The following is a 144,179-nucleotide window of genomic DNA, read 5'->3' as shown; positions in this document are numbered from 1 at the left end:
TAACAACCACAGTCTTCTGCCCTGATCAAAGGGTTGGCAACCCATGATTTTAAAAGTTAGGTGTTGACATTGAATGTCCCAGAATGAAAGCAAGTTTCTCCCTTACCTTAAGCCACTATCTTCATGATACTTTGCCACACCAACCTTGGAGGGAAAGTTAAATGACCTTTGGGGAGTGGGACCAGAGATAATTTCTGGGTGTGTTAAGGAACAGGCCTCTCACATTTCTTACTCGTCGGCATCTGCTGGAGCTATTTTCCTTTCTTTGCTTTCCAAGTTCCTTTAATAGCTGTCAGCACAGCATCCTGTCTTTTCAAAGACCTCCTTTCCCAACTAAGGAAGGGAAAGGAAAACAGATTCCACTGTTATTTGAGGAGGAAAAAGGGAACAGGTTGTGCACAATAGTGCCTCTAAGGAATATTTGCCTTCCTCATTGTTACCATATTTTTCGCACTATAAGACGCACTGGACCATAAGACACATATTAGCTTTAGAGGGTGGGGGGGCAAATCTGCCACTGCCTCTCAGCATCCATCCGGTATTCATCTGGCTAGAGTCCTTGTAGCAAACAGCCTGGTCAGCTTCAACATGTTATTGCAGCCCCAGCACATGGCTCATCAGGGCTCCACTGCATTGTACCCACCACTGGTCAACTGAGCTGAGCTGCTGACATCACTGGGAAACTCTGGAGCCTTCACTACTGAGCAGCTGATTGGCAGTTAGATCAGCCTCTTGGAATACCACCGATCAGCTGTGTTGCGTAATTTTAAGGATCAGACTCAATAAATGATTCAAGAATGAAGTATTCAAACATAACACTATTTATTTACAGTAGGCATTCTATATTCTCTGAATGATTGTAGATAGAAGCAAGAAGGAGGTGCATACATCTCCTTTTATATTAACAAGGCGGAGTAAAGGATGGGAGTGGTTACATATGAATATATTAAGGGAGGAAGAATAAATTAACCCCTGATACCCCGTGTATATACAATTCCCCTATTAGAGAATAAGGCATTTACTTGTGACAAATCCCCCTCTAAATGCCGATTCGATATACAGCAATAATTACATTCAGATTCAGAACAATACAAAACTTGTAATTTAGAAGTTAAATATTTGTGTTGTTTAGATGGCAAAGGCTTAGTCAATATGTCAGCTATTTGTTCTGATGTTTCGCAGTGAACTGCTTTAATAAATCCATCTTGAGATAATTGCCTTACGTGTTTGAATTTGATATCTATATGTCTGGATCTTTGACCAATAGCATCAGATCTAGATATCTCAATAGCAGCTTTGTTATCTTCATGTATGATAAATGGTAATGAAGGATTTTTCCAAATATTTGATAATAAATCATTAAACCATACAAGATTGTTGGAGGCTTTAGACAAACAAACATATTCTGCCTCGGTTGTTGATGTAGCTACTAAATCCTGTTTTCCAGTATACCAGTAGACTGGACAATCGTTAAGAAAAAATATATAACCTGATGTGCTTTTTCTACATTTGGTATCACCTGCCCAATCCGCATCAGCGTAACAAGTGAGGATGGGCTCTTTAACATTATTAGGTTCCAGTAGTAAACAGAAGTCTATGCTGTGCTTTAAATACCTTAATATTTGTTTAACGGCTTCCCAATGATACATTAAGGGTTTGCTAACATACCTGGGTAACAGATTGAGGGGCAAAGCAATATCAGGTCTAGTCCAATTAGAAATATACAAAAGGGAACCAATAACTGATCTGTAAAGCGTATTATCCTTAAATTCAGGGGATGATTCATCCATGTTTCTTAAGAAATCTGTCTGCATAGGAGTGTCACAAGTCTTAGCATCATTCAAATTACATTTGTTTAGGAGTTCTTTAATTTTATCTTTCTGAGAAAGTTTAAATCCTTTTTTGGTTTTACTGATTTGAACTCCAAGATATTTATTTACCTTTCCCAATGATTTTAAAGAAAAATGTTCATTTAGTTTTGTTACAAATGTATCTCTTTTCTCTTTATGTTTACCGATATATAAAATATCATCCACATAAATTAACACAAATTCTAGAGAATCACCCTCTTTTTTGACAAAGAAACAGTTGTCTGCAGTGGTGGCATTGAAATTCATGGTTTTGAGTACTTTGACTAAACATTCATACCAACGTTTGCCAGATTGTTTTAATCCATACAAACTTTTATTCAATAACCAAGTTTCATTTTTGTTTGTGTATTGGCTATGAGGTGCTCTTACATATATCTCTTTATCAAGTTTTGCGTGTAGATACGCAGTCTGTATGTCATATTGAAATACATCAAGGTTAAGTGCAGATGCTATAACTAAAGCTGTCTTAACACTCTCAGTCCTTACTGTGGGAGAGTATGTGTCTGTGTAATCCTCAGGATATTTTTGAGCATAACCTTGTGCAACTAATCTAGCTTTATATAATGTGTTGCCTCCTTCCAGATTTTTAATTTTGAATATCCACCTGGTGCCTATAATAGTTTTGTCCTTAGGTGCAGGGGTAGGTGTAAATACACTTAATTCTCGTAAACTGTCCATCTCTTTGGCCATGGCTAGTTCCCATTTTTTTCTTTCTTCAATGGAGAGCTTTAATACTTCCTCGTATGTGTTTGGCGTTGATGCTTCACTATTCATGTACATTATGTAATCCTTGTATTTGCTTGGCACTTGATTTCTATTACATCTGATTGTTTTTTCTGGTTTGCTATCGTTATCGTGTAGGTATCTTGCCTCCTTTTTTGTTAATGAATCTGTTTTTATTCTGTGTTGACTATTTGTCCATGTTTTATTTTTGTTTCTATGTGTGTTGTGGTTGTGTTCTTCTCTATCTATTTTATCTTGATGCTCAGTGTCTAAATTTGTGGTTGGGAATATTTCATTAAGATGTATTTTAGACCAATTGGCCTGTTCATGAAATACAGCTGTTCTAGAAATTATGAATTTGTTGTTATTATCAATAAATCTGTACCCTTTTGTGCCTGTTTCGTATCCCATGAATCTAAGTCTTCTGGATACGTTCTCTCCTTTACGCCTCAATTGTTTTGGTATGTGTACATCCGCTGTGACTCCAAATATGTGCATGTGTGTTATTTTGGGTTTTCTATTGTACATTAATTCGTATGGTGTCTTGTTTATAATGCTGGACCAAGTTCTATTTTGTGTATAATTGGAATATAGTAATGCTTCTGACCAGAATTGTTTTCCTAAGCCAGCATCTTCTAATGTGCACCTAATCATGGTTTGTAGTGTCGAGTTCTTTCTCTCTACCACTCCATTTTGAAATGCAGAGAAAGGGCTAGACGTGAAGTGTAGCATCCCTTTGTTTTTTAGCCATTGGGAGAATTCTTTTGACATGAATTCAGACCCCCTATCTGTCATGATTTGTTTTATTTTAATATTATGTTGTGTTTCTACACGTTTGTAAAACTCTTTAAATTTTTGAAATGTTTCATCTTTGTGTTTCAAAGTGTAGACAAATCCGTAACGACTATAGTCATCTACAATAGTCAGAAAGTATCGTTTTCTATATGTGATTGATGGTGTTAATGGACCAACCAGATCCATATGTACCAGATCAAAAATTTGATTAGTTGATCTTGTTGCCTTTCTTGGCTTGGGATTAATTCTGAGTTTTGTGGACTTACATACTGAGCATTCCAAATAATTTTTACAATTTTTTATTTTAACACCTTCAGCATGTTCAATCATTTTTTGTACTACAGGAAAACTAGCATGTCCCAATTTTCTGTGTAAAATATGTGCACATTCATCGTGGATTGGTTTTCCAATTGTAGGTTTTTTGTTATTGGATGTGTCATTAATAGATGTTTCTTTGTGGTTATGAATTGTTTCATGTTCCTTATCATTATTGCTATTGTCTTCATTTTCTATGTTATTGTCATCTTCCATGTTAGAATCAATATTGTGTAACCTTTTTTCTTTTATAACCAAATATGGTAGACCTCCTTTGATAATCACACTACCCAAGCTTGTTTTGTTTTTCTCTAGTGTTGCTTTTCCTTTTGAGAATACTATATTTATGTCAGAATCTCTACTTAGTTTTATTGCACTAAGTATGTTATGAGGTATTTCTGGTATTAATAATACCCCCTCTATTTTTCCTAGACTGGGTAAGTTTACATTTCCTCTACCAATAACTTGAACTTTTTCTTGATTGGCTACCTTAATTACAAATTTATCTTCTATAAATGAAGATAATATATTTTTGTTATGTGTTGTGTGATTAGTTGCCCCAGAATCAATGAGCCAATCATTGTCCCCTGAATGTTGTATGTTAGTTGTATTATGTTTATTTAATCCATTTAGTGATCCAGACTTTCTATCTCTCGAATTATCCCTGCCCCCTCTATGTTCTCTATAATTAGGTGAGCTTCTATATCTATGTCTATCAATGGATGATTGTCTGTTATGGTATCTACTTCTATAGTCATGTTTTTGCCTTTCTCTAAGAAATTTAGGACAATCTCTTCTACAATGTTCTTTGGATCCACAATTGTGACATTCAATTGATTCTCGATATTTTTCTTGAAATACTACTCTCTTACTTTGTCTATGTTCTATGTGATTATTACAGCGACTCCTTCTTGAATTATCTTCAGCTATTAGCTTATTTGATAAATTCTCTATGGATAAGTATCCTAAATTAATTGTGTCTAAATGTGATAGTTATCCCACGATGGGTCTAATGAATTAATGATAACACTTTTCATTGTTTGATCTGAAATTATCTCTCCCCTTAAATGTAGCTCTGCTCTGATTTTGTTTAGAGATATCAAATGTTCACTTATAGTAACCCCAGGTTTTATCCTAGCTGAGAAGAAATCTTTAGACATTCTTGTAGTTGTTGCTACACTTTCACTATGAAACAATTTAAACATGCATTGAATAATTTCTGAGACAGTCAAGTTATGCTTAATACTATGGTACATAGCAGGAGATATACTAGATATTAATAAGTAGAATGCTCTGTGGTGTAGGCAGTCCAATTTTAGAGTCCAAGGCCTTTTGGGGGGGTTAGTTATAAAAAATAATAAGTTCTCTTTTAGGAAAACAACCTGAAGTTGTTGACACCATTCCTGTAAATTAATACCATCTATTCTCAGTTTTGGGAAATCATTGGGCAAGTTCCCAATATTATTAGTTCCATTACTTACAACTGGAGGTAGTCCGTGATCTTGCAAATGTTGATAGTTGCAGAATGGTGTGGGTATGCTTGCAATGAGTCTGAATGGCTCTCTCTGCTCTTCATGTCCTCCGTAGTTGTCTGCGTGTGTTTGCGCATGCGCGTTGCTCATTTCGCTTCTGAAGCTGTCGGAAGAGGTTCTCGCTGCTGCAGCTCCCTCATAGTGTTCTTCTTCCGATGACTCGGTCTCCGGTTCGATCTTGGGTGTCCAGGTGATGACTGGCGCTTGTTTCTTTTCGCTGAAATAGTTCTTGTTGAGATCTCTGGTTCCTGGAATCGTCTGTGGCATGGGGGAGTATTTGCAGGGTTCTCTGGGTTCAGGCGTCGGTGCTCTCATCGTTTGGATAGAAGCGGGTAGATTCTGAGATGTTTGCTTGCTTGCTTGTCTTTTCTTTATTCCTTGATTGCTAGCTTTTGTTGATTCTTTTGTAATTCTTAATTTTGGACCGAATATTGCAAAAAGAGTTTTCATTGCTGATTCTATTTGCATTTCGATTGAAGTTTCTTTGATGTCTGTGTCAGATTCTTCTGAAGAGTAGATTTTTTCTTTTTTGCTTTTTGCATTATGTAGGGCTTTTCGCGCCAGACATTTTGAATTCTGTTTTCTGATTGGCTCTGCTTCGCTCATCTTAGTGGTCTGTTGAAACCAAGATGGCTGCCATTCAAAATTTTGTGCGGGACCGTTAGTCTTCTTTTTTGTTATATTCTTGTCTACAGGCAATTCGCTCACCATTTTTAGTTCTTTAGATTCATCTGTTACGATGTGTTTTTCTCTCGCTGCTCCGCTGTTTTTTATGATGTCTTGGAGGTTCGCGATGAGATTTTCGTCATCCTTTTGGCTTTTCAAAAGTCTCAGTATCTCTGATCTGAGTTCGTTGTTTTCTATCTCGTTCTCTTCCTGGTCATCAGTTTCATCAATTATCTCCTCGTTGTCTATAGTGTAGTCTTCAGATTCTTTTGTTATTATAGTTGTGGATTCATCGATCATTTCTTGATCCGTTTCCATCTCTTTATTGTGTGCCCTGGTGTTGGGTCTTTCTCTTTTGTTTCTGGAGTTTTCTCTCTTAGGCATATCTGATTTTTATTGAGTCAATTCAACCATCCTCTGCTACCAGATTGTTGCATAATTTTAAGGATCAGACTCAATAAATGATTCAAGAATGAAGTATTCAAACATAACACTATTTATTTACAGTAGGCATTCTATATTCTCTGAATGATTGTAGATAGAAGCAAGGAGGAGGTGCATACATCTCCTTTTATATTAACAAGGCGGAGTAAAGGATGGGAGTGGTTACATATGAATATATTAAGGGAGGAAGAATAAATTAACCCCTGATACCCCGTGTATATACAATTCCCCTATTAGAGAATAAGGCATTTACTTGTGACAAACTGTTCTAGGGATCGCTTATTGCCTGTTCTGACCTAGACTTCCTGAGACAGTAAAAAGCACACGATTAGTCCCAAAAACCCTCTTTATTTCAACAGCTGTGAATTATTGTTCATTCACAGCCCATAATGAGTCACAAAGAGTTGGTAAAGAGTCCAACAGAAGTCTGTCGCAGTCCTTCGGGATAAGGCTGATAAGCACCCACCTTTATCTGCCTTGACATGCTGCCAAAGACCTAATTGGCAATTAGCTTTGCAAGACCACATGGAGCACAGAGTCAAAACGGAGCTTCAGAATTTAAACTGACCAGACGAACAACGTTGCTTCCTGCAAAGGCTCACGTGCCTTTGCTCCTCTTTTATGTCTTATGGGAGGGGCCAATCATCTCCAAGCCCTACTCCCGAGTCATCCCTTTGGTTTTAACTGGTCTTGCCTTCTGGCAGCTCTGTGCATGCGCACACTGGGAACAGGCTCCCCCTGTTCCTCTGCCTCACTGATGTCCGACTCTGGTGGCTCTGGAGGCAGCACATAACTCCAAGATGGTCCTGGACCCCTGTCTGCCTCCGATGCAGAGCCCTTGTCCGAACCTTCCCCAGACTCCAAGACTGGCTCATGTTCCTCCCCAACCTTCTCACTGTCAGACTCTGCTGCCAGCTCCGCAGGCCACTGGTGGATCACAACATTGCCGCCGATTGCCACTGATTGCCACTGCCACCATTCGCCACCGCCGTTCATCACCACCCCAATCACTGCTGCCCGCTGTTTGCTGCCCGCCGTTTGCCACCTGCCGTTCACCACCACCAATCGCCGCCAATTGCCATCGCCTCTCACCACTGCCTCTCACCACTGCCTCACCCCACCACCTCTCACCGCCACCGTCTTGGTGGTGATTGGCAGCAATTGGCGAAGACGGTGATGATCAGCAGCAATCAGTGATGGTGGCAACCCCGCCTCCTAGAACAGCTGATTGGCAGTATTCTGGGAGGCCAATCCAACTGCTGATCATCTGCTCAGCAGTGAAGGCTCCAGCGTTCCCTGGTGGCGGCAGCAGCTCAGCTCAGTTGGCCAGTGGTGAGTGCAACGGAGTGGCGAATGGCGGCAGCAGTGACAGGCGGCAGTGGTGACAGGTGACAGTGGTGGTGACAGGCAGGGGTGGTGGTGACAGGCAGTGACAGTGTCAGGTGGTGGCGGTGACAGGTGGTGGCAGTGACAGGCAGTGGTGGAGAACGCCACCACTGCACTAATCCCCCCCCCTGCAATATTCACTCTATAAGACTCACAAACATTGCCACCCACTTTTGGGGGGGGAATTGCATCTTATATTGTGAAAAATATGGTATATTCTAAAAATAATGTATGACTTTGAAATGGACTTTTCTTATTAAAGGTCCTTGCTTCACCCATTCCCCAGGAGGCCTGGCTGCCTAGCAATTAGTCAGTTGCAGTGTTCCACTTTCATAAAACCTAATGGCAGGGCCCATCTCTTCCACATGGAGTTATTTCCACTCTACTTTTCAATCTGTATGTTTATATTATGTGAATTACAATCTGCTACTATTTGACTAGATTTATATGCTGGCCCAACAGTTGTTCCATCACTTTTTCTAGACACAAACATATGGTTGGGAACGATCTCCTTTAAGTTTCATCATTTCACATTATTTTATATTTGAACGTTAAGTGTGGTGTGGGAGAAGCCTAGGGAAGCCAAAATGGAGTTCCAAAGTTGTCAACTGCACAATAACATCAGCTGCATCATAACATATCAGTCAGTGTTGCAACTGATAGATGCTTTCCTCCAGCTGTAAAAAGCAAATGGGATGATCACAAAGCAGAGGGGGGGAAATGAGTATTTGTTTATAACAGAATTTGCCTGTGAGTTCCAATAGAAGCAGGATACGAACTGGCAGTATAGCAAAGAATTTTATAATGGATTTGTGCCAGTACAAGGATGGATGTATACCACCTGAACTGAATTGTGAGAAAGTGACCAGAAAGTGTGGATACAGGGGCAGAGAATTAGAACAAAATCATGAAGTTCTGAAATGGCAGAATTGGCTGCACTTTTGAAATTCATCTGAGAAGAATCATTTTTAAATGCTACTTATAAAAAAACAATGAAATACATAGCAGAAAATATGCTGGCTTTATACCTGCATGATGCTTTCATAAGGGTGCAAAAATACATTCTCCCTTCCCTTTGTTAGTCTAATGTGGTTCTATCCAGTTACTACTTGTTCCAGACACAATGTTGCAAAAGACCGGTACTGAGAACTATAGCTTTAATAAGTGCAAATGCAAAGCAAGGTCTGAAGCAGGAGAAATGCTTTGCATCAGCCATAGAGCCTTAGCCCCAAGTCCACTTTTCTGCCCAGCAGAGGAGTAGGAAGGCCTTTAAAAACCTAGTTCAGCAAAAAAGGCAGAAAAAAATGTGATGCTTGTGGTAGGAAGGATCTTTATAATGCCAAACACATTTTTGAATACTTCACACATATCATTCCAAATATTCATGAATGAGAGAAATAGAAAAGTCATTTAACAGATCAAGACCAACCTTCTTCTCAGTGCAAGAACTGTTATGAAAGCATTCTAGATGGAGTCCATTACCTCCATCTGAAAGTGTACTACTGCAAACCTGCTTTTACCACCACTTGCAAAACATTCAACCACCACCTGCATTCCTGTAATTTAAATCTATTTCTGGCACTCTTGGATAAGAAAGGAGAAGCCTTCTTTAGGGTAACCAATATTTGAAGAGCAGTGGGGACACAAAGCACATATGACCAGGTGTCAGGCTTAGCAAATGAATGTCTGACTCTTGAAAACTGGTAGCTCAAAAATAGTTCTGATGAACTTGTATGAAAATGTATAGAGAAATAATAAACATGAAACATAACACAACAAACAAGAAATTAATATCCTAGCACAAAGGGTTATTCTGCTGTGAAAATAAAGGAAAAATTATCTTTTGAATGCATAAAAAAGTGTTTGAAAAGAAAAAGAATGGCTCACTTCATGTACAGTATTTTTAAAAAATAAGCATGCGTACACACATTCACACACATACTTTTCAGCCTAGCAGAACACACTTGGCTTTTGTGACCCAAAGGCACGGGTCTTGGAGGAACAGATTTAAAACATGGGTCCATGTTTTGAGTTGAGGGTTTTGAAGGGCAAGAGTGTTGATTTAGCTTTAGTGTACTCATTTTGCTCCTTAAAAACTCCTCAGAATGGGGAAATTTGGCTTACTGGGGGAAGAGGATTTGTAAGAGAAGAAATAGCTGCCGACCTCTGTCCTTAAGAGCCCCAATTGCCCCCAAAAGAAGTAAGTCCCATCCACTACAATGAAAGTAGTTTTGTTTTTTTGGAGACCATCAGACAGGGAAAAAGGGGGAAACCTCCAAAAGTTAAGTTTTATCCATTATTAGTTTTGTTAGTTAATTTGACTTTGAGGCTTCTTTTTGTTCCAGTTCTCTAGGTTAAGTTTTCATGTTCAATCAAGCTATATTTCTGAAGTGAATATGGAACTTGTTCAGTAGCCTATAAAGGAATAGTTCAAAAAGAAAAGGACTGATACACTTCACTTTCTGCTTCAACATCAAAGACTCCTCAGGTGTTCACTTGAAAGTGCAGGCAGTTTCCACTAGGTAGAGAAGGAGATTGCACCCCCAGCCTTTCCCTGCCTCCCTTTGACTCCTTGGCTTTCAAGCAGCTGCAAAGATGCTTCCCTCCAATTCTCTGCTGAATGTCCAGAAGTGGAAATGGGGGTGGGGGAGAGAAGGAGGCAAAAGAACACCCATTCTTTCCCCAGTTTGATGATCGCCATGCCTCCACTGAAATGACAGAGGAGGGCCAGAGCTGCTGGCTCTAGAGCTACTTTCCCCTGGCTGCCCACCCCCCTCAACCCTGCTGAGGCAAAACCTCTCCAATCAGCTCCCACTCAGCATTCTGGCTTAACAAAAAGTGCAGCCAGGCCACAGATCAGAGTCTTTGTGGGTTAAAAAGTAAATTGCAAGGGAAGGGGAAGGTCAGCACTAATGAATCTTTGTCTTCTGGAAAAAAAATATTTCAATTTTTAGTATGATTATTCTATTACAATACACTCATTACATTTAATTCTTATAATGCTGCTGTTTGCCTTGCATCTTGATGAAAGGAGAAAGTGATTTGTCAGATTTTATTTCTTTTACTTACATTGTTTAAACTGATGATCAATCAATAGTTAAAAGCACAATTTAGTTTGTTTTTTTTTTAAATTCTGGCAAGCTTTATGGTTCCACAGGAAATCTGTCATTTGGTGACAGGAGAAGCTGTTGTGACTGAAAAGTGAAATGTATCAGGAGACAATTAAACTATTCTGGGTATGGGGAGGTTTTTGCCCTTTCAAGCAAAGGTGAAGGCAAGGCAGACAAAGCTAAGCCCTACAGAAATTTATTTTTGGTCTTCTCTCTGCAGCCACAGTGGCAAACTCCCTTCTAATGAAATGGCAATTGTTTCCACATCTGTACTGGAATGCAATTGCTGAATATTTTCTGGCATCACTACCTGCTTCCTTAAAAGGCCTGAGAAAACTCAGCTGTAAACCCTGATGAAAGCAGCTTGTTATTGTGTGGGAGGTGTGGCCAGCTCTTAAAACTCTATGCTCGAATTGCATACGGAAAATATAATATTGCCTTAAATGAGAATATACTAAAGAAGAGGAGATAGCTACATAGTGTATGAAATCAACCTTAAGGTGACATTTTTTCATTTGTTCAAGTTCCTTCCTTTTTATATAGAATTCTTTATGGCCAAATGTGATTGGACACACAAGGAATTTGTCTCCAGTGCATACAGTAAGCTCACAGTGTACATATAAACAGCAAGTAATAGGTCATAAGTCATAGTTACAAGTAATCATAATTTACAAACACCAACTGATAAATCATAAGAAACCAATAGGAGAAGAGAGTAGGAAAGTTGAGAAGATAAGAAAAGATGAGAAATGAGACAATACTGTGGGAATTAAGAGTTCAGCAGAGTATATACTTAGGTTTTTTTGGCATGCAATGCTCTATAGCCACATCCTGAGGGGAGGCATTGAAACAGTTTATGTCCAGGACGTGAGGGGTCTGTAGATGTTTTCTCAGCCCTCTTTCTGATCTGTGTAGTATACAGGTCCTCAATAGAAGACAGGCTGGTTGCAATTATTTTTTCTGCAGTCCTATCTGCTGAAGTCTGTACCTGTCTTGTTTGGTTGCTGTACCAAACCAGATTGTTATAGAAGTACAAATGTACAAAAAAGTACAAAATTAAAATAAACAAAAAAATGGCAAGAGAGCACCTGTCTGATCTTGTGAATATAAATCACCAGAACATGATGGATTACATCCCAGAGTTCTGAAGGAGCTGGCAGATTAACAGATTAACAGAGTTGGAAGGGACCTTGTAGGTCATCTAGTCCAACCCCACACCTAAGCAGGAGGCCCTACACCATTTCTGACAGATGGCAGTCCAGTCTCTTCTTGAAAGCGTCTAGTGAGGAAGCTTCCACAACTTCTGAAGAATTAGGGTTAGGATGTTATCTCAGAACCATTGTACCATATCTTTCAAAAATCCTGGAGCACAACTACCTGAGGATTGGAAAAGAGTTGATGCGGTTCCTGTCTTCAAAAAAAGGGGGGGGGAAAACAGACCCAGGAAATTACAGACCAATCAGTCTAACTGTCAAGGTTCACTCACAAGGCGTTTCTTTCTACTTGCAACTTGACAAAGAAGCTAAGGGAGGCAGGATGGGTATGATTGGGATGTGTGGGGAGCTGAGAGAGAGAAAAGGAATTTACATGAGCCATTTGCAGTCTGAGAAAATTTTGCAACCCCACAGTCAGATGCTGCGTTTCATACAGTGGTATGTTGCTCCCAGTTCGCACCGCTTTACAAGAACCGGTAGTAAAAAAATTTAGTAGTTTGGAGAACCGGTAATAACATTGGCTGGCCACACCCCCAAACCAGTCCTGGCCCAGTCACCACTCGCTTACCCTGCCCACCTCATCAGAGGCTTTTTTTTTTTAACTTTTAAAAGCATTTTTTCTACAACCTCTTCAGCCAAAAAAATGCTTTTAAAAGTTTTTTTAAAAAGCCTCTGATGATCGGGTGGCTCAGCTGGGATCATCAGAGGCTTTAAAAAGCATTTTTTCTACAACCTCTTCAGCCGAAGAGGTTGTAGGAAAAAAAATGCCTTTAAAAGCCTCTGGCGATCCCAGCTGACTTGCCTGATCGTCAGAAGCTTCTAAAAGCATTTTTTTCTGCAACCTCTTAAGGTTGTAGAAAAAATGCTTTTAAAAGTTAAAAAAAAAAATTGGCCACGCCCATCCAGTCACATTCCCCCCCACCAAGCCATGCCCACAAGATAAGCCATGCTTAAACAATGGGCCTTATCCAACAACATGAAATTTAATGTGGAGAAAGGCAACATTTTATACTTAGGCAGGAAAAACCAAAGATACAAGTACAAATTAGGTGAAACCTGGCTCAAAAACAGTAACTGTAAGAAGGCTAAACAGATTGAATTGCTTATTGCCTTCTAATTTTTATCACTTTTCAACTTGCCAATGAAAAGGGGGGAGGAGTGGAATGTGTAGGGAGTGTTGCGTAATTTTGAGGATCAGACTCAATAAATGATTCAGGTTCAGAATATTTAAACAAAGCACTATTTATTTACATTAGGCATTCTATATTCTCTGAATGATCGTAGATAGAAGCGAGGAAGGAGGGGCATACATCCCCTTTTATATCAATGAGGCGGAGTAAAGGATGGGAGTGGTTACATATGAATATATTAAGGAAGGAAGAATAAATTAACCCCTGATACCCTGTGTATATACATTTTCCCAAAGGCATTTACTTATGACAAATCCCCCTCTAAATGCCGATTCGATATACAACAATAATTACATTCAGATTCAGTACAGTATAAGACTTGTAGTTTTGAAGTTAAATATTTATGTTGTTTAGATTGCAAAGGCTTAGTCAATATATCAGCTATTTGTTCTGAAGTTTTGCAATGAATGGCTTTAATGAAACCATCTTGAGATAATTGCCTTACATGGTTGAATTTGATATCTATATGTCTGGACCTTTGACCAATGGCATCAGATCTAGATATCTCAATAGCACCTTTGTTATCTTCATGTATGATAAATGGTAATGAAGGATTTTTCCAAACATCTGATAATAAATCATTAAACCATACTAGATTATTGGAGGCTTTAGACAAACAAACATATTCTGCCTCGGTTGTTGATGTGGCTACTAAATTCTGTTTTCCAGTATACCAGTAGACTGGACAATCGTTAAGAAAAAATATATAACCTGATGTGCTTTTTCTACATTTGGTATCACCTGCCCAATCCGCATCAGCGTAACAAGTGAGGATGGGCTCTTTAACATTATTAGGTTCCAGTAGTAAACAGAAGTCTATGCTGTGCTTTAAATACCTTAATATTTGTTTAACGGCTTCCCAATGATACATTAAGGGTTTGCTAACATACCTGGGTAACAGATTGAGGGGCAAAGCAATATCAGGTCTAGTCCAATTAGAAATATACAAAAGGGAACCAATAACTGATCTGTAAAGCGTATTATCCTTAAATTCAGGGGATGATTCATCCATGTTTCTTAAGAAATCTGTCTGCATAGGAGTGTCACAAGTCTTAGCATCATTCAAATTACATTTGTTTAGGAGTTCTTTAATTTTATCTTTCTGAGAAAGTTTAAATCCTTTTTTGGTTTTACTGATTTGAACTCCAAGATATTTATTTACCTTTCCCAATGATTTTAAAGAAAAATGTTCATTTAGTTTAGTTACAAATGTATCTCTTTTCTCTTTATGTTTACCGATATATAAAATGTCATCCACATAGATTAACACAAATTCCAATGAGTCACCTTCCTTTTTAACAAAGAAACAATTGTCAGCAGTTGTGGCATTGAAATTCATAGTTTTGAGTACGTTGACTAAACATTCATACCAATGTTTGCCAGATTGTTTTAGTCCGTACAAACTTTTATTCAATAACCAAGTTTCATTTTTGTTTGTGTATTGGCTATGAGGTGCTCTTACATATATCTCTTTATCAAGTTTTGCGTGTAAATACGCTGTCTGTATGTCATATTGAAAGACATCAAGATTAAGTGCAGATGCTATGACTAAAGCTGTTTTAACACTCTCAGTTCTTACTGTGGGAGAGTATGTGTCTGTGTAATCCTCAGGATATTTTTGAGTATAACCTTGTGCAACTAATCTGGCTTTATATAATGTGTTACCTTCTTCCAGATTTTTAATTTTGAATATCCACCTGGTGCCTATAATGGTTTTATCTTTAGGTGCAGGGGTAGGTGTAAATACACTTAATTCTCGTAAACTGTCCATCTCTTTGGCCATGGCTAGTTCCCATTTTTTTCTTTCTTCAATGGAGAGCTTTAATACTTCCTCGTATGTGTTTGGCGTTGATGCTTCACTATTCATGTACATTATGTAATCCTTGTATTTGCTTGGCACTTGATTTCTGTTGCTTCTGATTGTTTTTTCTGGTTTGCTATCGTTATCGTGTAGATATCTTGCCTCCTTTTTTGTTAATGAATCTGTTTTTATTCTGGGGTGACTATTTGTCCATGTTTTGTTTCTGTTTTCATGTGCATTGTGATTGAGTTCTTCTCTACCTATTTTGTCTTGATGTTCAGTGTCTGCTTTTGTAGTTGGGAATATTTCATTAAGATGTATTTTAGACCAATTGGCCTGTTCATGAAATACAGCTGTTCTAGAAATTATGAATCTGTTGTTATTATCAATAAATCTGTACCCTTTTGTACCTGTTTCGTATCCCATGAATCTAAGTCTTCTGGATACGTTTTCTCCTTTACGCCTCAGTTGTTTTGGTATGTGTACATCCGCTGTGACACCAAAAATGTGCATGTGTGTTATTTTGGGTTTTCTATTATACATTAGTTCATATGGCGTTTTGTTTACGATGCTGGACCAAGTTCTGTTTTCAGTATAATTGGAATATAATAATGCTTCTGACCAGAATTGTTTTCCTAAGCCAGCATCTTCTAATGTACATCTAATCATGGTTTGTAGTGTCGAGTACTTTCTCTACCACTCCATTTTGGAATGCAGAGAAAGGGCTAGATGTGAAGTGTAGCATTCCTTTGTTTTTTAGCCATTGGGAGAATTCTTTTGACATGAATTCAGATCCCCTGTCTGTCATGATTTGTTTTATTTTAATATTATGTTGTGTTTCTACACGTTTGTAAAACTCTTTAAATTTTTGAAATGTTTCATCTTTGTGTTTCAGAGTATAGACAAATCCATAACGACTATAGTCATCTACAATAGTTAGAAAATATCGTTTTCTATATGTGATTGATGGTGTTAATGGACCAACTAGATCCATATGTACCAGATCAAAGATGTGATTAGTTGATCTTGTTGCCTTTTTTGGCTTGGGATTAGTTTTGAGTTTTGAGGACTTACATACTGAGCATTCCAAATAATTTTTACAATTTTTTATTTTAACACCTTCAGCATGTTCAATCATTTTTTGTACTACAGGAAAACTAGCATGTCCCAACTTTCTATGTAATATGTGTGCACATTCATCGTGGATTGGTTTTCCAATCCTAGGTTTTTTGTTATTGAGTGTGTCATTAATAAATGTGTTTTTGTGATTGTGATTTGTTTCATGTTCCTCATTATCACTATTGCTATTGTCTTCATTCTCTATGTTAGTGTCATCTTCCATGTTTGAATTAATATTGTGTAGCCATTTTTCTTCTGTGACTAAATATGGTAGACCTCCTTTGATAACCACACTACCCAAATTTGTTTTGTTTTTCTCTAGTGTTGCTCTTCCTTTTGAGAATACTATATTTATGTCATAATCTCTACTTAGTTTTATTGCACTAAGTATGTTATGAGGTATTTCTGGTATTAATAATACCCCCTCTATTTTCCCTAACCGGGTAAGTTTACATTTCCTCTTCCAATAACTTGAACCTTTTCTTGATTGGCTACCTTAATAACAAATTTATCTTCTATAAATGAAGATAGTATTTTTTTGTCATGTGTTGTGTGATTAGTTGCCCCAGAATCAATGAGCCAATCATTATTCCTTGAATCCTGTGTGTTAGTTATATTATGTTTATCTAGTCCATTTAATGATCCAGACTTTCTATCTCTTGAATTATCTCTGCCCCCTCTATGCTCTCTAAAGCTAGGTGAGTTCCTATATCTATGTCTGTCAATAGACGATTGTCTGTTATGATATCTGCTTCTATATTCATGTTTTTGTCTTCCTCTAAGAAATTTAGGACAATCTCTTCTACAAAGTTCTTTGGATCCACAATTATAACATTCAATTGATTCTCGATATTTTTCTTGAAATACTACTCTCTTACTCTGTCTATGTTCTAAGTGTGCATTACAACGGCTTCTTCTTAAATTATCTTCAGCTATTAGCTTATTCGATAATTTTTCTATGGATAAGTATCCCAAATTAATTGTGTCTAAATGTGATATGTAATTATCCCACGATGGGTCTAATGAATTAATGATGACACTTTTCATTGTTTGATCTGAAATTATCTCTCCCCTTAAATGTAGCTCTGCTCTGATTTTGTTTAGAGATATTAAATGTTCACTTACAGTAACCCCAGGTTTTATCCTAGCTGAGAAGAAATCTTTAGACATTCTTGTAGTTGTTGCTACACTTTCACTATGAAACAATTTAAACATGCAGTGAATAATTTCTGAGACAGTCAAGTTATGCTTAATACTATGATACATAGCAGGAGTTATACTAGATATTAATAAGTAGAATGCTCTGTGGTGCAGACAGCCCAATTTTAGAGTCCAAGGCCTTTTGGGGAGGTTAGTTATAAAAAATAATAAGTTCTCTTTTAGAAAAACAACCTGAAGTTGTTGACACCATTCCTGTAAATTAATACCATCTATTCTCAGTTTTGGGAAATCATTGGGCAAGTTCCCAATATTATTAGTTCCATTACTTACAACTGGAGGTTGTCCATGATCTTGTAAATGTTGATAGTTGCAGAATGGTGTAGGTATGCTTGCAATGAGTCTGAATGGTTCTCTTTGTCCTTCATGTCCTCCGTAGTTGTCTGCGTGTGTTTGCGCATGCGCATTGCTCATTTCGCTTCTGAAGCTGTCGGGAGAGGTTCTCGTTGCTGCAGCTCCCTCGTAGTGTTCTCCCTCCGATGATTCGGTCTCCGGCTCGATCTTGGGTGTCCAGGTGACGACTGGCGCTTGTTTCTTTTCGCTGAAGTTGTTCTTGTTGAGGTCTCTGGCCCCTGGAATCGTCTGCGGCGTGGGGGGAGTATTTGCAGGGTTCTCTGGGTTCAGGCGTAGGTGCTCTCGCCGTTTGGATAGAAGTGGGTAGATTCCAAGATGTTTGCTTGCTTGCTTGCTTTTTCTTTATTCTTTGATCGCCAGCTTTCATTGGTTCTTTTGTGATTTTTAAATTCGGGCCGAATGTTGCAAAGAGAGTTTTCATTGCTGATTCTATCTGTAGTTCGATTGAAGTTTCTTCGATGTCTGTATCAGATTCTTCTGAAGAGTAGATTTTTTCTTTTTTACTTTTTACATTATGTAGGGCTTTTCGCGCCAGACATTTTAAATTCTGTTTTCTGATTGGCTCTGCTTCGCTCATCTTAGTGGTCTGTTGAAACCAAGATGGCTGCCATTCAAAATTTTGTGCGGGACCGTTAGTCTTCCTTTTCATTATATTCATATCTATAGGCAATTCGCTCACCATTTTTAGTTCTTTAGATTCATCTGTTACGATGTGTTTTTCTCTCGCTGCTCCGCTGTTTTTTATGATGTCTTGGAGGTTCGCGATGAGATTTTCATCATCCTTTTGGCTTTTCAATAGTCTCAGTATCTCTGATCTGAGTTCGTTGTTTTCTATCTCGTTTTCTTCTTGGTCATCAGTTTCATCGATTATTTCTTCGTTGTCTGTAGCGCAGTCTTCAGATTCTTTTGTTATTATAGTTGTGGATTCATCGATCATTTCTTGATCCGTTTCCATCTCTTTATTATATGCCCTGGTGTTGGGTCTTTCTCTTTTGTTTCTGGAGTTTTCTCTCTTAGGCATATCTAATTTTTATTGAGTCAGTCCAACCATCCTCTGCTACCAGATTGTTGCGTAATTTTGAGGATCAGACTCAATAAATGATTCAGGTTCAGAATATTTAAACAAAGCACTATTTATTTACATTAGGCATTCTATATTCTCTGAATGATCGTAGATAGAAGCAAGGAAGGAGGGGCATACATCCCCTTTTATATCAATGAGGCGGAGTAAAGGATGGGAGTGGTTACATATGAATATATTAAGGAAGGGAGAATAAATTAACCCCTGATACACTGTGTATATACATTTTCCCATTTGAGAATAAGGCATTTACTTATGACAGGGAGGAAGTGGGATGCTAAGATGTTGTTCATGGACCATGAGAGCCTGCCAAACACCAAGGTCACTACTGCAGTGCTCGATGGAGAAGTGGACTGTTCCCATAACAAAAAGAAGTTCTACTATTTGACAATGTGAACACGCAAGCAGTGGGAGAAAGAGAATCTATTGTTTAATGAAGCAAGCTTTTGTGCGGGAAAAGCAGAGCTGATTTTGCTTCTTCAGTTCCTTTTGCTGGGTTTGCTAATTGGACCATTGACACAGAGGCATAGAATCAAAATAATGTGAAGTATTGGTACCACTTTGTAAAACATTAGTAGGACCACACCTGATCCATTTTTGATCATCACATTAGATAAAAAGATGTTGAGATTTTGGAAAATGTGCAGAGAAGAGCAACTAAGATGATTAAAGTCATGGAGATTAAAACATATGAAGAACAGTTGCAGGAACAGGATATGGATAGTCTAGAGAAAAGAAGGACTAGGTGTGACATGACAGCAGTATTCCACTATTTGAAGGACTGCCACAAAAAAAAGGGGGTCAACTTATTTTCCAAAACACCAGAAGGCAATAGCAATAGCAGTAGCACTTAGACTTATATACCACTTTACAGTGCTTTGCAGCCCTCTCTAAGTGGTTTACAGAGTCAGCATATCACCCCCAACAATTTGGGTCCTCATTTTATCCACCTCGAAAGGATGGAAGGCTGAGTCAACCTTGAGCCTGGTGAGATTTCAAATCAACTGCCAAATTGCAGGCAGCCAGCAGTCAGCAGAAGTAGCTTGCAGTACTGCACTCTAACCACTTGGCAAGACAAGAAATAATGGATGGAAACTAATCAGGAGACAAACAACCTGGAATTAAGAATAAATTTCCTAACAGTGAGAACAATTAACCAGAACAGCTTGTCTTCAGAAGTTGTGGGTGCTTCATCACTGGAGGTTTTTAAGAAGAGACTGGACAACCACTTGTTTCAAATTATATAGGGTTTCCTGCTTGAACAGAAGGTTGGACTAGTAGATTGGAATAGGGCTTTGACCTGCAGCAAGATTGATGGTACACAAACAGCATTCCCAAATTGCCATTTCAGCCCAACTTTATAGGTAGGCATTCAAACCGATCACTTGTAGATTAGGGTTATCTCTAATGATTATCATCATTCTATTCCCTTTCTTGGGATTGCAGCTGTTGAGGAACCCAAAACTCAAGAAGACGTATCTGATTCAAACAACATTCTTACCTTTACTCAATCATATTTCAATAATACATACCAGGTACTGTTATGTAAATAGGTTTGTTTGGCGGGAAGTTCGAAATAACTGACCCTCAGCTGATTGGCTGACCACTACAGCTGTAAGGTATATAAAGGGAGCTGGCTCCCTGGGTTAGTTGCTGGAGTCTCACTATACAATAAAGAGCTGTTGTCACGAACTACTCTGGCTTGCTGCATCCTCATTCACCCAACTTAACATTGGCGACGAGGATGGGATTTTGAGGCCAGAAGCAGAGAAGAGCTGAAGCCACGTTCAGAGAGGGGACCGGAGACCGCAACCGAATCCAGCCAGGCGAGCGAGCGGAGCACAGGAGAATCCCGAAACGATGTCTGCCTACACCCCGCCAGCGCCTTTCGACCCCAAGGAAGAGAAGTGGGGATCCTACATGTCTCGGTTCAAGTGCTTCATGGTGGCAAACGACATGCAAGGGCTACCGGATGTTCAGAAGAAAGCCCTGTTCCTGAGTCACTGCGGGCCAAGGGTCTTCGACACAGCCGAAGCATTGTCGGAGCCGAATTCGGTCCACAACATTTCCTGGTCGACGCTACAGACCCTGCTAAAAGACCACTATGCACCAACGCCATCGAAGTACGTCCAGCACTATGATTTCCGGCAACGCAAACAATTGTCAGCAGTTGTGGCATTGAAATTCATAGTTTTGAGTACGTTGACTAAACATTCATACCAATGTTTGCCAGATTGTTTTAGTCCGTACAAACTTTTATTCAATAACCAAGTTTCATTTTTGTTTGTGTATTGGCTATGAGGTGCTCTTACATATATCTCTTTATCAAGTTTTGCGTGTAAATACGCTGTCTGTATGTCATATTGAAAGACATCAAGATTAAGTGCAGATGCTATGACTAAAGCTGTTTTAACACTCTCAGTTCTTACTGTGGGAGAGTATGTGTCTGTGTAATCCTCAGGATATTTTTGAGTATAACCTTGTGCAACTAATCTGGCTTTATATAATGTGTTACCTTCTTCCAGATTTTTAATTTTGAATATCCACCTGGTGCCTATAATGGTTTTATCTTTAGGTGCAGGGGTAGGTGTAAATACACTTAATTCTCGTAAACTGTCCATCTCTTTGGCCATGGCTAGTTCCCATTTTTTTCTTTCTTCAATGGAGAGCTTTAATACTTCCTCGTATGTGTTTGGCGTTGATGCTTCACTATTCATGTACATTATGTAATCCTTGTATTTGCTTGGCACTTGATTTCTGTTGCTTCTGATTGTTTTTTCTGGTTTGCTATCGTTATCGTGTAGATATCTTGCCTCCTTTTTTGTTAATGAATCTGTTTTTATTCTGGGGTGACTATTTGTCCATGTTTTGTTTCTGTTTTCATGTGCATTGTGATTGAGTTCTTCTCTACCTATTTTGTCTTGATGTTCAGTGTCTGCTTTTGTAGTTGGGAATATTTCATTAAGATGTATTTTAGACCAATTGGCCTGTTCATGAAATACAGCTGTTCTAGAAATTATGAATCTGTTGTTATTATCAATAAATCTGTACCCTTTTGTACCTGTTTCGTATCCCATGAATCTAAGTCTTCTGGATACGTTTTCTCCTTTACGCCTCAGTTGTTTTGGTATGTGTACATCCGCTGTGACACCAAAAATGTGCATGTGTGTTATTTTGGGTTTTCTATTATACATTAGTTCATATGGCGTTTTGTTTACGATGCTGGACCAAGTTCTGTTTTCAGTATAATTGGAATATAATAATGCTTCTGACCAGAATTGTTTTCCTAAGCCAGCATCTTCTAATGTACATCTAATCATGGTTTGTAGTGTCGAGTACTTTCTCTACCACTCCATTTTGGAATGCAGAGAAAGGGCTAGATGTGAAGTGTAGCATTCCTTTGTTTTTTAGCCATTGGGAGAATTCTTTTGACATGAATTCAGATCCCCTGTCTGTCATGATTTGTTTTATTTTAATATTATGTTGTGTTTCTACACGTTTGTAAAACTCTTTAAATTTTTGAAATGTTTCATCTTTGTGTTTCAGAGTATAGACAAATCCATAACGACTATAGTCATCTACAATAGTTAGAAAATATCGTTTTCTATATGTGATTGATGGTGTTAATGGACCAACTAGATCCATATGTACCAGATCAAAGATGTGATTAGTTGATCTTGTTGCCTTTTTTGGCTTGGGATTAGTTTTGAGTTTTGAGGACTTACATACTGAGCATTCCAAATAATTTTTACAATTTTTTATTTTAACACCTTCAGCATGTTCAATCATTTTTTGTACTACAGGAAAACTAGCATGTCCCAACTTTCTATGTAATATGTGTGCACATTCATCGTGGATTGGTTTTCCAATCCTAGGTTTTTTGTTATTGAGTGTGTCATTAATAAATGTGTTTTTGTGATTGTGATTTGTTTCATGTTCCTCATTATCACTATTGCTATTGTCTTCATTCTCTATGTTAGTGTCATCTTCCATGTTTGAATTAATATTGTGTAGCCATTTTTCTTCTGTGACTAAATATGGTAGACCTCCTTTGATAACCACACTACCCAAATTTGTTTTGTTTTTCTCTAGTGTTGCTCTTCCTTTTGAGAATACTATATTTATGTCATAATCTCTACTTAGTTTTATTGCACTAAGTATGTTATGAGGTATTTCTGGTATTAATAATACCCCCTCTATTTTCCCTAACCGGGTAAGTTTACATTTCCTCTTCCAATAACTTGAACCTTTTCTTGATTGGCTACCTTAATAACAAATTTATCTTCTATAAATGAAGATAGTATTTTTTTGTCATGTGTTGTGTGATTAGTTGCCCCAGAATCAATGAGCCAATCATTATTCCTTGAATCCTGTGTGTTAGTTATATTATGTTTATCTAGTCCATTTAATGATCCAGACTTTCTATCTCTTGAATTATCTCTGCCCCCTCTATGCTCTCTAAAGCTAGGTGAGTTCCTATATCTATGTCTGTCAATAGACGATTGTCTGTTATGATATCTGCTTCTATATTCATGTTTTTGTCTTCCTCTAAGAAATTTAGGACAATCTCTTCTACAAAGTTCTTTGGATCCACAATTATAACATTCAATTGATTCTCGATATTTTTCTTGAAATACTACTCTCTTACTCTGTCTATGTTCTAAGTGTGCATTACAACGGCTTCTTCTTAAATTATCTTCAGCTATTAGCTTATTCGATAATTTTTCTATGGATAAGTATCCCAAATTAATTGTGTCTAAATGTGATATGTAATTATCCCACGATGGGTCTAATGAATTAATGATGACACTTTTCATTGTTTGATCTGAAATTATCTCTCCCCTTAAATGTAGCTCTGCTCTGATTTTGTTTAGAGATATTAAATGTTCACTTACAGTAACCCCAGGTTTTATCCTAGCTGAGAAGAAATCTTTAGACATTCTTGTAGTTGTTGCTACACTTTCACTATGAAACAATTTAAACATGCAGTGAATAATTTCTGAGACAGTCAAGTTATGCTTAATACTATGATACATAGCAGGAGTTATACTAGATATTAATAAGTAGAATGCTCTGTGGTGCAGACAGCCCAATTTTAGAGTCCAAGGCCTTTTGGGGAGGTTAGTTATAAAAAATAATAAGTTCTCTTTTAGAAAAACAACCTGAAGTTGTTGACACCATTCCTGTAAATTAATACCATCTATTCTCAGTTTTGGGAAATCATTGGGCAAGTTCCCAATATTATTAGTTCCATTACTTACAACTGGAGGTTGTCCATGATCTTGTAAATGTTGATAGTTGCAGAATGGTGTAGGTATGCTTGCAATGAGTCTGAATGGTTCTCTTTGTCCTTCATGTCCTCCGTAGTTGTCTGCGTGTGTTTGCGCATGCGCGTTGCTCATTTCGCTTCTGAAGCTGTCGGGAGAGGTTCTCGTTGCTGCAGCTCCCTCGTAGTGTTCTCCCTCCGATGATTCGGTCTCCGGCTCGATCTTGGGTGTCCAGGTGACGACTGGCGCTTGTTTCTTTTCGCTGAAGTTGTTCTTGTTGAGGTCTCTGGCCCCTGGAATCGTCTGCGGCGTGGGGGGAGTATTTGCAGGGTTCTCTGGGTTCAGGCGTAGGTGCTCTCGCCGTTTGGATAGAAGTGGGTAGATTCCAAGATGTTATATTCATTATATTCATATCTATAGGCAATTCGCTCACCATTTTTAGTTCTTTAGATTCATCTGTTACGATGTGTTTTTCTCTCGCTGCTCCGCTGTTTTTTATGATGTCTTGGAGGTTCGCGATGAGATTTTCATCATCCTTTTGGCTTTTCAATAGTCTCAGTATCTCTGATCTGAGTTCGTTGTTTTCTATCTCGTTTTCTTCTTGGTCATCAGTTTCATCGATTATTTCTTCGTTGTCTGTAGCGCAGTCTTCAGATTCTTTTGTTATTATAGTTGTGGATTCATCGATCATTTCTTGATCCGTTTCCATCTCTTTATTATATGCCCTGGTGTTGGGTCTTTCTCTTTTGTTTCTGGAGTTTTCTCTCTTAGGCATATCTAATTTTTATTGAGTCAGTCCAACCATCCTCTGCTACCAGATTGTTGCGTAATTTTGAGGATCAGACTCAATAAATGATTCAGGTTCAGAATATTTAAACAAAGCACTATTTATTTACATTAGGCATTCTATATTCTCTGAATGATCGTAGATAGAAGCAAGGAAGGAGGGGCATACATCCCCTTTTATATCAATGAGGCGGAGTAAAGGATGGGAGTGGTTACATATGAATATATTAAGGAAGGGAGAATAAATTAACCCCTGATACACTGTGTATATACATTTTCCCATTTGAGAATAAGGCATTTACTTATGACAGGGAGGAAGTGGGATGCTAAGATGTTGTTCATGGACCATGAGAGCCTGCCAAACACCAAGGTCACTACTGCAGTGCTCGATGGAGAAGTGGACTGTTCCCATAACAAAAAGAAGTTCTACTATTTGACAATGTGAACACGCAAGCAGTGGGAGAAAGAGAATCTATTGTTTAATGAAGCAAGCTTTTGTGCGGGAAAAGCAGAGCTGATTTTGCTTCTTCAGTTCCTTTTGCTGGGTTTGCTAATTGGACCATTGACACAGAGGCATAGAATCAAAATAATGTGAAGTATTGGTACCACTTTGTAAAACATTAGTAGGACCACACCTGATCCATTTTTGATCATCACATTAGATAAAAAGATGTTGAGATTTTGGAAAATGTGCAGAGAAGAGCAACTAAGATGATTAAAGTCATGGAGATTAAAACATATGAAGAACAGTTGCAGGAACAGGATATGGATAGTCTAGAGAAAAGAAGGACTAGGTGTGACATGACAGCAGTATTCCACTATTTGAAGGACTGCCACAAAAAAAAGGGGGTCAACTTATTTTCCAAAACACCAGAAGGCAATAGCAATAGCAGTAGCACTTAGACTTATATACCACTTTACAGTGCTTTGCAGCCCTCTCTAAGTGGTTTACAGAGTCAGCATATCACCCCCAACAATTTGGGTCCTCATTTTATCCACCTCGAAAGGATGGAAGGCTGAGTCAACCTTGAGCCTGGTGAGATTTCAAATCAACTGCCAAATTGCAGGCAGCCAGCAGTCAGCAGAAGTAGCTTGCAGTACTGCACTCTAACCACTTGGCAAGACAAGAAATAATGGATGGAAACTAATCAGGAGACAAACAACCTGGAATTAAGAATAAATTTCCTAACAGTGAGAACAATTAACCAGAACAGCTTGTCTTCAGAAGTTGTGGGTGCTTCATCACTGGAGGTTTTTAAGAAGAGACTGGACAACCACTTGTTTCAAATTATATAGGGTTTCCTGCTTGAACAGAAGGTTGGACTAGTAGATTGGAATAGGGCTTTGACCTGCAGCAAGATTGATGGTACACAAACAGCATTCCCAAATTGCCATTTCAGCCCAACTTTATAGGTAGGCATTCAAACCGATCACTTGTAGATTAGGGTTATCTCTAATGATTATCATCATTCTATTCCCTTTCTTGGGATTGCAGCTGTTGAGGAACCCAAAACTCAAGAAGACGTATCTGATTCAAACAACATTCTTACCTTTACTCAATCATATTTCAATAATACATACCAGGTACTGTTATGTAAATAGGTTTGTTTGGCGGGAAGTTCGAAATAACTGACCCTCAGCTGATTGGCTGACCACTACAGCTGTAAGGTATATAAAGGGAGCTGGCTCCCTGGGTTAATTGCTGGAGTCTCACTATACAATAAAGAGCTGTTGTCACGAACTACTCTGGCTTGCTGCATCCTCATTCACCCAACTTAACATTGGCGACGAGGATGGGATTTTGAGGCCAGAAGCAGAGAAGAGCTGAAGCCACGTTCAGAGAGGGGACCGGAGACCGCAACCGAATCCAGCCAGGCGAGCGAGCGGAGCACAGGAGAATCCCGAAACGATGTCTGCCTACACCCCGCCAGCGCCTTTCGACCCCAAGGAAGAGAAGTGGGGATCCTACATGTCTCGGTTCAAGTGCTTCATGGTGGCAAACGACATGCAAGGGCTACCGGATGTTCAGAAGAAAGCCCTGTTCCTGAGTCACTGCGGGCCAAGGGTCTTCGACACAGCCGAAGCATTGTCGGAGCCGAATTCGGTCCACAACATTTCCTGGTCGACGCTACAGACCCTGCTAAAAGACCACTATGCACCAACGCCATCGAAGTACGTCCAGCACTATGATTTCCGGCAACGGCTCCAGCAGGAGGGCGAATCGATCAGCGAGTACATCGCTGCCCTGCGTAAGGCCGCAACCCAGTGTGAGTACTGAGACCTGGATGAGATGCTCCTAGAGCAACTAATTTGCGGAGTGAGAGATAGCCGGCTCCAGAGAAGACTGCTCGCGAGGTCAAACCTGACCCTACACATCGCCCTGGACGAGGCAAGAGCGCAAGAATCGTCAGTAAAGGCTGCAGAGAAACTAAAGAGCTCCCACCTAACCAGAACAACGCAGAAGACGGCACCAGTGCACCGAGAGGCCGTAAGGACCGCGAGCGAGGGGGAGTCTGAAGAAGAGGTCTACCGCACAGAGCAGTCCCGCACAGCCCGGAGGGAGCCAAGAGACGGATGTGCCAGCTGCGGAGGGTCCCACTCACAACAAAACTGTAAGTTCAGGGACGCCGTTTGCCGTTCTTGTGAGAAAAGGGGCCACATCGCTCGGGTCTGCAGATCCAAGACACACCAGAGCTACAAACCACGTGGCCAAACCTTCCAATCCGAGCCAGCGCCACACCGTAGGCCCAACAAAGATGGCGGCAGCCGGAAGGGCGCGAAATTTGAAGACGCTGGGGCCTACACCATACGCATCGCACAGATGGTACCGCCCCAGGCGCCTGATGGAACCTGATAGGTTCCAGACGGAGCTTGGGCCAATGCCTGAGGTCCTGGCTCTCGCCTCGACTGGAGACTTAGTGGCGGCCTGGGATAGGGCAGCCGCTGGAGCTCTGGATCGAGTCGTGCCTTTGCGGCCTCTGACCCGGCGCCGATCTCACCTGGCTCCTTGGTTTACTGAGGAGCTGAGGGAGATGAAGCGCCGGAAAAGACGCCTAGAGAGTAGTTGGAGGGCCAGTCGCACTGAATCTGACCGGACACTGGTAAGATCTCATATTAAGAATTACCTAGTGGCGATAAAAGCAGCGAAATGTACTCATCTTGCTGCTCTTATTGCATCATCAGATAACCGCCCGGCCGCCCTGTTTAGGGTGACCCGCTCCCTGCTCCACCAGGAAGCGAGGGAGGACCCCTTGGAGGGAAGAGCCGAGGACTTTGTTCAGTATCTGTATGACAAAATCACTCAGATTCGGGAAGATCTGGACTCCGACTGGGTAGATCCAGTGGGGATGACGGAGGCAGGTCCTGAGAATGTTATCTGGGATGAGTTTGACTCTGTGACCCCTGAGGACGTGGACAGGATTCTGGGTAGACTGAATGCGACCACATGTTTGTTGGACCCGTGCCCCTCCTGGTTAGTGCTGGCTTCCCGGGAGGTGACGCGAGGCTGGCTCCAGGGGATTATAAATGCTTCATTGAGTGAGGGTGTCTTTCCCGCCGCCTTGAAAGAGGCGGTGGTGAGACCTCTCCTCAAGAAGCCTTCCCTGGACCCGGCAATATTGGCTAATTATCGTCCAGTCTCCAACCTTCGCTTTGTTGCGAAGGTTGTTGAGAGTGTGGTGGCATGACAGTTTCCCCGGTACCTGGATGAAACGACGTATCTAGATCCGTTCCAGTCGGGCTTCAGGCCTGGGTACAGCACGGAAACGGCATTGGTCGCGTTGGTGGATGATCTCTGGAGGGCTCGGGATAGAGGTTGTTCCTCTATCCTGGTCCTATTAGATCTCTCAGCGGCTTTTGATACCATCGACCATGGTATCATGCTGCACCGGTTGGAGGGGTTGGGGGTGGGAGGCACCGTATTACGGTGGTTCTCCTCCTTTCTCTCCGACCGGTCGCAGTCTGTGTTGACAGGGGGGCAGAGGTCGACCCCGAGGCCCCTTATATGTGGGGTGCCACAAGGATCGGTCCTCTCGCCCCTTTTGTTCAACATTTATGTGAAGCCGTTGGGCGAGATCATCCGTGGTTTCGGGGTGGAGTACCATCAGTACGCTGACGACACCCAGCTGTACATCTCCACCCCAGACCACCCCAACGATGCCCTTGAAGTGATGTCCCGGTGCCTGGAGGCCGTACGGATCTGGATGGGGAGAAACAGGCTCAGACTCAACCCATCCAAGACCGAGTGGCTGTGGTTTCCGACGTCCCGATATAGTCAGCTGGCGCCATCGCTGACTATTGGGGGCGAAGCATTGGCCCCCATGGAGAGGGCTCGCAACTTGGGTGTCCTCCTGGATTCATGGCTGTCTTTAGAAGAGCACTTGACGGCCGTGACCGGGAGGATTTTTCATCAGGTTCGCCTGATCCGCCAGTTGCGTCCCTTTCTGGATCGGGACTTGTTACGCACGGTCACTCATGCCCTCATCACCTCCCGTCTGGACTATTGTAACGCTCTCTACATGGGGCTACCCTTGAGGAGCACTCGGAGGCTCCAACTGGCGCAGAGTGCGGCCGCGCGGGTGGTGATGGAAGCGACGTGGTGCTCCCATGTAACACCTCTCCTGCGCGAGCTGCACTGGCTCCCGGTGATCTTCCGAGTGCGCTTCAAGGTTTTGGTTATCACCTTTAGAGCGCTCCATGGCTTAGGACCTGGTTATCTACGGGACCGCCTGCTACCACCAATAGCCTCCCACCGACCAGTACGCTCCCATAGAGAGGGGCTCCTCCGGGTGCCGTCGGCCAAACAATGTCGACTGGCGGCCCCCAGGGGGAGAGCCTTCTCTGTGGGGGCACCTACTATCTGGAACGAGCTCCCCCCCGAGATACGGAGGATTCCAGATCTGCGTACCTTCCGTCGCACGCTTAAGACGTTCCTATTCCAGCAAGCCGGCCTGACCTAAACTTCTCCTCTTTTAAATGGGAATTTTAAATTTGGTTTAAAATTATTGGGGTTTTAAATATGGTTCAGCCAAATTTACTTAATTTGTTTTATCTCTATTTTAAATTTTGTATTTATATGTTTTATTTTATGGCTGTTCACCGCCCTGAGTCCTTCGGGAGTAGGGCGGTATACAAATTTAATAAAATGAAAATGAAATGAAATGAGACCTGCACCTTGCCCGGAGAAAAGACCTACACCACGGTCGAGATCGAGGGACGGGAGTGCCAGATGGAGATCGACACGGGATCACCGATATCCATCATGTCTTGGGAGAACCTGAAGAAAGTCATCCCCAGCGTACACAAGCGACAGCTCCAGCCACAGCAACGCAGACTGAAGGACTACCAAGGGAACCGCATACCCGTCGAAGGAAGAGGCGAGTTCCAACTACAGTACAGGGAGTTTACCGAGAAACTGCCCCTCACCATCGTCAGCGACAACCTCCCAAGCCTCCTGGGCATGGACTGGTTTAGAGCCCTAGGCATGGGATTCACCGGAGTAAGGAACGTTCGAAGCACCCTGAAAGAGGACCTGATGCAGGAGTTCCAGGACGTGTTCGACGAAAGGCTTGGCAAGTATGTGGGGACCCTGATTTCATTTAACCTCAACCCCAATATTGCACCCATTCGTTTAAAGCCTAGGCGGGTACCGTTCGCCCTGAAGCCCAAAATTGACATTGAACTGGACAAATTGATCAAACAAGGGGTGCTCGTCCCAGTTGACCATGCCAAATGGGAGACCCCAATTGTTACACCAGTAAAGCCGGACGGATCAGTGCGCATATGCGCTGATTATAAATGCACAATTAATAAGGCCCTGCAGCAGAGCGCCTATCCAGTGCCCATCGTTCACCATTTGTTGCATTCCCTGGGCCCCGGCAAGATCTTCGCAAAACTCGATCTTGCGCAGGCGTACCAGCAACTGCCGGTAGATGGCGCTACCGCAGAGGCACAGACCTTTGTAACCCACAGAGGGGCCTTCAAGTGCACCCGTTTGCAATTCGGAGTAAGCGTAGCCCCCGGACTGTTCCAAAGTACCATGGAGCGGCTACTACAAGGAATCCCCGAGGTGGTGCCCTATTTTGATGACGTGCTCATTACCGCCGACAATGAGCAGCAGCTAAGATAAAGGCTGAGGGAGGTCCTACAGAAATTCAGGGACGCAGGACTCAGAGTAAAACGAAACAAATGCATGATCGCAGTCCCCTCAGTCGAATTCCTAGGATACAGGGTAGATGGCACTGGCATACACCCCACAGAGAGCAAGATCAGGGCAATCAAAGAAGCCCCCACCCCCAAAGACAAGGCAGAATTACAGACCTTCCTGGGACTATTAAACTTTTACACCATTTTCCTTAAAGACAAGGCAACAGTGGCAGAATCCCTACATAGACTGTTAACCAAGAAAGCCATTTGGAAATGGGGGAAGGCTGAAGACAGGGCATTCACCGGCATTAAAAAACTGTTATCAGCTGAAAGCTTTCTAATACAGTACAACGCAATGCTTCCCCTTGTTCTAGCATGTGATGCGTCCCCGTTCGGGGTGGGAGCCGTCCTGAGCCATAGACTCCCGAATGGCCTAAAAGCGCCCATCGCATACTACTCCCGAACTCTATCAAGCGCCGAGCGAAATTATAGCCAGCTCGACAAGGAGGCCCTCACCGCCGTTTCGGGAGTAAAGAAATTCCACGAGTACTTGTTCGGGAGAGACTTTGAGCTAATCACCGACCACCGACCGCTCCTGGGTCTCCTCGCGGGAGATCGACCAACACCAGCAGCACTATTGCCCAGGATGACACGCTGGGCCATCTTCCTCGCAGCATACTCCTATTGCCTGGTACATCGACCAGGGGCAGACATGGGCAACGCGGATGCACTCAGCTGATGCCCACTACCCGACAGCCTAGAAGACCCCACACCCGGCATCCCCATCTTGCTGATAGACGTTTTGGACTCCGGGCCCATAACATCAGCCGAGGTTGCGAGAGCCTCAACCAAAGACCACATGATCTGGACAGTCGCAAGTTGGGTCATGAGGGGGTGGCCGGAAAAGATTGGGAGCGGGGAATTTAAACCGTTCGCAGGAAAACGGGACGAATTGACAATGCAAGGGAGTTGTTTGCTATGGGGCGATCGGGTTGTTATTCCTTTGTGTTTACGGGAAAAAGTCTTAACATTGTTGCATGAGTGACACCCTGGGATTGTAAGAATGAAGGGGCTAGCCAGGAGCTATGTCTGGTGGCCCAGCATGGATACAGACATTACCGAGTGGGTGGGGAGATGCCAGCCCTGCCAAGAGTCCAGATCAGATCCACCAACGGTACCCGTGAGGGAGTGGGAAAGACCCCAGGGACCCTGGTCCAGGATACACATTGACTTTGCAGGCCCATTTCACGGACAGACCTTCATGGTCGTCGTAGATGCATTCTCCAAATGGTTGGAGATCAAGCTAATGAAGGCCACTACCACCGACGCAACCATCAGGGAGCTAAGACAGTTATTCGCCACCCATGGGTTACCGGACATCCTAGTGTCAGATAACGGGCCACAATTCACCGCGACACAATTCAAGGGTTACTTAGCGGGACTTGGGATCAGACATGTCCTTTCGGCCCCGTTTCATCCGGCTAGTAACGGACAGGCTGAGAGATTCGTGAGGTCAGCAAAAGAGGCCCTTTCACGCTTAAGCCCCGGAGACTGGCAGGAAAGGATAGACAAGTTTCTAATAGCTCAGCACTCCACACCCTGTACAGCCACAGGCCGAAGTCCGGCAGAACTATTAATGGGGCGGAAACTCCGAGGAATACTAGATAGGCTCAACCCCAATTACTCCCCAGAGGCTTTCAAGGGGGGGGAGAGGAAGCTTAGAGAGTTCACCATAGGAACACTGGTACACGCTAGAAATTATGGACAGGGCCCACTCTGGGAGGCCGGGACAATCACAGAAATCACGGGGCCCAAATCATACAGGGTAGACATGGGGGACGGGAGAGTTTGGCGCAGACATATTGACCAACTAAGAAAACGAGTAACCGCAGACACCGACGACAAATTAGACGACCCCATCTCTGACCATGACTACCAACCAGAGACACAAACTACAAGCCCGAGTAGAGCGGAGGACTTAGCTGAGGATTCTGGTATCCAGCACCGCCCCATCGAGGTAGTCCAAACAGCCGGAGAAGTCGCCGCCCACGAGGAAGTCCCGGAGGCCTCATTTGCGGAGCAGGGAGAAACAGAAAGTCCCTCCGACCTGCTCGACGCCGCCCCTCCGACTGAACTGCGCAGGTCAACTAGGACTCGCACATGCCCTAGTCACCTGAGAGACTTTGTATGTAAATAACACCCCAAGTGACTTCTGGGAGGGGAGGAGTGTTATGTAAATAGGTTTGTTTGGCGGGAAGTTCGAAATAACTGACCCTCAGCTGATTGGCTGACCACTACAGCTGTAAGGTATATAAAGGGAGATGGCTCCCTGGGTTAGTTGCTGGAGTCTCACTATACAATAAAGAGCTGTTGTCACGAACTACTCTGGCTTGCTGCCTCCTCATTCACCCAACTTAACAGGTACACTCACAGATTCATGTCGAAATCAAGAACAAGCAAACAAGTTTGTCTTACTATGAATAGACCTGTTCATAGCCAAGTAGCCCACCCAAAGAGACAGATGCTGGGTAAAAAAACACTGCTATGCTTTCAGCTGGATCTCAGCTAGTAAGCAGTGATGATCCTGCCTTAATGCCAAACAAGCTGCAGACCAAATGGTAGGGGTGGCAGTTCTACAAAAACATCTTCCTGCTGCAGCTTCTGCCTTATTTTGTGTTTGCTGCCAACATGTGTCTTGAAATATGGGGTATTTGGGTGAATGAAAAAAACAATTCTCACAGGGGTAAGAAACCACTGTAATTTGCTTCAATAAGGTTCACAGGTGCTGCTTCCCAACCTTGACCCTTTCCCACACAAAGCTGGAAAGACACCACAGCAGAGAAATTGTCCAATGGTAAGAGATGGTGATCTGCATTTGGACTGAATACTTTTCAAGCTGTTGCCGAAGTGTCTGAGGTTTTTCTTAAGCTGGAAGGAACATAGGGCAGGAACAGCTTAAATGGCAAGTGTAGAATTGCCCTCTGTGTGATTTGCACCTGGGAAAAGGTTCATTTTGGCTCAAGGCAATTCCCCAAGGGCTTATCTACATTGTCTGTTTGCCCTGTTTCCAGAACAAGCAAGGTTTCTGAGAGCATAAATGGATAATGTTTTTCTCTATTACCTCCCTCCTTGGCAAAGCAACCACAGGATGTAGTTTCTAACCAATGTGCACATTTATGACCAAATGTCCTGTGCCTGCCAACAAAAGCCTTCAGTGTGAAACTGATTAAAATCTGGTCAGTTTCAAGTAGCAAGCTGTGAATAAAAGCAGTTTAGGAAAGGAAAGCTTGTTGAAGCAATCTCTTTGCTTTGCAAGGGGGCAAAAAAAGAGAGAAGTTGCTTTTTGTGAAATGGTCAGCTATACAAATTTGATTAATAAATAAAATTTTTAAAATGGATCGGAACCAGGGGTGAAATTCAGCAGGTTCTGACAGGTTCTGGAGAACCAGTAGTGGAAATTTTGAGTAGTTTGGAGAACCAGAAAATACCACCTCTGGCTGGCCCCAGAGTAGGGTGGGAATGGAGATTTTGCAATATCCTTCCCCCAGGAGTGAGGAGGGAATGGGGATTTTGCAGTATCCTTCCCTTGGAGCAGGGTGGGAATGGAGATTTTGCAGTAGCCTTCCCCTGCCACACCCACCAAGCCAGACCATGCCCACCAAGCCATGCCCACAGAACTGGTAGTAAAAAAATTTGAATTCCACCACTGATTCAGAACACAGAATTTATCTGAATGAGAAGACAGCAACCAGTGATCTTCACATCTTTCCTTCCCTCCCCCTCTTTCTCTCTCTATCATGTTTTTTTCATTTATCAATCATTCTGCATAATAGCCAAGTTGTCTTTTAAGGCCTAGTGGTGCACAGTCTTATAATTTTGATAGGGGTTTGCTCTCCAAGCTTGTTTCAGTTTAGTTTCTGAACGTTTTGTTACCAGACTAAATAACATCATCAGTAGGATTTTCTTGTCCTATTCTTCTTTAGTTTATATATGTCTTGTGTCTTATACTTTTTCCAATTGCTTTTCACCCTTAGCTCCCAGATTGTCTAAATGAATATTCTCTAGCTGTTCAAGGCAGGAAAAAAAAACAGGAAGCTGTTTTAAGCTTTCAAAGCTCTGGCTACTGCCTTAAGTTCCATTTCATATGTAATAAACAAGACCAGGTGGCAAAGTCCATTTTTATAGAATCATTTTTTATTGTAAAAAGCACCACCACATACACAATGAAATGCGAAGACTTCCAAAATCTCACTTAAACTTTATTTAAAAGTTCTTTTGTAAAGATTTCCTAGAAACAAAATAATAAAGAATTCCCACCCCAGCAAAAAATATTAAAAATGACAAAACACACTACATTAGAAGATTGCTAGAAACTTCTACACCATATTTTAAAAACTTTTGAACTTTGTTGTTATCCCAGCAGTGTACTAGTACCAGCAAAAGCTGCATTTGTTACTAGTGTGATTGATCACACATACATAAAGGAAAATTGTTATAAAGTGTAATCCAGCAAGAGTAAAAGTAGAATGAAAAGATGACTCATTTTTTTTCAGAACAGACATAACGCTTTCCATCTAAAGTTATGTTCAGTTATGGCAATGATAAAAGCAAGTATATAACAATGGCAGTGTTTTTTTCCACATTCTTTTAAAATTCTTACAATAGCCAAAATAGGTATGCTGGTAGAATCCAAAGTAAACTCGTAATTTGTTGAAACAAATAAAATTGGTAGTGGGTAAAATAGTACATACTGTTGAAATTATAGAGTATATCCCAGACACAATGAGCATTCAATCCACAAACACTTTAGCACCATATTGATAAAATCGTGCAGCAAACACTTTCTTCAAGGTTTGTGCAGAAAGTAAAGCAGAAATAGCACAGTGCAAGGGAGCCTTATACCCTTAGCTTCTACATGGGGTATGTTGGCAATGGCTGACTCCTGGTTTTCTTAGAGGTATCTGTTGATATTTTGCTGTAATTAAGTTCCAATCATTGTCACAACATCAGTCTTGATGTAAGCTAGAAAATAAACAATGTTTTGTTAAAATTTCACTTCTGAAACATTTTCATGAAAATATTGTCTGATGAATTTAACAGAATACATAAAAGTAGGCAAGAATTTTGAAATTGGCAGCAATTGCTGTTTTCTAAACCAGTTCCAGGACTGACTGCATAGAGTAAGCTGTGGGGTGCCATCTCACCCTCAATCTTGAAGAGTCTATACAGTCTACATGACTTCTATACATGCAACCCTGGGCAGGCTTTCCTTTCTCGTTTATCTAAATCTACATAATCAGAAAGACCTCAGAAACTATATTAAAATACACTATGGCAAGCTGAGCAACTTTATGTCACCAAACATGCTTACAGGAGTACTATTTTTAAAAAAATATTTTCTTGTCTATGATTCAAATCTTTTTTTTTTTTTTAATTTATTTTTATATGCCGCCCTTCTCCGGAGACTCAGGGCGGCTTACAATGCGTTCTTGGTTTAATACAGCAAACAACTAGAAACATTTTGGCACTACATTTTAGGACTTGGCAATACAATGTCTATGACTTCTGTCTGCATATAATGCTGCATATAATGGCATTATAAATAATGACATGTAACAGTGAAACGTACTATAATTGTTTTACAGACCTATTAATCACTTGCTCTTAGAAATAAAAGCATGCAGTTAAACAATTATCTATTTGTTACCTGAAACACAGACTTTTTCACAGTCTTTTTGTGTGTCAAATCTATTTTCATTTCCACCACAGCCACCATACCAGAATCTACCACAACGTGCGGTCTTTGGATCAAAATGCCATTTTAGAACAAATTTCCTGCAAGTACCATCATCTTTCTCCAACTGACAGATATCTTTGACTGCAAACCAAGAGACAAAGAATCAGTACATCACTTTGTGTAAAAAAAAAAATGAATACTTTATGTGAATGTTCTTCACCATAAAGTTCACACACATTCACCTGAACATGACGATAAAGCATTTCCAGTGATAATGAGCATGCTTCCTTCAGGAACAATAATACACACATATAAAGTAGTATTCAGTTTTATTATATACAGCAGCATGCAAAATTAAAAAAAATAAAATAAAGGATGATCTGTTGTAAAGGAGAGAAATCACCTCAAATGAGGAAGTAATACAAGTTAAGGGCAATGGAATTCCTGGAAGGTATCTTAAAAAGAGGAGAACTTTAGGTTTGCTTTATCATACCTTTAAACATTGATAGAGTTACAAGGAGTTATGGAATTAAACTATATAGAAATTTCAAGACATAGAACAGTTCAATTTAAAAAGCCAAACTTCAGAAATATAGAATGAGCTCCTGATAACGATGATTTTGCAAGTATCCATTCTACATGGGACTGCCCTTGAAGAATATCTGGAAGCTACAACTGCATGGGCCCCTAGAGTGTGGGAATGACTGAGAATTGCTGGGTTAAGGTTCCCATTATCCCAACAAAGGGTGAGGCAAGAGAAATGTTATTAGTTCTGATATTGCTTCATTAATTTCTAAAGTCAGCTAGATTCTACAGTCTGCTTAAGCAATATCAGATCTACCAACACTTTGTTTGTATGTTAAGCACAACAGATTTAGTGTATTGTTTTATAAATATCACCCATAAATATGTGATACATGTTTATGAGTGATATTTGGTGATAAACATGTGATACATGATATAGGTGATACATGTTTATGCAGCTGGGTTAATGGGTAATAGCCACCAGGATCTTGGGGCTAATCTGGGAAAAAATCCAAGAGAGTCTTATTTGCTTAGTCTTTAGTTGAGAGATGATCAGAAAACCCCAGAGAGACTGGGAAGTCAAAGAAATGTCTTAGAAGAAGGCAATGGCATACGGCAAAGCATTTTTACATAGCTGCCAAGAAAACTACATGGACATGCTTCTATAGCTACCAGAAATTGTGCTCAAATCCAGGAAGGCTCTGTGTGTGCATATGCGCACGTGTGTTCAGTATAATGGTATCCAGTTCAAATATAATTAATCAGACAAGTTACACAAATTGCCTTCCTATTCTGTGCTTGTTTTAAATACTTTTTTAGTTTTTAATAACATCAAGATAAATTATGTAAGCCTGTGTTTTCTTAAGTCTACGAATTACTTAATGATCTCTGAAAGGTAGGTTAAACAACTATTTCATTAAATAATTATTTGCATCTAATTTTCACCTGTCTTGGTTAAATTTCCAAGTGATGGGAAAAAAGGAGGCCATTCGAAGTATTTGTTCCAATTGCTTATGATGCCATGATAATATTTCTAGAAATAATGTCATGGTAGAAAATTGTGCTGACACTTTGATAATATTGTCATCATTATAAACTGCTGGTCTTTTTAATGGTTTGCCCACTGATGCTGTCCAATTTGGTGTTCCTTTGAGCCTAATTAACACATACATTTCAAAAATGGCCCAGTTTCTTCATACAAACAGTATTACCTCCAAGTCTCACATGGGATGGTTTTAAAGTACCTAAATAGATTCAGTGCCATGTTTTTATTCGTTATACTGAGCCATGGTGGCAGAATGCAGTATTGCAGGTTGCTTCTGCTGACCACCAGCTGCCAGCAGTTTGGCAATTCGGGTCTCACCGGCTCAAGGTTGACTCAGCCTTCCATCCTTCCAAGGTCGGTAAAATGAGGAGCCAGATTGTTGGGGGCAATATGCTGATTCTGTAAACCGCTTAGAGAGGGCTGTAAAGCACTGTGAAGCGGTATATAAGTCTAAATGCTATTGTTATACTCATATATCATTGAAATCTAAAATGAATTGTTTATTTTTCATATAAAGAGAAACTTAAATTTGTCATGTATTTTTAACCTGAAGGGGGGTAACTTTGAAGATCTTTCAAATAAATTTTGAACAAATACATCCAAATCAGATAAATCAAATCTGAAATGATCCAAAGCCTGATATTTTTTAAAAAAGAACATATAGGTGTATCATTCAAACTAGAATGACTTCCTTGGAGATGCATGATGTACCAACAGCATTCTAAATTCCATTAGTTTGCTAACATTGCATGAATCAGGACATAAATTTCTTAAATTAAAAGAAATCCCTGGTAAGATATATTCTATTCAACAAAGCGAAGAGTCTAACTCATAGACATAATCCTAGTCTATGATGGGACATTGTTCTTGAGTCAGAAGACATCCATGAAACCAGGAATACTTTACACTTGTTATTTATTCCCTTAAAAAATTAATCAAAATACTACAGCTGTGCAGTGCTCCCAGTTTGAAGGCAAAAAGATGCTAATGTTAGAGCTCTCAATAACTTCATAACCAAAAACAGTTTTCCCAGCATAGCCTGGCAGTTACAGTGGACAGACATGTAATGCTAGAAAAAGGCCTGACTGCTAATAGGTGCTGTCTTCACATCCCATGTACTTTACAGCACCTTTTGGCTCCTGAATTTGTAGTGGGACAGAGTCTACAAAATATATGACACAAGCAGGCCTTGGATAAGTTGCAGGTATATTATCTAATGAAAGAATACTTTCCATTGAAGTATGACAGTATTCTATTAAAGCATTAAAGTATTCTATCCAAAGAAGAACAGACTCTTCTGTTTATTTAAAGCAGTTATATATTTGATGTGAATAAAGACATTTCAAAATTTGAAGTGATTTGCAGAGAGCAGGCTGATGGTATAAAAATAAGCAAAATGGGCTTTTAATTCATTTTTTTAAAAAAATAAATGTGTGTGTGCAATTTTGGGAGAAAATATAATTATGTTACTTGGGTGGAGTACAGATATCCCTTGGTTAATGACAGTGATTGCAACTGGGAATTATGTTGTTACGTGACACAATTGTAAAGTGTAACACATGACCATGCCAATTTACAACAGCAGTTGTAGCAGTCCCAGTTGTGGTCACCAGATGCACCATTTAGTCACTATTTGAGACCTTCTCCTGCCTTCCTGACATTGCTTGTGAGAAGCTGACATTGAAGATCATAAATAGCAATCACATGGCCCCAGGATGCTGCAACATTGTTAATTGCAAGCTGGTTGTCATATGAGCTGCAATAGATGCAACTTCAAGGATTGCCTGCAAGACACCTTATTCAGCACCATCATAACTTTGAACGATCACTAAACAAATGGTTGTTAACCGAGGACTACCTGCAATTTTCCAAGTAGAATGTGTATCTGTGAACTTCCTTTTGAGTATGAAGAGCCTTTAGAAATCATTTTCTTTCTATTTTCTGTTAATTTTTTTTCTTTCTTGCAGTTTTAAAGTTGATTTTTCTTTTTAGTTTGTTATTGTAGTTAAAATTTTAATAAAAATATTATTTTAAAAAAATCTTTAAATAACAGTTGGTAAAAAGGTATCTTTTTCTCGCATGTGTATTTGTGCCTTACAGCCTTCTGCTGAATCATCTGAAATATTCTACATCCTGCTAAATAAATTAGAGAAGAGAAATATTTGTGTTTCTACTTCTTGCACCAGCAAATGCTTCTTCCTTTTTTACATGGAATGTGGGGAAAAGAAACAATCTTACATTTTCAAGAAAATTAAAGCTATAAGAAATCACATGGATCTTAGAATTCCAGGAAAAGATTTTAACAATTAGATTAATGCTAAGTAGGCTTCCTCAAAAGGAGAAGCTAATGGAAAGAAGAGCCCATGGAGGATGCCAGTTTAAAAAAGAAACCAAATGCAAAATTGCAAACAACTTGGGGTGGGAGATGTGTCAGAATGGAGACACGACAACACAAGCAGCCAATATAGCTGCACAAAGACTTTACTGAATTCTGAAAACAAAAAGAGGACCCAAATATGTGGTTGAAAGGAAATGGTACCTAAAAGTAACACTATTATTGGTCAAATCCCTGAAGCCAAGAAGGATAAAAAGGAGTTCTTCCAATTTGTGCAAATAAAAGAACAAGAAACTGTATACTAACTACTCCAAAAGTGCTATTGCTTAAGAAAGACAGCTGTATTGTCAGATAACAGGAAAATTTCTCCACTCAACTTCGATTTTGGCTCATGAGGTCTTCTCAGAAAGTATTCCACCAGAAAGAGGTGAAGGGCAGCATGAAGGAACAGGATTTAAACTTAAAACTGATAGAAGCCGACTTAAGATGTCATCTGTTTTTATAACTACAAGCCAGTATTCAACATTTCATATTTAAACCTTGGCTAATAAGGCAGCTTTTGTCACTCCAGGAATTTTTTAGAATGTAGAGATGGCCTTAATCTCAACTGGGAGAGAAATGTGTGACCCTGTTGAGCTTTGGATCTTTTAGCTGCTTTTGATCCCTGTGGCCATAGTATTTTTAAAAGAGGTAACCTACTGTCCTGTGATGACATGGCTCATACGTTTTTTGGAAATTATCAGAGGTTACCTTTGGAAGAAATTTGCTTGATCTCTTGGGCATTGTCCTGGGGGATCCCATAAGGTTCCAATTTGTCTTGCCTGCTATCTAAAATCATTATGAAGCCACTTGGAGCAATTTCAAGCAGTTTATTTTATTTTTATTTTATTTTTGAATTTGTATACCGCCCTTCTCCCTGAGGACTCAGGGCGGTGAACAGCCAAATAAAAACATCAAACATTAATTAAAACGATAAACAAAACAAAACAATTAAAAACCCTTAAAAAGAAATTAAGCCAGCCCGGCTTGTTGAAAAAAGAAAGTTTTAAGGGCACGGCGGAAGGCACTGAGGTCATGGATTCTCCTTATCTCAGGGGGCAACTGATTCCAGAGGGTGGGTGCCCCCACAGAGAAGGCCCTCCCCCTGGGGGTCACCAGCCTGCATTGTTTGGCTGATGGCACCCCGAGGAGGCCCTCTCTGTGGGAGCGCATGGGTCGGTGGGAGGTCGTCAGTGGCAGTAGGCGGTCTCGAAGATAGCTAGGCCCTATGCCATGGAGCGCTTTAAAGGTGATAACCAACACCTTGAAGCGCACCCAGAAGACCACCAGGAGCCAGTGCAGTTCACGCAGGAGCGGTGTTACACGGGAGCGCCACGCTGCTCCCGTCACTACCCGCGCTGCTGCGTTCTGGACCAGTTGGAGCCTCCGGGTGCTCTTCAAGGGGAGCCCCATGTAGAGAGCATTGCAGTAATCAAGGCGAGAGGTTACGAGGGCATGAGTGACTGTGCACAAGGAATCCCGATCAAGAAAGGGCCGCAACTGGCGGATCAGGCGAACCTGATAAAAGGTCCCCCTGGTTACAGCCGTCAGATGTTCCTCCAAGGACAGCTGCGTATCCAGGAGGACTCCCAGATTGCGAGCCATCTCTGTGGGGGCCAAAGACTCGCCCCCAATAGTCAGTGATGGAGTCAACTGACCATATCGGGATGCCGGGAACCACAGCCACTCAGTCTTGGAAGGGTTGAGCTTGAGCCTGTTCCTCCCCATCCAGATCCGTACAGCCTCCAGGCACTGGGACATCACTTCAAGGGCATCGTTGGGGTGGCCTGGGGTGGAGATGTACAGCTGAGTATCATCAGCGTACTGATGGTATCTCACCCCAAAGCCACGGATGATCTCACCCAGCGGCTTCACATAAATGTTGAACAGGAGGGGCGAGAGGACCGACCCCTGAGGCACTCCACATATAAGAGGCCTCGAGGTCGACCTCTGCCCCCCTGCCAACACGAACTGCGACCGGTAGAGAGAAAGGAGGAGAACCACCGTAACACAGTGCCCCCCATTCCCAACTCTTCCAACCGGTGCAGCATGATACCATGGTCGATGGTATCAAAAGCCGCTGAGAGGTCTAACAGGACCAGAACAGAGGAGCAACCCCTGTCCCGAGCCCTCCAGAGATCATCAACCAACTAGTTACTACTAGTATTCCAATTACTACCATATATAGACTATTTCTCCTTTCCTTCCCATATTTCCAAGATATAGGAGACCAGAAAGACCATCTGGAGCAGAATTCAGACAAGATTAAATTACTGTTGATTCTGTGGGCCTACTTCAGGATTTTGGTGTTATTCGGGATGAGGTTACATTTCAATTTATCTATATATTTATTGATTTAATTTATATGCTGCCTGTCTCATTGTTGAAGTGACTTAGCTACTGTTGAAGTAAGAGTTCAGGTTCATACCTGAGAGTCCTCCTGAATCTAGTATTGACACAGAATAAATAGTGTAAAATTAGATTACTGCAGTATATTTGTTATGGAACAGCCTTATAAGATGCTTTAGAAGTTGCAACTGGCCCAGAATCAGCACATTAGCACATCTTTTCCGTGGCTTAGGCCTGAGCCTAAGGTCATCCAGTCCCATATAATGAGCAACACACTTTTCCAACTTTTGCAAATTCCATCTTGAACATATGTAACATGGAGAGTAGTCTATCCCCCATCCCCATGGAGGGTCTTGTGAAATAAATTGCCACTGGCAGCAAGGCAATTACTTTAAGAAGAAATTGAAAGCCTTTGCTTAAAAGCCTTAAATGACATTTAGTTTTAGGGATTTATGCTGATGTTGTTAAATTATTTACATTATGGCTTTTAACACTTATATAGTTATATTATAAACTGGCCAAAGCTATTTGAGAAAAGACATCATATAGATATGTAAAATAAATAAATGAAACATAATAAGGGAAATACCTATTTACCCTGAATAAATTCAAGTAATCAAATGAGCTACATTCTAGGACAGTGGTCACCAACTGGTGGTCCACGGACCACTGGTGGTCCCCGAGAAAATTTTGGTGGTCCGTGGAGGAATTTTCGTAATTCTGCATTTTTTATATTGCACTCATCCTCAAGCTATGGCCCCTGGGCCAGATATGGCCCCAAGAGCAATTAATCCGGCCCGCGCATGGGAACACACAGATGCACCACTCACATCACCCCACCCACATGCCAGCCCCCACTCTTAAGGCTGAGCTCAAACCTCACCTTGAGTAGAGCGGTGCGAGCCACACAAACTGGAACTGGAAGGTAAGACCAAGAGCTTGCCACACTCAGCCAAACGGCTGCCTTGGGGGGGGGAGGTTCAGATGCCTTTCGGGCCTACATCTCTCCTTCTGCAAGGCCTCAGGATGGGACTGTAGTAGTCACAGGACTGGCCGGTTGGTCATCCCGAAACAGCTCCTCCACCCGGGTACACCGGCCTGCTGGGAAGCTGCCTGCTCCTTGGCTTGCCAAGGAGCAGGGTGGAGGAGCTTCTCCGGGATGACTAACAGGCCAGTCCTGTGAGTGAGACTACTACAGCTCTGGAATATGGAACCGACCGTGGTGGGGCTGGAAATCTCTGCCCTGGGGTGGCATGTGCAATGCACAAAAAGAAGCGCAGCCCTCGCTGTCCAGAATGAAATAATGGTGCTGTTGCAGTGGTGGGGCTGGGGGCAGCACAAGCTGCCGAAGCAACGGTTGCGATGGCTGGAAGCTGTGGGAGCAAAGCACTACTTTCATTTGCATGGCAACAGCATTCCACCTGGCTATATTTGCACCAGCCAGTGGTGCAAGGCAGACTTCATCTCCTGCCGCTTGGGGCTTGGAGCGGTAAACAGCGTCTGGTCTGGGGAGCAGCTGGATTTTGCTCTCCATTGCAGATACCAGATCGGCCCCCTGCAAGCTCTCATCTCTCGAGGAGCGCTCCCTGAAGTGGCGCAGGAAAATTTGGTTGGGCTCCTTGATAGATGAGAGCTTGCAGGGGGCTGATCTGGTATCCGCAATAGAGAGCAAAATTTGGCTTCTTCTCTCTGCTGTAGTGCGGCATCAGGATTCTGCCTTGGTATATTTGCGGTGCAAGGCAGCCCTTGTTTCCTGCTGCTTGGGACTCTGAGCGGTAAACAGCATCTGGCCCTGGGAGCAGCCGGATTTTGCTCTCCATTGCAGACACCAGATCAGCCCCCTCCAAGTCCCAAGCGGCAGGAGATGAGGACTGCTTTGCACCGTTGGCTGGTGCAAATATACCGAGGCATGCTGATGCCGTGCAAATTCAAGTAGTGCTTTGCTCCCACACTTCTTCCGGCCCTTGTTGGTGCCTCCACGCACCTCGGTCTCTCAGGGAGATGCCTGACTTCCTCTCAGCCCCAAAATACTGGCTGGCCCATGAGAGAGAGAGAGAGAATCAGAATGAGACAGAGAGAGAAAGAGACAGAGAATGAAAGAGAGAGAATGAGAGGGAGAATGAGAGAGAGAAAGAGAGAATGAGAGAATGAGAGGGAGAATGAGAGAGAGAGAGAGAAAGAGACAGAGAGAGAATCAGAGAGAGTGAGAGAGAGAGCGAATGAGAGAGAATGAGAAACAGAGAAAGAGACAGAGAATGAAAGAGAGAGAATCAGATAGAATCAGAGAGAGAATGAGAGAGAGACAGAATGAATCAGAGAGAGAGAGAGAATCAGAATGAGAGAGAGAGAGTGGGGGGGAAAGAGAGAGATGAGAGAGAGAGAATGAGAAAGAATGAGTGGGAGAGAGAGAGAGAAAGAGAGGGGGAGAGAGAAAGAGAGAATGAGAGAAAGAGTGGAAGAGAGAGGGGAGAGAGTGCCTGAAGGACCCCATCCCGTCACTGGGAGTCCAAGTGCTTCAGCGAGCAGCATGCTGGATTCGTATTAGTGGACTGCAGGATTTAAAATTATGAACTTGGTGTTCCCTGAGGTCCAAAAGGTTGGGGAACCCTGTTCTAAAGAAATTTGCTAATGGTCTGGCTTAACCTTCAACTATCTTCGAGAAATCTTGACAAATGGGAGATGTGATAGAAACTCAAGAAGGGCAGATATTTATTACTATTCCTCAGTAGTTAATAGCATTTACAATTATATTTTTGTGATATTTTGTTATTTTAATCTCTTTAGGATCAGGGAGAGCTTGACATGGAATTTTGTTATTCTGCATGAATTAATATTGTGAACTCTTTACTCCATTACTTTTTAATTATATTTAATATTTTATTATATTACAAAATAGTTCACTTAAAAATGTTTGACAAGATTATGAAGCTGGATCATAGTGAGCTCAACCGTTCACATATCTAGGGAAGAATCTTTTACTCTGATTAGAATGGCACTCAGGACTTTATTATTAACCTAATTTTATTCAGTTATCTCTGCCTGTTTTTATTTTAGGGATGCTTACTAGTTATCACTTTTCAATACACATATTTCCCTTGATCCAATTAATTTCAGATTTCTTTTCTTTTACTCATACCTTCTCTTGCTACCTTTTTTGCTCTGCTTCTTAATTTCCTTCTTGGAAATTTCCTCCTGGATAAATTCTTCATGTGCACTTTCTGTCCTGTAAATGTTGAGACCAGTTATGTTACTATGGCTGTGATGCCTATAATGAGCATGCACAACCTAGAGCATCGATGGAAATAAACGTTAACTAAATTTAATTTTGCATGTTATTATTGTATAGTGTCTTCTTAAAAAGAAGATGCAACAGTTCTTCAGTGCTTCATTTTCTCCTCACAACAGTTTATCCTACACAAATAAAAAATCTATGAACAATCAAGTATCTGCACAGTTTGTGGAGCAAATTATTGTTTGTCATACAGCCAAAGGGTATTTGTTCAGTTCATTGTGATTTCTTGTGGGTTTGTTATTAACAAAATTTTGGATCCTATTGTTATTTCCTTCTAATATTATGGAGAAGAGACAAGGACCATGGAACACCTATTATTTTACCAATTTTAACTGAACAGCTAAAGAATCCCACCATTCAACAGGGTGGTATTATAATAAGAATAAAGTTTGTGATTAGTTCTTACTGGAAATGATCTTGTATAAAAAATTGGATTTCAGTGAAATAGATGAGATTATTCACTATATACTCTTAATTATAAATGCTATTGAATATATTTCTGAAACCAATGGCAAGCAGTCCAAAAGAATATTTACCAAGAATAAGTTTCATAAATTTACAATGAAAATTTGTATCGATATATTTGCAGAAAAAATGGACAATGATTCAATAAGGTTCATTTGCAGGTTCCTTTCCATCTGTTTCATGGAAGAAGCATGGATTTTTTAATAACCTTCTCTTGTTGCTGTACTAGTGAGTGTGGCTCAATAATTAACTAGTTTATATTTTCACCTTGCTTGAAAAATATTTGAGGCAAAATTAAGGTCAGAAAAACACAATTAGGATAGTGCAAAATAGAAATATGTCTCCCTATTGAAACCTAATTAGTTAATTAGAGTTCCAGATCCTGGGAACTCTATGGACAAATCATGTTTTGCATTTAGAATAATGTACTTAGAATAACAGATTTGGAAGGGACCTTGTAGGTCATCTAGTCCAACCCCTGCTCAAGCAGGAAAAAAAAATATTTTATTTCATTTTTTGTCATGCCCACTTCAGTAATTTATATTACTACTAAAAAAGGGGTTGCTTTAACTATTCTGATCCTTGGGATAACTGAAATGTTATTATTTTTCATGAATTTCTCAAAGTTTCCATTCACCTTAAGTTCTCTTGTTCTCCAATTCACTTTTCAGCTTCTTATTTTACTTTTTTTTACTATAGAAAACAAAAGTAAATCTATCCATTTCCTTCACTTTTTTGTTGTAAACAATGAATTACCTAAGTATACTTTTATCTTCTTAATATTTAGCATTTAAACATTTCCATGTTCATCTTATCTTTCTAATGGTCTCTTCTAAATCTTGGTTACATTGATAATCTGTGCTAGCTCAGTAGTATTGACCCTGATATGTAAGAGTTCCAGGATTTCAAGATGAAATTTTTCCTAGCCCCATTTGCTGATGATGACAATTGAACTTGCAGTGGCCTTCCACCTATAGGACATGTGCTCAGAAAAAAATGCAGAGATATTATTCAGGTTTTACATCAGAGATGGCAATGATGCTAGATACTCTGATTTGAAGTTGTTAGTACAGAATACCAAGATTAGATTTTGCTACCTAGCTATTATGCTATTTCATCCTTTGACTAGCATTATGCCATGGCAGGAAGATCTACAGGATCAGACAGGTAAGTATGGATGAGTGGAAAGATGGGGAGATTGGTATTCCTAGAGCCACTATTTAGGAATAAAAAATGATGGAGAATTAAATGAAGTCTGTGGAATTCTGAATCACATCCCATTCCTAGATAATTCCTGTCCTAAAGAGCATTAACCTAATGTCACAGTAAACATTGGCAATTTTCAGATGCTTAGAAGAAAGCATAAGCAAAAGAGAATAACATTACTATATCACCATACCTATTGATAACAATCCAAGAAGCAATGGATAACCAAGAGAAGAAAGCAGCTGTTGTATATTTTATATTTAGTAGATAACTAAGAAGGGTTATAAAGCAATACATGTGTATCTTGGCATTAGTTTCTCCAAATTCTGATTGCTTGCTTATTGTGAGTGGTTTAATATTTGTGAAGTCCTATCCCTGCACCTCCCACCTCCACCCTCAGTCCTTAGATATTTTCAAGAAAACATAAATAGGCTTCTCTTATTGGTTAGGCATATAGAACTTCAGCACCAGCCACCAGAGATTATGTAACTTTGGGAATGGCCTGCATTTTTGGATATTCCTAAAAAAATTCATCTGAAGCCTAATCCATTCACACAAAACTTCTTGAACATTTGACTTATTTTATGTCATTTGCTTCAATTTATGTCATTGTGTCAATTTACAACAATTGTGAATGATTTAAGTATGGAAATGCTATAGATGTGAATGAATTAAGTATAGAAATGCTATAGATTATAACAATAATGTACATTCATATTTGATGTACATTCAGATATTGTAGATATTCCTCTTGTCCATTAAATCAAGGTTTTAACTTAATACTATACAATAAATAAAACCTTTTCTGCCATCTTAATTGTTAATAGTGTTAATAGTGGTGTTATGATGGTATTAATGTTATTAATGCCATTAATGTAATAATGGTATTAATGTTAATAGTGGTTTCCCCAAGGCAGTGTTTTAGGTCCAACACTCTTCATACTTTACATAAATGACCTTTGCGATCATATTAAAAGCAATTCTGTTCTCTTCGCTGATGATGTTGAACTATTCAACCACTGACAATGCAACTACCCTTCAAAAAGACCTTGACTATGTGTCAGATTGGTCTAACATGGCAACTTCAAATCTCAACCAACAAATATTCTGTCCTGCACATTGGCAAAAAAAAAAAAAAAAAAAATCAAAACATAAAATACAAATTAGATGCACATGACCTTATAGATGATCCTCACTCGGTCAAGGACCTTGGAGTACTCATTTCTAAAGATCTAAGTGCCTGAGCCCACTGTAACAACATTGCCAAAAAGGCATTAAGAGTTGTTAACTTAATCTTGCATAGCTTCTTCTCTGGTAATGTTGTACTACTAACTAGAGCATACGAAACATTTGCTAGACCAATTCTCGAATACAGCTCATCTGTCTGGAACCCACACTGCATATCAGACATAAATAAAATCGAGAGAGTCCAGAGATATTTTACGAGAAGAGTCCTCCATTCCTCTACCCGCAATAAAATACCTTATGCCACCAGACTCCAAATTTTGGGCTTAGACAACTTAGAACTACACCGACTTCAGTCTGACCTAAGCATAGTACATAAAATTATCTGCCACAATGTCCTACCTGTCAATGATGACTTCAGCTTCAACCAGAACAAATAATAGATACAAACTCAAGGTAAACCACTCCAAACTCGATTGCAGAAAATATGACTTCAGTAACAGAATGGTCAATGCCTGGAATGCACTACCTGACTCTGTAGCTTCTTCCCCAAATCCCCAAAACTTTAACCTTAAACTGTCTATTGTTGACCTCATCCCATTCCTAAGAGGTCTGTAAGGGGCATGCATAAGTGCACCAGTGTGTCTACCATCCCTGTCCTAATATTCCTTTTTACTTACTCTTTTCATGTATTCAAATTATGTTTATACGTTTACCTGTTATTTTATATATGCTTGACAAAATAAATAAAAATAAATAAATAAATAAATCTAATCAATTGCATCTACCTATCGGTTCTATCTACCATCTTCACATGATCTTATAGCAAAATGCTCCTAATGGGGAGATGGAAGCTATTTTTCTGGAAACATGAAAAATGAAATAATCTTCATATTACGACCATTTTATTTCTTCTTTGTCAATATCCAAAAGGCAGTGCTTGGAAATTTCCCAGGTTTGCTTTGAAGATTAGCATAAAGAGAGCACTGACCAGCAGTAGAAGAATATAGCAATAGCACTTAGACTTATATACCGCTTTACAGTGCTTTACAGCCCTCTCTAAGCAGTTTATAGAGTCAGCATATTGCCCCCAACAATTTGGGTCCTCATTTTACCCACCTTGGAAGGATGGAAGGCTGAGTCAACCTTGAGCCTGGTGAGATTTGAACTGTCAAATTGCAGGTAGCGGCAGGCAGCAGAAGTAACTGCAGTACTGCACTCTATCGACTGTGCCACCGTGGCTCATGCAGGTACAGTGACTTGGACATTCTCCACAAGTTCTAGAAACCCATCTAAATATGCAGCTTGGATGTAAAATCCAAAGATATGTTGTCTTCTAGTCCCCTATGCCATAGATTTCTAAAATTGTTTATTTATGAGAATTTCTAAATAGAGGGCTTCAAAGAACTTGTAACTGAAGGTTTTGATAACCAGCTGACTGATAATGCAGGCTCACAAACCAGCAGTGAAGTCAAATGTTCTGATGTATAAAGTTTGGTCTTAGGATACAATGTGGGAAGTTGCCTTACATTTAACCAGATCATTAACCGGTCCAGGTCCGTATTCTCTAAACTGGCTGTCCAAGTTTTTTTTAAATTTCAGTTCCAGAATCATTTCATTCTATTCTTAGCTGCTTTTATTTTTTTTAGAGTCAAAGATTATTAGTTCTCCCATTCAGATTTTCCTACTAAAACCAACTAGAATGTGAGGATGGCCAAAAAAAAAAAAAACCCTTTACAGGATCTGCTTCCTAAATTTCTTTAAAGAGCTTTCCCTTTGACCCAAATCCTGACTTCTTTAGAGAAGTCTAAAGTTACTCTTTAAAGTTCCTAGAGTTACTCTAGGAAGAAAGTATTTGGGTTTGTAAAACTGCTAGCATCAGGTTCTCAATGTAGGACAGGATGGAGAAAATTTCCATGGCATCATTTTAAGTGAGTGTTTTGATTGAATTGTAAGGAATGGCTACACTATCTATGAAAAAAGGGAATATCTCTTCTAAGTCCATAAGTAGACAATAAAAAGAACTGAAAGAAGTTTCAATCAAAAAACAAAACAAAAAGGGAGTTCAACAAGCTCCTATTAACTAGGGTAACTGTATTTGGTCTGCAAAAAAAAAAATCCCTGTCTCCTTGCTACAACCTTGTGGTCATCTGGATTTTTGTACCCCAGATGCAGGCACTATTTCCTGCCACAAAGATAAAGCTACATTATGAAGTTCTTCCACAATGGAATCTGAAACTTGTCTACCATTCTTGAGGAAGTACTTTTTGTACTGAGACTGCCCTCTCCATGTGGGAAATAAATAAATTGTAGCTCCATTCTATAATATTTTTACACCGACACTGGCATTTCTTTTTAGATATTAAGGTTGCATGCAAACAGAGACAGAAAATATGGGGTGATTATTGTGGAAAAGCAACATGAAGGCACACTGTATGGTTATCTTTGACCAACAGCCATGACAAGCATCCAAGACACAGTTTTAGGACAAATGGTCAGAAGTACAATCCTCTTCATTTCTGTCTTTACCTGACAAATGACTTTTCTCAAGGACAGGAAGCTGCATGTCTTTCTCATCTGCTGTAGAGAAAAAGTGTGTGGAATTTGTGTTTAAACTATTTTTCCCCTCTGCTTGGAAATTTTGTTTGACAATATTGAAAGTACAAAATGGGTTAATCCTATTTGGGTACTTACATGGCTTCAAACATCTGCTAATGCAGTCAGCTTCTGTCTCAAATCTATTGGCATTACCGCTACACCCACCATACCAAATCTGGGTGCAGATCTTGTTTTTGTAGTCAAAGAACCACTTAACCTGATACTCCTTGCACTGCGTGCCCATGTCAAGGTCCAGTAAGCAAGGATCTGTTAAATTTGAATTTCAACATGTGCAAAGGTTAAATGATCCTGAAAATATTAAAAGCTTCGAAAAAGGCACAAGATGCCAACCAAAAAACCCAAACATTTTCAACAAACGAAAAGGAAGTAGAATACAAACGTTCACTAATGATTTTTACAGAAACTATATGGAAAATAATAACCTTGCACTGCTAATAAAATCACAGATATGCCAGGCAGCCAGTGCATGAGTGTAAATATTATATTGGCTCATGTCTTACACAGATGGGCTGTAAAAGTGCTACATTTCTGCATGCCTCTGTTAAGTCATTAGCCAAATCAAGTGCACAGTAGCAGTCAGAAATATAAAAAGCAGAGTGGGGAAAATGCAAAAAGGATATAGTCGCAAATCTCACAATCCACTGGAACTGGTTTCCTGAAATTACACTGTTCTTATTTTATCACCAATGGGCCAATCCTCCCCTCAGTACAATCCTCCCCTTCTTACAAGACCTGTACTTTCTTAGATATAGAAGGTGAATTTCAGCACATCTTTTCCTGTGGAGCCTTTATTCTACTTCCTGTCCACTTATTTGGATTTGTTGGCCTTTAACAGTACTGTGGGCCAGTACTGTACTGACGTCAGCATTCGCTATACTGCTCAACTGAGGGTGAAATGGCCACCTAGAGGGGGCATGTCCGTGAACTCAGAATTTGCGAGGAAGTTGACTATTAAGCTATACTGTTAAATTGTCCACTGTTGCCTGGTTCTGGAAGTGCTTTCTGTGGCACTATCACATTTTTAAAGTACTTGTCAGAAGAAGGAAATTGAATTTACAATCCTAGAGTCTTATGAGTTGGCAAGAGCTGAGACTCCCAGGCTCTTCTCAATACAAAAAGCAGAGTAGCCGTTGTTTGGAGGATTTAGATTGGATAGGATTATTTGAATAAGACCTTAATTGTATTAGAATTTAACAATGGTGTGACCTAAATCTAAGCTCAGAGGAAAAAAGAGATTTAAAAATAATAATAATAACATAGAATAATTAATTAAGGTTTAATATACTGTATACAAAACAGCTCTTTCAATGAAGTTGGTCATAGGATTTTTAAAATCATTTTATTCACCTTACAGATAGTCCTTGACTTATAATCACAATTGAGCCCAAAATCTCTGTAGCTAAGTAAGTGAATTTTAAATAAATTTTGGCCAATTTTACCTCCCTTTTGCTGCAGTTTTAAGCACATCACTGCAGTTGTTAAATGGACCATGCAGTCATTAAGTGAATCTGGCTTCCACCCGTTAACTTTGCTTATTGGAAGCTGGCTGGGAAGGTTACAAATGGTGATCTCATGATCCTGGGACAGTGCAACTGCCATAAATACATGCCAGTTGCCAAGTGCCTGAATTTTGATCATATGGCTATGGGGATGCTACAACAGTCGTAAGTGTGAAAAAGGTCATGTCACTTTTTTCAGGGCCATCGTAACTTCAAACAGTCACTAAACAAATGGTTGTAAATCAAGGACTACCTGTACTTGAAACGTTTGAATCCTTTACTTTATATTTTGCTTTCTACATCTACACTGAAGTTTATTCCTTCCTCTTGGCTGCATAATAAAACATTATCATGTCTCAAAAACAAAGGCTATTCAGTGAAGCAGTCCCCATAGCCACTTGGAAGAGTACACATGAGCACACAGACACACACACAAGCATACAGTTTCCTATTGTCTCCACCCAAAATCATGTCATGGCATCTTCAGAAACAATATGACTACAGGGGATTTTCTCACACTAGGAATGTTTATAGGTGAATACAAGTCTGAAAGAAAAGGGTTATCATTATTACATGAAATTTACGTGGCTCACTTGCAAAAGAATAGTTGAAAAGAAGTTAAACTAGACGAGGACAAGAGACTTTGAAGAACCAGTTCAGTGCTGCAACAACTGTGTCATAAAGGCTGAAAATTGGTAACAGAAAAATAAGTGCAATTATACACATTAAAAAGACAAGAATAATGGAATTAGACAAACAAAGATGAAAATGATTAAAGAAATTAATCTGTAATGCAAATATGCAAAATCTGCCATGTCTGGGGAAAAGATATCTCCACCAATTTCCAACTAAAGCTGTGCAAAGCTCAACGTTTTCAAAATTGTCTTTCAGAATTTATCTCTTATAAGAATTTAGTTTTCTACATTTTTCTATGATTAACTTCATAAAAGGGAATAGCATATTCAAAACAGCATTGCTGGGTAGCCTGAATGAAGATATATATCTAGTACCTTTCATCAAACTTTCAGTAATCAATTTTAATGAAAGGAAATCCTAGTATTTTTTTTTTTATATGGTCTTACAGAAGTTTGCAGACTTCAAAAATGTGAGTTCTACCACGATCATGAACATTATTAGAAATGTCTGGCATGGCAGTTCAGGCCAGAATTCATAATATGCAACAGAAAAAAACCAGTAGATTGTGGGAAGCTAAAACAAAGCAAAATAAAATACTTGTCTGAATTTGAAATTTGAAAGAATTATGTGGCTCATAACTTTCCTATTAATGGACAATGCACAAGGAAGTTCAAATACTGTTAGCATTAAAGATAACATCAGATTTTGAAAAATAACAAATCCAATATCAATTCAATCCATTTTAGTTTTGTAAAATTATATAATCTACCATAGTTTTTAAAAATCTTATGAGCAGGCCAATCAGAGTGGCAGCAAAATAAAAACTGATTTTAACAGAGGTTTCATTAAAATTATGACAATTTCATACACTTGTCATATTAACATAAAATTATTATAACAAAAAAATTAACACAATAATATATTCAGAACAAATGTGAATTATCTACATATTGTTAATAACTGAGTTTAGCACAATGATTTGTTAATGGTTTGTTACAAAAATAAACAATTACTTGAGCTAAGACAAATGGCAAAGAAATGAGCACAGGATTTTATAGTGACACAACTCAGACTTTTCCAATGAGCCATAATAAAATATATTTTCCATTACCCCCAGAAACATTTTATGCTAGGATGACTGGTGGTCTATTAGGGCTGGCAGGGCTTTGAAAATAATTCAAAAATGAACCTTTGATACATGAACACAGCACCTGACTGCAACTCTTTAAAACAGATGTCTGTCACACTGCTGTCCTATGCAACTACCAATTGACATACAGTAGCATAAGGTAAGACATGGCTACTTTGAAAGAACTGCAGATACGGGTACATTCATACCAATATGCATTTTGAAGCATTCTGAAGCATTTTTTTGGAATGAAACCAAAGTGCTATGCAGTTGCAGGATATGAGGCTAAGTCATTGTCTGCTGAAGGAGTGAATGAGCCAACATTTGCCCTCCAGAATGCAAATGGATAGTACTACTAGAACAGTAGTGATAGGCCTTCTTTTGGGAAGAAGATCATTAAGACAGTAGAGCAAGTCTCCCTAACTGTAATCACTGAAGAAATGCAATCCATTCCTAGGATTTTTTTATTTACAAGTTTCCTAAAGCTTTAAACCTTGCAATGCTGAAGAATGTCTTACCATTACTAATGTCAAAGGATCTGTGAACAGTGAAATTGTGGGCATTTTTCCCAAAAGACTATGGTAGGGTTGTGCAAAACCAGGTATTCTTCCTTTTCACACATCTTCATACAATGTGAAAAGCTTACATACAAACATACATACATACATACATACATACATACATACATACATACATACTAGGAACCAATGCATCTCACTACAGAAGAGATGCACAATATGGTACATTTCATTTGAGCATCCTCTTAGCTCTTTTGGAATTTTCAAAATCACCCTGTATTAGAATCCAGCTTTAATTTCTACAATCCTGTCATGCTTTACTGAGAATCAACAATAATAGTACTACTTGCTGGCTCTAGCTAATGGAAACTCTGGTATAAAGCATGGGGTAACTGGGGTTCATGGTCATGAATCTACTTGCCACTTACTTTGGGATAAAAAGCTCCCTGGCACCTTATGTTTACCCTTTAGTTTACATATTTTATGAAAATCAACCAGTATCCTTTGTTTCGGGTAGCATATCATGTTGGTGCCACTTTAGATGTTTTGTCTAGAACATAGTTTAATCCAGGAATTCCCAACCCATTGGCACAGGTCCGCAGCATGCCAGAAACCTGTCTACGCAAACAGCCCCATCTGCGGGATGCAGGCAGCATGCGAAACCACGCCCCTCCGGTCTGCAGAAAAACCTCTCTCCGAAGAACTGGTCCCTGGTGCCCAAACGTTTGGGGACTTCTGGTTTAATCCATCCAAACTTTCATTTCCCACACCTCTGACATCTTTAATAGCTTGGACTCACCTTTTTCAGGGACTTCCAAAGGTTCAGTGTTCACCATTACATTGGTTGCTGCTGCTGCTGCTGCTGTTCCTGCTGAAGGGATCTTGGCTGCTGGCATGCTCTCTGTAGAAAGCAAGCCAAGCAATTGTGAGGGTGGGCTCAGGAGGACTCAAATTACAGCAATAAACTTTTTTACAGACTGATTGAGACATTTCACACAACACTTCTTCAGCTTTGTATGTAATGATACATAAAGAACAAGAAAGCTATCATATGTTTTAATATTACAATTTTAGCAAGCACAGTGCCTAGGAATGAATTAAAATCATGGAAATATTATAATAATATAGAGATATATATTTTGAATATTATATAACACCTGACTATATCCAGTAATCCAGTTATGATTACTTATTACGAGCTCCCTTTTTAAGAGACATTTTGAGCAAACTTGCCTGAAGTATAAAATGGTTCTTAACAAAGGTGGTACTCAAATCAGGCACTTCATTTAGAAATACGTTTCTCACTAGAAATTATGCTTCAGCAGTGTAAAAATGCAGGAAAAGGGCATTATTCCTTCTGAGTAGACACTTGAAAGTCGCAGATCAATATTAATCAAATTGTTACAATATTATATTTTTCTCCTACTGTAAAAAATCTGCATCAAATGAATACCTCACTATAGCATATAGTGCTGCTTAAAAATGTGACCCAAATACATAGTATTAATTAGGCTATGTGTTGTTACTATTAGGACAATGTACTGGATTGCTTCTTCATATGTCCAAAAACCAAATAGATAGAAAAAACAATGCACTTAATTCAAATACCCAAGATAACTTACTTGTATTAAATGTTCCCCTATAAGTAGCTTTGGCTTGGGCATTATGGTAACCTGTGATAGCAACATTATACTTTTGTCCACTCTGAAGACCTCCAATGACTCTTTCATTGCTAGTTAAATTAAGCTTCACAATTAAGGAGTGGTCATGTGCTGAGGTGACTGTAATGTGATAGACATAGACTTTCTGAGGCTCAGGAATCGTCCAATGCAGTTTAGCACTATTTTCAGTGATATCAGTTATCTGGACTTCTCCATTATGTTTAATCACTGTTGAAGAAAAGAAAAAACTAATAAAAGAACAAAATTAATAGATGCAGGATTTTAAGGATGTTCTGGATAAGACTTATATAAAAAAAGATAACATTCATAAAAACGTAGCTGCTCCTAGAGTAAGTAACATAAAAATCCCTCAACAGGGAAGGTGGAAAAAATCTCTATAATAAGCTAAAAATATTCCAAAGTGCTGGAACCAGAGGTGGGTTTCAGCATGTTCTGACCAGTTCTGGAGAACCAGTAGCAGAAATTTTGAATAGTTCGGAGAACCGGTAGTAAAAATTCTGACTGACCCCGCCCCCATCAATTCTCTGCCTCCCAAGTCCCAGCTGATCGGGAAGAAATAGGGATTTTGCAGTAACCTTCCCCTGGATAGGGGAGGAAATGGAGATTTTACAGCATCCTTCACCTGCCACACCCATTAAGCCATGCCTATCAAGCCATGCTATACCCACCAAGCCACGCCCAAAGAACCAGTAGTAAAAAAAATTGAAACCCACCACTGGCTAGAACTTTTAACTGTATGTGGAACTGTGTACTATTTGCAATCTAAAAAAGACTGCAAACATGTTTTGTATATAGGTTTTGGTGGGAAGTTTGAATTAACTAGCCATCACCTGATTGGCTGACCACCACAGCTGCAAGGTATATAAGGAGAGCTGTTTCCCCAGGTCAGTCACTGGGTTCTCACCCTACAATAAAGAGCTGTTGTCACTCACTGCCTGGCTTGCTGTGTCCTCATTCACCCAACTTAACATTGGCGACGAAGGTGGGATTTTGAGGCCAGAAGCCACGGATAGAGCTTAAGCCACGAGCCGACAAGAGAGCTGCAAACCCGAATCCTGCCAGGCGAACAAGTGGAGTACCTGGAGAATCTACCAACGATGTCTGCCTACGTACCGCCACTGCCTTTCAACCCAACAGAAGAGAAGTGGGGATCCTACATGTCCCATTTCAAATGCTTCCTGGTGGCCAGCGATCTACAGGGGCTGCCCGACGTGTGGAAGAAAGCCCTGTTCCTGAGCCATTGTGGCCCCAAGGTGTTCAACATGGCCGAAGCCCTGTCGGAACTGAACTCGGTCCACATCATCTCGTGGCAAACGCTCCAGATGCTGCTGAAGGACCACGACGCCCCGACGCCATAGAAATACGTCCAGCGGTACGAGTTCTGGCAACACATTCAGAAGGAGGGGGAATCGATCAGCGAGTACATCGCTGCCCTGCGCAAGGCCGCAAACCAGTGTGAGTACCGAGACTTAGATGAGATGCTCCTAGAGCAACTAATCTGCGGAGTGAGAGATATTCGCTTGCAGAGGAGGTTGCTCGCAAAGATGAATCTAACGTTACATATCACACTAGATGAGGCAAGGGCTCAAGAATCCTCTACCAAAGCAGCCGAGAGACTACAGGCGACGACACAGGTCAGAACTGCACAGAGGTCAGCACCGGTTCATCAAGAGACCGTAGGCACTGAGAGCGAGGAGGAGTCAGATAAAGAGGTCTGCAGAACAGAACAGGACCGGCAGGACTGGCGAGGTCACCGAGACGCCTGTGCCAGCTGTGGGGGACCCCATCCGCACCAGACCTGCAAGTTCCGAGACACCATTTGCCGAAAATGCGATCGGAAGGGTCACATTGCTAGAGTCTGTAGATCCAAGCAGACTCCCAATTACAAGCCGCGGAGCAGCGCTAGCCAATCAGAGACGGCGCAGCAGAAGAAGACCAATCAGAAGAGTGGCCACAGGAATGGTGCGAAATCTAAGGACCTCGAAGCCTGTACCATTCGAATCGGCCAGACCTGCACATCCCCCGGGGAGAAGATCTACACGATGATCGAAATCGAGGGGCAAGAGTGCATAATGGAGATCGACACCAGATCCCCAATAACCATCATGTCCTGGGACAAGCTACAGAAGGCCGTCCCCAGCATCCAGAAATGGCACCTACGGCACCAGCGGCTTGGACTGCGCGATTACCAGGGGAACCGCATCCCCGTGGAAGGAATCGGCGAGTTCCAGGTGGAGTACGGGGAATTCCGGGAGAAGTTTCCCCTCACCGTGGTCAGCGGAAAGCTCCCAAGCCTCCTGGGCATGGACTGGTTCAGGGCCCTGGGAATGGGATTCACCGGAGTCCGCAACATGCGAGGCACCCTGAGGGACGACCTGATACAGGAGTTCCAGGACGTGTTCGACGAGCAACTTGGCAAGTATGTGGGGACCCCTATTTCGTTCAACCTTGACCCCAATATTTCCCCCACCCGGTTGAAGCCCAGGAGGGTACCATTTGCCCTAAAGCCAAAGATCGATGTGGAACTGGACAAATTGATTAAGCAAGGGTTGCTAGTGCCAGTCGATCATGCCCGGTGGGAGAGCCCAATAGTGACCCGCGTTAAGCCTGACGGGTCAGTGCGCATCTGCGCAGATTATAAGTGTACGATCAATAAGGCTCTCCAGCAGAGCACTTACCCGGTTCCGATCGTACACCATCTGCTGCATTCCCTAGGCCCTGGCAATATCTTTGCAAAACTCGATCTTGCGCAGGCGTACCAGCAGTTGCCTGTAGATGGCGCAACTGCAGAGGCACAGACTATAGTTACGCACAGAGGTGCCTTCAAGTGTACCAGACTCCAATTCGGAGTCGGCATAGCTCCCGGACTGTTTCAGAGCACCATGGAGCGGCTGTTACAGGGGATCCCCGGGGTGGTCCCGTATTTTGACGATGTGCTCGTCACCGCAGAAGACGAACAACAGCTAGGGGAGAGACTTAGACAAGTTCTAGGGAAGTTCAGAAGTGCCGGACTCAGGGTCAAACGCAACAAGTACATGATTGCAGTCCCTTCTGTGGAATTCTTGGGGTATCGGGTAGACGGAACCGGCATACACCCCACTGAGAGCAAGATTAGGGCGATCCAAGAGGCCCCCACCCCCAAAGACAAGGCAGAACTACAAGCGTTCCTGGGACTGTTGAACTTCTACGCCATTTTTCTAAAGGACAAGGCAACAGTAGCGGAGCCCCTGCACAGACTGTTGGCCAAGAAGTCCACATGGGTTTGGGGGAAAACTGAGGCTATCGCATTTGCAGCCGTAAAGAAACTCCTGTCGGCCAAGAGTTTTCTAGTCCAGTACAACTCTACGCTTCCCCTTGTTCTAGTCTGTGATGTGTCCCCATTCGGCATGGGGGCCGTCCTGAGCCATAGACTACCGAACGGTCTAGAGGCACCTATCGCCTACTACTCTCAGACTCTGTCAAGCGCCGAAAGGAACTACAGTCAACTTGACAAGGAGGCCCTGGCAGCCCTCTCAGGAGTCAAGAAGTTCCACAAATACTTGTTCGGCAGAAACTTCGACCTCATCACAGACCATCGCCCCCTTCTGGGTCTCATAGCAGGGACCAACCCACCCCAGCAGCCCTGTCTCCCAGGATGACATGCTGGGCCATCTTCCTGGCAGCATACTCCTATCGCCTGGTGCATCGGCCAGGGGTGAGTATGGGCAATGCCGACGCCCTCAGCCGTTGCCCATTACTGGACAGGATAGAAGACCCCACACCCAGAATCCCAGTCCTGCTGATTGACGTCTTGGACTCGGGACTCATCACTTCTGCAAAGGTGGCGAGGGCTTCAACCAAAGACCACGTGATTAGGAAAGTCACGAATTGGGTCATGAGGGTGTGGCCGGAAAAAACTGAGGGCAGGGAATTCAAACACTTCACTAACAAAAGAAGCGAGCTGGCAATGCAAGGGGGTTGTCTTTTGTGGGGTGATCGGGTCATTATTCCCTTGTGCCTAAGGGAAAAAGTCTTAAATCTGTTACATGAGGGGTATCCCGGGATCATGAAGATGCAGGGGTTGGCTAGGAGTTACGTCTGGTGGCCTCTAATGGACAAAGACATCACTGAGTGGGTAGGGAAGTGTCAGCCCTGCCAAGAGTCTAGGTCAGACCCCCCCACAGCACCGGTAAGGGAACGGGAATGGCCTCAGGGTCCCTGGTCTAGGATCCATATAGATTTTGCTGGCCCATTCCATGGGCAGGTATTCATGGTCGTCGTAGACGCCTTCTCAAAGTGGCTGGAAATTAGACTTATGAAAGCCACTACCACTAACGCAGTAATTAGGGAGCTAAGGCAGTTGTTCGCCACCCATGGCCTACCGGACACCTTAGTTTCAGACAATGGGCCCCAGTTCACGGCCATGCAGTTTGAGGGGTACTTAACGGAGTTGGGGATCAGGCACATACTCTCCGCTCCATTTCATCTGACTAGCAATGGTTTGCCTGAGAGATTTGTGAGAACGGTGAAGGAAACCATCTCACGCTTAGGCCCCGGGGACTGGCAGGAAAGAATAGACAAATTCTTAATGGCCCAACACACCACACCATGCACCGCCACAGGCTGAAGCCCGGCGGAACTGCTAATGGGGAGGAAGCTCCAAGGAGTCCTGGACAGGCTACACCCCAGCTATTCCCCTGACAACTTCAGAGGGACAGATAGGAAGCTTAGAGAGTTCACAATAGGGACACCGGTATTCGCAAGAAATTATGGGAACGGGCCCCTCTGGGAAACTGGGACAATTACGGAGGTAACCGGGCCCAAGTCTTATAGGGTAGACATGGGAGATGGGAGGATTTGGCGCCGGCACATCGACCAGTTACGGAAGCGTTTAACTGCCGACACAGACGACACCTTTGACGAACCGCTCCCTAACTACTAGCAGAACTCCAGAGCTAACTCAAGCCCAAGTCAAACAGAGGACTTAGCTGTCGGCACCAAGATCCAGCGCCGCCCCATCGCGGAAGATTGACCAGCCAAAGAAGTCGCCACCCACAATGAATTCTCGGAGGTTCCACTGGCAGAGCAGGGAAAAACAGGGAGTTCCTCCGACCCGCTCGACGCACACCTCCAACTGAACTGCGCAGGTCAACTAGGGTGCGGACGTGGCCTGGTCACCTGAGGGACTATGTATGCTAATGTCCACCCCAAGTGACTTCTGGGAGGGGAGGAGTGTTATGTATATAGGTTTTGGCGGGAAGTTTGAATTAACGAGCCATCACCTGATTGGCTGACCACCACAGCTGCAAGGTATATAAGGGGAGCTGTTTCCCCAGGTCAGTTGCTGGGTTCTCACCCTACAATAAAGAGCTGTTGTCACTCACTGCCTGGCTTGCTGTATCCTCATTCACCCAACTTAACAAAACATTTCCAGGGCCCAGTTGATAGGCAGTCTAACATACACTTATTTTGTAAATCTTTTACTTAATATCTGCCTGCTAATAAGCATAGAAAATGAACAGATCACATTTTGTGTTCGAAAACACAAAAAGAGTCTGTAATTAAATGCATTAAATACAAACTACATTTAAAATCATGCACGAACAAGCCCACAATATCTTTTTATGTTGTTTTAATGGGAAAAAGGCCTCCAGAAACTGCAACCACTGAAAAGAGTTTCTGAGGAAACCTCAACTTTTTCCACTTCCAGCTGTTTTCCTTTGTAAAAAATATTGTCCATTCCTGCTTCTTGCGGCTTTTCCAATTATTATTTTTAAATATAATCTGTAGGATTTATTTTCATACATACGTCTTTTACTGAAGCAAAGATATAATATTTGAAGTTAAACATACTAATCTTTTATAAACAAAACAGCAAATAGCAAATTATTGTAAAATAAAATATTTAAATTTGTTTTGCAATGGCAAGAAGATGTACGTACCTTCCGATTTTTCTGTTACAGCAGGTGTGACAGTAACATTATTTGGAATAGTTCTGTTTGAAGAAACAGAAATAGTTATAGGTATGCATACTGTAAATAATCAAGACACATTTAAGTCTTTGTTTCAAAATCTGCATCTGCACTCCTTTGCACTAATTTGATAGAGTTATTTAGGACAGCAGCTTTTTTAAAATTTAATGTTCCTTTCCAAACAAAAGCATTTTACAGTTTTTAGCAAATTTATTGCACCGCTTTATCGAAGGATAGTAATTTTATTAGGATGCCCCTAGTATTAATATCCATTCTTGAAAAATAAATTTGGTCAGAAAAGTATATGGGATTTTCTAGACTGGGGCATTTCCTAATATAGGTGTGTATGAATATTTTCTAGTATATTTTCCAATATATGAATACATATTAAAGTCAGAAAGAACAAGTGATCATCTTAAAGATATTGTACTTCCAACAGTTAGTGAAGTGATTATTCTGATTAAAAGCTATCTGTGATAGCTTCCCAAACAGACATGTAAGAAGGGTCTTCTGTTGATCCAGTTGACCACCAGAGGAAAAATTCTAAAGCTAAAGTAATCAGGATTGGAAAAGAAGCTTTTTCTTGTTGAGTTAAAGAGCTCTCCATTCATCCTGCAAACTATACTGCTGCTGCATCTCATGTCCCTTTAGTCTATTCTGACCCAATACTAAATGGGATTGTTCTCATCATGCCTGTGCAGCAGGGGTGGGTTCTACTTACCTTTACTACTGGTTCACAACAGTTCGTTTCTGCGCAACAGCATGTGCAGAAGCGTTTTGATGACATCAGGGTCGGTGGGCAGAGCCTCCCACCGGTTTTACTACCAGTTCTATAGAACCGGTATGAACTGGGGGCAACCCACCTATGATCCTATGATCCATTCTGCCTTATCCAAGATGAATAATTTTTGGGGGGAGGGGGTGTTAGGGGAAAAAAATCAGCATCACAAAGGTTGCCAAATTCACAAGCATTGGTTATGTTTAGGAATTTACCATCCTTCTTTTTTCTTCCTTTACATAGACAAGAGATGGGGAGAGAGGCAAGCCTACATCAGCTTATAAGGAAGAATAAGAACTCTCATGTACTATTAGTCACCAAACTTAATCTTTGAAAGAATGCTCACAGAACATAATAGTTTTTATACAACTTGCAGCCATCACTGAATACTATTGGCCTGAAAGGAAAAACAATGCTTTAAATCCAGGACAACTAAATATAATTAAAGACAATTTAAGAGTTAGAGACGAGACAAGGACAGGGTCAAGTGAGGATACTGCTTTCTACCCATACTCTTCTGTCTATATAACAATGACTGCATCTCAAACAACACATCTGTTAAACTACTGAAGTTTGCAGATGACACAACAGTGTGTTGTGGCCCCGCCCTCTGAGCCTGTCCCATCGGAGGAAGAAAGCTCCGAGCATGAGGAAGAGGAGTCAGCCAGGCCTCCCTCTCCAGGCCCCTCCCCTCTGGCACTGTCTCAGGTGCCGGCCGAGGGAGAGGAGATTAGCAGGGAGACAGGTGGCTCGGATGAGAGCAAGGGAGAGACATCATTCCTGGACGCACGCCTCCGAAGGCGTGATAAACGATTGCAGCAGCTCAGGAGGCATGCTAGGGATTAGAACTGAGTCACTGGACCACACCCCAGAGACTATATAATAGAGGGTGGTGGCCAGTGATCCTTGTGACGAACAAAAGTAAACCTTGGATAGTCACTAAAGCCTCGTCCGGAACTGCTGAGAGAAATATTATTCTGATTGGACTTTTTGTATGCTAAGTATCTTATCTTTCTGTTTTGTGAAAATAAACGCACTTGGCAGACAGTGTGTAAATCGCTGCCAAGTTGGAGATAAAGACCTGGGTGTGTGCCAAAGTGTTTCCTTAACCCTCGGCTGGCTGTGTTTGTGTGTGTGTGTGTGGACGGGGACAGATCACAGTGATCAGTCTCATTTGAGACAATGATGAATCCACATACAGATGGGAGGTTGAACAACTAGCTTCGTGGTGCGACCAGAACAATCTGGAACTGAACACACTCAAAACCGTAGAAATGGTGGTAAACTTTAGGAGAAACCCTCCCATACTACCACCTCTTACAATACTAGACAACACAGTATCAACAGTAGAGACCTTCACATTTCTAGGTTCTACCATATCGCAAGAACCTAAAATGGACACCTAACATCAAAAATGTCATCCAAAAAGCACAACAAAGAATGTTCTTTTTGTGTCAACTCAGAAAGCTCAAACTGCCCAAGGAGCTGCCGATCCAGTTCTACAGAGGAATTATTGAGTCTGTCATCTGCACTTTTATAACTGTCTGGTTTGGTTCTGCAACCCAACAAGACAGACACAGACTTCAGAGGATAATTAGAACTGCAGAAAAAACAATTACTACCAACTTGCCTTCCATTGAGGGAGGTGATGGGGGGGGTCGAGCTTGTCCAGATTGTGTTTCTATCATCGGTACTGTGAGTGGGAGGGGTAGATATGGCGGGAGCAGGGGGCCAAATCACGTTAAGGGAGCGCGCACCCGCTGTCTCCGAGCGGTAGCGTGCTCTGGCCCCCAAGGCTCCACTCGTTCTCCAGGTTGTACAGACCCTCAGGGCCCGGGCCTTCGACTGATGTTGTGCAACGCCAGGTCCGTAATACATAAAGCCCCCCTCATTTGTGATCTGGTTCAGGAGGGGGGAGCGGACCTGGCGGGTATTACGGAGACCTGGTTGGGCCCGGAGGGAGGGGTCCCTCTGGTAGAAATGTGCCCACCAGGCTTCCTGGCATTCCATCAGCCGAGGTCACAGGGGAGGGGCGGGGGAGTAGCGGTTATTATTAGAGAAGGCCTTAGGCCGAGGGAGGCCACTGTTCCTCAGACGGCCGGTTGTGAGACCCTCCTTGTGAAGTGGGGTCATGGGGTTCAGAGGGGTTTGCTGATCACGTACCTGGCTCCCTGCCACGTGGCAGCAGCCCTGCCCGAGCTACTCAACGTTATCGCCGCGGTGGCGGTTGATACCCCCAGACTAATGGTCATGGGGGATTTCAACCTGCCGTCCGTGGGTGAGATGTCTGAGGTGGCTCGGGAGTTCATGGCTTCCATGACGGCTATGGATCTGACCCAACTAATTCATGGCCCTACGCACATGGGGGGAAACACACTGGACCTTATTTTTGTCTCTGGACAGTGGTTGAGTGATCTCGAGATAGGGGACATAGTCATCGAGCCCTTGTCATGGTCAGATCACTCTCTCCTTCGCCTTGACCTTCGAACCGCTGCACCCCGCCGCAGGGAGGCGGAACCGATGAGATGGTACCGCCCCAGGCGCCTGATGGAACCTGATAGGTTCCAGATGGAGCTTGGGCCAATTCCTGAGGTTCTGGCTCACGCCTCGACTGGAGACCTAGTGGCCGCCTGGGATAGGGCGGCCGCTGGAGCTCTGGATCGAGTCGTGCCTTTGCGGCCTCTGACCCGGCGTCGATCTCACCTGGCTCCTTGGTTTACTGAGGAGCTGAGGGAGATGAAGCGCCGGAAAAGACGCCTAGAGAGTAGTTGGAGGGCCAGTCGTACTGAATCTGACCGGACACTGGTAAGATCTCATATTAAGAATTACCTAGTGGCAATAAAAGCAGCAAAATGCACTTATCTTGCTGCTCTTATTGCGTCATCAGATAACCGCCCGGCCGCCCTGTTTAGGGTGACCCGCTCCCTGCTCCACCAGGAAGCGAGGGAGGACCCCTTGGAGGGAAGAGCCGAGGATTTTGTTCAGTTTCTGTATGACAAAATCACTCAGATTCGGGAAGATCTGGACTCCGACTGGGTAGATCCAGCGGGGATGACGGGGGCAGGTCCTGAGAATGTTATCTGGGATGAGTTTGATTCTGTGACCCCTGAGGACGTGGACAGGATTCTGGGTAGACTGAATGCGACCACATGTTTGTTGGACCCGTGCCCCTCCTGGTTAGTGCTGGCTTCCCAGGAGGTGACGCGAGGCTGGCTCCAGGGGATTATAAATGCTTCATTGGGCGAGGGTGTCTTTCCCGCCGCCTTGAAAGAGGCAGTGGTGAGACCTCTCCTCAAGAAGCCTTCCCTGGACCCGGCAACATTGGCTAACTATCGTCCAGTCTCCAACCTTCGCTTTGTGGCGAAGGTTGTTGAGAGTGTGGTTGCACGACAGCTTCCCCAGTACCTGGATGAAACGACGTATCTAGATCCGTTCCAGTCGGGTTTCAGGCCTGGGTACAGCACGGAAACGGCATTGGTCGCGTTGATGGATGATCTCTGGAGGGCTCGGGACAGAGGTTGTTCCTCTGTCCTGGTCCTATTAGATCTCTCAGCGGCTTTTGATACCATCGACCATGGTATCATGCTGCACCGGTTGGAAGAGTTGGGGGTGGGAGGCACCGTATTACGGTGGTTCTCCTCCTTTCTCTCCGACCGGTCGCAGTTTGTGTTGACAGGGGGGCAGAGGTCGACCCCGAGGCCCCTTATATGTGGGGTGCCACAAGGATCGGTCCTCTCGCCCCTTCTGTTCAACATTTATGTGAAACCGCTGGGCGAGATCATCCGTGGTTTCGGGGTGGAGTACCATCAGTACGCTGATGACACCCAGCTGTACATCTCCACCCCAGACCACCCCAACGATGCCCTTGAAGTGATGTCCCGGTGCCTGGAGGCCGTACGGATCTGGATGGGGAGAAACAGGCTCAGGCTCAACCCATCCAAGACCGAGTGGCTGTGGTTTCCGTCGTCCCGATATAGTCAGCTGGTGCCATCGCTGACTATTGGGGGCGAAGCATTGGCCCCCACGGAGAGGGTTCGCAACTTGGGTGTCCTCCTGGATTCACGGCTGTCTTTAGAAGAGCACTTGACGGCCGTGACCGGGAGGATTTTTCATCAGGTCCGCCTGATTCGCCAGTTGCATCCCTTTCTGGATCGGGACTCGTTACGCACGGTCACTCATGCCCTCGTCACCTCCCGTCTGGACTATTGTAACGCTCTCTACATGGGGCTCCCCTTGAGGAGCACTCGGAGGCTCCAACTGGCGCAGAGTGCGGCCGCGCGGGTGGTGATGGGAGCAACGTGGCACTCCCATGTAACGCCTCTCCTGCGCGAGCTGCACTGGCTCCCGGTGGTCTTCCGAGTGCGCTTCAAGGTCTTGGTTATCACCTTCAGAGCGCTCCATGGCTTAGGACCTGGCTATTTACGGGACCGCCTGCTGCCACCAATAGCCTCCCACCGACCAGTACGCTCCCATAGAGAGGCGCTCCTCTGGGTGCCGTCGGCCAAACAATGTCGACTGGCGGCCCCCAGGGGGAGAGCCTTCTCTGTGGAGGCACCTACGATCTGGAACGAGCTCCCCCCGGAGATACGGAGGATTCCGGATCTGCGTACCTTCCGTCGCGCGCTTAAGACGTTTTTATTCCATCAAGCTGGCCTGACCTAAACTTTTCCTCTTTTTAAATGGAATTTTAAATTTGGTTTTAATTTATTGGGGTTTTAAAATGTCTCAGCCAAATTTATTTAATTAGCTTTATCTCTATTTTAAATTTTGTATCTACATGTTTTATTTTATGGCTGTTCACCGCCCTGAGTCCTTCGGGAGTAGGGCGGTATACAAATTTAATAAAATGAAATGAAATGAATGAAATGTATACTGCACGAGTCAAAAAGGGCTGTGAAAATATTTACAGACGCCTTGCATCCTGGACATAAACTGTTTCAACTACTATCCTCAAAACGACGCTATAGAGCACTGCATACAGAACAACTAGACACAAGAACACTTTTTTCCTGAACACCATCACTCTGCTAAACAATTCCCTCAACACTGTCAAACTATTTACTAAGTCTGTACTACTATTAATCTTGTCATTGTTCCTATCACCCATCTCCTCCCACTATGACTGTATGACTGTAACCTTGTTGCTGGTATCCTTACAATTTATATTGACTGTTTCCTAATATGATTTGATTGCTTATTTATATCCTATGACTATCATTAAGTGTTGTACCTTACGATTCTTGACAAATGTATTTTCTTTTCTTTTATGTACACTGAGAGCATATGCACCAAGACAAATTCCTTGTGTGTCCAATCACATTTGGCCAATAAAGAATTCTATTCTGTTCTGTTCTGTTCTGTTCTGTTCTGTTCTGTTCTATTCTATTCTATTCTATTCTATTCTATTCTAAGAAACAGGTTTATATTGCTCTAAACCCATATTTATTGCCCCTTCAATCCCCAGGCATAATAATAATAATTTAATACTTTATAAAATTTGTATGCCACTCAATTAACAATGATTGGGTGGCTGACAAGAATCAAGAAAAGAAATTACAATACAATCAATAAAATAGAAAAAATAGAGATAACATGACAAGCATAATGAATGAGGGGACTCATTCTCCCATACATAATTTGGAATCTGGAGGAAAATTTACTTTCTGACAATGAAACTGAACTGTAAAGACTTACAGTTGTTTTTGGCCAAATTTTTTGATTGACTGGTCACCCTGGAACAAATCACATTTTTTCCTGATATCTGGAGATAAGTAAAAGGTATTTTCACCTAAAACATAAGGAAGAATTTTTGCATAAATATTTTCTCATTTTCCAAACATATTATAGGAATTTAAAACATGTCTTTATTTAAATTTTCTAACACAGGGGTGTCAAACTCGCAGCATCACATTTTTGTCATGTGACATATCACAACTTTTTTCCCCTTCACTAAAATGGGGGTGGGAGGGGCCAGCGGGTGACGCATCCAGCCCGTGAGCTACAAGTTTCATACCTCTGTTCTAATATTTATTTAGATTTAGTAATATTCTGTCAGCACAGGCAATCAGGCCTACATCTGTAGAGTTCAAGTTTGCTGCTTTACTATATTCTGCCTATTATACAGGAATTTCCCATCCTCAGTCTGGGAACAAATAGATACAGTTCTGTGGAGCTTAAGGGCTGGGGTGGGGGTGGAGTAGTTCTGGATCTGTTGCAGCCACATAAGAACTTGAGGTTAATTCAGCACTTGAGGCTTCCCCCCACCCCCATCCCTGCTTCTTGGCTGGGTGTTTCCCAATGTCTTCTCTATTATTACTATAGAGATATACAGTAATAGATCACATGAACTCTCTTTTAGCATCAATCTAGCAAATAAAGTGCTGTTTTTTGTTCTGATGTTTCAAATTATAGCTGTTATATGTCTGGATAGACAGCTGCATTTTTCTTACTATTTTTAAATGTAGCTTGTTAATAATTTTTAAAGCAAAAAAAGAAAAGAGAGAGAGAGATTGAGCAAGCATGGGCCTTTTCTTTAGGTAGAATTAAAGGGTTTGCTATTTGTTTAAATAGGAAACAGGACACTTTATACAAAAACACTGATACTTTTCTTTCAAGTTTAATATCTATAACAGAGGAACTAGAAATTAAGAGGCATCTAAGATGCATTTACTCAGAAGGATTAATGATTCCAAGTTTAACAGTAATTATTTTAATCAAAACAAAATTCAAGAATCCTTTCAGAGAAATCCATCTGATCCTGCAATTCTAGGATCAAAGCATCCAATTTGGCTGGCAAACTTTTTATTTAAATATGACTAATTAGATCTATGTAATCCTTTTAATTCAATCCAAACCTGCCATGTTCAGGCTCTGCTGTTTTGCTTGGGGCTCACAGCTATGGGGCTGCTTATTGCCCTGAAGCCCCGCCCCCATCTTTTAATTCATTTTAAACATTGAATGTTAACTATCTTTGCCTCTTTTTAAACTTTAAATATAGTTTTTATGGTTTAATATTTTGTATTCCACTCAGACTCCCTCTGTGAGGGAACTGAATAGTTTCTAAGTTGGTTGGTTGGTTGGTTGGTTGGATGGATGGATGGATGGATGGATGGATGGATGGATGGATGGATGGGCAGGCAGCAGGCAGGCAGGCAGGCAGACACTGACTGAGGTACTCAGTCAAATATATGGTTTTAGGTTTATTTTGCAACATTATTCTTTGACTGTACACTCTTGCATCCTAAACTATAAAAGGAAGTTTCCCCTCCCAGGTTCAGGTTCTCTTCGGTCTAACCCTTCTAACTCCCTACTTTTACTGACATATTAAGCATCTACTTACTGTTGATGAAGGATGGCAAGAGGCTTCCAAAACGTAGCAATGGTTCTTCATGAAGTTCTGATGCCTTATCAGCATATTTGAAGAAGACATCATTAGGCTCACTTGCCAAGCTGTAGATACTTGGAATATTAATATTCCTACCAATGCCAATAATGACCAAAAAATATCCCTTACATTTAGCTTCTACAATAACTTTCTGAAGGTGTTCAAGTTCTTCCTTTTCAATGCTTCCTGTCATAATCAAAACAATGACTTTATGATCTCTGGGATTTGGTGCACTCTCAAAAATATGCCTCATTGTATAGTCTACTGCAGTTGCCACAGCCCGTGTTCCATATAGTTGTGACATTTGGTTCTGAATGAAATCTGTTAATTTGTCCCTTGGGCCATAATCTGTGAGTGACAATTCAACTTTGACAGGAGATATGCTTGAGTTTGATTGAAACTCAAAGGGAGCATGTTGGACAATGGCAACCCTGGCATGATGTTGAGATACCTTGGGATCAAAACTAGTTTCCAGTTGGTTTACAATATATGAAATGTAGCTCTTAATTTCTTTGAACTGCATTTGAGTGGTACTCTCAGAGCTATCCAGGATGAATGCTATATCAATGTCAACATCTGTAGGAGCTGCCCGTCTGTCTCTGCCAAAGCTATCCCTCTGGATACCACAGCTGGGATCAGGATCACATACATCTAGACAAATAAATATATGATTGTTACATAATTAATATTTGCAGTGCCCTTTTTTGTCCTTCAGTTGGACAAAAACAGCAAGATATACAAATCTTCAATTGTGCCAAAAAACCAAAGCATCTACCAAAAACCAAAGCATCAAGCTTCCAATTATGCATTTAAAAATGCTTTATTTAGGGATTTGTTTAGAATGATTCTAAAAATCCTTGACTGGCCCATAAAATTTTCCACTGCAAAATTTTCCACTACAATGGGAAACATTGCACGTGGCAACTGAATGACTGCATTATGAGCAGATTGTAGTATTGCTTTAATAAGACTAATTATAGATTTAAATTTCATCTGGGTTTCATCACTACCAAAGCAACACCAGTAGTGAATGATCATGAGAACAGAAATGTAAAAACAAAATGCCCCTTGAACAGCACTATTAGTAACAAAAGAAGCATTAGTCAAAAAACAAATACAATTGTTCATAAGATGCTTGAAGCCTGCTCAGACTGAACTGCTGGTTCCAGAATGGTTTCTAACCATGATCTCATAAAGCATTCTGATCTAGTCCAAAGTTGAAAAGAAGGCAGGTCCATCCATGGTTCTGCAACACGGCCCTTACATGACAGAGCTTACAACAAACAAAAAAACCCTCTCAAATTTCCTTGGTTCCCTCTAATTTGTCAAAAATCTTCAAGCAGACTGGTTACAAATTGATTTTTGTCATAGTACACAAATATCTCAAGTAAAAAAAATGTCATATATTTTACCTAGACAAATATGGCATGTGAACACTTTCCTAATAGTTGCAGCCAGTTGACCAGTGCCACCAGTAAATGCTAAAGCCTGTCCACCAGTGTTGTTTATCTAAAAACAAGAAGAGAAACATGCAGTCAATGGAATTCTGGGAACAGTTTGTTAAATTGTCCAGGGTCTAAAATATATCAAGAAAGGGGTTAGCTTTTCTTAATTCCACTTGAACATAGATACAGATCTCAGTACATTTCTGTAAATTGTTCTGTATATTTATCTTTTAGATTATGCATCATTAAGAGAATTCAACATGAAAGTGCAGTTAGCCATAAGGTCCAATTCAGACTTTATGCAACGAACAGTTTGTCCGTTCATTATCTCCTACTTTACCTCCAGAACATCTGGGGGTAGGACTCACAACATGTGGGCCTAAACTTGAAAATGAAATCTCAACTGCAGCTTCTTGGCTTATCCACCACCCATATTAACTTATTTACAGAAATGTGATGTGAAAGACTGATATACTTAGCCACAAAACTCATGAAGTGGCTTTGAATTAAGTATAAACCAGTGGTGAAATCTGAACCAGTTTGCCACCGGTTCGCTGGCTGCGCATGTGCAGTGCACGCCAAGTGTGGGCTGTGTATGCATGCACAGTGCACAGCAAACACACGCTGCGAGTGCGCATGCACAATATGCGCCAAAAGGAGGCTTGGGAATGTAAGTAGAACAGCGAGGGGGGATCAACTGTGCCGCGCAATTTAGATTCCCTAGAAAGTAGGATTTCCTGCTTTCTAGCGATTTTAAATTGCGCAGCACAGCCGGTCATCAGAAATACCGGTCCGGAGGAAACAGTAGCTTTTTTTAATTACCAGTTCGCCCGAACTGGTAGTTTTTATCACTACTGGTTCGCCCGAACTAGTGCTAACCGGTAGCATTTCACCACTGGTACAAACCCAACTAGTTTCTAAATCTATTGTGAACATAAAATGGAGAAGGAATTATTATATTGTTATCTTGAGCTCTAGTAGAAGAGGTAGGAGAAAATGTGAGAGGGAGGGAGGGAGGGATGTCAACAATGACATCTTAAAATGAATGCACGAATTCTCAAATCCAATTAATGTGACTGCACTATGAAATGAACAAACTGCGTAGGACAATTTTAACTGGGATACCATCCATCTCTGTGAAAGAGTGCTTATCTTGATGCTATTCAAATTAGGAAGCTATTTCAGCAAATTACTGTTCTATGCAGATTTCCCGCCATTGTCTGAGAAATTTCCTTTTAATCCTTTTAAGGATACTTTCAAAAATAAAAGTATTCTAACAACGAAGTTTTTGTATGTTTTAATTAATCTGAGTGTAAGGCCATCTTTTTCAAAACAATGACATAATAATTGCCATCTCCTTGGTCTCTTCTTTCATTCACAGTATATACTGATTTGACAGCTTCAGCTGGTAAAGAAGCAGCCATACACTATTAATGGACTTTATGGTTTATATCCAAAGAACTGTTTAAATGATCAGAAGCCAGATGCTCCTGCTTGGATAGACAGTCATTTCTGTCAACTTCCCCATCCTCAGGGTAATGCCCACAACCACATAATATGCTTTTTCTTAATCTTTAGGACTGTTTTTTTAATATTACAAATAGATATAGGAGGAAGAAGTAAGTTCCACTGAATACATAGAATATCAAGTATACAGTAGATCTCTGGAGTCAAATTATTATTTTGAATTTAAGAAACTAACTAACAAAAAACAGAAAGTTTCCACAGTAATTGGCAGCCCTCCCACTCCTTTCTAAAGACGGACAATTTCCTGTTGTGGATGGTCTTAAGGGATGGTATGGATGTCCACAGCATATGATTTTAAAAAAAATTCAAAATGATGGTCACAGTGTAGAGCTTCAATTGTACAACTATGGCTGCCATCTTGATTTTTTTTATTTTACCGTGCTCGGAGAACACCTGTGAGGGAAGTTTTGTAGGCATTTCTTGGGCAAAAAGAACTATATGCAAAAGCATCCACATTGTCTGCTGCTTTTAAGACTTTGCCTAGCTACTGTTGATAAACCACAAAACTTTCAGGCTGACAGATGTAAGTTTGATTCATTCATATAAGAACTCCCTATTCAGCAGCATCTTTTCCCAGATTTAAATGGTTGTTGCTCACAGCTATAGCATAATCTGGGGAAAAGATGCATTTGGTTTAAGGAGTGGCCACAAGTGCTCTGCACATGGCCACAAATACTCTGAAGCAACCTTTTTCTTTTCAAATCCAAAATATTGTATGCTCAGTGATCCAGGGACAGTAATCAATATAAAAAAATAACAAAATTAAGCCATTTTGTTGAGTGCTTCTGAAAGACAGAAGTGATTGACTGAATCCTATAATAATGATTAATTGATTGATTGATTGATTGATTGATTGATTGATTCCTGGAAAGACTGTGCAAGGGGAAGAAAAACAAAAGGAAGCAGACCTGTAATGCATCGGTAAGGACCCTGTCCTCTCTGTTTGTAAGGAATACAGGTACAACTCCAGCAGTGTAGAGTCTTAGTACTGCTTCATTCAACCGTGGAGATGCTATTGTTGGCCCATTGGTGAAGAATACAGCCACTTTCCTCATAAGGAAGCCGGTACGTGCACGCTTGAAAGTATTCCTGGCTACAAATCCCATGGCTGTTTCTAAGCTACGTTGTTTGGATGTCTGGACAAATTGGAGGTCCTTGATTTGTTTTACCAACTCCTTCTTTTTTCTGGAATCAGCAAAACGTATCTCAGTGGTAACTTCACTGTTGTATGTAACCAGTGCTACTCGGGCACCTCTGGGGCAGTTGCTTTCTGCAATTGTGATATTGTTAACGATCGACACTACTGTGTCCTTCATTCTATTGAAAGTGTCTGCATTTCCACCAGCAGCAGTATCAAGAGCAAAGGCCAATTCAGTTGGATAAACAGGACATTCTTTTGGACCTGCAGAAACCGGGGACATTAAGAAACAAGTATTATGAGAAAAAAGGTATTAGCTCTACAGCCACCCCCCACCCAAAAAGGAAGGGACAGAGTTTACCAGCAAATACTTCAATGCTTGTCTTTCAAAGAAGTTGTGTATGTCAGTTTTTCATCTGACTGCAGATACTGAGTAATTTAAAATGAACTTACCATAACAGCAAGCTGCGAATAATAATAACAGAGAAAGAAGGAAAAGAAAGAAATTACTTTATATTCTATACCAAAAAGCCAACTACATCACGACCAGGGGCAAAAGAAATAGACTTACGGCATTTATCTTTGATGTTGCGTATAAGCGTGCAGTGCTTTAAAGTAAAGAGAGAGAGAGAGAGAGTGAAAAGAGGTTTCCAGCATGAAAAAATACAAAATATGTGGTACCATAAATTAATGGTTGACTTACATCTCTAGACTCTCCTTTGCTACCAATAAATCCCTGAAAGAAAAGATTTTTTTAAAATGTAGATATAATTTACTGTGAATAAATTTAACTGTGCTTGTTTAAAATTGACTTGACAAGTTCAGACACTTAATTAATCATATGGGAAAACAAAGTCCAGAGATTGGGGGAGAAAGTCTTGTCTGTGAGTTGCCAAGAGCACAAAAAGCCAATCTTAAAGGCTGATTCTATGCAGGCTGTTCCAGAAGGAAGCCACTCATGGAACAAATAGAGCTTTCTCACATCTCCTTAATGGAAATTAAGCACTACAAATTTAAGGGCTCTCCTGCATATTTTTTTTAAAGGATGCCTCGTCTTTCATTTTACAAATTGGGATATCTTGCCATGTCTAGTGGATATATGGAATTCAGATAGAAACTCAGAAACATGGAGAACTGATGGCAGAAAAAAAGCTAAGTGCTCTTGCTCTTGCTATCTGTTCCTTATCTCTATGCATCCCAACACAGGGGAAGACAAAATCCTACTTTTTTACTACATTAGATTTCTACTTTGAATGTACATTATATACATTGATACATTACATTTATCTACATTACGTTAGATTTCTAAATCTACATTTCTATATAGCTGAAGCTCACTGAGCAATTCAAAAAAGTATCTTCCATAACAAAATGTGGGAAACATAATGCAAAACCTGAAATATTTACAAAGTTTTTATCTCAAAATCCAAAGTGAAGGTTCAAACTTTATAACTTTTTAATTTTCACAGCTGTACTTTCTTTTATTGTAGCTCAGTAAAATGTAGGCCTTTAGCTATTGTAAGTGTTGTTGAAAAAAATGTAGGCAATACATTGGTATTCTGAACAGGCTCATGGCAGAATTCCCACATAGGCATAATCAGTTCACTGTTATCAGTTCCTACAATTTTATTTAATCTATGTACAATCTAGAATACTTTTAAATGATGCAAGCAAGTCAAGAATTTGCAGAGTAAACATATTAAATAAAGTCACATCTCAATTTTTGTGGTTCTTATGAGTTTACTTAAGAGAATTGATTTTAATTTAACTTTACAACTGAAGATAAATAGGGAGCATGTGATTATTTGCAAATTGTATGAAAAGAAAGTATACTAGTAAAATGTAATTACTAAAGCAAAAACCAACATAGCAAAAACTTACAGGTGGTCCTGGATATCCACTCTCTCCTTTCTGACCTCTTTGGCCAGATTCCCCTGAACGTCCCTAAAAAGGGAAAACTAGGCATTTGATTCATGTCATAAATATTTTTTCATATTATTCATCCCTGCTCTTTCAAATTAATTAAATATGTCCTCATTTGTTCAGGTTTCTGGATCTATTCCTAATATTACTTTGAAGATTCCACTGCAGTATTCTCCATTGCTCTTACTCCATAGATTCTCCACCTTTTTCCCATATTCACTAGGCATCTAAAGTACCCAACAGTTGTCACCATTACTTTAATCTTGAAGGTTTGTTTAAATTAGCAATCATTTATTTTTCACATCTCTTTTATTTGTTGTAATTCAGTCAGTCTTATTGGATGAAGAAAATTGGGTTATATATCATTGTATTATTTTAAATCATTCTTGAGCATCATCTAGTTAAAAGCATATTATAAATAATATAATTCATTTCTCTAATGATGTAGAGATTAGAGGTGAAGCAGATTGCTTTTGGGGGAGGCAGCTACTAAAAACCCAAAACATAGTTTTCAAGTTGTTTTGTAGTAAAAAAAATAATAATAATACAAAAACTGTAAGCCTCCTAAAAATTCTAACATAATTTAACTCATCCAATTCAAGAAAATTCTGGTTCACCCATGGGTATTATATTTTTTCCTACATGCACACATGTACCCACCTACATATACATAAGTATACCAGTTGTCACTTTGTCATTAAAGCCTTTCTCCTATTTAAAAAGTGTGGAGTACTGTCCTTGGCTAAAAATGATTGCTATCTATAATTCAGTAAGTCTAAAAAAACATATGACAAGCAGATGGGTATGTAAGATTATACATAGTATTATAATGCTCATCATTCAATTAGTTTCTTTCCACAAGCAAATGAGTATCACTGGGTTTAATTTGACAATGCTTATATAATGTTCACAGTTCTAACATTATTCTACTGTGACCAGAAGGTACTTAAAAAACATAGTGGGTTCCAATTTCATGAAATGCTACTTTCTTTTTGCCTATAGTTGGCTCCTGGCTAATAAGAACATAATTCAAAGTTTCTCTTTATTTTACACTAATTCATTTTGAATCTCCATGGCTGATAAAGAACAAGGTATGGGATCTTACATGTAATTAATATGAATGTCTTAATCAGATGATGAACAGAAAACTATTTTCATTGAAGGATGTGATCAGAGTCGCATGATTTACACATAATGCTAATTAACTGGGGAATTGGCTAAATTTGAAGTAAACACCATAATACCTCCTTAGAATTCCAGTATTAAAATACAAATGAATTAAATTGCAATAAAATGAATAAATCATTATTAAATTTTTGTATATTAAAAACCTGCAACAACAATGAAATTCAATGTAGAGAAAATGTAAAGTCTTACACTTGGGCAAAAAAAACCAAAAGTACACATACAGACTGGGAAAAACCAGACTTAATAGCAGTAACTGTGTGATGGATCTTGGAGGTCTTAGTGGCTAACCAATTAAATATGAGCCAACAGTGTATGGTGGCAGCCAAAAAAGGCAATGCAATCTTAAATTGCATTAACAGAGGGATTCAATCAACATCACATGAGGTATGAATGCCATTCTATAAAGCCTTAGTAAGAACACACCTATAAAGCCTTAGTAAGACCAAATCTAGAATACTGCATCCAGTTTTGGTCACCACAATATAAAAAAGATGTTGAGACTCTAGAACAGGGGTGTCAAACTCAAGGCTTGCGGGCCAGATCTGGCCCATGGGGTGCTTAGATCCGGCCTGCAGGGCTGGCCTGAAAATAGCAAAAGAACGGCCTGCGGTGTCTTTGCTAACCAAAATGGGGCACCGGGGCCCACAAGCAGCCACCCCCCATGCCCTATTTTGGCTGCCATTGCTGTGCAGCAGGCCATCCAGGCCCAAAACAGGATGCAGGGGTGGGGGGTGGGTGGCCTCCGCATGCCCCGTTTTGGCTGCCAGGACGGTGCAGCAGGCTGTCCAGGCCCAAAACGGGGCAGAGGGGGGTGCAGGTTGCCTCCTTGCACCCCATTTTGGCTGCCAGGATGGTGCAGGAGGCCATCCAGGCCCAAAACGGGTGGGGGGCCACCCATGCCCCTCACACCCCATTTTGTGCTGCCAGAGTGCTGCAGGGAAATAGTTGGGAAAGAAAATAGTTGGGAACACAGGCAGAAATCAGAAAGAAAAGAATTGGTCAGGAAAGCGTTTTTTCAAAAAAGGAGGTGGCCAAAGAGAGCAGAGTCCAAATATAAGGTTCAGGGAGACACTCTGTCACAGAAGAAATATGGATGGCATAGGAATGAGAAAAGCAGTTAAAAAGCAAGCAAACTGTGGACTGGATAACAAACTCCAGTTGCAAAGAAATCCCTCTTCAAGGGTCAATTTCTTAAGGCAGTGAAATTTGGCACGTGATATAATTCTTTGCACTGGCAGGTTCAAAAGATTTCTGAATTGAGAAATTTTGACCCCTAATTTTGCTTCACTGACGCTCGTTGAGAGGACTGGAAGGCTTCTAATTTGGTGGCAGAGAAAACAACAGAAAGGATCCTTGAGGCTACATAACTTTAGGCAGCTTTAGTCTATCAGAATTTTGCCTACAACTAGTCAAAGCAAGATATCTGCAGAAGTTGTGAATGCTCTTAACACTGGAAATTTTTAAGAAGATGTTGGATAACCATTTGTCTAAAGTGGTGTAAGGTTTCCTGCCTGGGCAGGGGGCTGGATTAGAAGACCTCCAAGGTCCCTTCCAACTCTGTTATTCTATTCTAATATCTTCTTCTTAGCAGCATTTCTTTCTTTTCTCTCATTCAGCCTTTTTCTAACCCCAACTTTTCATTGCACATTCTAGTTTGCACCTGTCATTTTTTCCTATAGCCAGAAGGGTTTCTTTCCTTGCTTGGGCAGTTCCCTTGGCTGCCTTTTCTGGGCTGAGTCTCCTTTTCTTTCTTCCTCTGGGGTTTCCTCTGCATCCTCCTCCTGTGACTTTTGCTCCTTCTTGAACAAACCATTGCAATTTGCTTTGTTGTTCCACAGTCAGCTTTTCTTGGCTTGCTTCTCAACTCACCTTTTCTCTTCTTTCTGGAACTATTCAGAAAATCATCTCTCTCTCCACCTCCCCCACCCCCCCACTCTCCTTTTTCAACTAATGTCAACCCAAGCAGGCCTTGAATTCTTTTCCCTTGACGTCTTTATGGCTACTTTCTGAACTTGCACCCTCATCCTTGAAGCTGTTTGTCATATTACTGAACTCATTATCTTCCTCCCCAGCTTTTACAAACATAATTCAACTAAAGTTAAATTGCCACATTTGCTTTCTGTTTCCCTGCTCATCAATGGAGTTGACTTCTACTAACTCTTTTCTTGAGGAAAGAGCCAAACAGTGAGCAAGCTGACTTTTCTTGATGGTTTCATTCTTATTTCAAATCTATTAGCATCGACACACACACCCCGCACCCCATTTTGGCTGGAAGAGGGCTATCAAAACTAAAGACAAAACAAAAGGAGAAATGTTTCCCCTTTTGCATTTGAGCATGCAAGAAGGGGCAGGAAAGGAGAAAGGGAAAGAGGAAAGACAAAGAAAAAAAGAAAAGATGGGAAGAGAGCAAGGAAGGAAAAATAAGGAAAGAGAAGAAGGAAGAAGAAATTTGAATGAAGAGGGAAGGGAAAAAAAGAAAAGGAAGGACGGATGGAAGGAAGGAAGGAAGGAAGGAAGGAAGGAAGGAAGGAAGGAAGGAAGGAAGGAAGGAAGGAAGGAAGGAGAATAAAATGAGAGTGAGGGAGAGTCTGAGGGAAGTCCTGCCTTAGCACTTGGCCACCACAGGTGCCCCCCACATACACACAAGTCCTGTGTCACGCCCACCATAGCCACACCCATCCTGGCCCTCCAAGGTCAAACACAGCCCTGATGTGGCCCTCAATGAAATTGAGTTTGACACCCCTGCTCTAGAAAAAGTACAGAGAAGAGCAACAAAGATGATTAGGAGACTGGCGGATAAAACGTATGAAGAATAGTTGCTGGAATTGGGTATCTCTATTTTAATGAAAACAAGGACTGGGGTGACATGATATCAATGTTCCAGTATCTGAGGGGCTCTGACAGAGAGGAGGGAGTCAACCTATTTTCCAAAGCACCTGAAGGCTAGATAAGGAATAATGGATGGAAACCGATCAAGGAGAGATGCAACCTAGAAATAAGGAGAATTTTTCTGACAGTGAGAACAATCAACCAATGGAACAGCTTGCCTTCAGAAGTTACGGGAGTTTCATCACTGGAAGCTTTCAAGAAGAGACTGAACTGCCATCTGTCAGAAATGTTGTAGGGTCTCCTGCTAGGACGGGGGGGTTGAACTAGATGACCTACAAGGCCCTTCCAACTCTGTTATTATGTTATACATTCACACACACACACACACACACACACACACACACACACACACACACAATCTAGTGAAAAGATAGGGCATCAATGCACATATCACAGTATATGTGAATACAGGCAATGTAAAGCATCTTGACCAGCCAATTACAAGTGAATGAAATCAATGCCTTCTAGCTCTCCAGGTAGGAGATCCTTCTAGTATTTACAATAAAGTAGCAATACCAACTCTGCAATGATATTTAAATAAGTACTATTATAAAAGATAAGAATAACCCATCTCCTATTACACTGCTAGGATGATACAACTTTCACTTTGCTATCTTTCTTCTAATTAAGTACACCATAGCTCTGCCAATAATTGTTACAAAATGACATTTAGAACAAAGAAAATCATTGGGGGAAAAAAGATGCAAGAAGGGAGTCTTATTGGAGTCAGAGGATTAAATGGCATTACCCGTTCACCGCTGCTTCCTTTGGGGCCAGCTTTACCATCATCACCATGATCTCCAGGTACACCCTAATCCAAAATGAGAAGCAGAGCATTTACTCTCTAATAAAGATCACATAGGAGTTAAAGTACTCTACAAAAACTAGAAAGTGTTTTATTTATTTATTTTTATTTTTTTATTATTATAACATAAAATGACATTACAAGACATACAACATTTATATATATACTCTCTTAACAGTTAAATAAAAATAGGGGTGAAATGTAAAAAAGGAAAAAATGAATATGTCAATGTATAGAAAATATAAAGTCAATATGAGTCTTAATAAATACACTGTAATTAAAAGAGAAGGGGACAAGAAGAAACTGGAATAATATAAAGGGAAAAGCAGGAAAATGTAAATATTAGAAGAAGATCATCACGAATTAGCTGTTAGAAAGTGTTTTAAATACCCGTAATCCTGGGTATCCTGGGAAACCGGGTTGTCCCTGTGGAGAAAAGAAATTGAAGTCTTAGAATCTGAAGAGTTGGCTTCCTCCCACCTCCCACCTCCCCTGATCCCTTTTCTAGTTATTATGGGTATCAACAGAGGCACTATTGAAGATTTTGTTCTGCTGTAAAACCCAACTGATCAGTATAACTCTTTGGAAGAGTCGCTGAATATAATAATAAAGGCTGCATGGGAATTCTGTGCAATTAAATTCAGGGAGCTTTCAAAAAAGGGAATCACAAATCCCAAAGATATGTTACTTTGACACTGAGGATGACTCAAATCAGACCACAGTCCTTATAATGAAGTTTAATCCTTTCCCCCAAGCCAGGGGTGAAATTCAGCTGGTTCTATCGGCTTGGGTGCACCGGTAGTGGTGGCTGCGGGAGGCTCCACCCACCCATGTGGACGTCATGATGTTGCTTTTTTGTAATGATTTTATGCCTCTTTGCATGCGCGAACAATGGTGCATGCACATTTGCAAACCGGTAGGGAACGTAAGTGAATTTTACCCCTGCCCCAAGCTCATTGTTCCAAATACTCAAAACTTTCTCATATGAGTGTGTTAAAAAAAACTACTTCTACTGGCATCAATTAAAAATTATCCATAGAATTGAATTATGCAAAGGCTCTGTGGAGAAGAAAACTTACTTATGAAGAGAAAAAAACCAGAAGGGCAGCTTGCAGACTACAGAATTTATATTTCATTTATTTTGCCTACTGAACAGGTATGGGGAAGAGAAGGAAAGTCCAAGGAAAAGTAGGGTTGAGACATGGACACAAAAGAGCTTGGAAAAAAATCAGAGATATTTCAAAATTGGGTGTGGGAGGGTGGGTGTTGTTATTGCTAAGGAAGAACAAAAGAAAACAGGCAGTCTTGAGTTAGAAGGCAAGAGACTACTGTATGGATTAAGGAAATTTTAGATATTTTTATAAGTCTAAAAAATGATCCTAGACATACTGTTCTGCCTTTAGGTCCTTCCTTGCCAACTCCATCTCGTCCATCATCTCCCTACAAGATGCAAAGGCACAAATCAAAATAAGCAACAGTCCTTGGATCCTGAAAAATCTTTTTGCATCTTTGCTGTACCATAATGGGCATTACATTTTAAACAATTTAGTGCTAAGGAAGTTCTTTCAACTACAGGAGTGGATGGAACCCTGTGAAATGGTTTGTAAGCCATCTGAATGACCTGGAGGGAACAATCAAGGTTTCCAATAAAGAAACATGTGAACAGTGTTTTTGATGCTTTAACAAGAAAATGTTGATCATCCCTGGAATCTGTAAATACTTGCTCTTTGAGTACTGAGTAATACTGGTTCCTAGTAACACTCACCATTTCTCCTCGGGGGCCAGGAGGACCAATGGGCCCCTTTGGACCAGACTCACCAGCTTCACCCTGAAAAATTTATTTGAATGTATCATGTAAGATATACACACAGGGCTTACAGAATAGTAGTATTAGCAATAGCAATAGGCTTATATACCATTTCATAGTGCTTTACAGTCCTCTATAAGTGGTTTAAAAAGTCAGCATATTACCTCCAACAATGACAATGTTAAACTAATATTAAACAAATCTTAACAACCAAATATAAAGTAACAGTAGTCCAGGGAGTAAGTATTATTAGAGTCCCAAAGGGGCAGCAATAAAGCACTTCCTCAAAGTCAATAGTGGAGGACCTCAAGGGGAAAGCTATTCCACAGAAATGGGGAGCCAATGAATAAGCCTGTCTCTGGAATCCCTTTCTCCTGACAGCCCACAGGGAGGAATCCAAAGCAACCATTCTTGGATTAAGCGCAGAGGATGGACAAGTTCTGCTCAGAGAAGATGGTTCTACAGGTAACAGGGCCTTGAGCCATTCAAAAGTTTAAAGGCATTGCAGTCAAACACCTACTGAGAGCCAATATAGCAACTGCAGCAAAGGTGTTATCTTGGTAAGGCAAATTTCACCTGTCAGCAAGCAAGCTACCACATTTTGCACCCACTGTAATCTCTGAGTAGTCTTCAAAGGCAGTCCAAGTAATGTGTGTATTACAGTAATCCAACTTCAATGAGGTATTGTCACCAAAGCTTCCCATTCACAGAGAAACACAACTTGTGAACCAGCTGAAGCTGCTCCTTCAAGCCGATCTCTGAGTTCAGGAGAACTTCCAAGTTGCTATAATAGGAGTGATAAAGAATCCAGTATTCTTTGAGTAAATGTCAACCATTAAACTTATGTTTCCCAATGCACTTTTAAAATTAAACAAGATACAATATGCTTTTAACATTCCAATGGGAAAGTTTAATGATATTGCAATCTCAAATTACATATTTAAAGATTTTAACAATATTCTTAGTTTCTATAGACATATTTTTGAGAACCAGCTTGATGTAGTGGTTAAGACTGGAAAGATATATAGGAGGTAGTAAAAACAAGGTTTATTTCAACTGCCACTATTTCTGTCATTTAATAATGACAGAACTAATAATTATTAGAGCTATTTTTTAAAAAAACTGACCTTTTTACCAAGAGGACCAGACCTACCACGCTCCCCAACAGCTCCAACTGGACCACCAGCACCCTACAGAAACAAGAAATTATAGGATGGACATATTAGTAACTGAAAAATGGATGGAAATTATCATTAAAGAAGGGAAAACCCCTTAAACATATAGAAGAACAAGCCTTGCTATGAAAAAACCAATGTGGATTCTACAAAAGTAAATCTTGCCTCATCAGCCTTCTAAAATGTTCTGAGATTTCCACAATAGGCCTGTGAATGGAAGCAAGCCTGCATAGATTTGTACAGAATTTCAAAAAAGCTTTGACAAAGTCACTTAGCAAAAACTCTTCAGTAAACTTTGCTTTCATGGAATAAAGATACTTGTCCTTTTATGTATTGTTGAATGATTAAAAATGACATGCAAAAATTAGGAATGAACAGGCATTTTTTTCATTGCAGAAAATAAAAAGGAAGGTCTTTCATAAATGATACTGGCTTGGGATGCCAGACTGTTTAAGGTAGTGAGAATCAAAAGAGATGGTAAAGATTTCAAAATAACTTGTTAAATATGTGAATTGTTAAGTTTATAGCAAATCAAATTCTAATCAAACTAGGCAACAAAACCCTAGCTTCATGTCCACACTTATGAGATCTGCCTGTAAGTAATCATAAAAAGGATATTGAGTAAATAATAGGTAGCTCAAGAGGTTGACTCAATGTGCAGCTGCCATGAAAAAGGCAAGCTCTACACAAGAGATAATCAAGAAACTGAAAATAAAACTGCCAACATCGTAGTGCCCTTATACAAATGCATGATGCATTCTCATCTAGAATACTGTATACAGTTCCTATTGTCACATATAATCTTACTTATTATTTATTCAATGTCTATAGCTGCCATCTCAGTCAATGACTCCAGGCAGCTTGCAATTCAAAAAGATATTAAAACACTAAAAACACTAAAAACAATACAATAAATATACACAGCAGCCAAGATACTTGGTCAGTTAACAATACAGCCAGGAAACAGGGCCCTTGATACATTCAGTACCCCAGGCTTGGGAACATAGACAGGTTTGCAGGCCCTTACAGAAGGCTAACAAGATTGGAGCCATTCTAATCTCCAAAGGCAGGATGTTCCATAGAGCAGGAGCCACTGTGGAAAAAGTCTGCAGCTGGAATAATACAGCTGGAAAGGATATATAGAGCAAGAAAAATTGTCAGGGTGTTCGACATATTTCTGAAACTAGAAATATGTCGAATATGCTAGAAAATTTGCAACTCTTTGGCTTAGAAAACAGGTGACTATGACATAGACCAGTGATGGCTAACCTTTTTGCCGTTGTGTGCCAAAAGCAGGGGGAGCATGGGGGGTCGCGGGTGCGTGTGCGTGTGCCCACATCCATAATTCAATGCGCCCCGCCCTCCCGCGCATGCGCACGTGACCCCCCCAACACTTCTTCCTGCTTTTGGCACGCGATGGCACTGTGGACCCGGTAGGCCCATTTTTCCCCCTCCCCAGGCTCCAGTGGCTTTCTAGGAGCCTGAGGAGGGCAAAAGCAGCCTTCCTCATCCACCTGGAGGCCTTTCAGAGGCAGGAAACAGCCAGTTTCCCGACTTCCGGTGGGACCGGAAGGCCTGAAAATCAGTTGGCCAGTGCGCGCATGCGCGCTGGAGCTGAGCTAGGGCAACACTTGCGTGCCCACCAATATGGTTCCGCGTGCCACCTGTGGCACCCATGCCATAGGTTCGCCATCATGGACATAGACTATCAAAGTCTATGAAATCCCATGCGGTATAGTGAAAGTGCAGTAGGAGGACTTCTCCCTCTTGCCAATCATGAGCTCCAGGAGTCCTCCAATGAATGGAAATTCACAATAGGAACTTGGTTGTTTATTTCACAAAAAGGAAGTAGTTGATTACCCAGGGTTATTTTATTATTATTCGATTGTTGCCAAAAGCAAGGCAATGGCTGTTAATTTGATGGCTTTAAAAGAGGATTGGAGGAAATTTTGTTACTTCTGGTTTGGGGATAGGAGGCCTCCAAATGCTGGTCCTTGTTATTGCTCACTTACAGAGCAAATTCTCTTAAAACCACAAATAAAAAAACCACTGGGGCATTTGGGGCTGATCTAATTTTATAAGTAATCAAGATGTCTGGGGCTGTGACCTGTTTTATCAGGAAAGATGCCTGACAACCTCATAGCCACAAAGGCCTATGCAGATACTGCTTTTTGTTGTGCTTCCTGGCCATAGGGCCAACTCAAGTGCCTACTGGGATTATGAAATGGTTCTGCAGCTCTTGTTAATGAGAAGTGCTATCTAGACTTCTTTCCTGCCAGGATGAAAAGAAATTGACTCCCGACAGGATCCATAATAAAAAATATTTTCTACTCCTAGTAACTAGTCTCACAGCTGTCTAATATTAAACCACTCCTAAGGTTGCCAGGTGTCCAGTATTTGAGCGGACAGTCCACTTTTTTCACATTATGTTCACTATTTTTTTTCACAAAATAGTGGACATTTTTTTTATTCAAAAGCTTTATGATTGTATATTTTTTAATATTTCTCAACGTTGTACTGAAATTAAAGAATTATTCCTTAAACACAAAGAATTGATCAAAGCTGCGCAGTCAAATAAAAAATACACACAACAGCAAAGTAAAATGTAATTTAATATTTTACATATTATTATAATATATTTGATGTTTTGAATTTTAAGTAAAGTTTTGAAGTGATTATTTTAATACGTGTTAAAATGTTTGTAAGAAATTATATAATTTAATTGTAATTTTTTTAAAAAAATTTTACTACTTAACCACCACCCCTCCCCGCTTGTCCGCTATTTTTTGGAAGCAGACCTGGCAACCCTATCAGTCACACTTCTGATGATGACTGAATTTCTCAAAAGACAATAATCACTGAGTTTTCTCCATCTAAGAGTGTTTATAATTTGCTCTTTAACAACATCCTTGATGAGAAGAAAGAACTAATTTTACCCTCGGACCAGGGAGGCCAGGCTCTCCTTGAAGGCCAGGGATTCCAGTTGTGCCAGGTGGTCCCTATACAAATAAGGAAAATTAAATATTTGAAGCAGAAAAGTTCTGATACAAAATTGGTGCATTCTTGAAATAAAGGTTTATTATGAACTAATAACTCCCAAAGCCACAGTACTATGTTATCACTGAATGCACAGAAATGAATGAATTTACAGTTTCCCATCTATCAAAAAAAAAATTCCTCACAATTGCATCACAATAGAAGATAACATAATATAATACCCAAAGCCCTACCTTCATTTAGTATGCACGTAGACATTTGCATCAATCAGATATCATGCCACTGGAATATGCGTAGTATAAAAGACTACACCCATTATTTTTACAGTGTTTCCCATGTGGCCTGGCAATTCTATTACATTCTTAACATGGTTAGTTAATATTCTTTAGAATTAAGAAATGCATTCAGTAAAGGGTTGGACTACATTACCTCTAACATAACCTCCAAGTCTATGAATCTAAATTATCTGAACAGTAACACTCCTAATAATTTCAGATGACAATGTTATACATACACACATATAGAGAGTCAAAAAAATCCAACAGTTGTTGTTGAGGACTGGCAGCTTTTAATCTCCTATATGTTTTTGAGGGCTTACATTCATCATCTTTTGCAGGGCTGTCAAAATCCTGGCTTTTGGGCCGGATGCGCTGTGCACTGGCCATGCCCACCCCTTGTTTAGCAAAGGGGGGGGAAAGTCCCGATACATCACGTGACGCTGCCATGATGACGTGAGTTTGACACCCCTGATTTTTTGGATTCCTGATTTCTAATTGCACAGTACTGAACTTTCTTATGTTGATTTTTTTAATTCTATTTAATTTCATTTTATTTATATAAAGAGTTGTATAATATTATCCATAATCTCCTTTTGTAGCCAGCTTTTTCTTAGGTACTGTTTTGGGGAGATCTGGACATAAATTAATACCATTATTATTTGACAAGTCAAGATAATACTTGATGGTTTTGATACAATCAGAAATAATCTACAAAAACTTTTTGCAATTAAACTGATAGCAATAAATTAGTTAGAAATTTAACCAATAAATTACTGTTGAAATTGTTGTTGCTTTTCCTGCAACCTCTGTCCTCCTCCACCCAATGTACCCCCAATGTCATTTCCTTACTTTTGAAAATGAGTTGCAAAAACTCACCTGGGGACCTTTAATTCCTTGTTCCCCATTAAATCCTGGTGAGCCAAGGGCACCTTTATTTCCCTAAGAAATTTAAAAAATTGAATGGAGAGACAGACAGACAGACAGACAGAAGCTTTTATATAGCTACGGTTTAATAAGACAGACTGGCATTTGTAAGATTTCAGTTAAAAGCTGCATTCTTCTTTGCATTTCCTTTGGGCATGAGGGTCAAATGGAACTAAGTTCTGTCAGTGGATGGAACATCTTTCAGATGCAGCCATTTACATTACTTGAATTTTAAATGTATTTTTCTCTGGGATTACCCATATACTTGATTAAAAATCTCAGTCTCCTTAAACATTTATGTCTACAAAACTCATGGACAGATGTGGGCCAGTCAGAATTTCAATCATTCTGTATTAACCTAATTTACAGAGTTGCTATGAGGATACAGTGCACACAAAAATCATGTACTGTATGCCTATAATATTATAATGAGGTTTTTTTGGCAGAAGGGTAGAATAAAGATGGGGATCAGGGAGATATTGCAATGACTCCCTTCTTGCAGCTAACATCGTCGTCTCTGTTTCCAAGCTTTTCATTGTTCTTTATTGTTTTCAGTGATAACTGTTTTTATGAATTTATTGATTTTTCTTTTTAATTCACTGTTGTACGCTGCCCAGAGTCACACTGTTGTGAAATGTGAAGCCATATAAACATGATAAATAAGCAAAGACTAAAGGTCTTGCTTATTACAATTTCATAAGCAGTTTTTGAAATAAATATTTGTGAAATATATCTATTATGTACATGCATGGTTTATACTTGAAAAATAGTACATAATTTGTCCCAGAAAGGATTCTAAAATGGTTGTCTATCTGAAGCACACAGGTGGGCTGAGTAAGTATATTCTTCTCAACAAATTCTCCTAAATGCAAAGCTATTTAACAACTGTGAATTTAAAAAAACCAATATTCTATATTTTTCATTTTTTCAACTTTTATAAAGATATTACTTAGATTTGGCTATCCTCACTTCTCCTGCTATATGTGTATACAATATTTATAATATATATTATATTATATATATAGCACGTAACACAAACACACATCATGTAAAAACATAATAAATACTTACTTTGATACCAAGTGGTCCTCTTCTGCCAAGTGCTCCCTTGAAATAAATATATAATAGCCATTAACTGTTATGCAGAGGTATCACTAGAAAAATATTTTTTCTCTATTTTGGTAATTACCTATAGCTTTTTATACTCTGAGGATTTTTTTTCTGGTAGATACTCAAACTGAAAATATATATCTTTCAACAGCTAAATGCTATAGAAAACAGAAGATTCAGACTTCAAGGTGTCTTAATTCTTAAGATTTTAAAAATCTTACTTATAATTATTTTTATGTTATTTTATCTTTGTAAACACTAACTTCTATTTAGCAAGACCAAGCAAGAGATTTGGTGTGTTTTCCCTCTCTTCTTCACCAGCTGAGATGAAAGCTCAGCAACTGACTCTGTCTTGGCAGATGTCTTTGTTTGTACAAAGGAGTGATTCCTGGTTACAATAAATGGGCTGCTGGTTCCTTTTAATCGTATTAATAAAACAAACATTAACACAAGACACCAAGGTATGTCCAGAAAGTATCCACATACCAAAGTTCAATGAATTTCATCATTCTAACCGAGCTTAGAATCTTTGTATTTTTAAATATAACATGAGCTCAATATTAGTAACAGATAATATATACAGATACTAAACAGATAATCAAACTAACACCATATAAGTAAAGTTTGCAGTTAAACACTATCAACACAAATGTCATACACAGAACTTGTAGAATAAACGAAGCAAAGTATATATACAGCTTATCCATCTGCTCACATTAACTATAACTTCCCATAACAATCAGAAAGACATGTGCACACCAGAGGTGGGTTTCAGCAGGTTCTGACCAGTTCTGGAGAACCAGTAGCGGAAATTTTGAGTAGTTCAGAGAACCGGTAGTAAAATTTCTGACTGGCCCCGCCCCCATCTATTCTCTGCCTCCCAAGTCCCAGCTGGGAGGAAATGGGGATTTTGGGAGGAAATGGGGATTTTGCAGTAACCTTCCCCTGGATTGGGGAGGGAATGGAGAGTTTACAGTATCCTTTCCCTGCCATGCCCACCAAGCCACACCCACCAAGCCATGCCACGCCCACCAAGCCACACCCACAGAACCGGTAGGAAAAAATTTTGAAACCCACCACTGGTGCACACACAAAGCAACAATAATTTCTTCAACAATAATCTTCTTCTGTCTTATAAAGATAATGATAAAGATACCATAGAATCAAGCTCAGCATCTTGTGACTAAAATGGGAAGAAATTTGAATATGTTTAACTTCTATGTTTGCCTCAATGCTCCACTGATGTAACATCCCACTGAGTTTAAATTAACAACAGCAGGAACATGACTGATCCCAGTTGTCAGAACAGTCAGAAGACACAAAAAAAGAGTGTTTTGTTTCCATTGCAAAGTCAGTATATTTTGTGATAGACGTTTTGTGCACATTCTGCCCCAGCTCTAGGTCTATTTCTTAACATGAAGGAAAGCACTGAGAGAATCTTCCCGCCTTGATTATCATTACTACTTAAACATAATTTTGTAGCAACTGCACATAGCCCCATTCCAACCAGCATCCTTATTCCCCATTTCCCTTCTGGAATCAAGATATGTACATCTTCATCTGAGATTGTTACTTGTGAAAGTAAGGGTTCTTTCTTTCTTTTATCACAGGGACAAAACTATTAATGCCACTAGGCTATCTTTCCTAGTTCTCTGTCCAGTTCAAAGTTTTGCATCACATTAATTCACGTCACCTCTAATCAAAGCCAATGAATTATTCAATATTTCATATTCAGACACTTAATCAAGGGATTCTACACGAGCTTCTCTTGAGTAATGCAACTCTATTGACAAAAGTGCAACACAATTAACAGTCTTTATTGAATTCTTTTCCCATTTATTATTTTCCTCTTCTCCCCACTACCTACCTCGGTTTGGTTTAGTAAATATCAAAATATTAGAAATTAAACAAATACATTAGCTTTTAAAGTGTGAATCTCAGCACAAATCCCATACAATTATGGAATCTTACCTAAAGCGTTCCTATATTATTCTAAATCATCCATGAACTAAATTTGATAATGCATAGTATTCAAACATTTGTCATATACATACATACATACATACATACATACATACATACACACACACACACACACACACACACACACACTCTATTATTGTAGAAACTATGTTATTAGCAAATCAAATAGCAGGGAAAATTATACACACATCTCTTCCAGCCCCTCCTGCGTCACCTCGTGGTCCATCTCTTCCAAGTTCTCCCTGTAAGAATACAAAACACTGGAATTGCTTATCACTAAACAAGAGACATATGTAAGTTACAACAGGACAATAAAAACATTTTAGTAGAAAGTATTTTTGAAATTTTCTCTTTTCTTCTTTTAAATTAGGTTTGTGTTTTTGATATGAATGGATCCTGGAATGGGGTAATTGAGAAAGATTCTGACCTCACTTCATTCCAATTCTAGAACTCAATTAAGCTCTGGTGCCAAAAAATCTTTCTTTTTTTCATAAAACACTATAATGAGGAAATAAGGTAGGATTTATATTGATTTTCAAAAACTGGCTAAGTTTTCTCTCAAACTAGAGAGATTTTAGGGCTCATGCCATCATTAATTCAAATAGAGTGTTTTATAGGATGGAAAAACTTGAGATGAGAAATTATTAGTTTTATATTTTACCCAGAATAGTCTCCTTATTGATATACTAAATTATTATATTATGTTGTTTTCTGGATTGATCTGACCAGTTGATCTGACCTAGTGATTGATTTCATCTTTAATTGATTAACTTTTATTCTTCATCCCTCCCATTTCTATTATGAGAAAACCAAAATTGTCTGTAACAGAATAACGGAGTTGGAAGGGATCTTGGAGGTCTTCTAGTCCAGCCCCCTGCTCAAGCAGGAGACCATATACCATTTCAGACTTATGGCTGTCCAATCTTTTCTTAAAAACCTCCAGTGATGGAGCACCCACAACTTCTAAAGGTAAGCCGTTCCACTGGTTAATTGTCTCATAGTCTTGTGCAGCTTTACTTTTTTTTTGTTGGTAAGATAATTAGTCCAGTCAATAGATTGCATTAAATTCTCCCAAACAATTTCAACTGGATTTTGGAAGTTCTAGGACAGCCTCCCAAGCATCTCTGTCTAACCCTCCTACAAATCCAAGGATTGATATTTTACCGGTGGTCCAAGTTCTCCCTTTTCGCCTTTGGGTCCTCTGTCAGTGCTATCGGTTCCAAAAGTACCCTGGAAGCAGCCAGAGCAATGAAAAGCAAGCAGAGTGAGACAAAAGTTATTAAATGTTTATAACACAGTTTATAACATAGTGATGGATGTAGTTCAGAGAAAGATTGTTTTCAATCCTGACATATCCACAAAGCTCATCTTATAACCGAGGGCTTTCTTCATCTCTCAAACTTTTCTAAGTGCATGGGTGCATATTTAGGACACTAGACTACAGGAAGAGAAATCCTTACTTAGAAATAGACCTTGATACACAGACCTTGTTCACATTACTGAATGCTTTGACCTTGTTTGATAACTTCCTTCAGCTAAGTAACATATTTACATTGGGAAATAGACATGGAAAGATAACTTTAATGATTCCCTGGGCCTCTTGGAAAGATTCTGGCTTGCTTGGGTTTACAAAGCAGAATGATTTTCGGTTTAAATCTTTTATGGCCCAAAATTGCACTGACGAAAATTTTGTCTTACCCGTGGAATTTGGGGTACTGGTTGCTTGTATTCTATCCTGCACATAATTTAATATTTGCATGAAATGGAAAAAAAACTTTATTAAGAATGGATGAGAATTCTCGGGACGACTTCCGGTTTGCGAGCCTCGGCGACGGCGGTGTTTCTTTAAAGACCGCCAGCCCCGCCGCCTGTAGAGCCGCCCCGCGATCGAGGAGCGGCTCGAAAACTCCAAAATCTTGAAGATTGAAGGAGAAGAGATAGCAGGGTACAGGTTGAGCCCCTGTAACCCCCCAGGGAACTGTTTCTGGGGAGGAAACAGGCGTGGCTCCCTTCCAACCTGCTGAAACTCCGGGCGGCGTGGGACGTTTCTGCTAATTAGCAGAACAAGCCGGCAGCAGCAAACTCTTAAAGCGAAAGGAACTAATTTTAACAAACAACGGAAATATCAACTTGAATCCAGAAACTTGAAAACTGCAAGTATCAGTGCTTTGTTGACTTTCTAATTTAAAAGAGAAAGTGAGTGAGTGAAAGTGATTTGAAAAAAAATGGCGCCCAGCATTTGAGTTAACGAGCTAATGAAAGTGGATTTGTGAAGCTTTCCTGCTTTGTTACAAAGTTATAAAGCTGCTACAAAGTTGCTCTATCTAAAGAAAAAATTTCTTTTTCTAAAATTTGACTTTGTTTTACTTCAGCTTCACTTGATTAAATCTGGGGGACTTTTTTAGAAGCTTTTGTGGAAGAGGGAAAGGAAAAAGAACTTCCCTCTTTAGAAAAATTAGCTTACGTGGCACAATGGCTTCAAAGAAGCAGGAAGGGAAGGCATCAGGGGGGGGATCCCCCACACATAAACATCAAACGCAACTTCCCCCTGCTCAACAGTTACAAACTCAGAAAAAAGAAATTGATGTGGGAGATTTAAAAGACTTTATTTCTAAAACTTTGGATGAAAAATTTCAAGAATCTCAACAGGAAATAGATCATAAACTTCAAAAATCACATGAGGAATTTCTGCAGGAAATTAATGAAGTTAAAGATATGGTGAAGCAGAATCAAAATATGGTGACCAAAAAAATAGCAGAAGTGGCGTCTGGCCTGGCAAATTTTATTGGGAAAGTTGATTTTAAAGTTGAAGAACTCAAATTAGAAGTTAATGTTAGGATGAAAGATAATGACTATAAAATTGAAGAAGCTGATAATAAAATGCAGAGAATTGAAGATGAGATTGTCATGATACAATTCCGGGCGATGGAATTTGCCATACGGCTTCGGGGAATTCGAGAGGAGGAGAGACAGGACTTGAGACAAGTTTGCTCTGAAGCCCTGGCTAAGATCTTACAAGTTAACCCTGATCTGGTATTTCACAAAATAGATAAAATTTACAGAGTGAACTCTTGGGTGGCCAGACAAAGACAACTGCCTAGAGATGTGGTCATATATTTTACTGAGAGAGAAATTAGAAATGAAATCCTCCAAAAATCTTTTCACACCTCTGTACAAGTGGGGGGCTCACGACTTGTAATTTTTAAAGAATTACCTCCTAAAATGCTGAAAGCTAGAAAAGAATTTGGTTTTCTTGTTAAGGAATTGAAAGACTTACAGATACCCTTCCGGTGGGATGCGCCAGCTGGGATAATTTTTAGATATAAGGGAGAAGGATATCGATTGAATACTGTGGAGAAGGCACAACATTTTTATAGTACTATTCTTAAGGAAAGAACACCATCTCCACGTACATCTACAGTTTTGGAGATTAAGGAGAGTGAAGAGAGGCAATTGGAAGAACAGCCTAAGCAGGAATTAGAAAATGTGCAAGGTGCAGAAGGAGGTTTTCTGAGTGAGCCCTTGCTGGATTCTTCTCCAATTTTGGATTTGATTCAGTTGACTGAAGTTAAAGATCAACGTATAACTAGAGCTCAATCCAAATTACTTAAACAAAAGCAACAACAACAACAGGAAAGACAAGACAAGAAGGCAGCAAAGAGTACCCCACAAGAGAGTGGAGCTATGGGAGGAGCAAGATCGAAGCTCTTGGATGAACTTCAAATATTTTGCTCTGCGCTCCAGAAACAGGCCGATGACCCTTAAGTGTTTATCTTGGAATGTTAATGGGTTGAACTCAGCACAGAAAAGGAAGAAACTATTTACATATTTGAAACAATTTAATAATGATATAATATGTTTACAAGAAACGCATATTACAACTCAAGATCAGAAATATCTGATAAATTCAAAATTAGGAGTACATTATATATCTTCAACTTCGCAGAAAAAGAATGGTGTGGTTATTTATGTAAATAAAAAATTAACAGCAAAAGTTATAGAAGTAGATCAAGATGGTAGGTTTGTAGCAATTGAATTGCTTACAGCAAATGGTCAAATTCTTTTGATTGGAATTTATGCTCCCAACCAACAACAGGATTGTTTTTACAAGATGTTACATACTAAAATAGTGCAATGGGACTATAGATCTATTTTATTTATGGGAGATTGGAATGGAGTAATTGATTCTAAATTAGACAAAAAGAGCTTGGCAAAGTCTAGAATTAGACTACCGCAGACTTTTTTTGATTTGAAAGAAGATATGGAACTAAAAGATGTTTGGAGAATACATAATCCAAATGAATTGGATTACACTTTCTTTTCCGATAGACATAGATCCTTTTCTAGGATTGATTTTATCCTGTTGTCAAATGATCTACTTATTAAGACAAAAAGAACAAAGATTTTTCCAAGAACTTTGACTGACCATAGCCCTGTATGGATAGAAATTGAGATGGACAAGGTTGAGAGACGTTCTTGGAGATTAAATGAGAATTTGTTTAGATATGAAAAAAATACAATAGAACTTAAAAAGCATTTGAAAGAATTTTTTGAGATAAATTTGAATAAAGGTACCCCAATTGAAATTGTTTGGGACGCTAGTAAAGCTTATATGAGAGGGGTACTTATCTACATGAATTCTAAACATAGACTGTTCCGACAAAAGAAAAGATCTGAGTTGGAAATGGAAATAAAGAATAAGGAACAATTACTTATTAAAAACCCAACAGATGGCTATAAAACTTTTGAAAGACCAATTTCAAATGCTTATGGCGGAACAAGTTGCAACAAGTTTACAATACGCGAAGCATAATACATTTTGCAATGCCAATAAACCGGGCAGATGGTTGGCTTACACACTGAGGAAAAAACAAAGTATACGGACTATTGATAGTATTAACATTGGAGGGAAAGAAATTTTTCAACAAAAATTAATTAAAGAAGCTTTTGTGGATTATTATACTAAATTATATGCCAAAGAAGAGGTGCAGAATGGACTTATAGAAAAATATTTAAAGGATAAGAGAGTTACAAAAATTACTGATCAACAAAAGGAAAGAATGAATTATCCTATAACAGAGGAGGAGATAATAGCAGCAATTAAGCAGCTAAAAACAGCCAAAGCTCCTGGCACGGATGGTTTGACTGCAGTGTATTACAAAACTTTACAAGCTGAAATGGTGGAACAACTTAGAGATTTATTTTGCAATATTCAACAAGGGGGTAAAATACCCCCATCTTGGACAACTGCTTATATATCTCTGATACCAAAGGAACAAGTTGGTCCTAAAAAACCAGAGAACTACAGACCAATATCTCTTTTGAACACAGACTATAAAATTTATGCGAAGGTATTAGCCAACAGGTTGATGCCAGTAATCCAAAAAGTAATTCATGAGGACCAAGCGGGATTTATTGAGGGCAGATATATGAAGGATAATGTAAGGCAAGTAATAGACTTATTGGAATATCTTGATAAGAATAAACAGATTTCTGCAGTGCTGGTTTTTTTGGATGCGGAGAAAGCCTTTGATAGAGTGGATTGGAACTTTCTACTAAAGACTTTAAAAAAGATGGGCTTTGGGGACCAATTTATACAGTCGATCTCAGCAATTTATCAAGAGCAAAAAGCACAGATTATTATTAATGGAAGTTTGACGACAGAGTTTAAAATTGAAAAAGGAACAAGACAGGGATGTCCGTTGTCCCCACTTTTATTTATATTAACATTGGAAGTCTTGCTAAATACAATACGGGACTCAAAAATTTTGAAAGGTATAGTGATAAGGCAAGAGGATTATAGAATAAAGGCATTTGCAGATGATCTGGTTGTTACCCTATCACAACCAATGGAATCAATAATCCTGATGAACGACATTATACAAGACTATGGTAGAGTTTCAGGTTTTAAACTGAACTCAAAAAAGACTAAAATGATAGTTAAGAATATGACACAAGATCGTAAACACGAGCTTGAAAGGAGGGCAGGTTTTGAAATTGTACCTAAGGTAAAATATCTTGGAATTCAGGTTGCAGAATCAAATATGAAATTGTTTCAAAATAATTATGAGGTGTTGTGGCGAGAGGTTCAGAAAGACATGGAGACTTGGAAAAAGCTGCAACTGTCTTTACTTGGAAGAATAGCAGCAGTCAAGATGAATATTTTGCCAAGATTTCTGTTTTTGTTCCAAATGATTCCGGTGCTTAAAAGTGATAAACAACTGAAAGTCTGGCAGTCTGGTGTGAATAAGTTTGTCTGGAACGAGAAAAAGCCGAGAGTGAAATTGAAAATTATGCAAGATGTTCCAGAAAGAGGAGGCCTTAAACTCCCATACCTACAGTTATATTATGATGCAGCAGCTTTAACTTTAACAAGTGACTGGTTTGGAAATAAAAAGGCTGGAATATTGAATGCAGAAAGTTTTGATCTTGAATTTGGATGGCATGCTTACTTATTCTATGAAAATAAAGTGGATAAAGTATTTAAAAGTCATATACTTAGAGACTCCCTGATGAAAGTTTGGAAGAAGCACCGACTCAAATGGGATTATAAAATACCGCTATGGCTGGATCTTGGTCATACCTTGTGGAATACAAATATAATGTCACTCGGGGGGTTTTTATATAAAGAGGTTCTTTTTACAGATGCGGGCAGATGGCAGCTGAAGACATTGCAGACACTGTTGGACGAAGGGATTAATTTAACCTGGTTACAATATAATCAATTACAAATGAGATGGAAAGAGGACCAAAAAACTGGTATTATGTTGCATGAGGAAGAATTGGTTAGACATATAAGAGAGAAAGGTCCAATGCATATTAAAAGGCTTTATAATGTTTTGTTAGAAAGAGATTCAGAAACGGAATTAGTTAAAGATTGTATGATTAAGTGGGCACAGAATTTTGAAGAACCAGTGATGCTGGAAACTTGGGAAAAAATTTGGGTTCAGAATGTTAAATTTACACAGTCGCAAAACCTGAGAGAAAATTTTTATAAAATGTTTTATAGATGGCATTTAGATCCTAAAAAGTTGTCATGTATGTACCCTAATGTTCAGCCAAAATGTTGGAGATGCGAATGTTTGGATGCTACGTATTATCATGTATGGTGGACCTGTAGGAAAGTTAAGGCTTTTTGGATAAAAATTTGGTGGGTCATGCAGAATGTTTTGAAGAAAAAAATTCAATTTTCTCCACAATTGTTTTTATTGGGTATAGTTAAGGGTTTTACACGGGGTGAAATAAAACTAATATTGTATATGATAACAGCAGCAAGATTGTTGATAGGTAAATACTGGAAGAATGAAGCTTTGCCTACTATCGAGGAATGGACTTTGAAGATGGCCAGTTTTGCAGAGATGGCGAAGATCTCAGCGTATTTAAAAGATTGTTCACAAGAGACTTATGAATGGGAATGGAAAAGGTGGATAGAATATGTTCAGAACAAATACCAAACTAGAAAGTATCAAATAGCTTTTATTTGAAAATAATGTATTAGAAATATTTTAATGTAAAGAGACAAAGAGGAAAAATTATATAGGGGGAGGGATGGGTTCAGGTTTATTTATTAGTGTTATTAGTTATGAGTATGTAATAGGGAAGTCTGGGGGGGGAGGGTTAGGGAGGGTTAGGGAGGATGGGAAGTTTGGGGAGGGTGGTGGGGGGGTGAAAAAAGGGGTGAAAATGTAATTGTAAAACTTTTGCAATAAAAAAAAAAAAAAAAAAGAATGGATGAGAATTCTCATTGATTCAGATTATTTTTAGAAGAATTTATGCAGAAACAAATGTCTTTACGATCTAGATTTTAGTCCATGTATTGTGATGCTGAATTGGGATTGTTGCCTCTCTTTTCTGATTATTTTTTCCTGTTTAACTGCTATATGACAGTTATGTAATGAATCTCTCCTGGCAGCTTTGATAAGCAACCAAAATTCACAGATCTCTTAATAAATTAGAAAGAAGAAACTGAGAATTAAAAACATGAATGTGAAAGGGCGAAGATGCACAGGTTAGAACTCAAGATATGGTCAGAGGACCACAGGTGAAGTTTCAATTAAACTGATTTATTATAATTCATGCCTATGCCTAGGAATCTAGTCAATTAAGGATAAGGGTAAGCAGAATTCAAGAGTGATTGGACTTAGTCCATTTGTGGCTATGTAGAGATTCTAGGCTGATTCTGTTTTTACTCCACCTCCAGGTTCTACTACTCCCTTCCCTCTGGATATTGCCTCACTCATGACATTGTATTCTCCCAACTATTTCCAGCTCAGAGCAGATACAAGTTTAGAAATCAATAGCATACACCTTTGCAGATGTTTCATCTTGCCCAACTTCCCATTAAAGGGATTGGTCTTTACTAAACAGCCAATAGATTCTGAAATAGAGGAGACTGAGAAAAAAATACAACTGGACTGGTAGCACAGTTCTGAAAACAATTTCCTAGCCTCAGCATGTGCTTTGAAGTGTCCTGTACTGCTCTCCTGACCCCTGATTTTACACCCTTTTACCTCATAGACCTCAAGGTTTCAATAAGAGTAAAGTAATTGTTGCAAGTGTCAAGCTTACCCATTCTGATAGTTAACATCTTAAATCTGCTGCAATTTTAAATCTTTTTTAAATTAGTTATTACTAAAAGATTTTACATATATAATAAGTACATTTAAAAATATAGTAAATATGAAAGAGAAAGGAAAGAAAAAAAGATATAAAGAAAAAAATCTCTCTCCCTTTTTTCTTTTTTTCTTTTTTCCTGGAATTAGAAGTCTAAAGTATAGACATCTCAGTATCTTTCAACATATTTACCGGATTGCCTCGAAGTCCATGGTCACCTGGGTCTCCTATTTCTCCTTTGCTTCCTCTGCCACCCTATGAAGAAATAATTTCCGTAATATCAAAACCTTTGCCCATAACAATGGAATCCTGTAATTAATGTGACTTTCACCTTGCCCTGGCTGATATTTCTAGCAAGAGAATAACCAGAGAAAGGATACTAGACCAGCCATCTCCATTTTTCCCCCCAGTGAATGGCCTATTCAGAGATACAACTGGGCTACATTTTATCTCTGATTAGTCTCTCCAGTTAGGACTTTATTGAAGAAAACAAAAATATCTGAGCCTTTGCTGATTTCCCAAAAGTCTCTTGTAGCTCTATAACAAGCAATACATTATTTGGTTGTTTGGAGTTTTTTCTTTTCAATTTTGAAGTTTTGGAATAATAATTTAAAAAAATTACACTTACCTGTCTACCAGGGCTCCCCCTCTCCCCAGGAACACCTGGAAAGCCTCTCTCTCCCTGGCAAAAGCAACCAAATTAATTGTATTTATTAATCAAAGTGTGTTACTGAAATGAGTTCTAACCAGAAAGAAATGTTATTTCATGTTCTTTATTAGTCCAAAAAGTAACTCAAATGACTCACCTCTTCTCCGTCTATTCCATCAAGCCCATTTTCCCCTAATTCGCCCTACAGAATCAAAGAAAATAATTAATTATTATAATCTCAAAAAAGAAATACTGAGGTGAAATTGACAATGAGAAACGTATAAGACAAGGAAATGTATATTCTTTTTTCTTCCGTTATATTGAAATTGTTAAGTACCTTTTCTCCTGGGAATCCACGGCCCCCCTACAAAAAAGAAAGAATTGTCATTTATCTATTAAAATTTTATTCAATTTCTCAAAACCTACAGCTACAGAGGAAAATGAGCAGTCAAAAAATATTCAGATAATCATCACAGTTAGAATTACTTCCATTTTTCTATAAAATTAAGGAAAAGTTGGAATGGCCTCAAAATAAATAGAAGACAAAAATAAATAGAAAACAAAAAACAGCAAAAAAGATTGTTTCTCAATGAGTAAGAAAGTCTCAATTTATCTGTAAAGACCACAGTTTGATGCATACACTTTATTTTTTTAAAAAAATCCACTGAAATCTCACTGCCTGTTTAGGGAAGGTGTGTAGGCTATGATTGGTTAAGGTAAATTCAATAAATATATTCTGTTTCTAACTTCTGGAAACTTTCTTTTCTTACTCTCCTTTTCTTCTCAGAGCTTGCCTTCAACCACCAGTTCCCCACCCCACCCCCAAAAGTATTTGGACAATACTATTGAGTAATTTTCTATCAGATGCTATAATGTGGAAGTAGTGAACTAGTATAAACTGGATTGGTGTCTATTGAGAAGTCTATACAGTATGTGTTCTTCTTCTGTAAAGCCCAATTCTCTTCCTTTACCTTCATTCCCCTTTCACCTGGGCAGCCTTGAAAACCTTGGGTTCCATTTATCCCGGGGGGTCCACGTTCACCCTTTGACAAAAAAGAAAGAAGTATGAGAGTCAGCATGGATACCTCTTCAGTCACAAACATATTTCTGAGTGATGGCAGTTAAAGAAAATGGGCACATGAATACTAGAAAGGAAAGGAGATGTCAAATTCTGCAACAAGAATATTACATCGGATGTTATTCGAATATGGAACATTTCTATCATGCAGACAATCTATCATTCAGACAATCCTGTCAACTAAAAGTATACAGTTTTTATAATGCAAAACAGGTGATCAGTCCAAAGATCATAATTGATCCAGGGCCATTGGGATCCAGTTAACTTGCAATAAGCAAGGTCATAGGGTCTAACTTTCTTTCATGGAGGCAAATTTTCTTTTATATCCTTCATCCAAACACATGCACATGTGCCTGCTCAAAATTCAATCAAACTCCAGCATGGCAATGAGACATATAAAATGCAATACTAGAATAATGGACTTCATTCCAAAGCTTGTCTCAAGCAAAGATGTGACTCCAACCTCAATAGCAATGCTCTCAGAAATGTTTCCCAGCTAGCAATAAGCTTTAGAAAGACTTCTGTGTGCACAAATTGAAAATTTAAAGCCGGATTACAGTGAGGATTTTTGATACACAGTTCTGAGAGGACGTTTAGTGCTCTTCCTAACATCGACACAATCACAATCTGCCCAACACACGCCTCAAAAAATCCTCACTAAGAGGCTCCCTAGTCCTTGATTACATAGAGCAGGATGGAGGGAGTGCGGGAGTTTACCCATACCCGATTCCTCTTTGTTCTTTTCTTTTTTAGTGAAGTACCTTGCACTCTAGATGCAAAAGAATAGGATTATTGCCTCCTTAGTCATCTCCACTTGATTTCCATAAGAGAGAAGTTTTTTAGCTTAACATTAGCCTTTCAGCATTGGATAGTAGTGTTACAATGTTTTATATGATACCCTAATGCCCTGCTGTTTGTCCATGTTAAGAAACTGTGTAAATAGAGACACGTCTCTTAATGGCACATTTAATCTGGATGTGTATCTATATGTGTCTGTATGTCTGTCTTTGTGTGTGTGTGTGTATCTCTATACTGTATATATATTGTCAATACATGATTCCAGATTCACATGGAATATAAACGGCATGTGAAAACTCTAGATAAGGTTTGGATCTTTTGTTATTGTGTATAGCAGGTAAGAAAAGATAGCCTGTGTTTTAATTTATATATAGTATGGAAGAAAAAAGCAAAATGTTGCTAATATTCTGCTCATCATGAACCAAAGACTGTTGCAGCACTAAAGTTGTGGTACCATATTCCTTCCTTCCTCCTCCTCCTCCTCCTCCATCCCTCCATCCCTCCATCCATCTTCACAGCAAAAGTATTGCTGGTTTTCTTTTGTTTCCTTGCTACTGCAAGTAGAAGTTCAGCTGTTAAGAAACATTTACTCACCAGTCCACCTTCATCTCCTGGATAGCCTCTATAGCCATTTTCCCCTGGAATTCCCTTTAAAACACAGAGAACATATTTATACATAAACTTGAGATGAATATCCTATATTTAATCTTTAAGCCCAATTCTGCCTTTTTACAAAGAAAATATAGTAAGTCATTGCAATAAATATCTGAATATGATCTCAAAAAAGCTTGAGATTATACATAGACAGTGTGTGTGTGTGTGTGTGTGTGTGTCTGTGTGTGTGTGTGTGTGTGTGTGTGTGTGTGTGTGCATGTGGGGGGGGCGAGGGGGAGGACGGGACAGGGGGCGTGTATTCTCCCAGGTTAGGAGTCACAGCCCCAAACACTCCTATCACCACTGAGACCACTTTGGCCTTTACTTTCCACATCCTCTCCAGTTCCTCCTTCAGGCCCTGAAACATCTTCAGTTTCTCATACTATTTCTTTCTGATGTTGCTGTCACTTGGCACTGCTACATCTATTACTGCCACTGTCTTCCGCTCCTTGTCTACTACCATAATGGCTGGTTGATTGCCTAGTACCTGTCTGTCCATCTGGATCTGGAAGTCCCACAGGATCTTAGCCCTGTTAAGCTCCATGACCTTCTGTGGAATATCTTATCTGGGTTTGGGCCCATACATTGTGCAGATGTAAAATACAGCAACATGGTTGTGCCATTTAGTGTATGCTGTTCCTGCCTGCATCTTACATCCTGCCAGTATGATATTGGACTGTCTCTGGGGTCCCTCTGCATAGTCTGCACCTTGGATCCTGTCTAATATGGTAGACCCGTGCTTCGAAACACCTGATGCTTCAAGCCTTTTTCTTATGCTGCTATGATCAGTGCCTCGGTGCTATCTTTTAAATTTAACCCTTTCCAGCCACAGGTATGATTTTCTAATTTTATATATATTGAGAGCATTCATGCTATCTCACTCATTTAAAATTATATCTCTAATGCACAGATCAATATATAATTTGTTTATAGAGTTTCACCTACATAGCAAAGCCAACTATAGAGTTGCATTCTATTATTTAAATCTTTCATCAAGTACTGTCAAGCACAGGTGAAATGTGATACTGAGTATCAAAACTAACTCTAGAAACTCCAAATTCTGAACCAAAAGCTTTTGTTAAACAAGGTGCTGAAATGAAATTCATATCAATTTTAACACTAGAAATTTAAGTACATAAAATGGACATCATAGATAAAAACATGCTTTCTAGATAAGACATCATGAGTACAATATAGAGATCACTATACAAGAACTGCTGGGATCCAGAGAATCACTGCAAGTGAGTTCAAAACCTTGGGCATCTTTTGTATTTCTCCTTGGAATAGATCCACCTCATTCCCATACTATAGATGCCTTATTATAAACTGTAAAACCCATGTTAAACATCTCACCTTTGGTCCAACTGTGCCTGGAAATCCTCTGTCTCCCCGTTGTCCAGAACATTTGCATGGGACTCCACAACATGATCTTTCTGCAATATTGTCCTGAATAAAACAGACTACTAATTAAGTAAAAAATAGATCATTAAAATGCACATATGTGCACTTGATGTTGTCCACAGTTACATTTGTGCAATATTGAGCTTTAACTGAAATGATTCCTTGGAGAACGAAAAAAGTACTGAAAACAAGGAGGACAAACATTATTAATATAGTAATTGATCAGATGTTGAAAAACTAATACATTTCTCAAAGACAACAGTGCTAAAACAGACTGAAAGATAAATATATGAGCCAATTAAGGACTCCTCCACAAAGGAGGAGTGGAGTGGGCAGGGTAGGAGATCAAGAAGAGATGTTTTCTAGTTTTTCTGGTTATAAAGGAGACTGGGGAATGGATGGCAGTAGTTGTACTTTCATACTTGGAAGATTCTGTCAATGTAACTTTATAATAAAGTAGAATTTGCTCATCAGGCTGTGACACTTCTCTAGTTTATCGCAAATGGCCAATACCAATCTTTCAAGAATGGATACACCCTAATCTAGAATACATTGTGTGGGAAGATTGAGGGGAAAGTCAGGAATCCAAGAAACCTTAAACCAGTGGTGGATTGCTCCCGGTTCTGTCCGGTTCTTGCAAACTGGTAGTAAAAGCAGCGGGAGGCTCCGCCCACCTACCCATACATCATAATGGATGATCTGTGCATGCGCAGAAGCACGTGTGAGCGAAGCAAGCATATGCGCACGCTCCCGTTGCAAACCGGTAGTAAAGGTAAGTAGAACCCACCCCTGCCTTAAACCCCTGGAATATTTAGTGGGGCTGTGCATACTTCTGCTTGGAAGGGTCAAAGATCTTGCAGGGAACATGGAGATGCCAAGTAACTCCAAAGAATGCTTTCACTTTCAAATCTGAAATACTATGCAACCTTAGTATATAGTTAGATAAGTTGCAATCATGCTAACAAAACTATATCACAGAGCGCTCTTGCAGCATGAAAGATGGGAAATTGACATACAAATCAGAAAACTGCTGGTTCATATTTTACCCCTACCACAGTCTCATCAGGAAGCCTTTAGCAAGCTTCTCTCTTAACTTTAATATCCCTTTTCCTCAACTGTATTATAGAGTTAACAACAGTGATGTACTATACTGATTTGTAAGAATATAGAAAATGTCTCAGTTTTAATATGGGTCTAATTCAGGAATTTAGCAGACATTAGTCTGCTGTATAGTAACCTTCAAATTAGCTTTATTGATTGATCCATCTGGGATATTGATTTGGCACAGCAGTTTCCCAGTTCAATAACTCTGGACAAGGGATGAAATTTTCATCATGATTCATTTAAGGACAGCAACCACAAATAGCCTTTGCAATGCCCAGAAAGATGTGACAGGCCAGCAGAGACTGTTTAAACAGTATCTGGGTGGTAATCCATCAGGCCATTCACTAATATAGAAAATGTTATATGAGAAGAACAAATAACATGGCTTACATAAACCCCTTCCTCTTTGAGGGCAACTGCTTTGTAATTTTTTGCTTTTCCATCTCTGAAACTTCACAGAAGTTACATTTTTATGGACAAAATGTACATTACGTATCATAAAAACACCATGGTTACATATCTTCAAAAATGCAATATTGTTACATAATAGGTACTTGCAAATATATATCCATTAACATTTTTTAATGTCATTAAGAATAAAGTATAGACTTCAGTTATTTACCAATTGTTCTGTCACTTCAAAATCTAAATCCAGCTGATTCACTTGGAGAGGCCTATTATAAGTAAAGCCACGTCCAAATTCCAGTTTCATTGCTTCTTCAAAATTAGATACTCGGTCCAACGCAACAAGAATAAGAGCCTTGACACCTAGAGAACATTGGGGGGGGGGATCCATCTTGAATAATTGTTCATAATCCCTGAAGGATAATGTTTATCCTATAGAATTCTATCCTGTTATCTATCTGAGAAAGGATTAAATAAACTGGTTCTATTTAGCTTCTCTTTCCCCCTCAATTTCTCAATCTTAAATTTGTTTTATTCTATAATCTCCAAAAGGCCACCCTTTTAAAGCAGTCAACATTATTCTCTTAATGTATGCTTTTTAAAAAAGTAACTGAGTCTATATTACAGGTAGTCCTTGACTTACAACCATTTTTAATGACTGTTCAAAGTTACTAGAAACTTACAGTCATTGCAGCATTGTCCCAGGCTCATGTGATCAATTTTTGCGACCTTCTGACAAACAAAATCAATGGGAAAGCCAATTCACTTAACAACCATGTTATCAAATTAATAACTGCAGTGATTCACTTAACAACTGTGGTAAGAAAGGCTTTATTGCGAAGGTTGTTGAGAGCGTGGTGGCACATCAGCTCCCGTAGGCCTTGGATGAAACATTATATCTGGACCCGTGCCAGTCGGGTTTCAAGCCCGGGTACAGCACGGAGACGGCATTGGTCGCACTGGTGGATGATCTCTGGAGGGCTTGGGACAAGGGATATTCCTCTGTCCTGGTTCTATTAGATCTCTCGGCAGCTTTTGATACCATCAACCATGGTATCCTACTGCGACGCCTTGAGGGGTTGGGAGTGGGAGGCACTGTTCTATAGTGGTTCTCCTCCTACCTCTCTGGGCGTTTGCAAGCGGTGTTGGCGAGGGGACAGAGGTCTGCCTCAAGGCCCCTCACTTATGGGATCCCTCAGGGGTCAGTCCTCTCTCCCCTTCTGTTCAACATCTATATGAAGCCACTGGGGGAGATCATCCGTGGTTTTGGGGTGGGGTATCATCAGTATGCTGATGATACCCAACTTTTTATATCCACCCCAAATCAGCCCAGTGATGCCCTCAACGTGATGTCCTAGTGCCTGGAAGTGGTGTGGCTCTGGATGGGGAGGAACAGGCTTCAGCTCAACCCTGCCAAGTCGGAGTGGCTGTGGATACCGGCAACTCAGTTCCAAGGGAATATTCCATTGCTGGTTATAGGGGGTGAGGTGTTGCCCCCTGTTGATAGGGCGCGCAACTTAGGCGTCCTCCTGGATTCACGGCTGACTGTGGAAGATCATGTTACGACTGTGACCAGGGGGGTATTTGCCCAGATACGTCTGGTGTGCCAGTTGCGCCCCTACCTGGACCGTGATGCCCTACGCACAGTCACTCATGCGCTTGTCACCTCCCGGATCGACTACTGCAATGCTCTCTACATGGGGCTGCCCCTGAAGACCACTCAGAGGCTTCAGCTGGTGCAGAATGCAGCCGCGCGGGTAGTGATGGGAGTGTCCTGACACTCTCATGTTACACCTCTCCTGCAGGACCTGCATTGGCTACCAGTTGCCCTCCGGGTGAGATTCAAGGTGCTGATAATCACCTATAAAGCCCTACATGGCTTAGGCCTGGGGTATTTGGTGGACCATCTGCGGCCAGTGACAGCTCCCCATCGCCGGGTGCATTCCCACAGGGAGGGTCTCCTTGGGGTGCCATCGGCCAGGCAATGTCGGCTGGCGACCCCTAGGGAGTGGCCTTCTCTGTGGGCGCACCTACCCTGTGGAATCAGCTCCCCCTGGGGCTCCGGGTGCCCCCTGACTTTCGCTCTTTCCGCTGTGGCCTTAAAACATGGCTATTTCGCCTGGCCTGCTTGGACTGAAGGGGTTTTAGAGGGGATTTTAATGGTTTTTATAGTTTTATTGGGTATTTATTTTAAAAAAAATTGAACTTTGTGTGTTTTATTGTTGTGAGCCGCCCTGAGTCCTTTCAGAGATAGGGCGGCATATAAGTCCAAATAATAAATAAATAAATAAATAAATAAATAAATAAATAAATAAATAAATAAATAAATAAATAAATAAATAAGAAAGGTTGTAAAATGGGGGGAAATTCAATTAACAACTGTCTTGGTTAGCAATGGAAATTTTGAGCTCAATTGTGGTTGTAAGTCAAGGACTACCTATATATGTATTTTGGCAAATATTTTCTCCATTGTTAGATTGTACATCTGTGTATCCATGTACATCTTTTCCTAATACATTCATTTTTATCCATTGTTTTTATTGAAGAAACACATAAAATTTAGATTAGCCTGTAAGAATTAATAGATTTTGGAAAAAGATTTTTTTAAAAAATGTGCACTCACAACAATGTCTGGGTCTTTTGAAAATAAAGCATTTTACTCAATACTTCCTGAGATTACTATGTGACTCTATGTGACCATATGCTTATTCCAATGAAACTTAGTGGAAGAAGTCCCTACTCTTCTAGCCAAAGCTTCTTAAGAGTTAAAATAAGAATTCCATCCAACTTGTGAATTTCAAAATATGCAAACCTCTCTCCAGTTACCTGCACTCCCTATTTTATCCACCCATACCCCAAAAGAAGGAATGCCCTAGCTGAGTTTTGTTATTGCTATATTCATTCCATTATGGACCCACTGTAAAAATATTTGTTTAAGAGTACTACAGTTTAGGTAAACTGCACTACACATTAAAATGCACATCTTCATCTTTAACCTATATTAAGCCTTTGAATGAAGCCACAGACAAATATGGTGCCATTAATATATAGATGATGGCAGCCAATATTACATTTTGATTCAAATGTTTATTTCCAAGATTTGTCCTGTTTTGAAAAGAAACTGCACCAAATTACTAGTGCAATCTCAAATATTCCTAAAATGTAAAACAGTTTAGGAGTACATTCTTCTTGCTTCTATCTTCAGGAACAGTTTCCCATCTTACTCAACCATAGCAATGATCTTGGAGGTCTTTATAAATTGAGCATTTGATAGTATCAGGGATACCGCTTTTATATAGCAACATTCCATTATTCTGTACTTTTCTTTCACAGTCTGAGCCTACTTCTTACAACATCTTGGATTGAAAACCTAGTTCAGCAACAACAGCATTTGCTTGCCAAAAGAACAAGTAATTCAATAACCCCCCACCCACCCCATTCTTTATGTAGAAAGAAGAAATTTTGCAATGGTTTGGGGCTTCTTCAAGTGAGAAAAGAATGGAACATTCATTTTAAACTATCAAGAATATTTTAACAATGACATTATATCTTGTGGACATGTTAGTGATAAAACAACTGCAAAAGAAAAAAAATTACTTAGTTCTGTCAATGTTTATGAACATGGAAGGCTCTGGCCTTAATATTTCAATGAAAGGATAAAAAGCTAAAGAGTCATGTTGTATTAATGGTTGTAAACACTGGACATATGCTTTAGGGTTATTCTATATTCATTTATCTACAAGACTTGATCAGTGTGAATATATGTATGTAATCTCAGAAATCCCAACTAAAAGGAATTTTTATGTCAGTATGAAAATAAAGCTTTACAAAACATACCTTCTTTCTTTAGATTCGCTGATGCAGCTGCCAATGGTCCCATAGCACCATCAATACCATCAGTTAGGTGAATCACCACCTATTGAAAAAGAGCTTCATGTTAATAAAGATAAGTTGTGAAGTGCTCCTCAGTGAAAACATCAGCCAGTCACCGAGTTGATATCCAGGAATGGCCTGAGGCTCAGGACTCTTAGAAGTAGGCAATTAACACTTATACACTGCTGACACAATTACTTTTTGCAAGGCAACACACTAAGCCCAGTTCTTTAAATACACTTGCTGCAAATTATTATACAGTATATTCTTTCATACACCCTCCTCTCTTCTTCTGTGATTCCAGTAGATCAGTTCAGCTGGTTAATTTGACTGGTCTAGCCCTGCAGGTATAGACTCCTCAAAGTCACATACCATATAAGCACTTAAGCAACAAGCACTTAGACTTATATACCACTTCATAGTGCTTTACAGCCTTCTCTAAGTGGTTTACAGAGTCAGCCTATTGCCCCCAACAATCTGGGTCCTCATTTTATCCATCTCGGAAGGATGTAAGACTGAGTCAACCTCTGCCAAACTGCTGGCAGCTAGTGATCAGCAGAAGTAGCCTGCAATACTGCATTCTAACCACTGCGCTACCACAGCTCATTTGCATCAGTGTAGCCTAGATACTCACAACTATTTGTTTTACTTTCACTATTCCAGCAGGATATACATGTACACCACACAGCAATCACTGGGGCGGTGGGGAGGGTTCCGTAGAATAATATTTTGATGCCGCAAACTAATTTTGTTTTCCAAAAATGAAAATGGAGTCAACATTTACCTTTGTACTTCCAGTAGGAGCTGTTTTAAATTTATTCTGGTAAGACTTGAGGGTGTCTGCTGTGAGCACATATGGTCCATCATTTCGCAAGGCTTGGAACTTTTCAAACAACTCTGGCTGATACTCTGAGAAATCAAAGGCTTCTACAATTCCAGAGGAAGTCTGTGCCAGAAGTGCTACACGCACTGTGGGTGCCTGATTGGGAGTGCAGCTAATTTTCTGCATTTGACTGATCCTGTTCAGAATATCTTCAACTGTTGATTCCAGCATTCTTTGTACACTGAATATGTTTTGCCCTTGTACAGTATCTGAGACATCAAATCCAAGTATAACATCCAGATTGCAATCTAGAATAGAAAAAAATGGCAACCCTAACATACATAAAGTAAAGGGAAAGTGGCATGGTAGCTAGAGAACCAATTGTTAAATTGTACTGTGTAAAAAATATATATAAAAGTGATTTCTGGATTTCTAGTCAAGAATAACTGCTCTGTTTGCACTGTTCATTAATATCCAATAATACATTACTTGATTCAATATCCAAAACATCACACTATGATCAGCTTTCTATGAAAAACCAGACAGTCTGACCATTTTGAGTTATTTTTTCCCAAACTTGTATTAACACAGAACTTTGAGTGTTAATAAATAGCTATACTTAAGACTGGACTACATAACATACAGGTAGTCCTTGACTTACAACAATTTGTTTAGTGACTGTTGGAAGTTACAATGGCACTGAAAAAAGTTGTTTATAGTTGTTTTCATATTTACAACCATTGCAGCATCCCCATGGTCACATGATCAGAATTTGGTGCTTGGCAACTGGCACGTATTTATGACAGTTGCAGTGTCCTGAGGTCATGTGATTGCCTTTTGTGACCTTCTGACAAGCAAAGACAATGAAGAAGCCACATTTACTTAACAACCGTTATTAACTTAATAACTGCAGTGATTCACTTAACAACTGCAGCAATAAAGATTGTAAAATGGCATAAAACTTACTTAACTTGTCTTGCTTGGCAACATAAATTTTGGACTCAATTGTGATCATAAGTCAAGGACCAAGAAGAAGGGTCTTCTCTGTGTTGATTCCCTCGCTGTGGAACATCATCTCATAGAGAGAAGATTGCCCCCCATTTTGACATTCTTTCACAAGGCCCTGAAGATCTAGTTTTCACAACAAGCCTGGGAAACCAGAGTGGGATGGATCCCATCGAATCACTTTTTGATTGACTAATTGTTGTCCCCAGATGGTGGTTATTGTTTTTTATTTTTTTTATATTGGTTTTTATCTTTCTAAGCTACCTGGAGTCAGTGAGAGTGAGTTGGGTGGCCATCTAAATTTTCTTAAATACAAATAAGTAAAAATAAAAATACTACCTATACTTGCTATTATGAAATTGAATATTAAAATAAGAGAAACAAAAGCAAAAGATTGCTGCATATATAAATTACGGTACAGAATTGTATAAATCTCTAAATGTAAAATAAAGCAAAAAAAAAAAAAAAAACCAAAAAAACCCCCACAACAACCAACCAGAAACACAAATTGAATAAGATTTTCTTTACCTCTGGAGACTTCCACCACACCACGACATAATTGTTCTCTCATGACATCATTCAGAGTCACCAGAACAGCCTCATTGAGCTCTGAGAGGACTTGGGGAGTTGCAGCCCTAAAAGCTGTTGTGCTGTCACTGGAGAGCTTCGTAATTTCATTCAAGTCAATGTTTTTCACACCAACTGCAAAGACCTTGACACCCGACTGAGACAGCCCTAAGACTGCTGCCTCCCCATCGTCTTCTGGCTTGCCTGCTGTTACAATGACAGCAATCTGAGGGACATTCTGGTCTTTCCTGCTGCCAGCCTCCTTCACAAAATGTTTTGCTTGGATATGCTTGACACCTGCTCCTGTATTGGCAATTCTGCCTCCTTTGTAGACTATCTTCTTCACTGCTTCTAAGATATGCTCTTTGTCAGAGAAATCCTTCAGAAAGAATTCATCACTCACATCAGAGTTGTATTGTACTAAACCAACTTGAATCGAATCGCCTTCATCATAAATAGCATCAATTAAGTCATGTATAAATTCAACAACATTGGGGAAATTGTCTCTCCCAAAATTGATAGAGCTATCCAGCAAGAAGACAATATCACCTTGTTTTTTATCAACTAAAAGATTTAAAAGAAAAAACCAGGTATTAGTTCATTTTAAGGCATTTTGCTTTAATCAGTATTACTAAAAATGTGCATGATTTCTGTATTCACAGAATTCATCAAATATAACTATAATCATAATGTATTTTCTGAATAAGCACTTTCACAATGAATAGCACTTTTCCTCACTCTCAGCTTTTGGTGAATAAGCTAAAACTGCATTTCAAGGAACCAATTCTCTGCACTACCAGGAGAAAAGAACATAGCAATCTCCTATCATGCAAAATTTTCTTGAATCCCATTTTTAAAACATTATGTCAAGATGAGATGATCAAGTACATAAATTAAGTCCAGAGAAAGTAATATGCTACAGCAATTCAGGATCAGGCAGAGAAAAGGAAAAGAGCAATTTAGAGAAACATTTCTTGCCCCACTTAAAATAGACCAGGTAATTTACAAACAGGCTGGTAGACTAGTGCAATAAAAATAACCTGGTTTTGAATGTTAACAAAACAAAGGAGATCATTGTTAATTTTAAAAAGAGCCAGCATAGTCATACTCTATTTTGTATCAAGGCTGCAGCTTTAGAAATGGTCAATAGTATTAAGTATCTGGGGGTGCAGATAACTAACAATCTGACTTGGTCTCTTCATACGTTATCTTTAGTGAAGCGTGTAAATCAACATTTCCATTTCCTGTGTCAGATGAGGAGAGCATTACTTGGACTTCAGTAAGGCATTTGATAAAGTAGACTACAACCTATTACTTGATAAGATAGAAAAATGTGGGTTAGACAGCATCACCACCAAATGGATTCATAACTGGCTGACCAACCGCACTCAATGTGTAGTCCTCAATGGAACTATATCTACATGGAGGGAAGTATGCCATGGGGTACCCCAAGGCTCTGTTTTAAGCCCTGCACTCTTCAACATCTTCATCAATGATTTGGACAAGGGTGTATGTGGTTATATGCAAAATGGTTATCTTTTGAAAGCTGAATGCAACGAAGTATCATTTTAATGTATGTTGATTAGTGTACATTTAAAGTGACAATAAACTTTCTATTCGATTCTATTCTATTCTATTCTGTTCTGTTCTGTTCTGTTCTATTCTATATAAAGGATAAATTTTCCAAATTTTCAGATCTAGAATCCACATTCCATTTAAGGCAATAGATCAAATCCAGTTCTGAGGAAGTAAGCCTAGGAGCGACTTGCTATCCATAGATGGTATAGAAAGAAGAAGGAAGTAAAGTAGAGAGGAAAGGATTTGAGATTGTGGGGAAAGAGTTATTTTCTTTCCATTCTTATCCAGTGGAATGGCTGTCTGTTGTTGCATTATTAATAAATAAATGAAAGTTTTCATTTTAATAATTTTGCCTTCTGAAAAATTCCTTCCTTAAAAACTATTGCATCTATCTTAATTAAATAAACAGTCCAGTCCACCTTCCTAAGTACTGTACATGGATTTCAATTTCTGCAGACAAAACTGAAATATAACACGAGATGAAATTGGTGTATAGCCAAGGTGCAGATCCCCATTTGCTTGGCTCATCATCAGTGCAGGTCACCAACCTCTTTCTAACTGCAGGAACACGTGATGCTGTCCTCTTCCCTTCCTAGCCCATTGCAGATTTAGCCCTACCTATGTTTTCTAAATACAATTCAAAGCTATTTATTTCCCCAAGCAAAGCAGTCTTAAGATCCCCAGAGCATATGGTCTCTGGCACTTCATTCTATTCTAATACCAAGGCCCCTCCCCTCGAATGACTGGTCATTGCCCTAGGCAGCCATTTCAGCTTGAATTGCAGCACTGAATATGTTCTCCACCTTTTTCCTATAATCTTCAATTGATCCATCAGTTGCCCTCTCAAAGTTCAGGTTCCATTCAGCCCATCCATCATTTTGGCTTCTGCCCAGGCTGGGTGAAGCATGTTTCCTTACTTTTCTATCCTCTGCCCACAGTACTACAAAGATTCCCTTCCCCCTTTCTTTACTACCTTTTAAAACTTATTTAATTTTTAACACCTTTTATTTTAAAAGTTACTCCTTTATGTGTATGAAGCTGAACAATCAGTTCTTCCTTGTTAACAAAGCTTCCATGGACCAGTAAAGGGGCACATGAACAAAAGAACAACTCACTCACTATTGCTTTAATTATGGTAGCATGGGAGGATATAATGATACCATAAAAGAGAAAAAGAAAAAGAAAGGATTTTGTGTTGATGACAGAGGAAATAATATGGGAAGCAGGGATGAAGGTGTTTGTGTGGGCAAAAATCTGGGAAAGAAAAGAAAAGGAGCTCATTAGAAGAAAACAAACCATAAAAGGAAAAGGCAGGCAGAAGTAGACTCAGCTGCCCAATTGCCAAGCACCAAGGCTTGCCTTTCTGGTATGCATGAGAAGGGCCAGAAGCAGTAGTGTAACCAATCAGGTCATATAAGTAGCCAAAGGTAGACTGAGAACATTCTGGCCCTGTTGCCAACCCACTGAAATTTAGACCGGAAATTTTGAAGTTGGTTTGAGAGTCATCAGGAGCTATATCAGAAATAAGCAGTTTAGGCTGCAAGGCTGAATTACCCAAGAGGTCTAGATTTGTTGATTAGAGGTGGGTAATTTCATTCTACCTTGTTTACACAAAAGCAAGTTCTAAACTGAACCTCTAATTAAATATGCAAAAATGTACAATGTGAAAACTATATTGATCTTTGAATGTTATAAAGAAAATTGAATGCTATTTTCTTAACTTTGTCTTTTCATGCAATAGCTCTGTTGCAAACTGTCTATTTTTATTTAATTATTTATACAAAGCAGTGTGTTGACTCCAGCTATAGATACTATTGAAAGCAATTTTCATTTTCATACACCTATTTCTTTAAATCCCCCTGAATATTATTCTAACTCCACAGTTTTATTTAAAAATGAAAGACTGACCAGCAATAACCTCAGTAGGTAGTTCAGTTGGCACTTGTCTTGTCAAAAGTGTTGCAAAGATCCGTTTTTCTAATGCTGGGAGCTCAGTAAAATCTCTCACAATAAATGCAGTTTGAGGATTGCTGGTGATCCTTTGCAATTCCGCACTGTCTATTTGTCTTGTTCCAACTCCCAGAGTTCTAATCCCAGAGTTCTGCACCAGAATAGAAGGCCTGCTGATATCATCCTGGGATCTCCCTCCAAGCAAGAGGACTAACTGCTGGGGGACTCCATCTTCTCGCCTACTTCCTGCTGATCTGATAAAGAGAGTCTTCATGACATGGTCCAGAGCTTTCCCAACATTCAGGGGAGAACCGCCTTTGTGCCTTAAGCGTCGTATGGCTTGTAGCACACTCTCTTTGGCCGGATAGGCTTTTAAGTCGAACTCGGGAAACACTTCATTGCTAAATTGGACAACAGCAATTCTCACTCTACTTGGTTGGATATCTAGTTGCTGGACAATCCGGTAAATGAAATCACGAATGTGAGCAAGTCCATCTGGTCTGACATCATCAGAGCTGTCAACAAGGAAGACGATGTCCATTGCTTCACTGTCAATGTCTACAATGAGGAGTGGGGACAATGGGAAAACAGAATAAGACCAGTTTTTTTCTCACAGAAAGGAGATCATGTTTAATATGCAGCTTCAAGCCCTGGCTAGCTCCTGTCTCAGTGAAGAGAATCTGGGTTAGCAGCAGTAGACAATTTAAAGTCCTGTCAGTTGAGAGGTAAAGCTGGTCCAAAAGGACCAGTGGTCAAATGCAGAACTTACAATTTATCTTCCTCTGCTTTTTTAAAAAAAAATCAAAAACACCTCTTACAATTCTGTTTGGTGCTTTGGATCCCTGAAAATGTGGCAACCCTGGTTCCCAAGTGAGATGGTTGTCATCCTGATCCCAATAGAGAAATAAAACTTGGCTTGGGCCTAGAGAGATATTACAGCTCTGTCTTGCCAAATGCCAAAAATAAGGCTCCTCTCTGCTAGTCACTGCAACAAGGAAGCAGGAAAGATAGGGAGATGATGCGGAAATGTTCTATGCAGACAATCCTACAAATCATCTTACCTGGAGGGCGACTTGTATCAGCAATGATTTTTTTAATTTTCTGGGTAGTTAATGTTGTAAGAGGGGTTAACATTTTCTGTTCCAGACTAGGTAGATCTTGGTAAGTTGACACTTGAAATACATAATCACGACTAAGTGCTATTTTGGTCATTTCCTCAGGATCTACATTCTTTCCAATAGGAAGCGGAGCCACACCAATCTGTTTGATCTGGTGTACCGGGTTCTCTGTATCATCATGAGGTTGGTGGGAATAAAGAAGGATTAAAAACTGAGGTGCTCCTTCCTCTATGCGACTCCCAGATGGCCTTGTAAAGATATTCTTTGACACATATTCTAAGGCGGAACCAAGGTTCACTTGCCTCCCACCTCTGGGACTTAGTCTTCTCACTGCAGCTAGCACCTCCTCCTTGGTAGAATGTGCATTCAGCAAAAATTCAACTTTGGGATTATCACTGAATTGAATTACAGCTACTCGAGTAGCATCTGAACCCACATTCATATTGTTTACAAGCCGTTCGATAAATTCACGAATTGAAGGGAATTCAGAAATTGCAAACTGAGAGCCATCAATAAGGAAAACGACGTCTTTCTTTGTATCTGCTATAGAACAAAAAATGATATTAGATGACAGTCAAAATTATACTAGCAAATAAATTCAACATGGTTAAAGAAATTAATTAACTAATATTAACAGCCACACGGTACAAAATATTATTAAAAAGCTATAGAAAATAAACTCTGAAAAGTTGATTGGAAAATAGTGTTTCTGATTAAATTGATACATGATGTTTATAGATTTTACTTACCTTTTTCTATTGCCCATTTCTTCCATAAAATTCTCAGGGGGAGACATAGAGGGTACCCATATATACTATTTGCTTTACTAAGCTATGCAATTGTTGAAATATGTAATGTATGTTTATTACAATTGAATGTATTTAAAACATTTCCAGAGCATTTGTATCATAGAAACAAAGATACTGATTGAATAAAATATTAACAAAAATCTATGTGATGGCTTGAATCTTACACGTCTATATTTAGAAGAATAAATAATGGTTTGTGGTGATGTGCAACTCCTGTTAGCCTAGAATCCCTCTGAAATGGAATACCACATAGTATCAGCTATTCTACTGCTATATGCAGAAGACGATCATATTCAATATATAGAAGACTATCATCATTATAAAGGATATTTGCCTATTTTTCTATGTCAATATGCATGGGAAGTCGGGTCACTAGTAAAGTAACACAGAACAGCAATTGGGTGGATACCTGCCAGTTATCATTTTTCATAATGACCAGCACTGTTATCCTTTCTGGGCATTAGGGGAAGAAATAGTGATTGTATTTTTTTAAAAAAAGGAAAATTCTTTACTGGCCTTATTTATGGAAATGGGAGGCGGGGGATTGAGAAAAATAAAATCTTAAGAAATGTTCATAAAGATATCTTTTGGCTTTACTAATTATATGGTTCTAGAAATGTGATTGTCTCATTCAGAATTCTGAAGTGAGCAGGCTGTTGAAAATAGTGATTTTTGAAAAGCAGCAGCAATTAATTTTGGCCAGCCCATGTTCTTTATTTGCTTTGTTTATTTTAAGTCGCAAATTACAGTATAATAATAATTTTAAAATCCCCTGAGCCAAATGATGGAAAAATCAGCTCAGTGGCGAAAGCTTCTATTTTTGCGCTGGTCAGTTGGGTGACTCTGAAATGAGTTGCTGTATTCAGTTCACTAATACCAGAAACAAGGAGAGCAATTTCAGAAACAAAAGAATTTGTCTGCAGCTCAGTGACATCTGCATTTTCAATGCCAATGCTAAAAGGATCATCTTCAGATCCAAGGAAGCTTTTTTGACATCATCTCTTGTCTTTTTAGCTGACAGCAAAACCAAGAACTATGGGACACCTTCAGATATCCTGCTTCCAGGTGGGCTCAGGAACACATCCCTAACAAGTTAATTTAGGGCTTCCCCTGTGTTAAATGAAAAGCCCATAGGAGATAATCTCTGGGTGACCTTGATCATCTCAATCTTTTCACAGTGTATTCGTTCTGAAGGAACTCCAGGCTGATAGTATTACTGTGCTGGGCCACAGCAATCTGGACTTTATCAGGACCAATATCCAGATTATCAGCAATTCTTTGTACAAAAGTATTAAATTCTGTGGAACTACGTCTGGAGCCATATGAACCATCTATCAGAAATACATCATTCTTCTTCTGAACTTCAGATTCACAGATTCAGAAGGAAAAAATGAGATTCATCTTCACATCAACCATTTCTTAGAATGTGTTCATTTTTATATTTTAGTGAATTAACTTTGCTTGTTCTACTAACACAGTTAAAAAATTTGGGAAAACAACGAAAGAAAAGGCATCATAAAGGAACAATGACGTGAAACCCAAAGATGTTCATTTCAGAATTTGCTGATAGATGAGGAGCGTATGAGACCTACTAGTTTCTCAGAGGAATCTTCTGTTATTGAACGTAAAGTTTTGAAATAACATTGTGTCCTTCATAATACAACTGTTTTTTTTTTTGTTTTGTTTTTTTGATATTTTCAAATTTTCTTTTCTCAACTTTCTACATTGCATAGTCACTTCCCAATGACTATGTTCTGGACTGTTGCTTTCCTGATGTCATCTGCAGCAGGATCACAAAGAGGGTAGAGGTGGTACATTTCTACCCTGAAATACTTCCTAAGGAATGTTGCTTTTCCATTACTAGGGTCAGAGTAAAACAGTTTATTAACAAAGAGTCCTTGGAAGAGTTGGTAATGAGATTCCCTTTCCCCAAATAATTTTGTATTTCCACAGCCCTGACAAATAAATTGACACTAGATACAAGTTTCAGGGCTGAAAAATCTTTAATTTCTGAGACTCCTAGAGTCACTAGAATCTTTATTCACATTGGTTTTCGCTTCTTGCACTTGCACAACTGGGGTTTTTCTGTGATATTGTGAAGCCCTGATTAAATCTTCTATTATTATTTTAAGATGACATTATTAGGGGTTTCATGGGTGATGTATTTCTGTAGCAAAACATGTCCCTGGAAATTTCCCAGAATAAAATTCCTAAAAGGAGAACTAGCTAGCTTTTCCCATTCCAAGTTTATTGACCATGAAAAATGGTCCTGAACTTTGTTCTAAATTTGGGTTCAGCCCACAATGGTTTGTCAGTTTTCAGCTGAGGAATGTGTTTGCAATTTTGCCAAAGTGTATTGGTTTCAGAATTATATCTGATTGCCTATGTGTCACCTTCTGACTGGTTTTAGTAGGCTATAGAAAATCAGATCTTTCAAATGACTGAACATTTGTTTGATTGCAGTGGGGTAACCAATTAATCAAACCACCCCAATTAATCAGTCAGTCAGTCTGTCTGAATATTTTAAAAAATAATGAACATCAAGTGATAAATAAAAATAAAGAAATATACCTTGAGGTTTAAGTTCTATGGTTTTCAACAGATTGACTATTTCAGGTTGTATGTCTCCAATTTGAGAAAGGGTATTAACCTTTAGAATGAACTGAGGGGCATAAACTATCTTTTCTAATTCAACTGGATCCGAGGTCTTGGTTTGGATAACAAAAGTAATCACACCAGTTTGTTTCAGGGTATCAGCACTTTCATCCACAGTATCATCTGATCTCCCAGCCACAAGAAGAACCAGGAATTGTGGCACGCCTTCTTCAATCCTGCTCCCAGCATGTTTTACAAAGATGTCTTTTACAGCATAATCTAATGCAGCTCCAATGTTCAGTAGCCTTCCTCCTTTCATCCTCATCTTTCTCACTTTCTGAAGGATTTCTATCTTGGATGGGATGTCAAAGTTGAACTCCACATTTACATTGTCACTAAATTGTGCTACAGCTATTCGTACAGCATCTGGCCCCACATTCAGGTCAGAAATAATTTGGAACACAAACTCTCGAACAGCAGGAAACTGGCCAGCCACGTTCATTGAGCCATCAATCAAAAATAAAATATCAATCTTGTTTTCTAGAATGAAGTGAGGTAAAAATATTCAGTATGTATCATTTTATTACAGAATTTCTGTTTATTTAAGTGACAAGAAATCCAAATCACATTTTATTAGTAAGGAATATAATTTGACTCAGGTGATCGCTTTGGCACCTTTGATTACATCTTTGGTACAAGCTTCCACAATTGAAGAAAAAAATTGACATGGCATCAGAGGGAAATGTGGAACAGTGGGGAAATCTGAATCAGTTTACTACAGTTCGCTGGCTGCGCATGCATGCTGTGTGCCAAACGCGCACTGTGCGCACGCATGCACAGTGCCCACCACGCACCAAATGTGAGGTGCGCATGCGCATGCAGTGCACCCCAACAGGAGGAATGGGGTAAGTAGAACAGCACACCGGGGGAGGGGGGGTGATTAGCTGTGGCACGCGATCTTCGGAGCCTTTTTTTTTTACTTTTAAAAGCATTTTTTACAACCTATTCAAGTGAATAGGTTGTAAAAAATGCTTTTAAAAGGTAAAAAAGGCTCTGACGATCGTGCAGCACAGACGTGATCATTGGAGCCTTTTTAAAAACTTTTTTAAAGCATTTTTACCACTGGTTCCAGAGAACCAGTAGTAAAAAAATGCCTAAAAAGTTTTTTTAAAAAGTTCCGAAAATCAGCTGAGTGACGCATAACCTTCGGAATTTATTTTTTTTTTACTTTTTAAAGCACTTTTTACTACCGGTTCAGTGAACCAGTAACCTTTTTTACTATCAGTTCGGGCAAATCGGACCGAACCGGGAACATTTCACCCCTGCTGTGGAATCATAGAGTGATTTACAACTTTGGGGGAAATGAACTCTTGGCTCCTTAATTGAATTATGCATATTACATTTCTGGTGAGACTCATGATATAGGACAGCACATTACTCTACCACCTCTCCAATGCTTAAATAAGCCCCTTCACTAGTAGCCTGTTGTTTGCTTTTTATCAAGGAGGCTGTAATATAAAAATTTGGAACCTTTATCACCTTAAGTTTCAGAAGAAGGAATAAAGTTCTTCTCACAGTATTATATTAATACAAAAAAGAAATACCTATTCCATATAAATATACTTTGTTGTCCTTAATAAAAATATATACTGCTTTACTTGTTGGCATCTGGTCATTATCTACATTTTCCTAATGTATTTTAAGGAATAAGGTTTCCAGATACCAGTATTTCTAAGAACTGATTCATATATGCACATAATTGCCTTGATAGTAACATCAATAGGTAAATTTGCATTTGAAAATGAGGCATCACCACTTTACTACACTGAGCAATAGTATTCATTCTGCAAAGTTTTTCTTCTGAAAAATCATAATTGTTTTTGGCTCTTTTGCAGACAGGCTGCATAATATTTCACATTGGGACAAGGGACCATATTTTTAAGGGAATGATTTGAAATCTCTTGTTCTCTCGCTCTCTTAATATTTAAATCACCCTGAAAGCACTTGCACTATTCAGGACTTATCATAAAACTTCCACTTCAGAATATTTTTTTAATTTGTATGTCCACATATAAATCCAGAAGTGCTGAGTGGCAAGAAGTCTACATGGGAAGAGACCTGCAAGCAATGATCTTCCTAATATTCTGATAAGAAATGGAAATATTATTGGCATTCCTATATTTACAATTTAAGCTCCTCCTGTCATTTGCTCAAAAGGCTTGATTCTAAAATGGCTTAAGAAAAAACTTTCTGGACTGAGACATTTTGGTAATGGCATGTGAGATATTCAGTCTGGACAACAGGCTCTTGTGTTCTCCCACTGGACAATTCCCCTGCTGCTGGGCCTTCCCGCTTCTTTCTGCTAGGAAAATGTCGCCAATCACTCTCCCGCTTGTGGGGGTGTATGTGTATAATAACAGTAGTAAAAAGTATATGATGCTGGACCAGTGGGTGGTGTTTTTCAATTTCCTGGACCACAGTTGAAAATCAGGGACTGACCCAAAGTCATCCACTGTGCCGTCTGTGCCTAAAAGGCAGAGCAGAGCCTGGCTGTCCCACTCCTGACCCAGCACCATAGCCATGGCACTGCCTCTAGTTATTAATATAAAATATAAAATGTCAGATATAATAAGATATAATTAATAGCTCATAAAATTAGTATGCCACTCAAAACATATCTGCATGATAAAAGTCAATGTAATATGAAAAAATCAAATTACCTGTTGATGTGATCGTAATTTCTTCCACATCTCCACTAACATATGTTGTTAGTGGACTAATCATTTCCTGTGGTAAAGCTGGCAGAGAGCTGAATTCATCCTTAAAATATACTATTTGTGGATTAAATGCAATCTGCTGAAGTTCTGCTAGTTTGGCATTCCTAACCCCAACACAAAAGGTGAGCACTCTCGCACGAGCTAAGGCATTGGCGGCATCTTGGAAGGCATCAGCAGATGGCCCTGCCGCAAGGAAGACTAGCACTTGAGGGACATTCACATCTTTCCTGCTCCCACCTGCTTCAGTGAAGTGATTGGAACGCACAAAATCTAGTGCAGCTCCTGAATTCAGAATTGACCCCCCTTGCAGTCTCAACTGCCTCAGACGAGAAAGGACATCTGCCTTGGTTAGGAAGGAATTTAGGAAGAATTCTGTTTTGGGGTTCTCACTAAATTGTACCAGGCCGATTCGTACATCATCAATTCCAACATCAAGGGAATTAACTAGGTTCACAAGAAAGTCACGGACATATGGGAAGTTGGTATTTCCAACGTTGACTGATCCATCCAAAAGAAAGACGATATCTCTTTTGGTTACAACTGCAGTAGAGCACAGAAAATAACATGAGACTTCATAGAAAAACATACCAGTATTGGTCATGTGTGCATTTGCAACTGCGGTACACACATGTATACCTCATTCAAGAGACAACAAGACTGGACAGGACAGGACAGGACAGGACAGGACAGGACAGGACAAGGCAAGACATCACAGCCATGAAAAGAAGAAAAGAAGAACCGAGAGGAGTATCAAGAACCATCCACCGCGTGATTAATCAAAACACACCAACTACATTTTAAAATGTGATATTTCTCAGATTTCCATTTGCAAGTAATGACTGCTAGCTACGTGTGTGCATGTGGAACTATGTAAAGATTCTATTTCCCTGAATTCAGTGGACAATACATGTGTGCTAGAAAGTCTTCCAAAGACTCTGATCATAGATTAATTGGAAAATCTTCACCTGTATATTTGATTCAATTTGATATAGGTAGTTAAGGCATCAGGCTACAAATTGGGAGACTTTGAGTTCTAGTTCTGCCTTAGGCACAAAGCCAGCTGGATGACTTTGGGCCAATCACTTTATCTCAGTTCTAAGAAGGCAGCAATGGCAAACCACTTCTGAAAAATCTTGCCAGGAAAACCGCAGGGACTTATCCAGGCAACCTCTGAAAATCAGACATGATTTGGAAAATAACATGTAAGTTGGCAACATGAATTTTTCAGGATGGAGTGCTCTGCTTTGACCACTTAATGTTCAAAGGGCTAAATTTCCTGCCATGAACTGGGCCTATTTCTACCCCTTTACCAGTTGAAAACTTGAATTTTATCTAGAAATTTTTAGATAACAAGAGAGCCTATAACCATGTTACTAGGCATGGACCATGGCATAGAAAGCTAAAGAATTCAATTTGCAATTAATCCAATTTTAACAGATGAGTTTTAGATGAAATTAGGCAACTATAATACATTGGGTCATCATTTCAGAGACGTAACTTACCTAACAGTTGCACACTTTCATGCAATTTCCCTGACCTTCACCATAATTCTGTCACAGTCTTATGCACCCCTGTGCACTCCCATGCACCTTCCCCAACCCACACCACACCCTTGACTTGAACGTCTCGCACACACCTATGCATCCTCCCTGACTCATATGACACCCTTTGCATACTATTGTGCAGCCTCCCCAATCTGTATGGCAACTTTCACACAATCCCATGCACCATCCTGATCTGAGTGCTACCTCTTGCACATCTCTGCATACCACTCTCAATGGGGAGGAATGCAATGCACCCTGTGGATCAAGAAGGGGGGGTATGCAAGAGATTTTGAGCAGGTTGCAAAGGATGCATGGGAATGCAGCACAGGTTGGGAAGGGTGCATAGGGATGCACAGAATGCAGAAGAGGTGTCATGCAGGTTAGGGGGGATTTGGATGTAGCATGGGTTGGGAAAGGCATGTGGGGGTTGAGTGCAGCATGGGTCAGAAAGAGTATATGGGAGTGCATCAGAGGTGCTGTGCAGTTCAAGGAGGACATATGGTGGTGCAATGCAAGTCAGGAAGGATGCACAGTAGTGTGTGAGAAATGTCAAATGAGTTGGGAATGGTGTGTGGGGATTAATGTGGTTGTGGGAAAGGTGCTTTATGGATCAGGGGTCAGTGCATTGGTGTGTCTTCATTCAAGAAGGGTGCATAGGGGTGCCCGAGTGGCCAGTGTAGTATGAGTGCAGATTAGCAGGTTGCACAGCTGTGGGAGATTTATCCAATAAATTTATGATCTTCCCTGCCAATTTCTTAATTGCCAGTACTCCCTATCAGCTTCCCACAAGCAAAGTTTTTCTCTGCAATCATGATCAAGTGCTGGCTTCTCCAGCGACTTTTGAGAAACGGGCAGGGAAAGTTTGAAATGATGATCATACAATGATGTCTGGCTGCAGCAGTGCAGTAGCCACAACCATTCCAAATTTCCTTCCCAAGGGAGTAATGGGTGCTGGCATTCTGTAATTTAGCCCTTTTGAAGTATCTTGGTTGAAAAAATTGTTGTCCAGTGATGCACCATTTTGTCCAATTGATGGTTAGAGACAGATATGGGAGATAGTAATATATAGGTACAGAGAATTCCATGTTCTTCAATCAAAACTGTAGGAATGTCTACATAAATGGATATCTTGTTTAGAAATGTTTAGAATGTAATGTTTAGAAATGCTACCAAAGGAAAAAGTGAAAGTAAAATCTTTTGCTGCCTATTATCAAATGTTCCCTATTAGTACCTATTGGTACCCTATAAAACCCCACCCACACTGTTCAACAATTTTTTCCAATCCACTGAAGAGGCTTCAAACGATTGGGTGTGTGGGATGGGGCAATTTGTTTCCATGTAGAATTGGATTAACCTAATTACAGAAGTGAACATTTATTTAAAAGGAGGAATGTACATCCATATTACATATTTACAAAGAGAAAAGGGAGAGGAAGAAAATGTATCTTCACAAATATAGCAACATTTAAGAGCATTTTTAATTTCAGTTCTAAAATAAAAATGTCATCAGTAATATGTACCATGCAAGAAAATATTAGTAAGAAATGTACATTTTGAAAAAGATTTAAGTTGCAGATTTTACTATATTCTAATTTAAGGGTAATTAAGTGATATCTGGAAAGTTAGCAAATTAAGGATGATGTACTGTAACTTCAAAGTGTTTATGAGCATTCAACATTATAGAGGAGGCCATTTAGAAAATTAACATTTTGTGGTTATAACTAATGTTTTCACTTCCTTGTATATTGTATGATAAGATTAGAGTAAACAGTTACATTACCAGATGGATAGATGATGGAGAAGAAAGTAGATTGACCATCTCAGGGATTAAATTTCCTATTTAAAAAATCTCTTTCCCTCAATTCTTAAAATAAATTACGGATTGCTAAATTTTTAATGAACTTATTATTATATAATTCTAACTTTGATGGGAGAAAAAAAGTATTTATATTATTTTGAAGGAGGATATACAAGTCCTTTAGAAAAAATAATAATGAATCTATGCATTTCTCTACTAATATTTTATGGCTACTAATAAAGAGCTAATAGCTGTAAATGAACTAAGTAATCACTGAATAATTAAATAGTATGGAAACTGAATAAGGGATAACTGATTCCAGCTAGCTCAATTTGGCAGAAACATCATGGTGATCAAATTAATAAATGGACAATGCTAATAACTTTGAACCTGCCATTTTTACATGTAAGGCAAAAGAAATATATAGAAAAATATATCTCACAATGTTTTCAAATGTTAGCTACAATGTATAGCAATATTTTCTATACCAACTTTTAATTGTCAAAATTATATAGTTAAAAACAAACAATAAAAACCTATCCATAAATAACTTCAAGCAATGAATAGACTCTATAGGCAGTTCTTGTATAGTAACTGTTCCAAGTTACAATGTTGATGAAAAAGCAACTTAATAACCAATCCTCTCATTTATGACTTTCACAGGTTAGTAATGCAAAGGAAAGCTGAAGTAAAATTGCAGTTTCACTTAGTGACTATTTTGCAATGACCAAGTTGCTAGCCTCAGTTGCGGTTACTAAAAAAGGGCTACCTGTATGTACCAGCTAGTGACAGGAATCAAACAGCAAAATGAATGAATGTATAAATAAATAAATAAATAAATGCATATATATATATATACATACATATCTATATCTATCTATCTATCTATCTATCTATCTATCTATCTATCTATCTATCTATATTGTTCTTTTTTTAAAAAAAGTGTTAAATAAAATGAACAAAAATTACCTTCTGTTGATGGTATTTCCACAATTTTTTCATGGAATGTCCTTATAGGTAACAAAACATCAGGAATGATGGCTGTTAGTGCAATTGTGCGGAATTCTGGGGGGGTGAAAAGCATGCTTGGTTTCTGGGCAATTTGTTCGAGTTCAGTACGATCAGCATTTCTGGCTCCCACAGCAATGACCACAATGCCATTCCTTTTAATTTCTTGTGTTGATTGGAGAACATCATCCCTGGACACACCCCCAGTGATCAGAACCAACATGCGAAGGACACCTTCATCAATTCTGGCCCCAGCAGCACTGGTGAAGAAGTTGTTTTTAACAAACCGCAATGCTGAGCCTGTATTAAGTATGGCACCACCCATTGGTTTTATTTTCCTAATATTGGTGACGATATCTTTTTTTGTCTGGAAGCTATTAAAATAAAATTCTGGTCTTACAGTATCTGCATATTGTGCCACTGCAACTTGAATGAGATCTGGTCCAATTTCCAGTCTGTTGATGATTTTGGCCACGAAATCACGAATTGCATTAAAGGGGCCAGTTCCCAATGCAGTAGAACCATCTATCAGGAAGACTATGTCTCTCTTATTGACTTCAACAACTGTAAGCAACAATATATAAGCAGTCAGTGTGCTTACTCACTGAAGAACACAAATAAATTCTGAATCGGTACAAGCATTATTAGATAAACATTCCTATTTTTTGTACAAGACATTTACTTTAATTGTTGAGTTACAGTATATTCAATCTAACTTTATGTTTATGATTTTTTTGCACTTCAGTATTTCTGCTTAAAATTCATGGGTAATATTCATGCAACTACATTTTTCTGGCTTTACAGTAGAATAACATCAAAGCCTATAAAATTCTGCCTCCCCTCCCACTTCCATGCATGGAAAGACCAAGAAAAGGTAACTAAACAACTTTATAACAGCAAAACATACCTAGGTCCAAAACCTGCAGGAAACCAACATCAGTAAGTGAACAGCTTTATGAATGAGCACACAATTCCAAAAATAAGTTAAAGGGATTTCATACTACCTTGGTAATATTCCCATTAAAAATCAATTAAATTAACCTATCACCTTGAAATGTAATGGCTCTCATATGTAATTGTGAAGAAAGCTTTATTATTGCAAGATCATGTACTTCTATGCAAACTGTCCCAAAGAGTTTCCACTGGGATCCTTTTGCCCAGTCTGCCACAGACACACTTAACTTCAACAATAGTTTCCACTTTTCCTCAAATATGGAACAACATGCTGTGATAGGTTAGTCTGATTCATCACCCAACTTCCCTGTTATACTTTAGGATGGGGCTGAAAATATTTTGAGGGGATTAAAATTGTTTTAATTGCTATAGTTAATTTTACTGTAGATAGACATTTGTATGCTACCTTAAGCCAGAAGATAGGTTGTCAGCATGTGAATGAATGAATGAATGAATGAATGAATGAATGAAGAGTGAACTCAGCACTGAGTGGAAGCAAACTAATTAACCATTGGCATCAATAATAAATAAATAATATACATATGTATTTCAGACTATGCATATCCAGCCCCAATAGAAGAATAACTCAGCAAGTTACTAAGGAAGTTGTTGAGATAGTAGTAGCAAGTCAACTACAGAGTATCCTAGATGAAGCAGATCATTTGAATCCTCATCAGTCCAAAAATGGTGATGTGGAAGATAATAGATCTTAGGGCAAACATGATTATGACTCAGATGTGAAATTCACATCAATCACTTTTAGCTCCAAAAGATCTATTACTTTGGGATGTAAGCATACTAATAAAATGATTCAACTTTCAAATCTTGAGATGATAGGTAGAGTGACTACTGCATTTGAAAGGAGGCTAATATGCATCTTTCCTGTTTTCATTTGTCCAGCACAGAAACTAGGCAAACACTCAGGAACTGTGTTTTTCACAATCTTAAGGGCAGGTTTAATTTTAGAGCCGTAATATTGCCATAAAATATTGTATACAGCTCACAGTGATTGAAAAGTCATTTAATTATTAAACATTATGGTTGAATATAATAAATGTCTGTAGTTTTAGAACTTTTCTCTTTTGGTTCCTTCCTGGGGCTGCAGATAAGTGTGACCACCTGGACTGCCAGTACAATCCTTCCTAAGGGATCCTCCCTGTATGGATTTGGGAGTGGAGTCCTAAATAAATAGCACTTGGCCTCCAACTGTCTTTTGAGGAAGTATTCTACTACAAAGTTACCCTAGATGAAGCAGTTTATCTGGACCCTCTCCAGTCATTTTCAAGCTTGGTTTTGGGACAGAGACAGCATTGAATTCATACATAATTCATTGTAAATTATACTAAATCATAAAGACAAGACAATTCTATTATTCTAATCCAGACTTCCAGGGAGAAAGCCTTAACATTTTCAAAGACCACCCAGGTAACCTGAAGGTTGGAAAGCAAGAAGATGTAGCTTTTTCCACCCTACTTGCCTTTTCAACCCACCCACCCCACTTTGTTCCTAGGATTATTTAAAGTTTGAAACAGGGTTGGAAACAGGGCTTTGGTTGGATCTCATTTTCATTATCTCCAAAACTGCAACATTCAACTTGGAAAAATAGAGAGACAGATTTATGAAATAGAGATTCCAGACTGAAAAATATCAGGTTATTTGACCTATCACCAGGACACTGATGGGTACCATTTTTCAATCTGGAATCTCAGTGACAGGAAAGATTACTAAGAGTTTCATTCTATGAGTTGCTTTTATCTTTCAGATCCTGCTGTTGCATAGCAGATAAGATATAGAGTGAGCACATTTTAAATTGCAGTAGACTGTTTATTTCATTCTAGAACCCCAAGATAGCACAGACAAAGATCTGAGAATGCTGAGACCCTGAAACTTGAAGTAGAGGAAGAACCTAGAGCAGGAGTGTTCAACTCGTGGCCGTCATATGCTGGCCACCCCATTCCCATTTTAGCAAAGGGGAAAAAAGTTGTGATACGTCACATGACAACAACATGTCATCGCAAGTTTGACACCCCTGACCTAGAGCTTATTGACTGGGAAATTCTGGGAGCTGAAGTCCACACAGCTTAAAGTTGCCAAGTTTGAAAAACACTGACCTAGAGGAAGTGCAAAGTTGGTGCCTTGTATAAAAAAAGGTGGACCTTTTTGAAGTAGAAATCCCAGACAGACTTGTATGTGTGGATTAAGCAAACAGTATTGATATGTATAAATGTGTGCATTGCGTAGATTGAAGACCAAAACTTTTAAGACAAGCAAAGGTGAAAGTAAAGGTTCATTCTCTGAGCTTGTCGGTTGGTTTCCAAACATTTCATTACCAGGCTAGATAACATCTTCAGTGGAGTTTAGGGGATGTCAGTCAGGGGTAAAATGCACTTATCTTTCCTACCAGCTCGCTTCACTTGCATGCGCCATTGTCTGCGCATGCGCAGAGGGTCAAAACCGGGACATGATGATGTCCCAGTTTGGGAGAGCACAGCCTCATGCAGCCAAACCACCCACTGCTGGCGCTACCAGCACGCACAAGCCGGATAGAGACGGTTGCATTTCACCACGGATGTCAGTGTTCTTTTTATAACAGCTTCAGGTATGGATGTGTGTCAAGTGAGGGTCTTGTGACAGGTCTTGTGATGGGTCAGCTGTCAGTCATCAGTTAGTCTTGTGATGAGTGTTGTGATAAGATTACCTCAGGTCAGGGTCCTTGGGAGGTGAATTGCTGGGGGGGAGGTGAAGGAATTGTGTGGATTGATTGAGGGTCAGTGCTGTCTCTGGTTGACTGTGTAGCTGATTTGAATTCTGAGGGATTCATAGCTGGTTGTAGGTCAATGTGTCTGTTGATGGAATTATTTGTGGAGTGCCAGGCTTTGATGAACTCACAAGCATGGCGGGTGGTAGTGTGGCCAATGATTTTTTTGTTGCTCCAATTGAACTGGTGCTGTTTAGTGTTGATGTGGGTAGAGATTAAGGATTTGGGATCATGGAATTTGACTGCCAGCTGGTATTTGTGGATCCTGGTTTTTAATTGATGTGATGATACAGTTGACTCATCAAGACCCATCACAAGAGTCAGTGATGACTCACAGATGATCCATCACAAGTCCTGTCACAAGACCTTCACTTGATACACCCGCACCTGAAGCCTTTATAAACAGAGGAACACTGACAGTGACATCACCTAAACTCTGCTGAAGATGTTACCTAGCCTGGTAATGAAATGTTTGGAAACCATCCAACAAACTCAGAGAACGAATCTCCACCCTCATCCTACACCCAAGCTATAGATATTTGCCACTATTACAAGCAAAGATTTTCCCCTTCTCATCCTTCACTCTGATGTTTATTCTTTCCCTGAAAAAACTAAGAAAGATGAGTTCCTAAATTTCAGGCAAAATGTTAAAATTGGCAATGCCATTTGGAATTTCACAACTCCTGTTCATGATTGTGGTCATAATAATGGCAATAGTAGTAACATAACTGCTATTTCTTAGTGCATTTTTTAAATGGCAAAGTACATAAGTAAGTACTACTTGAGGACCCAGTTTGTGGGGGCAATAAGCTGACTTTGTATAAATATACAAAAGTATGAAGGCTATTGCTTAACGCATTGTAAGCCGCCCTGAGTCTCCGGAGAAGGGCGGCATATAAATCAAATTTAAAAAAAAACTTTGGTGGGAAGATAACAGCATTTCATGTGCCTTGGTGTATAGTCATGCCAGTATGGTATCTATGTTTATGCAGTTATACATAAGCATCTGCCCTCAATCCAGAGGTGGGTTTCAGCAGGTTCTGACCAGTTCTGGAGAACCGGTAGCGGAAATTTTGAGTAGTTCGGAGAACCGGTAGTAAAAATTCTGACTGGCCCCGCCCCCATCTATTCTCTGCCTCCCAAGTCCCAGCTGATCGGGAGGAAATGGGGATTTTGCAGTATCCTTCCCCTACCACGCCCACGAAGCCACGCCCACCAAGTCATGCCATGGCCACGAAGCCACACTCACAGAACTGGTAGTAAAAAAATTTGAAACCCACCACTGCCTCAATCCCATCATTCTCAATCCTCAGGCTACTGTCAAACAAATAACATTTGATATAAGAGCAAATATAACTAAATTGAAGATAACAGTGCATTGAAAAATACATACCTTCTGTAAGAATGGTTGGGGCATCTAACAAAATGAGCCTTTGGGCCACTCCAACAATGTTTGGCAGTAAGAGTTCTTGAAGTTCACCAAGGTTACGTGTATCCAGGGCAGTAAATACGAAGCTTGCATCAGTAGCAATTTGCTGAAGCTCTGCATTGTCAGCATTTTGGACCCCAATGCAAAATGAGAATATACTAGCTTGCTTAATTGCTAAAACTCCTTCTCTTATGTCATCACTAGACTCAATATTACTTATGAGCACTAAAATCTGTGGCACACCTTCCTCTATTCTGCTGCCTCCTGAGTGGGTGAAGTGGTTTTGCATGACAAAATCAAGAGCGTCTCCAATATTAGCTTCCTCGCCACCAAGAATGCTAAGGGCCTTCACTGCCTCTAGAATATCAACTTTTTGGGTGTAGCTGTTCAAGGAGAATACAGTTCTGGGTTCATCACTAAACATAACCACCCCAATGTGTATGAGCTCAGCTCCAACTGAGAGTCTTTCAATTAAATTTGCAATGAAATCACGAATGGCTGAGAAAGTGACAGCGCCGTTCTTTGATCCGTCAATAAGGAAAATAATGTCAGCAGATTCTTGTGCTTGAAAAAAAGAGAAATGCAACAGGTGAAAGCATTAAACCAAGTGAATCCATGCAAGTTGAATAGTGTTCGACATGTTTCTTTGAAAAACAGCAAGAAACACGATTATGGAGGGAAAAAACATGTGGTGACCAAAGTCAATGAAACTTGCCTGCCAGTTCTGCATTCTGATTGAATATGAATGATCAGTCTTTAGAAAAATTGCCCCAAGGACAGTTTTTGTATTGTAAAAACTTGCAAATTACTATATTTTGCAATCACAGATGGGCCATTCTCATATTAAAATAAAATGAGGCTCTAAAACAACTTCATCATCAAAGAAATGTGAACTTTGTACATGGCAGGAGAAGCTTTTTTCTATATACAATGCCTTCTTATGCCACATTTCAGTTATATGTAGTCCAGGGTTTACTTCCTACACCCATAAAATGTGACAAAATATAAATGGAAAATGTTTCCATTTTGACATTCAACATGGATCAGAAATAAGAAACAGTTTAATTTGGAATTCTCTATATATTTACTTCAAAGGGTCTTAAATCAGAGAAAAATACATGGAATTGCATGGCAAATGAAGCAATCATGCATTTGTTTTCAAAATACAAATTTGAGTCAAGTGGCTAATGATAATAAATGCAATGGAATAATAATAAAATTATAGGAGTTAAGAAAAATATTTTTGAAGCAGAAAAGATTTTAAAGGCCTATCGTGTTAAAAATGTAATATAATAAATAAAGGAATTTTTGGGAACTGGGAAACATACTTATAAAATTTTATGTTTCAATTTATTAAACAAATTAAGAATTAAATAAATACTTCATTCAAAAGCCAAATGTTTGTGTGTATATATACTTTCTGTATCTAAGGATTATTAGATTATTCAATTATATTTGTCTGCATATTTTCTAATTCTAATCTACATAAAACCAAAGTGCAAAAGAAAAGAAAGTAAGCATATATAAGTATCCTTTATGGGAATATAATGTTAACATTACAACAAAAACGTACTTCTGATTTAATTGTTCACATATTACCACTGGATATTCAATCAAGTAATGCAGAATCATGTTAAAGCAATAAATCCAGTCACAACAATTATCCAACCACATATGCTATGCCTGTTTCTGGATCCACAATAGTGAACCTAATAATTGCACGGAGAATGTATTTTTCAACTGAGAAGATGGATTTTTAATATTATTATGATCATGTATTTATTTCAAGTCTCTCATAGTTGAATAGAATTTTTAGAGTTATATCCAATCATTCTATAACAGTGATGGCTAACCTTTTCAGTGCTGAGTGCTGAAAGTGTGTGCGCACACACACGCCCATAATGCAACGCGCACGCCCCTGTGTGCGTCCTGCTCCGCGCATGCATGCACGACCTCCTGTGTGCACCCTGCCCCATGCATGCATGCACACCCCCCACATGTGCCTCTCCCCCACGCATGCGTGAGCCCCGCACATGCGTGGCAGATTTAAAAACCAGCTGGCCGGTGGGAGGCACGCCTGCATGTGCAGTGGAACTGAGCTGGGGTGACAGCTCACGTGCCCGCAGATAGGGCTCTGCGTGCCATCTGTGGCACACATGCCATAGATTTGCCATCACATCTCTATAATATTTCTGCTTGCTGGTGGAATAAATATACCATGGTGCTGAATTCATTTCTTCCTCCGTCTTGCACAAGTCTGTGCACCCATCACTCAGGAAGAGCAATGAAAAACCTAGTTGTATTTATGGAAGGAGATACATGGAACGGTTCACATAATCTAGTAGCCTAAACTTTCTCATTTACCATCATCTAATCCTGGGTTAACTACTCTCAGACATTTCAATCAAAAGAATATATTATATATAATATTATATGTATATACTGTATATAATATACTATTATAGTATATTATGTATATATTATACTATATATATATATATATATATATATATATATATATATATATATATATACATACATACATACATACATATAATATATGCATAATATATATATTAATTTAAGCTTTGTTCAAAATTTCCTGTTTATTATTTTAGTAATCAGATTCTTAGCCATATGGCTATGCATCAGTAATATACTCCTAAAACTAGGATTTATAAAGTTATGTTCCTTCTTCCCAGAAACTTTTGAGACAGCCTGTTATATAATACCTTGTAAGAGCCAGTCTGAATATACAGTGACTCTCATTTCTTCTAAGCCTATTAACTGGTAAAAGTATAGCTCAAAGAGGAGCCACCTCTCCTTATCCCTTTTTGACTACTGTTTGTGATGAAGATTTCTTGGAAACTCAGAAAGTTTGAAAAATTCAAATTGGACTAACTTTTTAAAAATGTTTAGATTTTAAAAAAAATGTATAGACTTTCTGTTAAATACTGCAAATTGCAAGGAAACAGGAAGACGATATATATAATAGTTGGATAATTTGTCACTGCTGAAGAATCTTTATACCAAAGAATACAATGAAAGGTTGAAGTATTGATGAAAAGCAGACTAAAGCATGCTTTTTAGAGTTTCAGAACAGCAAAGAAAAGGCTTGAAAGGAAGCAGTAACTAAGGTAGTGTGTAATATATACCAAGGCAATTTCAGCTTTAAAGTTTCCAATTACACAGAGCATATTGTTGAAAAGTAAACACTTGCAGTTACTAGAATAGTGAACATTCTCTTCCACTCTGCATTTGAAAATAGTTCCTTGTAGTGTTTAATATGGGAGCATTGTTAAATTCATAAGTTGTCATTTCAACTCATTGAAAAAAGATTAATTAATTAGCCAGCCTGTTAATTTTTGAAACACCTATTTATTGTTAGAGAAAAATACTTCTTCACATTATTGTTGGGCACAAGTAACCAAGCATCATATCTGAATGCATGTAGAAAGAAACATCTGTTTTTAGAACAATCATTTGCATATTTTTACCCAACACAAAATTATCACCTTAAGCATTGATACAGAGCTCTGCCTGCAGAGTAGTATGTGTGCTTATGAACTCTTGATAAGTTATTGCCTCAAGGCTCAAGAGTCTTCTGTTAATGAAGGCTAGCTAGAAAGTCCTGCTCAGCATCTGATGAAGCTCCCAGAACCCTAATTCATTGAGGGGAGAGACCAACTGCCAGACAGCAGAGTCCCGTAGGGATGAAAGCAGCTATCAGGAAAGTAATTGCAGACTTCCGGTCTGGCTTCCGTCTCCACCAGACGGTCCTCCGTGACTGCCAGCCCCGTTGCCTGTAAAGAGCCACCTTTACATCTGAAAGGCGGTTCGAAAAACTCCATTTCCTGATGGAAATGTGAGCCAGAGCAGGCGAGGGCAGGTAGAGCCCTCTGCGAAGTCCCCAGAGTTTTTTTTTTTTACTCTTGGGGACGAGCAGAGCGGGGCTCCCTATTTTCGCTCGCCGCTGCTCCGGGCTTCGGGAGGACTCTGCCTTTTTGCAGAGTTAGGTGCCGGGACCAGACCAACTAATAAAATAACAGATGGTTCAGTTAAAGAGAGTGAGATTTGTACCTGGGACCCTAAACCGCAAGTATTTTTAATGATTTTACAAGTGTTTCTAACTGAATGGAAAAAATAAGTTTAAAATGGCGACTGCTGAGGCTTGAGAAGAAAGCCGAAAGTGAAAGTCCTTCCGTAATAAGCTACACAGTATCGAAATATACAGTGTCAGCTAGACTAAAAGGAAAATATCCATTTTAAGTTTCTTTTTTTTTGAGATCTGTATTTGATCTTGTTTGGGGAGAAGTTTTCTTTAAAAAAAAAAGCTTTTTTGTGTGGCAGGATGGCTGACAAACAAGCAGTGGGGGGGTGTTCCCCCATCCACAATTAGCTGAACAAGCTCTGAGCCTACAGACTCTGCAGAATGGTTTTAATTTAAAAGAATTTCTTCAGGAGGAAATGGCAAAATATCATGAGACTATGAACCAGAAATTTGAGAAATTAAGGCAGGAAATTAAAGAAATGATACAACTAAAGTATGATAATCTGCAACGAAAGATTGTAACAGTGACTAATGCTTTTTCAGAAGTTGTTATAAAGATGGATACAAATATCAAATTATTAGAGTCTAAAATGGAGGAAGTTGATGATAAGATTTATAATTTGGACAATAAAATACAAAGAATTGAAAATGATTTGATAAATATTCAAGACAATAGTTTAGAAGTAAAGTCTAAAAAGGAAGCTGGTCACGAGACTTACAATGCAGAAGATATAAAGCAAGGGATTGAAAGAGAAGTTGTAATGATGCAATACAGGCTCACAGAATTTGCGGTCAGAATGAGAGGATTACAGGAAAATAATAGAGATGATCTAAGAAAAATATCTGCTCAAGTTCTGGCTGGGATTTTAAAGGTTCATCCTGAGGAGGTATCTTATAAGATTGACAAGGCCTATAGAGTAAATTCTTGGATTGCAAAGCAAAGGCAACTGCCTAGAGATGTGGTGATTTACTTCACAGATAAAGAAATAAGAAATGATATTGTGCAAAAATCCTTTAATTCTACTCCACAATTGTATGGAAGAAAGATCTGGATATATAAAGAATTGCCGCCTAAGATGTTAAAAGATAGAAAGAAATTTGGACTTTTGGTGACTGAGCTAAAAAAACAAAATATTTCATTCAGGTGGGATGTTCCAGTTGGTATAATATTGAGATATCAAGGAGAAAGATATCAGCTAAATACTGTTGAAAAAGCGGAAGAATTTTACTACAAGGTCCTCAAAAAGCAAAATCAACAAGAGATAGAAATTCAAGAAAAGCAGAAGGAGGTGGAAGTAATGAAGAAACAACAAGTTACAGAGGTCTCTACAGATGAGCTGCTTTTGGATTCTCTTTCAGAGGTCTCAGCTGGACCATTTAATACAAGAGAGGCGGCTCTGGATTCTAATGTAATGACTTATCAAGTCACAAACCAGCATGGAAATCAATTAGTTGATATACAATTTATAGAACCAGAATGGAGATTTAAGCCACAAAAGCGAAACCAACAAGATCAAGTTATAGATCAGCTTGAAAACCAAATAGTTGATATACAATCTACAGAAAGGAATTCAGGATGGAGATCCAACCCACAAAAAGTTAAGAAAAGAAGAAGCAGGTTTCACAAAAACAAAAACTTTTAAACTAAACAACAGTGTAATGCCAGTTATTTAAGAGATGATTGAATACATGAAAAGATAGCTGAGGCAAAGTATTGGTTTATATTATCCTGAGGAGAGTGACAGACTTCTGCAGTGCTGTACTTTTGGGATGTGAAAAGGGCCTTAAACTGAATGGATTGGAACTATCTTTTTTTGGATTCTTTGATAAATATATTATGTTTATGCTGAGTTACAAGGCAAGAGAGTTATGGGATTGGGGCACGCAGAAGATCTGGTTGTTACCCTATTACGGTGGTTGGAATTAATAATTTGGATAAAAGACACCTCTACAGACACTATATGGAATACAAATACAAAGTCACTCAGGTGGTTTTTTTTTATTATTATTATTATGAAGATATTTGCTATTGATGGGGGCAGATGGTAATTGAAGATACCGAACATACTGTTGGAATTAGGATGTGATGTTACCCTAATATGGGTGATGGAGTTTATAATCTAGTTGAAAGACATTACAGAAGATATTATATGGATTACAAGCCTAAAGTCTTTTTAAGAGGATTTTATTTACATAAGGGAATATTTTTTAGTGGAGTGGGCAGAAGAATAAAGATATTAAGAATTATTAAGTATGGTAGTCTTGTAGGAAAGTGGGTGGAGACAGGTTAGTTTATTGATTGTTTAGTTTAAGAAAAGGGATATTATGTTTAGATATGAATATATGTAAAAGATTTGAGTTAAGAGATATAACGATGGGGGTGAAGGAAATGGGTAGACTATGAACTGAATAAATGTTAAATTAGGATTTATTATATAGTTTTATAGCGGAAGGTTGTTTTTAAATGATAGATTAATATACATAAAAGATTTGATTTATTATTATGCTAAATTAGGAGTTATTATATAATGTTATAGTAGAAAGTCATTTTGAAATGTATAGTATAAGGGGGATATGATAATCTTATTAGAAAGAAAGGGTCAGCATATGGGAATGGAGTAAGGAGATGGTAAAGTATTATATAATCTGTTATGAATTTGGGTTTTATTATGAAGAAGTCACAGGGGGAGGGGAGGGGGGAGGGGGGGTTAGGGAGGAGGGGGGGAAAAGGGGGGGGAAATTTTGTATTTGAAAAACATTTTCAATAAAAAAAAAAGGAAAGTAATTGCAGAAAAGGGAAGTTTCCATTCATCCAGTAATAAGTCTTTCACACCTTGGTTCCCATAATTCTCTAAGGATATTCAAAATGATGCATCTTCCATTTACTCCATTGTTTTTGCAATGTGATTTTTTTTTTACATCGAAATCATGGATATTCTGTTTTAAAAATGAGAAAAAATTTTCCTGGAGGTAAAATCAGTACAGATTTCTCAGATAGGCTTTTTTTTAAGTTATAGTTAAATATAGATAGTATGATGGGTAGCATATAATTCTGGGCATGGCTAGTTTAGTGAAGAGAAGGACCAGGGGAGATATGATAGCAGTATTCCAATATTTGAACGGCTGCCACAAAGAGGAAGGGGTCAAGCTATTTTCCAAGACACCTGAAGGCCAGACAATGAATAATGGATGGAAACTGATCAAGCACAGATTCAACCTAGAAATGAGGAATTTTCTGACAGTGAGAACAATCAACCAATGGAACAGCTTGCCTTCAGAAGTTGTGGGAGCTTCAGCACCAGAGGCTTTCAAGAAGAGATTGGACTACCATTTGTCAGAAACAGTGTAGGGTCTCTTGCTTGGGCAGGGGGTTGGAATAGATGGCCTACCAGGTCCCTTCCAACTCTGTTAATCTATTAAATCTACTAAATAAATAAAATGATAAAATAGAATAGCTTAGCAGAGAAGAGTACTTCCTGATTTCCTGTAGGACTCTCATTATTTGCCCTATTTATGAAAACATTTGGTTGTGAATCATGAAGAAACGTAATTGAACCAAAGTGAATAAAAAGTAACAAAACAAGGCAAATATTATAAAGCTTTTGGGTTTGGTTTGGTTTTTTGCAACATTATTCCTTTCCTGAATTTCAAGGGATAAAAGCAAATGGCTAAGAATGCAGGCTTGCAGAATAATAATTGATAAATTTAAATCAATAAGATTTCCTGCTCTATTTCATCATTTTTACTAATTAAATAAAACAATTTTTATTCCAGTCAGATTATTTCCTCCCCTCTTCTTCTGCTTAATGTAAAGGTGGGATTTACAGGAGATTTCCTCTTTAATTCTGCTATCCAGCTGGGAGCCAATGACTTCTGGTTCCCTTTCTTCCCTTTGTCCATTTGTGTATCCAGGAGGGCAGAGATAATTAGAAAGCTGGGGAGAGGCACAGCCTGAGGAGGCTGACAGGGAAATCACATGTAATGGTGGAAAAGCATTATATGGGGAGGGGGAGAGACCCTTTGTTTTGAACCCCTTGAATGTGCATCTTAGGGCTTTTCCAGGCAAACTCTTACAACTAAGGAGAGGCTAAACATCCCACAATTAATAAATTGCAAAACATTGTGGGGGGAAAGGGCTTCTCTTCTAGCTACCAGTAACAGTAGTCAGATAAACACAGATGTCTTACTCTTTGTACCACCTATGACATTTTGTAAAAATCTTAAAATTCTGTGTATTGTAAGTGCTATAATTGTATAATTTAATTTGTCTGGATATTACACACTCCCTGGCAGGAGCATTCAAGCATCCAAGCATGGAATAACTCATGCAGTACTTTTTTAAAAAACTGACAGTAATGAAAATATTTGCAACAATATTCTGTTCAACATCTTTTCACCTTATCATTTTGCTTGCATTCTTTCTCTACACTCTTTCTCTACACTGCATGCTATTTTAGTATTAGCCACACATCATACAGACAGAAAATATTAGTATAGCACTAGAAGTAAAGTTAATTATTGTTACCTTGAAATGCCCTTGCGCTACATATCAAATGCTCAAATGCTCAAATGCTTAAAATTATGGAAAAGTAGCAAATAATTCCCTCAGACACAAATATTGCAATGGCAGAGGAGATAGTGTTACCTGTGATGTCTTTAATCCCTCCTTCTACTCCAGCCATTTCTGGAGCCATGGATGAGTGAATGCTGGCAACTAAGTCGCCTACAATGCCGTGGAGAGCAGTAAAGTTCTCTAGGTTGAATAGGTGCATATCAAGGGGTTCGCTTGCTATTTCCTTTAATTCCCCTTCCACTGCATCCTGCACTCCAATGGCAAACATGTTTACCTCAGCAGTTTTAAGTATAGATGATGGTAGAGCCACATCATCCTGGGATCGTCCATCCGTTAACACTATAATAATCTGGGGGATGCCATTGCTTGCTCTGCTTCCAGCAGCTTTAGTTAGATGGTTCCGAATTAGGAATTCTAATCCTTGTCCGGTCTTGGTTCCTCCCCCCATGTAAGGCATGTGTGAAATATGGAAGAGGACATCTTGCAAAGTATGATAGGTGTTTAACTGGAACTCTGAATGTGGGTTTCCGCTGAACTGGACCAGACCAAACCGAAAATCATTTCCACCCACATCTAATTGTTTTACAACATCATACAGAAACTCCCGAACAAGTTGGAAATGTTCGTTTCCAATGCTCCAAGAGGAATCCACTAGAAATATTATATCAGCAGCAGCACCGATTTTGACATCTTTAAAAAAACACATTGATTTATGATTTTCCAGAGGTTATGGTGGGGAGAAAGATCTTGTCCTACATTAATACCCAGGCTGTTCTTTTATATCACCAACAACACTGAGTTCATTTACACTGGGACAGATGGAAACTTTTCAAATCCTGGAAATTATTCTTTTTTAACGCACATTGAGTGATGTGGAAATTTTAAACTTCTAAAGCAGCTTGTAGAAATGCATTTTCCTTGCTAAACTAAGCTAGAACTGTTTCCACTGCAATATTTGCAAGGACAACAAGGAATAATGGATGGAAACTGACCAAGGAGAGATTCAACCTAGAAAATAAGGTAGAATTTTCTGACAGTGAGAACAAACAACCAATGGAACAGCTTGCCTTTAGGAAGTTGTGGGAGCTTCATCATTGGAGGCTTTCAGGAAAAGATTGGACTGCCATTTGTCAGAAGTGGTTTAGGGTCTCCTGCTTGGGCGGGGGTTGGACTAGATGACCTGCAAAGTCCCTTCCAACTCATCTAATCTAATCTAATCTAATCTAATCTAATCTAATCTAATCTAATCTAATCTAAACATTTTGTATGATTTTAGTATGATTTCCTTGCCTAGGTAAGATAAAACAAGTGTGCTCTTTATATACTTGGTTCCTTCTTCTACAGGAACTACACAAATTATGGAGTATATTAAAAATATATTCACTCAATAGTTCATTGAGGAATACCGAGACTAATCCAAGACACAAGAGATATTGAAAGGGAGTAAATCAGTGGTGGGTTCCAACCAGTGTTACTACCAGTTCTCTTCGTGCATGCACTTTGCTCCGCGCAATCGTGTTAGGTTTCTGGCTAGCTGAGATGCGGCAATCAACTCTGCCTCATCTATCAGCTGGGCTAAAAAAACAGAAATAAAGGTAGGAATAAAACAGGGGCAGGCGGGAGGGCCCAGCTCCCAGTCAAAGAGAATCGATTCGGTGACGTCACATTGTCACCACTACCAGCTTGGC

General features: G+C 39.5%; 1 protein-coding gene across 1 annotated transcript; it reads right to left on the bottom strand.

The window, feature by feature from the left end:
- Nucleotides 1-35,235: 35,235 nt before the first annotated feature.
- Nucleotides 35,236-142,608, bottom strand: COL6A3 (collagen type VI alpha 3 chain). Its single transcript, XM_070933159.1, is given in 46 exon segments — nucleotides 35,236-36,038; nucleotides 36,724-36,894; nucleotides 51,724-51,774; nucleotides 51,889-52,059; nucleotides 56,395-56,496; nucleotides 57,218-57,484; nucleotides 63,199-63,251; nucleotides 69,701-69,794; nucleotides 71,346-72,041; nucleotides 72,803-72,899; nucleotides 75,271-75,764; nucleotides 75,954-75,965; nucleotides 76,072-76,108; nucleotides 76,204-76,236; nucleotides 77,382-77,444; nucleotides 82,249-82,311; nucleotides 82,696-82,731; nucleotides 83,695-83,745; nucleotides 84,071-84,133; nucleotides 85,240-85,302; nucleotides 88,224-88,286; nucleotides 89,439-89,501; nucleotides 90,558-90,593; nucleotides 92,768-92,821; nucleotides 93,744-93,809; nucleotides 101,385-101,447; nucleotides 101,821-101,874; nucleotides 101,999-102,043; nucleotides 102,179-102,205; nucleotides 102,813-102,884; nucleotides 104,312-104,365; nucleotides 105,725-105,817; nucleotides 107,499-107,644; nucleotides 111,119-111,197; nucleotides 111,939-112,285; nucleotides 113,511-114,113; nucleotides 117,036-117,635; nucleotides 118,139-118,735; nucleotides 119,783-119,968; nucleotides 119,971-120,169; nucleotides 120,172-120,365; nucleotides 121,576-122,139; nucleotides 124,320-124,916; nucleotides 128,679-129,290; nucleotides 133,832-134,431; nucleotides 142,564-142,608. Coding segments are annotated over 46 exon segments (8,709 nt in total). The 5' UTR covers nucleotides 142,601-142,608; the 3' UTR covers nucleotides 35,236-35,997.
- Nucleotides 142,609-144,179: the final 1,571 nt, after the last annotated feature.

The sequence above is a fragment of the Pituophis catenifer genome, unplaced genomic scaffold (genome assembly GCF_029215685.1).
Source record: "Pituophis catenifer annectens isolate HBS135680 unplaced genomic scaffold, rPitCat1.0.hap2 SCAF_1, whole genome shotgun sequence".
Classification (NCBI taxonomy): Eukaryota; Metazoa; Chordata; class Lepidosauria; order Squamata; family Colubridae; genus Pituophis; species Pituophis catenifer.
The sequence above is the reverse complement of the archived record's forward strand: the minus strand, read 5'-3'. Positions and strand labels throughout refer to the sequence as shown.